Here is a 144179-nt window from a genome sequence, read left to right as displayed (position 1 = left end):
AGAACATGAAGTAAGTCATCATTTCTGTTCCGCTGTCGAGCAACATCCTGCGGTCTGGTAAAGTCTGTATTAAAGAAAGAATGCAGTTTTGTGTTGGTCATAGCATGTGTCAGTATATAGTACATGTATTAAAGAAAAAACCTGACCATACCCAATGTGACATGGAAACGGTATAATACTTAGAACATCAATGGCGAAAACGTTTTGATAAATTCTTTTACTTATATTTTGTGTTTTAGTATATTAACGCTACCGTTCAGAAGAATGCATGTAGTTTTACAAGATTATATAATAGTTTAATTAGCTACACCCACCCATATAACTACTCAATAACATGGCGAAATTTAGATCATAAATTTAAAGATTTTCTTGTGTTGACAATTATTAATAATAATCTTAATAATAAGACTTAACGGTGCACAAGGCTTAATTTCTCAGTGGCTGATGGGGTTTCTACGTTTCTAGAATAATTGTGTAACTTCGAATTGATTGGGCATGGACACAAGAATAGACCAATTGGATGCAAAATGAGTTGTGTAATATGTCACGTCTGGTCTGTTGCCAAATACAGTCGCAATGGCCGGTTTATGTAAGGGAAGAATTAAACAATCAGTTTCATTCCTATTTTGGAGTTTTTCACGATTCTTGTCTTCCTGTTGTAAGTCTGTAGACGTGCTTTTTGTTATACTTAGATTTTTTTGAGAGGAAAAAAACATTTGCTTGGACTGTTCATTGGAAATAGAAAGTGTTCACAATTTGCACTATATTGTTCTACAACTATTGCAACCATTTTGACAACGTCACTGTTTTGGGGGGCAAAAACATTTTCGGTTTTGAAATTTGTAAGGAACATTTCATTCATTTAGAAATTTCATATACCTTATAAGGATTAGCTTGGATTCCCTTCATAATACTGCAAGTTCCTCTCATATTTTCATTTATAACTCTGGTAATAAAACTATTTGTTAAGTTTTACAAAACGTGATGGTTTTCCTATTTTACTGTTACTAAGTCTGTGACCATAGAGTCGTAACTAAATAAATGCACTTGTTATTTGTGTGGGTATTATACACTCACAATGAACTTAGAAGTTTTATATATGTCTAATCTCATTGATTAGTAAAAGCCACAATAGATACCGGTAACATTTGTCTCAGGCTGCTGTTTTATTTGTTGTTGATGATTGGCAGATGCGATGTTCCCTGACAGTCCTGGGCAGAATGGTCTATTCTGTTGTATACCCAATGATGCCGGAAACCGGTAGTCAGTGGCGGAAACTCTTCCATTGTTGGAACCTATTTCGTTATGTTGAAGTTGGTGAGTTCGTTCGAAATTGCTTCCACTGATGCAAAGTTCATGTTTCGACACCTCCTGCGAGACACTCACTTCTAATGTAACGTTTGATGCGCCGTCAAGCCTGACAGACTGGCCTGAGATCTTTGTACGTATAGAGTCTTCATACTTCATGGGAGTATGAGCGGTTCCAGAATAAGAGTTCGAAGCATCACATAAATGCCGTTCATCGTGAAGAGAAAGAGATTGTAAACCAAGTCCAATATTGTTTTTGTCCGTGATTTGATTTGGCCTTTGTACCATATATCTTATCGATTCTTGCAAGGACATTCCTGTAGTACGAGTGTCATCCGCATACCCAGGAAAAAGAGGATTATTATTTTGAGCACCATGCAAGGGATAAAAGTTCCAAGTGTAATAAACAATAGACGTTGGATCTGCAGGACCCTCAGAGGCATTCCTTGAATTTATCCTTTCGTGTACCTGAGAACGAGGTTCGACTACCTTTATAGGCGTCTTGTTTCTGTGTGTAGAAATGATTTGGCTTTTGACAGCGTTTGAGTCTTTTAACGGTTTGTCACTTGTTATAACACAGTTTGTGCAAGATAATGAATCATAACGTCTAGTCCGATGGTAGAGTTGTTCAGAAAAGCTAGACATTTGTTCTTTAAAGTTTTTATTTTTATGTTTGGGTTTAAATGAAGAATCTTCTGAGTCATATTCCATGAATGAAATGCGAAAGTCATTTGCATCTAAGTAAATGCAAAGTGTTTCTATCACGTTATGCATCACAGAGTTACTGCAAAGACAAAAACTGTTCTTCTGACACAAAATTATAAAGGAAACATCTGATTCGTTCGAAGAAGACGTGTTTGAGGTTGAACGCCAAATGTGGCTACTTGAAACATGATAAAAAAAGTGTTTTATTCTTTCAATGAAATCTACCTGTCTGAGTATCACGATGCAAAGACTATTTTCGTTATCCCATTTAAAACAGATGAATTGTCCTCCAAAGTGAGTCCTCAATTTGCAACCCAGTTCTTGAGCGTTGAACTCTCGATCGTCTAAGAGATCTCTACAATTTTGAACGTGGATTAGATGCGCCATTTAAAAGTTCAGAATCTTTCTTCAAACTACGATGACTTCAATACCTGAAAGAAAAATATGCTTGTTCTTTTTAACAGTTGAAAGTTTTATTTCATTCGGCTAACCAATCCTTCCCTTGTTCATATAGGATTGTACACGGTATGGCACTGTGACTAATTCTAAATGATCATGCATATGAATTTCAGCTTGCTGTAAACCCAAACATGTTACATATCTTTACAGGGAAAGGTAAAAAGAAAATTGGAAGACACAAATGAATTCTACCAAAAGGTAAATATGAATGTAAATTAAAGACGGACTGGCGCAGAAATAGAATCAGCTCGACATATATGTATGCCAAGCAATCAAAGTGTACGAACAACTCGTAAAGCAAATGCCTAGTCGTGACTGACTTAGATCTGCCACTTTGTCACTGTCCATAAAATTAAAAGCAAAACGTATGACAACTACAAAGCAAAGTGAGCAGTTTTGTTCTTTCTTATCATTATTTCCATGAGAGTGTAACAAACTTGGTTGTCCATACGGAAATAACAGCCAATAGCAGACTGCAACCCAGTCTCTTCTGATGACCAGCATTATGTTTTCTTCGGATGAATTGAGAGCAATAACTTCGGTCATCAATGTATTTTCTTCTCTCTCTCTCTATCTCATATCACACACACACACACACACACACACACACACACACACACACAGAACAAACATACATATAAATATGAGGAATGAGGTAGAACAAGAGTTTGAGCTGGTTGACAGTCTTGATGTTCAAGTTACACCAAGTAACCTACAATAGGTTTGGTTGTAATGATATGTGTACACATTCCATGGGTTTTATCGGCAGTGTACTTAGGTCTCATATTTCACAAGAATGGAACATTTTCCAATGGCCTGAATAATTTAGTATACATAGCTAATAAAATTATGCATTTACTAAGAAGGCATAGGCACAATTTAGATTTTATTATTGATTGTCAGCTGAAACTGTTCGATCAAACTATTGTACCGATTGTTACACATGCTTGTGAAATTTGGGGAGATGTGAAATCTGATATAATCGAGAAAACCTATCTTTCTTTCCTCAAAACTATATTGAATGTCAAAAATGTATCCCTCTGTATATGATATACGGCGAACTTGGTCGTTTCCCCTCAATTATCAACATTAAAAGAAGCATGATAAACATTTGGGCTAAAGTGGTTAGTGGTTATGAAGTGTGTGTGTGTGTGTGTGTGTGTGTTGGATTTTTAACGTAGCCGTAAAAAAATTTCAGTCAAGTCATATCGCTACGATGTCTGCAGTGTGGCAGTTTATAGTGATATCTAGCACTGGGGAGTCATGCCGCAGACATGTATGATGATGTCCCACCAAGTCACATTATCATGACAACAGGCCGACCAGTCCTAACACTAACCGACCGCTCCGGTGGCCTAGTGGTTAGAGCGTCCGCCTCGGATGCGGGAGGTCGTGGGTTCGATCCCCGGCCGAGTCATACCAAAGACTTAAAAAATGGTACTAACAGCTGCCTCGCTCGGCGTTCAGCATTAAGAGGTTAGTGTTAGGACTGGTCGGCCTGGTGTCAGGATAATGTGACTGGGTGGGACATCATGTTACATGTCTGCGGCATGATGCCCCAGTGCTAGACATCACTATAAACTGCCACATTGCAGACATCGTAGCGATATGACTGAAAAATTGTTAAAGCTACGTTAAAAATCAAAATCACATCACAAATCACCTAACACTAACCTCTTAATGCTGAGCTCCAAGCGAAGAAGCTGTTAGTAATATTTTTACAAGACTTTTGCTTGAATCGGCACTGGCTCGAGGCGGACGCTCTAACCACTAGGCCACCGGAGCGGTCTTGGTTATGAAGAACTATTATCTTATCGTATGTATTCTCTCTAATACAAACACTTTGGTGATAATTCGTATGACAGTAGATGGTTACTTGATATACAATCTATATTATATAATGTTTCGTTAAGTTACATATGGAGAACTCAAAGTTTTGTATCAGTTAAATGGTTAACAAATTCGGTAAAACAGCGACTAAAATATCAATACATACAATAGTGGGCAGTAAACATCAATACATCACCTAAAGGTGTAGATTACATGTTATGGAAAACTAGTTTGGAATTAGGAACGATCTCATTAAAAACAAATATATCTAAAAATTTAATTAAGTTTAGAACTGCAAATCATTGGTTTCCCGTTGAAACTGGTAGGTGGGCTAATGTTCCCTATAACGAAAGATATTGTACACCCTGTCAGTCTCAAGAAATGGGGGTGGGGTGAATATCACTATCTTCTGTCTTGCTCTTATATTCACGACACAAGACGAACATTTATACCTCGTTTTTATACTTCCAGGACTAACGTTTATAAATATAATCAATTAATGAATACAGGTAACGAACGATTCTTAAATAATATTTGCATGTTTTTAGATTGTGTTTTTCAAATACTATAAGCCATATTAAGCATTATGTAATATCATCACACGCTATGACATGGTTTACTTTTAGTGAATTCATGGCAGAGCCGCACTAGTGTCCCTGTCGCTCAATAGTCCATCTTAAAATGTAACTGTTTGAATTGATCATGTGAATCCATGTACAGTAGCTATGATTGAGAACTGGTACAATGCACAATGGAATAAACGAGAAGGGTCTGTTCCGTCGTCGGGATGCGCCGTTTATTGTTGCGTTGGTGGTAAATATGGTATAGTTTCAGGCAAAATGAGGCTTCAAAATCATCATTTGACTGGCCTAAGGTGTTGTTGTAAAAATAGCTCCCTGTATTAGGTGATTGAATTGTATATTTTCATGGCGTTATGGTCATTTAATGAGGGGAATTATAACAATTATAACAATGATGGTTATGAAATTAGACAAATAAAGTACTTTCTTCTTTTAAGAACGTATTTTCTTGAGGTATTTTATATATAATTATTTCCAATACGGGTTTACTAGTAATATAACTCGTGCCAATTTAAATACTAAAAGGAAATGATACCATATTAAAGAATGATTTCATAAAATATTTTCAATCGACCATAATTTTGTTCTGATCTTTTCATTTGTAGCTGAAATGTAAAGGTAGACTCTACGGTGAGAACACGAAGCAGTACCCATTTTTAAATGAGTTATCAAAGGGAAATAACTCTTACTTGTACGGTACGTTAGGATATCTAAGTGGTTTCCTCAACATCAGCATCGAAAGCAAGCCTTGAGTATGTGTATTGTTAGTTTATACTCTACTAATTCAAGACGTGTAGGCATTTTTGAAAAAATAATTTCGAGTTTAACTTCCATGAAACAAGAAACAATAATAGATGCAATAAATTTAATAAGGACATGATCAATGAAACTGCAGATTTACACTGATTAATATGTATGGACCTAATAGAGACAAACCATAGTTTTATCTTAAGATAATAAGCTCAAACAAATGTAGCATTTTAAAAATAATTGTTATAATTGGGACAGATTTCATTCTTGTGATGAATCCATGTATGTATATATACTTTTAATCATGATAATGAAACATAATCCAAGAGCAAGATAAGATGCCTTATTTATGTGTACAGAATATAATTTAGTGCATGTATGGAGGAAATATAACACAGGGATCCATAGATATACCTGGAGTTAAAGTATTCCAGTTCCACAAGCCAGCCTGGAATTTTCCCTGACTTCGGAACATTCACTTACATTTATAGAAAATGTTAATGGTTAACCAGGATATAAAACTGACAATTTCCTGTAAGAATAAAGATAGCTTTCCGAAAGGAAATTAAAGAGAAAACATGCGGGAAGTTTAATAACTCGCTATTAATAGACGCGGAGTATGTGCTGAACAATTAATTAATTGTGAGACTTTATCATTATCTGATTTTGATTATGTAATAATGGACAATGTTCCTTTGAAATGCTTCAATCACAAATAAGGGGAACAACAGTTTATTATGCACCATTTAAGAAACAACTCAAGATTGACATGAAAATCAACTAATTGCTGATATAAGCAGTTTAGAAGACGGAAGCGGAATCAATTACGTAACAAACATGGAGGAAACAAGAACGTATTGGAAGATATTAGAAAGATTAGTAGATTGTATTTTATATAAAAAGGGTGAAGTTCATCTTAAATGATACTTAATTACTCAGACCTCCATTGATTTAATTATTTACAGAAATATTCCTTATATCATCCTATACCATGTGCAGAAGCTGCAAATCTTCTAAAAATGCCTAATGGTAACAGCCCAGTCACTATTGGATGCACGATTGAATTTTACAAGTTTTTGTGGGGAAAGATATTGGACAGTTTCCAGTGAGGGCTGTTAACTTTGGATATGAATGTGGTAAATTTTATTTTCCACTCAGAAACGAGGAGTTATTATATGTATACCAAAAGCTGATAAACCTAAGCAGCATCTTTGCAACTGGAGAACCATTTCACTTGTAAATATATCATACAGAGTTCTTCTGTATTTATTGCAAGTACAATTAAAACCTAGCTTACTACAATTATACATAAGGGTCAAACGGGTTTCTAAAGGAACGATACATTGGAGAGAACACTAGAAACTTATATTATTTAGTGTTTTACAACAGAAAACACAATATTCCTGAAATGTTTCGTTTGATTCATTTTGAAAGAGCATTCGACTGTCAGTTGCATTGCCGTTTATTGATAAAATTATGTATTTGTTTAAATTTTGACAAATCAATGACACATGTAACACTTTTGTTGTATTTTACGAAACATCAAACCTGTGTAATTATCAATTATCCAATGGTTTGGTATCAAAGGAGGATGTAGGCACGTGGATAATTTCTCATCAATCAGATTTATCCAGGGTGTTGATACTTTAACCTATATGATAATAAAAATAGCAATGTTACTGAAATATAATAGGCAACATAACATTTGTTCTTTTGTAGTATGCTGATGACACATCACTTGTCCTTGATGGTACAGAAAAATTTCCAATACCTGCTTGACATCTTTTATATCAATATTCTAAATTTTCCGGTCTTATAACTATTGTAAAAAAAAGAAAAGCTAGTTTGAATATGAAATAGAACAGGTGGCAACAAGAAATAATATCCAGAATATAAACTCAAAATGGAGTTGTACTGAGTTCTTGCTATAGGTATACAGTTTTCAACCAACTTGGAAAAGACAATTCTTAATTATCCATCTAAAACTCGTGAAATTAATAATTTGCTAATTCAGTGGAAAAAGAGGTTTCTAACTCCTTTTCAAATGATAACTATGATAAAACGTTTATCTGTCTCTAATACTGAGTATATTTTACTGTCATAACCAAATTTGTTTAAAAAGGTCCTTAGTTAACTAAAAACACTCTTTTACAATATATGTATGGTAAAGGTCAGGGGCAATATCAAAGGAAATATTGTCCGGGAGGAACGTCATGATGGGGAAAAATATAATTACACACAGTGGTCTCATACTAAGCGAATCGAACACTCACGTGAGCGTGGCTTGATAATCATGTTTTCAGCTATTTCCAGGGACCTGTAAACAACAGTAATTTTTCTCAAATCACCTAATAACCACACATGATTTCTCGACTTGAATCAGCTGCCAACACGTTTAGTGATTTTCGAACATGATTACAGAATTACTCATTGGATCTCATCAATAAGATCTGCATGTCTCCATCGAATTAAAGCTAAAGCATAATGATGCACGGTCTACAAATGAAAAAAGAAATAAACAATAATAAAATCTATATAAGGTTCAACGAAACATGACACTGCTTAAACTGGGTTCAGGGCTGCAAATTCTCTTTGCTGCTATAACGGTTATACCTTGAAATCACGCGTACAAAACAGCAGACCACAAACAACTGATCAACCACATAGGCACCTTCTGCTATCACGACGAAGGTACCGCATTTAGAGCGATATCGATTTTCATTCATCTGCTGCCAAAAGTTGTCCACATGACAAGTCGCTCAATCTTAACTTATTACTGACGACAAGTCTCCAATATCCTCTCCTCTCAACCAGTCACTGGTCACTCTAACACGACAACAAAGAAACTTGCTGCGTCTCTAAACTACTCAGCACAGATAATACACTTTGTCAATTTCAAGCCAAGACAGATTACACTATTTCGCACATGTATAAACTGATGCTGTTATGACAGCTAAAAAGCTGTATCGGGATGCTGTTATGACAGCTAAGAAGCTGTATCGGGAAGCTTCCGTCAGCATCCACAAGAACAATATTCATCATGTCACTCGTGAAAGCTTTTTTTATTTTCATTTTTTTTAAAGAGAGCTTCACATGCTCGTGCCTATCCAACCCGAACCATTCGGTCATTCTGCGGTCGAACCAAGAAACCTCACCCCTGAGAACACGGCCTAGTCGAATAATATAAAACAGAAGAAAAAAATTACAAATAATTATTGATATGCAATACCAACGCGTAAAGAGCACGAACAAACAAATCATCAATAATATATTACGATGGTCCACCTATCACTGATTCTGACTGATTTGTGTGTACTATGAGCAGACTTTCAAAGATTCACCATTTAACACAGTTCTTTGTAAGACGATTCTTCTATCTATGCGTGACGAAAACATAATAGACTGTTACCAACGCTATGCCGGTACTCGACAGATTTCGAAGTGAGCTGTATGAAAATCTTTTTTCGAAACAAGTCCATTACCGGTCATAGCCGCAGGCTGGACCTCATCCTGATCTCAGGTACAGAATTGCGCTTCCTACAAGACAACATATCTCGACCAAAAACCCAAAAGTTACCCATGTCCTCAGCACTCGTACTAAACGACGTAAAATCTATCATCGCCACAAACCCATGTTAGCTGGCATTGCATCCTCAGATCTGTACTACCACTAGTATACAAATGCTTCAGTGTTCGCTAGCACCTCAACAATAATGACTTAAATTCGGCTCTAAAAACCAGTTTTAAATTGTATGACTCTTGCGAAGCAAACACGACTTTTAACGAATGCTTCAGGAAGGTAATACTGTACATAATTAATCCACCAAAAAACAAGAGGCATTGACTTTACATACAAATGCTAGAATCAAATGAAATAATCAGTTTTATGCAACATGTAGCACTATCCATACCTAATTGTAATCTTTTCCATCTTTTATATCATACCGGTAGCAGCATAGGCACATAGCGAACTATAAATGCCAACATTTTAATGGAAACTAAACCAAATAAATGCGTCTTATTTCAGGAAGTAAATGTTGTTAGGTGCGAAGCAAACATCTAAGGAAGCTGTTAGCTTCTTTTGAGAACGCATTTCCTTCCATTTGCCATGTCGAATAGCATGAATTTAGCTGGTTTTTATAAATAAAAAGTTCCTAAAAATAAATATCACTAAGCTGTACAAAAATCGTACCCCTGCAACCTGAATTTATTTCTTGTTACATGCAAGGAGACTCATACCGAAAACAATCAAACACATGCGTGAGTGCGCCTTGATATACCGTTTCTCCCCTATGTTAAGGATTTCAGGAGAACTGTCGTTGTCAACTGATAGGTTATTAAACAAGAAAGTACTACAGTAAGTTTTCTCCAATCATCTTAATGCCCAAACACCACGAAAACTAATTTCACTCTTGCATATATTTTTGTTTCATATTTGTATGATTCTTCAGTAAACCACTCCAAGCCAAATATTAGTAGTACGTTACGCCATGCAGTGCACACGATCAAAGCACCCAGTACAATGAAATATTCCTGTCTCAATATCTGAATACGTATATCTAAAATATCCAGTAATTTCACATCTTACGAAATTAGGGACGGTCCATTTTACGAAAGTTATCCATGCTGACATAAAGTCAAGTGAATGCTAAACATTATGACGTCTGCTCCAAGAAACTGGTTAATTTCTCGACTCCAGAAATATCTTCCCAAATCCGACTCCTCATAATCCATAAATAATCACTAAACTCTAATATAGCTAATGGAGACCTAAATGCATATAGGATATACCATAAATTTATTGCAATATGATTAATAGTAATATTTTTAAGTTTGTGTTTGGGAAATTAATGGCTTAGAAGTGTGATGTCGGAGGAAACTAAATGGAAAATCTTTTGTGCACAGATTTTAGTTTAAAATATTGATTATTTATTTTTATTTGGAACAGATATTCTTAAGGCAGTCAAAAAGTATGTTTAAAGTATATCAATTCGTCTAGGATATACGTCTTTAAAGCGTATTTAGAACTAACTAGATCATTCGAAATGGTCACAGCTAAACAGTTTTAGAAAAACAAATATGGCTTAACCGATACTGTACAAAACATGGTAAAAGTGTGTATTTAAAAAAAAATTATTACGATTGTTCCTATATAAATTTTGATAGTTTAAAAAGTGTTTTGCTGTTAACACTGATTTCATAGATTTTCAAGGCATATTTCAAGCTATGAAGTGACACAAACATTAATTTATTATCATTTACGAGAGGTTTTTTTAATAAATATTGCCGTGTATGCTATTATAAGAAATGAAAATGTATTTTGAGGTATATATAAAAATTTGAGTGGAAACAATGCTGTAACACCTTTAGAAGGAAATAGAATTTTGCATTTGGCAAGTTAGAAGATAACAACAGGCATAATTGCTGTCGTATATTTCCAAATGTCCAAATCTTTGAAATGTTGCATTCGGGAACATGAAATATATTTTTTTTTTACAAGCGAAGGCATTGTTCAAAAGAATATGAATGGTCGCAAATGAGTTTCACGTTATTTTAAGTTACGTGTATAAATAATTTCACATATATTTTGCCATTTTTGCATAATTTAGATTTTTTTAAATGATATTTTCTAACAGACAAATATGTAGCCGTACCAGAAATTTGGAATTCATAATTATAAATATTATATTTGAAACTAAGACAAGCTGATGATATAATTAATCTGATAATTCAATATGCAAAACAATAAATGTATAAATGCACGTTTAATGGAGGCAGGACAACTATGTCTCAGTTAAAATAATGATGCTTTCAAATTTTTATGTAGACAATATAGAGCTTAAAGAAGCTGTAAATATCACAAATTTGAGACTAGAGGGTTATTGTACAAACAATTAACAGTCATAAATCGTTTTTTTATATGGGGATTAATTGTCATACCTCTCCTTGCACCATGTGATCAGTCAATAGGAAACAACGTTTTCATAACTTCGTTTGAAGGCGGTAGATAACAAAATTCCAATCACCTGACGAATCAAAGTTCGTACATATGGTACATAGTCGTTCCACTGTATCGGTCAGTTTATGAAATCGGCTTTTTAAAATATATTTTTCAGAAAGATCGACATAACGGTCATTAAAAACTAATAACCTAATTCTGCATCTCACATTAACTGCTATTTGACATTTGGTTGAGGAAAGATGATACACTGCATTAATAAATCCCGGCATGTCATCAAAATAAGACTGGTTTTCTTAAGTAATTTCCCGAATAAGAGAGGAAACTGAAACTTTGAATTCCACGTATCGTTAAGAAGAAGGAAAGATAAAGCGATGATAAATAAAACAGTATTGATAAATAAGATAATTTTATCCGTTTTTCCAAGCATCGTTAAGAAGAAGGAAAGATAAAGACGATGATAAATAAAACACTATTGATAAATAAGATAATTTTATCCGTGATAAGAAGTGACGATCTTTAAAAACCGGAAGTGAAAACTACTGATATGGAAACTCGTGTCCGGATTTCCATTTTAGTCATGTACCACACTGGGAAAATCCCCACTGGCGTTTCAAATCTAAAATCAACCTTGCAGTGAGTATAGTACTCTCAAAGCCAGTCATAATCACGATCCCTGAATAGGAATCGAAACAGGAAGATTATTTGCCGAAAATAACCATGCGTGGACACAATTAACTGAAGAAATTCGTATTTATAGTAAATCATGTATACAGTGGTTATTTTGATTCTATTGTTTCGGTACCGTTTCACATGTTAGCATATTTTTGTTGTTGTTGTTGAGTAGTTTCGGTTTTCTTCTTGCTTTCTTTTTCAGACCGTATGCCTGGAAAAAAATATAGACTGAGGTCCATAGGAAAATGCTAAAGTAGAAGTATGTAAAACAAGAAGCAAGTTCCAAAGACTGCTGTGCTCTAATTTCCACAGGCCCTATCAAATCCTAATACCCTTCCTTAAACATATTTTTTTTTAAAATGTCAGTATAATCGAATGTTGCGGCAGAAACTGGGTAATAATATATAATGTTGTGCACATATTCAACCGGCCTAATTATATCACATATGGAGAATAAGCTGTGTTAACAATAGTTATTCATTTACATTTGAGATTTGGAGACACGTCTGAATAATGACTCTTTATGTCTCCTTTCAGGAGAAGAACCAATAATCACACGCGTAAAACATAAAAACATAAAAATGCCCGCTAGATTACTAATCTTTTTAGATTTTTTGAACAAATGATACCTTCTAATAATCGCATTCTTTATTTCAAACAACGGACTACTTAAATATACATTGTGAAACTAGGGCTGGAAATACTAATATAATAGACATGTGACGAGTGTACAAGCACACCAAGTATGTATTCGAATTGTATGACGACGGCTTTCTTCTTTGATTTTTCCTGTTATAAATTTTAGTTCCCTACTAGTAGGTTGTATCCTATGTGTAGTTGGAATTCCACCAATCTGTGTTACCAACTACGATATTAATTAATAATTTTATACGATATATCCAATCACTGGTTGCATACATCTAAATCACAAAAATGATGGCGGGGGGGGGGGGGATACATTTACCCAAACTGAATAGCTTAGAGAAGAAAACTAGATTATGGAAAATGTATTTGTATTTATCATGCCATCATGTATATGTATAACTAATAAAAGGTAAAAGGAAAATCAAGACTGCCAAAAGACAAAAAATGAATCAACTCGAGCAAAAAAAATCCGAAACGTTTTATCCATTATTCTGCCGATGAAATCCTGAAATTACTACCTTAGTCCGTATTCACCATTATGGCCATATTTTTCCAGGTACAAAATTCCGCAAATATATATCGTCCGAAAACAACTGTTCACGAAGATTCGTTAGATTCGTAGAAGTAGGTATTATGCTCATCTCCCGCCACGCTTTCAAAATGGTCGATTTAAAACGTGTACAATACTGGTACGGGTTAGTTCTGTTAAAAAATAAACATGATGATGATGATGATGATGATGATGCAAATATATAAATATAAACAAAATCTGTGCAACGCATAATTTATCTTCCTGACACATTGGTTGCTGAAGTTTATGGGTTTGTAAAGTTTATAGCCAGTTTTTCAAAAATAATAAAACTGTTAAAAAGGGCTGTCTTTATTTTGTAAAATCAGTTGTCTCTAAATGGGGAACCGGGGACACACGCCCATAACTACCCGTGCCACCATTATTACCATGCGCGCTACAATTCACTGGATCTCAAAAGTGACAGTTTTTATTACCAGTTCTCTTTGAGAGTCATTGACTTGTGAGAAAAACCATGACGTTAGACCTGACATTGGAATGCTACGTAATTTTGGTCTCTTGCACCATGCAATTTGTTTGTGATGTTTTAAATACAAACATTTCCAGTTCCTTCAAATACATAATTACGAGGAGCGAATATGTAGATAATGCTAAGTCGTTCGAAAATGAACCAGTTGAAAAATTAGGTCATTTATTTGTTATAGTTCAGGATGTATTGGCGCTGCGTTAAAGTGGACATGAAATTAGTAATATTAATAATTCCTGAACAGATGCCATTTCATCTTTATACTTATGTGCGTAAAATACCCAGCAGAGGGGGTGAACAGACCACTTAAGGGAACGGTCACCTTGTGTTTGGACCAAAAAAAATAATGACCCTTCATAGAGGTCAAATACCACGTCTACGATTATTGTTTGTCCCCAAAATAATTGTAGACGAGCCCCCTCTGCTGCTCAATAATCCTGGGAATCTTCATCTGAATCTTGGGAATCTTCATCTGAATCCTGGGATTTTGTTCTATGTTTCAAGTAATATTCAAGTTCTGATGGTGGTTTTTCTATTTTTGGATTAATGTTTTTTCTTTTTCTGTAATATATCATTAAACTTCTGTATCGATCTCCACCGCAATTTTTGCAAATCTGATATAATCCTCTAACGCCGTTGTTACATCCAACACAACTTCGTGGACCAGCATGAGGGTTTTTCTTTATAAGATAATTATGTTTTTTGCAATATTCTCCACGACATTTTTTTATCACATTTATTAGTGGTTCCTTGACGCAGCCACGCACAATTGTTCATTATATTAATGATATCTTTTTAATTCAGTTTAATTTTATCATCACCCCCTCTGCTGCTATAATTAAATCATTATGTTATAATAAAATGGTACATCCGGAATTTCATACTGCAAGAATAGCTCGAGAACGATTAGAAGCAATCAAAAAATTTCTTCCTGTTAGAGATTCATTTAGAAAAAATCTACAAGCGCAGCAAGAAGCACAAATTGAGTACGAAGAAGACACTAAAAAACTGTTTAAATTCGTTACTGCAGCTACTGAGAAAGTTACAACGGTCATCAAGGAAGATCTTCTTCCGGTATCAAAACAAACAGCAGAACAAACCGAAAAAATAGCAGCGAGAACTGAAAAAACAAAGAAGATTTTACGAGATCTTCCACCTGACATAGCCAGGTAAATAGCTGCAGCTCAACCTCCACATGTCGGTGAAGAAATACTTGAAGGTATTGGAAAACTTCGTACTGAAGTCGCCGACGTGAGAAAAGAACTTGCATCTGAACCCAAACCAGTAGAAGAAAACTTAGAATTGATTGCAAGATTTAACAAAGGAATTGTTGAAGACATTAGAAATACTGAAGAAAAAAAATTACCTGAAATGATATTATCTGGTATATTTAATAAACCTGGTATTTTAAAAACTGGTCATGAAAAAGTAAATGATGATAATTTTATTAAATGGATATATCGCGTATATTACAACAAAAAACAAGCTAGAGGTCCAGAATACGAAAGTCTTCATGAAGAAGTAAAAAGACTTTATAGAAAGAGCCTGAAACAACGAGAACAACTCGCCCAGTATCAACTTCCTCCACCTCTGCAACAAATAGAACAACAACAATCTTCTCCACCTCTGCGACAAATAGAACAACAACAGTCTTCTTCGCCGAAACTTAAAGAGATGTATCTTAAAAAATCAAAAGAAGAAAGATCACCCTTAAGACTATTTAAGAAAACAACAAAAGAAGGAGCAACGGGAAGTGGTCTGGGAAATAATTTTATTTGTCCTGATAATATCATTAATGATGTGTCACGGTTAGAGGTTCTCATAGGAGGAAAACGTGCCGGAAATAATTCACCAGAAATAATTAATGAAGCAGCTGATATTTGTCGGCAATTATTTCAAGGTGGTATCATGGATATTGGCGTTTACCGAGAGCTTATTGATGAGCTCGTTGATGATTAGTCACCGCGATTAGATAAATGGTAAATAAAATAAGATGATCATACACAATAATCATCGTAAATCCGTATCGGTCAGAGCGGTGAACTCACGATTACCAATCTACAGAGCTACTTACGGAGATGGACTTGGTGATGTTGTGCGGGGGTTATTTACAAGGATAGCTCCAAAAGCAGCACCTATTGCAAAACAATTATCGATGTTCGTGATAAAGCTCCTGGAGCAATTGTCAATGTTGCTGGTAGGGCATTCTCGGCGATCAAAGAAAGACTAGCACGATTATTACGACGAAAACAACAACCACCGGTGAAACTGGCAAGTACTGAGGTGATGCCTGCAGATGTCAGTAAAATAATAAATCAAGCTGCAAATCAAAAACTAGCGGAATTATCTGAAGAAGCAGAAAAAAATATAACAGCAAATTTAATAGCAGGAAGTGGTCTTCGTCGACGATGATCACCATTTGGAAAAATGGTAATTATAATAAAAATGTTCAGGCGAGAATCAGACCCAACATTTGATATGGAGGCACCTGTCCTTAAGTATGAATCTATACGTGATTATCAGTTTTATTCTTATGACGCAATACAACGAAATCAGCGGGGGAGAATCGAATTACAGGTTCATGATACAAGTAGATATTTCTTGCCCGCTGAGGCGTTTGTTGAAGTAGAAGGTAGACTTGTAACGAATGTTGTAGCTAATACGCCATATGCTGCTAATTTACGTGTTGGTTTTGTCAACAACGGGATTATGGCGTTGTTTGATAGCGCCACATACATGATTGATGGAAAAAATATTGAATCAATTCAGAAGGATGTTGATGTTGCCACAACAATAATTGGTCTAGCGAGATATTCTGACGACTTTACAAGATCAGCCGGTCCAACAATGATGTTTGCCAAGGATATTACCAACAACGCTGATCATGTTCAGTATACCAAAATACGAACACCACGAAACACTGCATCTGATCCACAACCAGTTGATTTTGAACACGCAGACAGACCAGCTGATGTTTTTGATATTATAGGAAGCGTTAATGCGACTTACAACCTAGGATTTGCAACACGCCGAGCAGCGCTGTTAGGAAATGATAGAAATTTTTCGTGTGCAATTCCATTATCTCACATCTTTGGATTTTGTAGAAATGTTAGAAAGGTCATCTTTGGAGCTAAACACACAATTGTGCTCGTAAGAAAAGGTGATGATAATGATGCAATCTGGCGAGGTGCTGCTGTTGCTGATGGTAAAGTAAATATATCAAAACTTTCACTGTGGATGCCAGTAATGACTCCATCTATTACTGAGGAACAAAACTTACTTTCTTTTATGGATCAAGGCGGTAAATCATTGCTATCATGGTTAACAGTAACCACAGATGCTATTCAAAGTAATGTTAATGGTTTATTTACAAAGCATATAGCATCACAACAGGGTGTTTCTTCACCACGACATATTTTTATTGCGCTGCAAAATAATAACCGGACGAATAATCAAGAACATTCACATATGATATTTGACAATCTTGGAGTTAATGAAGTTTTCTTACGGATAAATGGACATCAAGAACCAGCCGAGGATATATTGTTAAATTTTGATCACATTCATGTAGCGCGCGCGTATCATCGTTTAATGTCATTCATGGGACGTGATCAAAATATAGATACTGGTTTGCAAATATCACAATTAGATTTTACAAGTCTATATCCGATTTATTATTTTTCACTAGAACATCTTGATTTATCCAAACAATCTGTCGTTGATATACACTTTCGAGCTCGTGTTACTAACCCACCAGGTGCTGGTGCCTTCTACAGAGCAATCGCGGTCATACTTAGCGATAAAGCCATGTTACTTGAAGGTGGTAGTGGTCGAATGAGGGTCGTTGATGCACCGGTGGAAAATATTTAATCGTGTTATTTAGAAAAATATATTTTATATAAAAATGTCGTATGGTCATGTTAATGTTACTCTGACTCCTGGTCAGGTAAAAAAGCTTCAATCAAAAACCACCAACAAATGTGGAACTAAAATATCACTAAAACGAGATCAAATTGGTGGTGGTCCAAACAAATTATCGTTGACAAATAATCAGATTAAACATTTCAATAAAGCCCTGGAATCAAAAACTGGAGTTCAATTTCATCTTTCTCCGAGCGCCATCAAAGACATGGTTAAAACCGGTGGTATATTTCCACTTCTTGCGGCTATTCCAGCGTTAATAGCTGCTGCTGCTCCAGCCGTAGCGAAAGCAGCCGCGTTAGGTGCTGTTGGAACAGCTGCTGGAATGGCTCTAAAGAAAGCAACAGGGCAAGGATACAAAAAAAGGGACGCGGCTTAAGATTGCCAGGATCTCGTTGGGGAAAGGGTCTGAGGCTTCCACGTTAGACGCTCCAGCATCAAATTTTGATTTACTTGGTGCTGCTAAACGATTAAAAATAAAAAAAACTTCAGAGGTGTTTTCATGCGAGATCAATTACCAAAACAACCAAACAAACTCGAAACAGGTATTATTAATCTCGATGAACGTTCTGGACCCGGTACTCATTGGGTATCATACGCGGTTGATCCACGTGGAATCGTTTATTTTGATTCGTACGGGTTAGCTCCACCAGTTGAATTTATCAAGTATGTCGCACCACTCCACGCAACAACCAGAGTTTGGTATTCAACGTTACCCACACAAACAATGACAGATCCGCCAATATGCGGCCGTGAGGTAATTAATGTACTTAACGCTATATCAAAATCATCCAAACCGCCACATAAAGTCGTGCATGATTATACAAGCAACCGCTTCGTTGCGCGTAAAGCGTTTTAAACAGCAGGTCTTATTATAATGGTTGATATTTATGGAAGATCTTCTTCACGCGTTAAGAGAAAATCCGGCGATGTTGATTTGTCAAAGTACGCGACTAAGGATGACCTCGCTGACGTTATGAACCTGGCTGGAGTTGACCCAGATGAGGTTGTTATTTTTCAAGATCGACATGGTAAACTAAAAACAAGCAATATCAAATGGAATGATATAATTCGACGAGTACTTGGTGCAGTTAGGGATAATATTCCTGTGTTTACTGACAGCGGCAAAATCAGGGATTCAAGTATGTCACTTAAAACCATCAGAGATGAAATTGCAAAAAGTGTTGCTAATCGCGTAAAAAACACCGGTGACACAATGACAGGTGAACTTAGCATGAACGGAAATAAAATAGTAGTTTTAAGAGATCCAACATCCGACGAAGACGCAGCAACAAAAAAATACGTCGACACCGTAGACGGTAAATTATCCACGTTACGGGCCGAATATGATGTTCACGCAGGCGCTTTTTGAAGATTTCGAAGAAATTTTCAAAAAACCGATGATGCCATAGATAAATTCTTCGGCACTCCACACGCCATTGACATGAAACTCGTTGATATCAAAACTAACCTAGACACGATTAAACAAACACAGCAAGACATCGTAGCGGGGATTCCTGAGATCGTCAATAAAACCAATCTGATTAAAATCCCAGCCGGAATAACTCCCGGACATATCACAAACATCGTATACACAGTATCATCGGGATTTGCAACATGGTCGCAGCAAAATAATACAATCAAATATACCGCAACAGTCACTGGCGTGTACAGGTTGTCCGTGTTCAGTGCTGCGCGATTTGAGATATTTACAACGTTTCCATGGCGTCATTCCACCGACAGGTTGTCCGGGGTTGTATCTATTATATTAAATAGCGGAACCGAAGAAACATTTATCCTGGAAGCAGCTGATAAGAAATTAACCGCAACATCTTACTGGTGGTGTTTGGAATTTGTAGCTAAAACACCTCAATTGGTTACTGCATAAAAATATATGGACGGTGCACAAAACAGGTACAATCAAGCGCGTGAATGGCAGGCGGCGCTAAAAGATCAAGTCGAACAATATACAGTAAAAGTAAAAAAATATCGACGACGATTAGTTATCGTCGACGTGATTGTTTATTCAGTATCCGCTGTTGTTGCTGGAACGGGTGTTATATTATCAGCGGTGACAATGATGGCACCAGTAGCTGTGACTATTTCTATTTGTGCAGCAACAACTATTGCAGGTGTGCTTAATATCATCGCAAAAATAATATGTACTTGCACGAACGAAAAATTATCCTATTACATAATAAAATTACACACAGCGACGGTAGGATACTCGAAATTATCCTCGTTGTTATCAGCAAGTCTCAGTGATGGAATTATATCTGATTTCGAGTTTTCAATGATAACTAAAATATACGAGGAAGGTATCGGTATTAAAGATACAAGTATTAATAATGACGGAATTACTCCAGCAGATCGTGACTAACACAACCCCGCACAAGACAACGATGATCTCGGTAAGCTCGATTAATCCTGAATTTAATATCAATTTCCAACTGCAATTCACGCTAATGAAATCGCACTAGCGCAATTACGGGTATATTACAGCTGGCCAAATATCAAATCAAAATCATTTAATGGTACACCAGCAAATAATTCGCTCGTATTTGCTAATAAAAACAAACCCGATGAAACACCTGACTGGGTTGTTGTTGGAATACCCACTGGTAGTTATGAGATCGAGGAGATCAATGATGAATTTCAACGTAGAATAAAATCAATAACAGGAAAGGAAGCAAAAATATCGATTAATATTCATGAGCCGACGCTGTCCTCGACGATAGAGATACATTCTCCTGATTATGCCGTTGATATTCATCAATCTTCAATCAGATCCGTACTAGGTTGGCCTGATGTTTCTCCGGTACATAAAGGACCACCAGAACCAAAATTAATTGAATTTCTTACTGACGAAGCCGGTTTTATAACAACTCCAGAATACCGAGATTCGTATCCATGGACCATTAGGGAAACTTATTACACTTTGTGAGATGGTAAAAGATATCCTTTACCACCGTTTTCTTTCTATGATGTTACAGAAACTTCAGTTGTTATCGTTTATGAAGGATATCTCAGATTATATGCTAACGATATTAGAACTGAATACACAGCTACATTAACGACACTAGCACAGTTGTTTAAAAACTATATCCTGGAGTATCCTAATGACGATCTAAAACATCAGATCATTGTAACGATACAACATTTAAATCAAATTGTATTAGATCTTAAATATTTTAATCGGACCATTATTGAGATAGTAAATGCTCATGATTTTATAGATACAGGAGAAAAAAATAGTATCAAACAAGCATACATTGATCATTATAAAATAACTGAGGCAGAATTATTAAAATTTACACTACCAGTATTTGAAACCGGCGAGTTGATGAGATCACTCAAGGATCTTATCACGAAAAGTTTTTCTGAAATACTCGATGCGTGGAGAAAACTAGCCCCACCAGCAACTGTTCTTAGATATAATAATGATCCACTCGGCGGTGGAAGACACGTATCTCCGGGAATCGTTAATATAACATCGACAATCGCGGTTAATCTAGTTTGTGACGTAATAGAAGGCAGTTATCAAATAGATCTTGGAAAATCAAATCAGGCTCAACAAGGATATATTTTATATACATTTACACCACAAGTTCCCCCTGGGGATTTGATCGTGCAAGTACCAACCAATCCTGTTTATTTACGCACGCATAATCAGTATTTGTCAGGAATAAATTTCAAACTCACAGACCACCTTAATCGCTTAATTGACCTACGTGGAGAAGAGCTTGTGATAAATTTATATGTAAAGTCTTAGATCTTTGATCAAGAATCTTCGATTCTAAATTAATCCAATAAATATTATATAATGTACCAGCACGTGAGGGTTTTTATACATGACAAAGAAGCACTTGAAAACGCCATCAGAACATGGTTTTCACAAAACACAGAACAATTTAACGTTAATTTAGTTATTGATGAATACGGAAGCGAGGATTTCTTATTAACACAAGAACAGTTAGACGAACTCCGTCGAGAACATATTATCGAGATCATTTGTGACAGAGATCAGATTCTAAATTATGCACACTCCTGTATTAAAGTCGATCAACTTAAAAAAATAATAAATAAATAAAAATATTGGTGCAAAATATATCTGATGAGGTAATTGTGTTGAAAAATTCATCTTTTTTGAATATTTTATTTTTTTTCTTCTGAAAATTTGATCATTTCACATAAATCTGAGTCATCAACTAACACATCAAATTCAGAATAAATAATAAATCTAAGTACCAACTAGCCCATCGAGTTATAAATTTGATCATTTTACATAAATAAGAATCTTTGATTCTAAGTACCAACTAACCCATCAGAATTACAAATTTGATTGATTTGCATAAATCTAAGTACCAACTAACCCATCAGAATTATAAATAAATAATAATAATTCAGAAATAAATAATAATTCAGAAATAAATAATAATAATTCAGAAATAAATAATAATTCAGAAATAAATCTAAGTACCAACTAGCCCATCGAGTTATAAATTTGATCATTTTACATAAATAAGAATCTTCGATTGTAAGTACCAACTAGCCCATCAGAGTTATAAATAAATAATAAATAAGAATCTTCGATTCTAACCAACTAGTCCATCAATTTCAGAAATAGCAGCGGGGGGGGGGGGGGGGGCGAATCCGACATTTTGTCCAAACGTCATTTGGCTTAATTGTTACTTTCTGCACTCAGCGGATCCGGTGTCGTCAGCACCCGGTAAAAAAAAAGACGACGTCGTCGTCGGGGATCGTCCAATCGTCATTTGGTTTAATTAATACCTTCTGCGCGCCGATCCCAGCGTCGTCAGCGTCCGGTAAACACATCGACGACGACGTCGATGTCATCGCCCCCCCTGCTGCTTACAATTTAACCGAATATTTGGTCAAGTCCGATACGATATCGTGTCCGAGGATCATGTAAATTTATCGTTACAAATCCATGTGGGGTCGACTGAGCATGACTAAAAAAGTTTCGAAAAGTATTAAAGTCCATGTCACCGCCGCACCATGTCTGCCAAATATTTCGTAGCGTGTGTGTATCAACGCCGTTGAATACAGCAAGAATATTACAGTCGTCTCTGATTACTTTTGGAATCTGAGTGTATCGTTGAGTGACATATATCACGTCGGTGTTTTTATGCCTGCCTCTGGAAAATATCCTAGCTGGGTTTTTTTGATTGTCTAACATAACATCATCGTACACGACTAGATTGTTAACGTCGCCATCAATATCATCAATACCTGGTGCATCATTGATATCTGTAATAAACTCAATAACATTTTTTTAGCGATCGCTGATGCATTCTCGTTGAAATCTTTCAACACCTCGTAGCATCGTTGATCATCTACGCTAGGAGCAACCAAATACAACTTATCCCACTTCATCCATCTCATTATTAAATTGAGTAACAATTGCGTCTTGCCGGATCCAGATGGTCCGATGATAATCATCCGGATCGAGTTTGGTAACGCTGCAACATGCTTAACTGGTTCTCTTGTTTTAGTCGCTGAAAAGTCAATTATATTCATGTCTCTATACATAAATTATGGATCTATATTGTGTGAAGTGTAGAGTGCCTACTGGCACAAATGATATGACAACCGTTACAACAAGAAATAACAGATCGGCGCTTACTGGTAAGTGTGTACAATGCGGTACAAAGAAATTTAGATTTATTTCTATTAGACCCGGAGATGTTTTAAAAAAAAAGCGAGGAGGTGATATTGCAGCCAAGTTATCAAAACTCCCCGGAACACCGTGGGCAAAGTATCCAGGAGAAAAGCACCTCCCAGGATATAACTACTGTGGCCCCGGAACACGATTAGATATCAGACTCGATGATCAAAATCAGCCCAAACCCGGTGAGTATCCAATAAACGCTATCGATAAGGCGTGTCATGCTCATGATGTTGCTTACTACCAAAGTAGCGATCTGCAACAGAGTCATATCGCGGACGTAAAATTAATTCACGCGTTAAATGCTATTCCTGATAAATCATTCAAAGAAAAATTGGCCTCATGGTTGGTAAAATCGGTTATGAAAGGTAAATTAATGATTGGAAGCGGAGCTTCTCGCGCTGGTAATTGAAAACGCTAGCGTTTATAATAACAACATGGAATTCATCTATTATTCTCCGAGAGGATACTGGAAGGGGAAGGCCGCAATTGGTAAGCTTGCAAGCGCTGCAAAGGTAACAAAGGCCGTTGCGGCTAATTGGTTATCCAAACAGGCTATATGGCAAATCTATCTACCACCGCCTAAACAAATCAACTTTTCGCGCTTTGATGTCAGCGTACCTAATGAAGTTCATCAGGCTGATATACTATTTCTGCCGCATGACAACGGTTACAAATACGCGCTAACCGTAGTTGATGTTGCGAGTCGACACAAACAAGCGGAGCCGTTAAAAACAAAGTCAGCAACTGAAGTAGCCGCTGCGTTTGAGCGGATTTATCGAAGAGGTCCTCTGCGCTGGCCAAATCTATTACAAGTTGATCCCGGCAATGAATTTCGCGGCGCTGTTTTATCAACGCTGAAACATCATAGCGTCGCGATACGACGAGGTCATATTGCGCTACATCGTGATCAGGCAATTGTTGAACGATTCAATCGGACTCTTGCTGAACGGTTATTTGGATATCAATACGCGAAGGAATTCATCCAAGAAAAACGATCTCGTGAATGGGTCAAAAGGTTACCAGGCGTAATTCCAGCGTTAAATAACGAGATTACCCGAGCAATCAACATGAAGCCCAGCGACGCGATTAAAGAAAAGTATATACCCGGAAGATCAAAAATAGATAGCGTTTCCAGGCCGATTCTCGGCGATGTCACTGTTAGATATCTATATGAACCAGGAGAGCTTGAAGGCGGTAAAAAAAGAGCTACTGATCCTATCTGGAGTGTTACCACACATAACATATCAACGATAACACGATCAACTGGTAGACCACCGATCTATAGACTGGATTCAACTGCTCCTCAGCGAGGGTTTACACGCGAGCAACTACAAGTGATACCTGACGATACTCAATTACCCCCGCGTGGTCTTAACTAGCGCCGTTGCGTCTATTGCACTCAAGACAGGTTAATCTCACATTGTTTTTGACATGACCGAGACTGTTATCGATTCTGTCCACGGTAAATTGGCGAGTGTCTTTATCCGAATAGCGCCAACTCATTATACAATTGCAACTCGCGCAGTGATTATTCTGTTGTTGTCGTAACGCAATTATTAATTCGGCATCAATATCAAAACGCCGCTGTTTTTTTTTATCCTGTTGGCGGTAACCCGAGAGTTTTCTATCAATGACGCTTGCATCGATGGTGACTCCGTCACTGGCTTCGTCACTGACTCCGTCAATAACAATTCTTCGAAGCTGATTTATCCTCCGTACTCGGGACACTGCAAGATAGACTAGATTCGACCATTCGATGCGATTATCAACTATCCAAACAATTGTGTCCGTGATAGTCAGTCCCTGCGAGGAATGTATTGTCGTTGCGTATCCTAGCGTCCACGGGGATTTATCAGCACGTAGCGCGTCCTCGACGACGCTGATATCAACGAGCACGATATCATTCAGCACGAGAATTTGTTTTTTTGTCCCTGACGCTGTCGGGGCTGGGATTTCAACTTCAATGTTCTGCCGCCGTGTGTCCGCGGGTCTATAACATAACGGCACTGGACGCGTTGGAAACTTTTCCTTATGCAACGTAAACAACCTCCGCTGAAGTGTGTCTCTGACTATCCTTCTACTCGCTACAATCAAATCGTTTGGTCTCCATGTTTCCCAGAATTCATTTAACGGCGTTTCCGGAATCACCTCGCGAATTATTTCACATTGAATTCTATCCGGCTGTAATCTGATTAATTTTTTAACCTCGCGCAGTTGTTCATCAAGTGCTCGGTAATCAGTATCGGTTTCTTCATAATAGTCCACAAAACCCTTTAACCAATCATGTGGGCCCTCGCCGACAAATGGTGGTGGTTGGCCATGGTCGCCACACATGATCACCGCTGTATTCGCGAGCAGCAACCAATCAAGAAACATTTGTAAAACGTCTAACGAAACAGTACATATTTCGTCCCAGATGATAACCTCAGGAATAAATTTTTCGCCCATTCGATCAGGAGTCCACTCACCACCGCTGTATCGAAAAAAGCTGTGATAAGTAACGGCGTCAACATTTCGTTGTTTTATCTCTCGCGCTAGTCTATGGGTCGGTGTAAGCACGATTATACTTGCCCGCGTTCGAAATAATTCAATTGCCCGAGTCGTCTTTCCTGACCCGCCGCAGCCGCTTAAATAAACTGTTTTGTGTCTACAAATTGGATCAGAACACGGTGGTGCATTAGACCATTCTGACAATTTATCACCGCGTAGGTAATTGTTCTCAACGGTGACATCTGCTGACGGGGAATAATCGCGTCGTATTTCATTTTTAATTCTCCATGTACCCCAACTCTCGTCCGGACTAGTAAACCCGGCTACGTTTTCCTTGTACTTTACGTCAACATAAAACGAATCAACGGCTACTCTAACCGCGGTGTCGGGGAATCTAGTTATCATCGAGAATAAATTGATAGCGGCGTAACCCAGCATAGACGCCCTCAAATGCGGGTATGCCGGGCTGTCTCCATCGCTGTAGGTAACAACTGTACCCAACTTTGTTCCATTGGACAAGAAAGCTGTTTCGCAGTTCACGTATCTATTTTTTGCCACTGCGTCCTTGATTACGAAATCATATTCTGCGTCATCTATAATCAGCCGTGAGCAATATCGTTTGTAATCGCAGTTTTTTCCACCTTGTGTGAACTTACCGATTATTTTTCTACCGAGATCTTTTGCCTCGTGGTTTCGTTGGTTGAATATCTTTTTGGACCATTCGACGATATATTCCTCGTCGGCATCGATGTGTTTTCTGGATTCGTCAATTATGCTATCTAGACGCTCCGGTTCTGGTAACCAGACTTCAGTCTGCGCTCGGTATGATATAATCGCGTCACTGACAATCAACGATACAAGCATGCTACAATCAATCATATACCGTAGCAGCGCTATTGGCAGCCACTTTTTTCAGTCATGTGTCTACCGATCCAAATATAGCAACAGCGATGGAGTCCTGCCGCGAACTCAAATGATACTACGCGAGCGAATCCGGTTAAATCAAAATCGGGCAGTGGTCCATTAATAGCAACACGAGTCATTTCATGTCTGGGGTGTCCAAATCGTTTGAAATACTCAGCGGCGGATCCATACCCGAGAAAACTCGTTGGATAACAGGCAACCATATCAACGGAAATCATAGCGTCGCGGTTGTATTCAGTGTTCCATAGTCCACCGTGATAGTATTCCAAACAACTGGATTGTACATCCGGTAGAAATTCCTTGCGCATTGGACTCCACGCATTTTTCCTTGCTGAAACATGAGCTACAACCGATGGAATCGTAAAACAATTTGTTAGCAGTTGTTCATCATGCTCCTCAAATTCTATGGCGGTTTTTTTCATCCTGCTGTGAAATGCTTCAGTGCGATATAATTCACCGTTTGGTCTTACAAACTGATCAAAGGTATCAGCGCTGCGAAGTAACCACATTGACACAGGGTCGTTTTTACACAAATAAGCGATAGCATCAAATAGTTTCCTCTCCGCGAGAAAACCATCCTGTATAAATTCCCCGGGAATATACTTTACTGTTCTATCCCGTGGAAACACTGTGATCGCGGGCGTCCATGCGTGTTCGTTATGATCAATAATTTTGATTGGGGCCCCATTTGATTTATACTTCGATTCGTATAATACTTCACCGGTTATCGTTGTAAAGGTTATTGGAAATCTCAACGACGTTTCTAATCTCGCTATGTCGCTGATGGTCGCTCCACGCTCTTTTACGGTTAGTTCCCACTGGTTGATTTTGCTACGTCGTAAATCAGTCAATTTGTTTCCTCGACACGCATTTGTAAAATGCTCTATTACTCGTTCTGCTACACAATTTATCCCCGTTGATTGTTTCATCGGCGCTAGTTTTCCGATATCAGGTTTCTTATTTAACGGGTATATTCCATAAACAACTGCTGTTTCAGGATACGCTCGTTCATAGTATGGTCTGTCAATTCCGGTTAACAACCCCGGCTTGGAGTCGCGGCTAACAATGACTGTTTTCTTGTCGCTGAGAACTGGTTCAAATTTATCACGTATGATCCAATCACCTGATTCCACCCGGACAATGAATTTTACTCTGAAGAAATACTCGCTGGAGCCAAGTTGTGATATTATCGTTGCTGCGCGGTTGTCGTTCATGGTAGCATCAACAACACCATCAATTCGAAATGTTGACCAACTATGAGATGCGCCATCACGCTTGAATTCATTGATACAATCGCGTATTTTATTCAACAGGGTTCTATCGTTTATTGCCGTTTTGGTGTGTCCCTGAGGACTCTATCGAGATTGAACTTAATATTTTTCCAGGGCTTAATTGCTGCTAATCTCTCGAACTCATCCATATAATTAAAACAAGTATTTAAATGAAAGAATATAGTATAATGAATCACTGCAAATGGTTGATGATTGGGTCGACAACCCCGTGCAATAAATCATGTAGAGGTGAATTCTGCGGGTACCATTTACAAAGCGTTCGTAATGGTTCTCTTGGCCCCCTCCCGTGCTTGGTTTGTCACGTTGGTGTAAGAGGAAAATCGCAGTTGTGTATCAATTGTGGCGGAAAGCGATACAGAGAGTTAAAACGTTATTATGACAAGCGAATTAAAAACGCCGTCATTGACCCCACCGCTGACTTTGTCATTAAAACCCCCCAAGACTACGTTGAAAGATTCATAATTAAACCAAATAATAAATTAGACAAGTAGTATTATTATACAAATGGACCGAGAATTTCAGCCGCATCCCCTGCTCGTCAATTACGAGGCATCTCGCGACGGCATTGTTAGAAATCGTAGACTGAAGAAGCCGGTTGGTACCGTAAATAATCACGGGTATTTGATATTTGGTGCCGGGGGGAAAATTTATGTTGTTCACAGGGTGGTATTTGAAGCATTTAACGGACTGATCAACGACGGTCTCGTTATTGATCATATTAATAATAATAAGACTGATAATTCTCTTACAAACCTGCAAGCCATCTCTCAGAGTGAAAACAATAAAAAAGGCCAAACTGGCAAGTTTTCAAAGCAAGCAAGGGGTGTCAAATCGTTTGATACGTCAACGCACGAGGAAAAAATATTTCAGTCGATGAATGAGGCAGGAAAATATTTCGATATTTGTAGAGCCTCAGTTCGAGATGTTGCAGAGAATATAACTAAAACAGCGATCTCAAAAAAGACGGGGCACAGAATTCGATTTTCATATATAAATAAGGCCACCGGCGCCCATGGCGCTGACGAAGTCGCCATGACAGTGTGAAACGTTGTTGTCTGTTCCGGAAGAAAACGAATTATTAAACACCTTCGGAATTGATACACGGGGGGTTCATTTTTTTTATTTAAAAACAAGATGTTCTATAAGAATAATGAATATCGAAGACATCAATAATATATTAGCCGAGATTTCAAAATTAAAAAATCAAGGAATTGAATTATCTGATGGTCTCGACAGTGAAAAAATATTATCCGATTATGAAATTATTAACGAGCAATCAAAACGGGGGCGTTTTACCCTGGCCCGCGAGTACTTTTTTATAAAACGATTACAACATACGATCAATGAAAACTTGTACCACAATGACGCAAATGCATTCATTGGACTATTCACTGCCGTTGAAATAATACGAAAAAAACTCGGACGTGTTTATGAACGACGCCGGGAGATTTCTAGTAAGATCAAAAACATTAGAAGGATTATAGACGAAAACTCCGGCGAGAAATTAGAAATTGCTTCGCAATTGCAATAATGGTAGGCGAATCACTTACTACTCGGCTAGCCAGAGAGCGGCTAGCGGCGCTTAAAAAGTTCATACCGTTACGAGACAGGGTCCGAGAACAACTTCAAACGCGGCAGCAACTACAAACCGATTTTACTGTTGGAAGCGAACAACTCTTTGCCCCGGTAACTAAAGCGACCAAAGATGTTACGGCGGCAACTGTACCCGTCCTCGATGCGCTTGAAAAGATAGCGGCAGAGACAAAACAAACAAAAAGGTCTTTAGAAACACTCCCTGCAAAAATAGCGGCTGCCACAACACGGAGGTCACCACCACTCGCTATAACCGAACCACAAGAACCTTATGTTACAATGGCCGACGAAGAAGAACTAGGTGCTACCGCAAGAGAACCAGAAGAAGAAATACCGGAAGAAATACCGGAAGAAAAAGAGAAAAGGGGGAATATACCCCGTAATGTACTTAAGAAGAGCACAATAGATCAAATTAGAGGCTTCAGCAGCAGGGAAGAATTAATTGATTTTACTGCCTCTAATTTTGCTAAGAGCATACGAGATAAGGAGCATATCAATAGCGGTTACGAGAAAAATATAAAGACGTTAAAGGATTGGACAAGAATAGTGTATTTAGCGATTAAACACGAGAATGCATTACCACATCGTGGTGATCCCGATTACGACGCATTCCACAAGGAAGTTGAAAAAAGGGTAAAACCAAAAAAAGGAAAAGGATACTCTGTTGGTAAAGAATCCTACGGCGTTACCTGTCCTAACAGTGTTCTCAGTGATATATCACGGCTAGAGGTACTAATCGGAGGAAAACGAGCCGGAAATAATTCTCCGGAAATAATCAATGAAGCTGCTGATATTTGCAAGCGTTTATTTGCGGGCGGTATTATGGACGTTAATGCATATCGAACGCTCATAGACGAACTCGTGGATGATTAAAAAAATCGTTTTTGTTAATTCTGACCGTTTTTTGCCATTTTTTGACCGTTTTTTGCCGTTTTTTGCCATTTTTTGACCGTTTTTGACCGTTTTTTGCTATTTTTTGAGGGCAAAAACCCCAGGAAATCATTTAGAGAAAATCGATGTTTTTGCTGAAAAATCGAAAAAAAAAACGACTATAGGCAACAAAAAATGACCAAAAATGACTAGAAATCAAGAAAAAACCGGATTTTTATCGAGGGCAAAAACCCAAGGAAATTTTGATAAAATTTATTCCGGTTTTCCACATGACAGAGTAATGGAGGAAATGTCAGAATAATTATTTATAAGAACTATGACAGTTCCCCCATCGATGGAAACTGGTCAGAGTAAAAAATGTTTTACAAAACTAACCCGCCACACATGTCAACCGTTTGCAAAATTATATAATATTGTAAATCCGCGTCAATTTTGACCGTTTTTGACCGTTTTTGACCGTTTTTGGTCGTTTTTTGACCGTTTTTGGTCGTTTTTTGACTGTTTTTTGAGGGCAAAAACCCCAGGAAATCATTTAGAGAAAATCGATGTTTTTGCTGAAAAATCGAAAAAAAACGACTATAGGCAACAAAAAATGACCAAAAATGACTAGAAATCAAGAAAAAACCGGAAAAAAACCGGATTTTTATCGAGGGCAAAAACCCAAGGAAATTTTGATAAAATTTATTCCGGTTTTCCACACGGCGGTGGGGAAGGGGGTGATCAATCATTGGTGATCACAATCACTAATTGAAAAACCGGTGTTTTTATAATAAAGATGATCATACACTACAACCACGATAAACCAGTACTCGTCTACGTGGTAAACTCGCGATTGCCTGTTTACCGCGCGTACTATGGAGATGGTCTCGGTAGCACCATTGCGGGGTTATTTACAAGAATGGCTCCAAAAGTAGCGCAGTTAGCCAAACAATTAGGAATGAAGGCTATTGATGTTATTCGTGATAAGGGAATCAGCGCTATTGGAGACGTTGCCGGAAAGGCGCTTTCAGCCGCGCGGGACAAACTAATGTCGTTGGTGAGGAGAAAAAAACAGAAACCACCGGTGATGCCATCAACGACGGTGATGCCTGCAAATGTCAGTAAAGTAATAAATAACGCCGTGGAAGAAAAACTAGAGTCGTTGGCGGCTCAGTCATCCACCAACGCGCCCATGAACACAATAGCGGGGGAGTGGTCTTAAACAGAGTTCAAAGAATTTACGACGAAAAAATCGCAATTGAAAACATCAACATGATAAATAATAGAAATGTTTGCGCGAACCGCTGATCCCGCGTTTGATATGGATGCCCCAGTGCGCAGGGACGATTCTGTCCGCGATTATCAATATTATTCCTATTATGCGGCGCAACCTGACCTACGATCGCGAATTGAACTTCAAGTCCAAGATACCAGTAAATATTTTCTGCCGTGTGAAGCGTTTATCGAAATTGAGGGAGAACTCGTGACAAATGCCGCCGATAATGCACCATACGCAGATGACAATCATGTTCGAGTTGGTTTTGTCAACAACGGTATCATGGCGTTATTTGAGAGTGCCAGATATCTTATTGACGGGCGAGAAATTGAATCAATAGAACGCGAGGTTGATGTTGCAACAACGATAATTGGGTTAGCGAGATACTCGGATGATTATACAAGATCGGCGGGCCCATCTATGATGTTTGCGAAGGACAGCACCGATAACGCTGACCATTTTCAGTACATCAACGTGCTGGTGGAAAGAGATACCGCAACTGACCCACAGGCTGAAGCAAATAACCCAGACCGCAGAGCAAGACCAGGCGCTAATTTCACTGTTATAAAAAGTCTTAACGATAATTACAATATGGGACTCGCAGCACGAATGTTGATGCTAAAAAGACCACGCCGACAGTTTTCATGCGCGATTCCACTCCATCACATATTTGGATTCTGCAGAAATGTCAGAAAAGTCATCTATGGGGCTAAGCATACAATCGCGCTGACGCGAAGGGGCGATGATAACAATGCAATATGGCGTGCTGCTGGCGTCGCTGCCGGTAAAGTCGTTTTAACTAAAATGGCATTGTGGATGCCGGTGCTGACTCCATCAGTTACCACGGAAGCACGATTGTTATCATTTATGGAACAGGGAGGGAAATCGTTGTTGAGTTGGCTAGCGGTAACAACTGATGCTAAAGAGGATAACGTCGCCGATACGTTTACATGGCACTTGGCGTCAAAACAGGGTGTTTCAGCCCCGCGTCATATATTCATAGCGCTACAGAATAGGGAACGATTGGGCAGTCAAGAACGCAGCCATATGATGTTTGATCAATTAGGAGTCAGGGATGTTTCGCTGAGAATAAACGGACAACAGGAACCATCCGAGGATATACAGCTTAATTACGGCGACAACCATGTCGCACGTGTGTACCATCGATTGCTGTCATATATGGGTCGTGATCAAAACGTCGACACCGGTTTGCAAATATCGCAACTTGATTTTAAAAACCTGTATCCGATTTATTATTTTTCGTTGGAGCATCTTGATTTAACGAGACAATCCGTCGTTGATATACACTTCCGAGCTCGTATAGCCCCGGGTGGTGTTAATTACAGAGCGGTTGCTGTCATTCTCAGCGATAAATCAATGCTGTTGGAAGGTGTTGGCGGACGAATGAGAATCGTTGATGCGCCAGTGGAAAACATGCAATTGAAAGCACAAACACGTTTACAATAAAATGTCGTATAGTGTCGTCAGTGTAGAGTTGACTGATGGTCAAGTCAAGAAATTACGATCAAAGTCGGCTAAGCAATGCGGGACCACAATAACGCTGAAGCCGTCGCAGATGGCGGGTGGTAATCATAAGATATCGTTGACGGCGCGTCAAATAAAACAGTTCAATGATGCGATGAAGAATAAAAAGGGTGTTCAAATAGATTTTTCAGCCGCAGCGATTAAAAACATGGAAAAGACCGGTGGGATATTTCCGCTGTTAGCCGCAATTCCGGCATTGATTGCCGCGGCCGCACCAGCAGTGGCTAAGGCGGCGGCGTTAGGGGCCGTTGGTACCGCGGCGGGGATGGCACTGAAGAAGGCAACCGGGAAAGGCTATAAAAAAAACGACCCGTAGCCGGAAAGGGTCTAAGACTACCGGGAACCCCGTATTCATGGTACTCGGGAAAGGGTCTAAGACTACCGGGAACCGTTTATTGACTCAGGAGTCAATGACTCCCATGTCTAATTTTGATTTAATAGACGCCGCAAACGCGCTAGCGATAAAAAACTTCAGGGGTGTTTTTATGAGGGATCAATTACCGGCGGCGCCAAGGAATATTGAAACAGGCATAATTAACCTCGATGGGTCCTCCGGAGCGGGAACTCATTGGGTTGCATACGCGATTGATCCGCGTGCGATCGTCTATTTTGATTCATACGGGTTAGCTCCGCCGAAAGAGTTCATGCGGTATATCCGGGCGTGTTCAGCCCGGGTTTTTTATTCCACGCTGCCAACACAGCAGTTAAGCGACCCGCCGATATGCGGCCGTGAGGTATTGAACGTACTCGAGGAGATTTCATCATCGGGAAAACCACCTCATATGGTTGTAAACGAATACACTAGTGGGGTCGTAGAGGCCCGGCGGGTTAATTAGAAACGCCGTTTTTTTTACAATAACGATGATTGATATCTGGGGACGACCGGTTTCGACGCTGAAAAAGTCCACGGAAACGCCTGCCACCGATGACATAAAAAAACTAATCGAGGATGAAATCGCTGATACGTTGAATTTAACCAGTGTCGACCCGGGCGAAATAGTTGTATTTCAAGACCGCCAGGGTAAATTGAAATCCAGTAATGTGTCGCTGGATGACGTTTTAACACGACGGCGTGATGCCGCCGAGGACACTATCGCGTTGTATACCAGCGACGGACGACTCAAACCGGGTGAACATCTATCGACGATAACATTAATCCGAGACGGTTTTACAAGGTTGGATAAATCGGTGACCGAACTTGACGCGCAGGTGAAAAAATCTATCACCGATATACAACTCACTACCGCTAGTTTTTTTGGGACCCCGACGGTAACCGAACCGAATCTTGCGGGGATAAAAACTACTATTTCGGAGTTTACAACGCTGTCGGGCCAATTTTACACGTTACGAAAAAATGTTAACAGGATCGATAACAACTTTGATAAATTCTTTGGTAAAAAAAATACCAAGCTGGATGAGATTACAACAACTATAAATGATATCACTGCGTATGGACAGGAAATAAAAACAGTCAAAGATGATGTTGCAGCGAACAAAGGGAATATAGACGCGCATACAGGGGAAATAAGAACGATCAAAACTGATATTGTAGCGAACAAAGGGAATATAGACGCGCATACAGGGGAAATAAGAACGATCAAAACTGATGTTGCTGCGAACAAAAGAAATATAGACGTGTATGGACAGGAAATAAAAACAATCAAAACTGATGTTGCAGCGAACAAAAGAAATATAGACGTGTATGGACAGGAAATAGATACACTCATTACTGATGTTGCAGCGAACAAAAGAAATATAGACGCGCATACAGGGGAAATAGGAACGATCAAAACTGATATTGTAGCGAACAAAAAAAGTATAGACGTGCATGAACAGAGAATAGGAACGATCAAAACTGATATTGTGGCGAACAAGAATAATATAGACGCGCATGGATGGAGAATAGAAACAGTCAAAACTGATGTTGCAGCGAACAAAAGAAATATAGACGCGCATACAGGGGAAATAGAAACAATCAAAACTGATGTTGCAGCGAACAAAAAAGATGTGGACGCTCATACACAGGAAATAGATACACTCATTACTAAGGTTGCAGCGAACAAAAAAGATGTGGACGCGCATACACAGGAAATAGATACACTCATTACTAAGGTTGCAGCGAACAAAAAAAATGTAGACGCGCATATACAGGAAATAGATACACTCATTACTAAGGTTGCAGCGAACAAAAAAGATGTGGACGCTCATACACAGGAAATAGATACACTCATTACTAAGGTTGCAGCGAACAAAAAAGATGTGGACGCGCATACACAGGAAATAGATACACTCATTACTAAGGTTGCAGCGAACAAAAAAGATGTGGACGCGCATACACAGGAAATAGATACACTCATTACTAAGGTTGCAGCGAACAAAAAAAATGTAGACGCGCATATACAGGAAATAGATATACTCATTACTAGGGTTGCAGCGAACAAAAAAGATGTGGACGCGAATTTGCGGAGAATAGAAATAATCAGAACTGATGTTGAAGCGATTAAAGACGGACTACCGAGAGTAGCAGAGCAATTCGAAAAAATAAAAATCCCTCATGAGAACATCATCAACACAGTATACACAATTCGGCATGGATCATTCGATTGGACTCCTACACAGAATACAGTAAATATTACCGCAACTGTTAAGGGCATTTATCGATTGACACTGGTTTCAGTGATGCAGTTTAATATATCATCGTCGAGTTCATCCGGGTTTAACAATACAATATCAACAATTATAGACAAGAACGCAACTGAACAGTTTACAATTTATGCCGTTGATGGAAATTTAGCCCGGGCAAACATCACATGGTATGTGGAATTTGTAGCGAATCTAAGTGAGTAATTAAAAACGCTAGCTCTTTTAGAATAAAATGACCACCAGGGTAATTGAATCGGAGGTATCACCGACGTCACATCAATATCGATTCGATACCGCAAAAGAATTCTCCGCGAATTTGAAAACGCTTTCCGAACAATACCGCGCAAAAATAAAAAAATACCGCAGAAAAATAACCACCATCAACGCGGTCGTGTACTCGGTGTCGGGTATAGTAGCCAGTACCGGTGTTATTTTATCCACGGTAACCACGATAGCCCCGATCGCTGTTCCAATCGCTATCTCCGCGATGACAACAATTGCTGGAGTCGCCAACGCAATCACTAAAAAGATATCATCGTGTTTTCAGAAAAAACTCGACGAGTATACAGTAAAACATCAAATAGTATCCGACGCGTACTCGAAATTATCCGGGTTGATCTCGTTATCGATTGATAATTTGTTCATATCCGATGTTGAATTCTCCACGATGGTCCAGTTGTATAGCTCCGCGATGTCAAAAATCGAGGATTTTCAACTGGAAGCCGGAACCACCTGGTTGTTGAAATTAGACACTAAAAACAACGAATAATAATAATGTCGCTGAACCCCGAAGGGTCTCAATTACTTCAGCGGATCGCGGAGAACACCACTCCGGTACAAACAAATATGATATCGATAACGTCAACGAAGCCAGAATTCAGTGTGAACTTCCCGTCGCCGGTTCCAGTGAAGGAAATAGCGCTGGCAAAATTGCGAGTATATCACAGTTGGCCTAATATCCGAGCGGACGCATTTAACGAACAACAACCTAATAACTCGCTGGTTTTTGCATGGACAAATAAGCCCGATGGGACCCCAGACTGGAATGAGGTTACAATACCAACTGGGTCATACCAAATAGAACAAATCAATAAGGAATTTCAACGCAGGATAAAATCGATCACAGGAAAAGAATCAAAAATCGCTATTACGGTTCATGAACCGACGTTATCGTCGACGATTGAAATAAGCACACCGGGGTATATGGTTGATATTTATAACAGTTCAATAAGAACCATACTAGGATGGCCTAAGAATCCACCCGCGGACGCCCCCCCCATCAACTATCCTCAGATACGATAACGGAGATGGTGGTAGGCATATTGCTCCATACAACGTAAATATTGCATCGGTGATAGCAATCAATCTGGTGTGTGATGTTATCGAAGGGAGTTACCAGGTGGATACCAAGCAATTAAATCAAGCTCAACAGGGGTATATCCTTTATTCGTTTTCACCAACAGCCCCTCCGGGATTTTTGATCATTGAGAGTCCGATTAATCCGGTCTATATGCGATGCCATAATCGGCTTTTAACGAGAATTAATTTTAGAATTACAGATCAGTCAAATAACCTAATTGATTTACAAGAGGAGGAGTTAGTGATCACTCTGTTTGTAAGATCATAGCAGCAGGGGGGGCGATGACATCGACGTTGTCGTCGATGTGCTTACCGGACGCTGACGACGCTGGGATCGGCGCGCAGAAGGTATTAATTAAACCAAATGACGATTGGACGATCCCCGACGACGACGTCGTCTTTTTTTTTACCGGGCGCTGACGACACCGGATCCGCTGAGTGCAGAAAGTAACAATTAAGCCAAATGACGTTTGGACAAAATGTCGGATTCGCCCCCCCTGCTGCTGAAATAAATAATAGTTCAAAATAAATAATAATAAATAATAAATCTGAGTCATCAACTAACACATCAAATTCAGAATAAATAATAAATCTAAGTACCAACTAACCCATCAAAATTACAAATTTGATTGATTTGCATAAGTAAGAATCTTCGATTCTAAGTACCAACTAACCCATCAAAATTACAAATTTGATCGATTTGCATAAATCTGAGTACCAACTAACCCATCAAAATTACACATTTGATTGATTTGCATAAATCTGAGTACCAACTAACCCATCAGAATTACAAATTTGATTGATTTGCATAAATCTAAGTACCAACTAACCCATCAGAGTTATACATTTGATCATTTTACGTAAATAAATAATAATTCAGAAATAAATAATAATTCAGAAATAAATAATAATTCAGAATAAATAAATAATAATTCAGAATAAATAAATAATAATTCAGAAATAAATAATAATTCAGAAATAAATAATAATTCAGAATAAATAAATAATAATTCAGAATAAATAAATAATAATTCAGAAATAAATAATAATTCAGAAATAAATAATAATTCAGAAATAAATAATAATTCAGAAATAAATAACAATTCAGAATAAATAAATAATAATTCAGAAATAAATAATAATTCAGAAATAAATAATAATTCAGAAATAAATAATGATTCAGAAATAAATAATAATTCAGAAATAAATAATAATTCAGAAAAAATAATAAATCTAAGTACCAGCTAACCCATCAAAATTACAAATTTGATTGATTTGCATGAATCTAAGTACCAACTAACCCATCAAAATTACAAATTTGATTGATTTGCATGAATCTAAGTACCAACTAACCCATCAAAATTACAAATTTGATCATTTCACATAAATCTAAGTACCAACTAACCCATCAGAATTACAAATTTGATCATTTCACATAAATCTAGGTACCAACTAACCCATCAAAATTTCAGAAATAAATATAATTTCAGAAAAAATATAATTTCAGAAATAAATATAATTTCATAAAAAATATAATTTCAGAAAAAATATAATTTCAGAAATAAATATAATTTCAGAAATAAATATAATTTCAGAAATAGATATAATTTCAGAAATAAATATAATCTCAGAAATAAATATAATTTCAGAAATAAATATAATTTCAGAAATAAATATAATTTCAGAAATAAATATAATCTGCACGTGGTCAGAGCGAGTTATTTTCACCAGAATTATTACTTTGGACGGGGTTGCTCGCTAACATAATTTTTCTCAATAGTCTTATGCGAGTACTAATTGTTTTCTTTTCCTCGTACTCGTGGGATAACAACGATCTAATTCTTTCTACGGCGGCAGAGAGAGGAATGAATTCCTTCACCTGATTATCTTCTACGGTAGCTAGCCACTGAAACATTGCCGCCTGAATCTGTTTCATGAGCTTGTATTCAGATGATAGTGTGTGTATTCCCTGGTTTTTACGTTCTTGTAAAATCTCAAAATCAGAAACTATTTTTTCAGGATTTAGTTCATTAGATATATTAATCCCGTTTTCCTCTAGTATTTTGATAGCAACAATTACATCATTGATATTTTCATGGTTCATTATTTAGTATATAAATCTTTAAAATTAAAAAAAAATTATCCCTAGAACCCCTATCGAGTCTTTAGCGAGTTCGTATGGATGTTTCAAGGACAACAATGAATGAAGAGCTCCTATCGAGTGTATTAGCGAGCTCAGATTATGAATGAAGAGCCCCTATCGAGTGTATTAGCGAGCTCAGATTATGCATTGGACGGCACAAACATATGACTTAATTAAGGAAATGAATATATACAATGATGAATATATACAATGAATGAAGGACGGCACAAACATATACGCTCAGCAAAATCCCACCCACAATAATTAATCCAGTGGGTGATACGAAACTGTATCAACCACCAGTCAATATTGTGGTTGAATTTTGCTGAGCGGGGGGGGGGGGTTTGCGGTTCCCCCATTATTATAAAAATCGCAATATGCGCACCACCGAGAAATTGTCAGCCATGGGGATTCGATCCTGGACCGCGAGCATCACAGTCCAATACCATACTGATTGAGGTATCGAACCTTGTTACGAACATATGTTTCGGAAGTTAATATATAGCTAAGGAACCAATACAATTCTGAGTTCAAGAAATACGTTTTCACCAAACAAGTTATTCATAAAAGCTGGATTATTTACTATACCACGCCATCTAACTGTTAGATGTTTTCATCCTTCCTATAATATAACTGTTAGATGTTTTCATCCTTCCTGTGACTATACGAGATTTTCAGTCCTCTCTGTAACTGTTCAATGGAGAAATATATTTACGAGATTTCCCACTCGTAAAACCGTGTCATAGTCAAGGGAGTATTTAGTTGCTAATATTACTCGAACCACACATACGCATAAATACACACATACACAATCTCGCATTATATTTCTGCACTGAACAAGGAAAATGCAACTGATTTTTAATTCCAAATACTATATGCACGTATTTCTGTCATCGAGTAAATGCACGCAGGATCCCTGTGCTGTACTGTAGATCTAAAATTAACCCCACGATCGATACAGACTAGACGCTGGATTCTGCACTCAGTAAACTGGAATATACATTCGGTTTTCTGTAGTTTAGATGTAATGTTGCTCTCTATGTGTTGTGTTGTTCTAAATGTTTCACGAAAAGAACAGAAAAATACACGAACTGTACATTTTTGTAAGTTAGAAATCATAAACGGGTAGGCATCACAGACCTTGGATGTTGTATATGATTACCTCCCTTCATGAACCAAAAATAAGTAGTATAATAATGATAATTTCTGACCCCCCCAAAAAATAGATCTAATTCGAAGTAGATGATAATTATTGATACTGAAAGGTGATTTTCTGTTTATATTTTTTCGAGAAAGCGGTTTTATATATATTTTCTGCTACTTTTTGTACTGAATGTGAGTGAATATCAAAATATTTCGCAGCAGCACACATCGAACGAAATATAATTACTTTGCCAGTTTCTGTGTTTGTGGAATTTACCGCCCTTCTAGAAACTGTCTTACATCTTCCAGTATTACCACGTGTATTATTCTCGCTCTGTGAGATAGCTTGTAAATTAGATAAATTATTGTTTTGAGTGTTCCCGTCAATGTGATCGATCAGAAGACCGTCTTTGATCACTCCGAAGAAACACTCGTACGTAAATCTATGACATAGATAATGTTTCTTTCCTCCATCGTATGTGAACATTAGATAACCAGTATTATTAATATAACCAACTGGTCTCTTCAACCTGCAATTTCTGATGACACCATTACGATCTGATTCGTAATTTGTTACGACAGGATGTGGGATAAATATATTTTGCTCCATTATAATAATATTATTTGTTTAAATCATTGTTTGTCTGAAATCTTGATATATAATCCTCCACGGATTTTATAGCGTTTTCACTATTATTATTTTTTTTTGTCATAATATCTTTTAAGCTCTCTGAACCGTTTACCACCGCACTTTCCACATAATTCTGTTTTTCCTCGCACTCCAACACCACACTGTAGACACGGTATTGGTCCTAGACTCCCCCGCCGTATGCCCTGTACGTGCATCCAACAAAATTCACCTCTACAGGATTTATTGCATCGATTTACTGAACCCACCATGAGCCATTTGCATTGAGACATTGTATACATATATTCTTTATTTAAATATTTGTTTGAAATATATGAACGAATTCGATAGATTATCCCGAATAAAACCCTTAAGTGGAAATAGATTTAATCTTGACAGAATATCTCCTGGTCTACCGATGAAATATTTGGTTGATCCGAAAAACAGAGGTTTGATTAATAAAATTCACGACGCCAAGAAAGAATTTCACACAGATGGTGCATCTCACGTCTGGTCAACGTTCAAGATTATACGCAACAAAAATATCATTAACGCTATGATGAACGACAAACGAGCAGCAATTATCATTAACTACCTCTTTGATATTCATCAAGGTAATCGCAAGTATCTTTTCAGAATAAAATTCGTCGTGTTGACAGAAACAGATGATTGGATTATCCGTGACAAATATGATCCTGTCCATGGTAATAAAAAAACTGTCGTACTAAGTAGAAATTCCAAACCAGGTCTATTGACTGGCATTGACAAACCGTATTATGAACGAGCATATCCTGTGACCGCGGTTATTTATGGAATCTATGTGATAAATGAAAAACCCAGCGTTGATAAACTATCACCGATGAAACTTTCAAAAATAAATTGTGTGGCTGAGCGAGTAACAGAGCATTTTACAAACGCGGCCCGTGGAAACGGTCTAACGGATAAAAGACGTAAAATAATAAACACGTGGGGAGATATGGTTAAAAATACCGGTGCGTCTATCAAAGATGTAGCTGGGTTAGGAAAAATATTAAAATTTCCAATAACCGTAGCGACGATAACAGGGGAGATTTTGTATAAATCAAAATATAAATCAAAAGGAGCCTCAATTACAATTATTGATCATAACGCACACGCGTGGACTAACGCAGTAACAGTGTTTCCACGAAATCAAACTGTTAAATGTTATCCCGGAGGTATTTTTGATTTTATTAACGAAATAAGTAAAAACGATCCTGTGTCAGTATGGTTATTTCAGAGTTCTAACGACGAATCAGATATGAAATTTGATCAGTTTGTGAGACCAAATGGCGTTATTTATCGAACAAATCCTCTTCACGAAAAAATGAAAAATCTTGCACTGCAATATACTGATGACGCTGACGAATTATTGAGCAGCTGCTTTACTGTTCCGTCAGTTGCGGCTCATTTTGCTAGAAAGAAAAATTCGTGGAAACCAACTAGATTTGATTTTCTCAATGACATAATATCCAGTTGTGTCGAATATGGACACGGCGGATTGTGGAATACTAAATACGATCACAGAGATGTTATTTCAGTTGATATGGTTGCGTGTTATCCCGGAAGTTTTCTTGGATACGGAGATTGTTCTGTGTATTTTGAGCGATTCGGTCATCCGACGCACGAAATGACGCGAGTATCGATAAATGGACCATTACCGGATTTTGACCTAACTGGATTTGCATGTATCGAGTCATTCGAAATGTCTAAAGAACTTCATCCAATTTGTTATGTTTGGTTTGGAAAACATTTTTCAGAAACAATGTGGACACCAATAGTACTATTACGGTATATGCTTGATTATACGATATTAACACGGTTGATTGTAAGTGAAGCAATTATATCATATCGAAAACAAACCGAGGTTTGGTTACCACATTCGGACGAAACCGATTCGAAGGATCTTGGTAGAAAAATAATTGGCAAGTTTACACAAGGAGCAGCATATGATCACAGACGACATTGTGCAAGATTGATCATGGACGATACTGAGTTAGATTTTATAATCGTTGATACAACGAACAAGAACACGTTTATAAGTCGAGAAACAGTTTTCTTGACAAATGGAAATAAACTAGGTACAATTGTGAGCTACATGGACGGTGAGTCACCTCAGTATACTCATTTAAGATCATCGATGCTCGCGTATGTTTCAATAAATCTATTATCGATGATAAATAAGGTTTCTACGCATGCCGTCAGAGTTGCTACTGATTCGGTTTATATAAATAAAAAACATTCAACACTGTTAGAAGGATTAAACATAGGCACTCATACATCGTGGGGTTCGTGGAGAATAAAAAATGAATATATGCTCGATTATTCCGAATCCGCTGATGTTGCGGTTAAAGATATTTACTGTAAAAAATGTCAAACGTTGACAACTTCGTTGTTACCATCGGTATACGATCCAATAACTAGACACAAAACGGTTTATCTAAATGGACCTGGCGGTTCTGGTAAAACCACTCGAGCTATCAAACTATTTCAGAATTCAGATATGATTGTACTAACACCTACACATAGACTAGCGAGAGAAATGAAACAACGCGGTGTTAATTCCTGTACTTATCACAGCTTTTTCCGATGGAAGGGTGATACATGGACATCTTTAAGGATGGGAGAGAAATACATTCCAAGGATCATAATATGGGATGAGATATGCACTGTACCGCTAGAAACATTAAAAACATTTCTTGATTGGTTGTTAACAAGAAATACTGCCGTGATAATGTGCGGCGATCATGGTCAACCACCACCCGTAGCTGGACCATCTCCACATGATTGGCTGAAAAATTTCGTTGACCACGCTGAAGAAGTATCTGATGATCATAGAGCACTTGATGTAGCGTTGAAGGAATTTAAAAAATTAATCAGACTACAACCGAATAAAATTCAGTGTGAAATAATGCGTGAAATAATTTCAGAAACACCCATGAAAGACTTTCTGCAAACGTGGCGACCAAACGATTTGATAGTTGCAAGCAGAAAGATAGTTCGTGTTAAACTTCAACGAGAATTGTTTCAGTTACAACGAGAAAAATTTCCAACGTTGTCAGTTCCGTTATTTTATCGACCAGCGGATACGCGACGGCAAAATATCGACGTTGATATACCAGGAAAGTCAAGGAGGAAACAGAATCTTGTATTGAATGATATTGTTGCAGTTGATGTTGATGTTGTTGAAGATGCTCTACGTGCTGATAAATCCCCGTGGACGCTTGGATACGCGATGACGATTCATTCATTTCAGGGATTAACTATTACTGATACAGTTGTTTGGATCGTTGATGATCACATCGAATGGTCGAACTTGGTTTATCTCGCAGTGTCTCGAGTTAGAAAAATATCTCAATTGAGATGAATCGTCATGGACTCGTCAGTGATTAGTGATGACCTCGATGAATATCGAGGTGATATAATAAGAAAAAAATTATCTGGTTATGAACAGTGTGATAAAAAAAATAAACGCAATTTTGATCTTGATGTTGATTTTATTAATGCGCTGAAACAACAACAGAATAATCATTGCGCAAGTTGTAATTGTATAATGCTATGGCGGTATCTGAAAAATGATCCAAGACAATTTACCGTAGATAGAAAAAATAACAATCTTGGTCATACACGAGAAAATATAATGTTGACCTGTCTTGAATGTAATCGACGTAGAGGCGCCAGCGCCTTGGGTGCTAGTTAAGTGATCGAAATCACTGAAGTGATTTTGGTGGTAATTGTGTGTTATCGGGAATTATCTGTAATTGTTCACGCACAGATCCACGTTGAGGAGCAGCCGAATCCAGTCTGTAGATTGCGGGTCTACCTGAGGATCTTGTCACGGTGGATATCTTATGTGTGGTAACGCTCCAAATAGAATCAGTTGCTCTTTTTTTACCGCCTTCAAGTTCACCGGGCTCGTATAAATACCTAACAGTGATATTACCTAATAATGGTTGTGCTGAAAAATCACGTTGTTGTGTAGGTATGTGCGCGCTTGTAATTGCATTAATAGGTTTCATGTTGGTCGTTCGAGTAATCTCATTATTTAATGCAGCTATCACATTTGGTAATCTTGCCACCCATTCACGAGATCTTGTATCCTGAATAAATTCCTTTTCGTACTGATATCCAAATAACCGCTCAGCAAGTGTTCGATTAAATCGCTCAACAATTGCCTGATCACGATGAATTGCAGTATGTCCTCGTCGTATTTTGGTATTATGTTGTTTCATCAACGATGATACTGGACCAAGAAATTCCTTGCCAGGATCAACCTGTAGCAGCTGTGGCCATCGTAGTCCACTTTGTGGTCCACCACCTCGTTGATAATTTCGTTTAAACGCGTCGGCTACCTCAGTTGCTGTTTTAGTCGTTAACGGTTCTGCATCTTTATATCTACTTGCAACATCAACAACAGTTAGCGCGTATTTGTACGTTTTTGTACGTACAGTATCATGTGGTAAAAACAGAATATCAGCTTGATGAACCTCATTAGGAACACTGACACTAAAATGAGCAAATCGAATTTGCTTAGGACGTGGTAGATAAATTTGCCATATTGCCTGCCTGGATAACCACGCTTTAGCAGTAGAATGTTTAACCGCTGCTGCATCAGCGAGTTTACTTATTGCTGCTTTACCCTTCCAGTATCCAACTGGTGAATAATAAATTGATTCCATTTATATATTACCAGCCCCCAGCGCTAATTTACCTTTCATCGCGGATTTTACTAACCAACTAGCTAATTTTTCTTTGATATTATTATTTTTTATAGCATTTAACGCATGAATTAATTTCACATCTGCAATATGCCTATTTTGTAGATTTTTACTCTTATAAGCTACATCATGAACATGACAAGCTCGATCAATAGCGTTTATTGGTTCCTCGCCTGGTTTTGGTTGATCCTGATTATGAAGCCTGATATCGAGTCGAGTACCAGGACCGCAATAATTATATCCTGGTAGATGTTTTTCTCCGCTGTATTTAGCCCATGGAGCACCTGGAAACTTTGACATCAAATTAGCAATATCACCACCGCGCCTATTAGGTATAAACGAAAATTTCTTTCTACCGCATATAGAACATTTTCCACCATATGCTATTTTTTTATTTTTTGTTATAACCGTAGCTAAATCAGTAGTTGGAGTTTTAACTTTACAGCGTAAGCAATATAAATCCATAGATATTTTATACAACATGGATATAACTGATTTCTCAGCGACAAGAAAACAAGAACCTGTCAAGCACCATCCTGCGTTACCAAATTCCATCAGAATGATAATAATAGGACCATCTGGAAGTGGAAAGACACAGTTGTTACTTAATCTTATAATGAGATAGTTAAAATGGGATAAATTATATTTGGTAGCCCCGTCAGTTGATGATCAGCGATGTTATAATGTACTTAAGGATTTTAATGAAAACGCTAACGACGTTATCGAGTTTATAACCGATATTGATGAAGCACCATCAGTTGATTCCATAGACGGACTTATTAATAATTTAGTTGTATACGACGATGTGATGCTGGACAAACAATCAAACCCAGCCAGGATTTTTTCTCGAGGTAGACATAAAAATACCGACGTTATTTATGTTACTCAACGATACACACAAATACCAAAAGTGATCAGAGATAACTGTACTATTTTAGTTGTGTTTCATGGCGTAGACACACATACGTTGCGAAATATTCATCAAACCTGGTGCAGCGGTGACATGGATATAATTAAATTCAGAAATTTCTTTTTACGAGCGCAAGCTACTCCGCATGGGTTTATAACAATAAATTTACACGATCCTAGAACAAGATATCGTATTGGACTTGATAAAATATTTGGATAACAGGGGTGATGATAAAATAAACTGAATTAAAAAGATATCATTAATATAATGAACAATTGTGCGTGGCTGCGTCAAGGAACCACTAATAAATGTGATAAAAAATGTCGTGGAGAATATTGCAAAAAACATAATTATCTTATAAAGAAAAACCCTCATGCTGGTCCACGAAGATGTGTTGGATGTAACAACGGCGTTAGAGGATTATATCAGATTTGCAAAAATTGCGGTGGAGATCGATACAGAAGTTTAATGATATATTACAGAAAAAGAAAAAACATAAATCCAAAAATAGAAAAACCACCATCAGAACTTGAATATTACTTGAAACATAGAACAAAATCCCAGGATTCAGATGAAGATTCCCAAGATTCGGATGAAGATTCCCAGGATTATTGAGCAGCAGAGGGGGCTCGTCTACAATTATTTTGGGGACAAACAATAATCGTAGACGTGGTATTTGACCTCTATGAAGGGTCATTATTTTTTTTGGTCCAAACACAAGGTGACCGTTCCCTTAAGTGGTCTGTTCACCCCCTCTGCTGCTTACCCCATGAAACTAGATTATTGTTGAAACATATCAAAACTTTACGCTTTGGGAATCACGACAGGCTCGGATGGATGGTTTATAACGAGTGATATAAAGTTAGGAAATTGTAAAGGGGTTCTCGTAGACTACCTTAGGTTGGTGTTGGATGCTCCCAGCGAAGCAGACAGTTAATTACTGAATACACAAAACATGAAATTCAACAAAGACAACAAATTTAATGCCATTCAGTTACTTATAGTCCTTCCTCAAATGAAATTCAATATTCAAAACCCTATTACTTGTCTTTCACTCGACCAAGTGACGGCCTATTCCATCATCTGACTTAGCGTGATAGATTTTTCTCTTGTCCTGTGTTTCTACTCATCTGTAGTACTTCTCGACTGGTACCCAGTACCCCTTCAGTCCAACAACCACGTCCTTCACCCTTCCACTTCCGTTCTCTCCTTTTCTTGTCTCCCAGAGACTCGGGACGAACTGTACCAGGGTATTTCCCTTCTCTGTCTCCTACAGCTCCTCCGGTCCCTAAAAGCTTCCTGTCCGAACACACACAATGACATTAGTATATTCGTCTACTATCTAGTCTCACATTAAACAACAATATATCATCACAGTAGTTTCAAAGTTAACTGAGTAGACATAAAAACTAAAAAATCACATTGGATGTAATTTCAGTTTGGAAATTACCTGGGGTTTTTCCCCCACGACCGCTAATAAAATATGTCTTAGTTTCTCTCGAACAATTTCCATGTATTTATGAACAAATGTGATAGCGTTATCTATGTTATTCCGTCAGCATTCTACTTAAACACAAAATATGCTGATAATAAAAATTGGCTTCCAGATTTAGGCTGGTGTGTAAATCATGCGAAATTGTCCTCTGCAAATAAACACTCGTTTTGAAACAGACATCCTGTTTTGAATAATAACCTTAATCTTGAAGTAATGAAACGTATATGTGTTGCGCAAACGAAACCAAGTCATGCCGAGCAACATCAGTCATTAAACTCTATAAACTACTCTCTCAGCCTAATAATGTACATTTTTGACGCGTTTTGGACTAAATGGCATCGTTTCCATTATTGCTATTCCACGTACAAGTTTATGCATGTTGGCAAACGTTGTAGCCTTACTTAGCTTTAGAATTCACGGTTTATATATTTTTGTCAAAATACAAATTGACCCCTTTCACAAATACGCGTTTTGGACGAGTTAACGTCCCTTAAAATGATCACTAAAAATAAAACGAGGCTATCACTGCTTGGTGACTGTTCTTTATGTTGACTTGGAAGTGAAGATCGGCGTTGGAAAGTCTGAATAATATAGTGACATCAAGCACGTATATTTCTAGTGTTGATAAAAATATGAGCATTCAATATGTGTAGATCTATAATAATTAGCATCTTCAGCATCATCCCACAGGGACGTTGCAGAATTATTTTCATGTGTGTGTGTGTGTGTGTGTGTGTGTGTGTGTGTGTGTGTGTGTGTGTGTGAAACATGTAATGGTCAGTTATTAAATTTTACGGATGTACGCCAAAACATGTTAAGAGCTGAAATTCAGGGAGTGAAGGCAAGTACCCTCCCCCTGCACCTAAGTACGGGCACCCATGCTATTCCCCAATATGTTTATTTAAAAATAACTTATACAGCCAAGCAAATCAAAAGTGTCCATAGAAAATGATTCTATACTAAAAGTTTGTTTTAGAATGTATTTGATCTTCTTTGGCACCAAACCAACTTAAGCAAGTTTTAAAAAAAAACCAAAAACAACTTTTAATAATATTTGCCAAATCATGTTTAGAAGTAGATACAATTTAGCTACTAAAGCATGTTCTGAGGCATGTAGTTTAAATGAACTTAAACTAAAATCATTGGATAAACAACCACTATGCCTGTAGATTCAGAAGATAGTGCCCCCTCCCACACACCCCACCACAGCTTTTCTGTTGAACCTAAATTTAGAATATAATATCCCGTAGTCCCATTAGACTAAAACCAATATTAGTCTATAGTGAAATCTAACAGTCTCTGACTAACGGACTAATGTTAGTTTTAAACTCTGAAAACGTCTACATAGACCGATTTCCAGTATCCTGGATCTAAGTTTGGCAGTTATCTAAAACAATTTTAGTTTAAAATAACACCATTCTATTGTTTGATATTTTATTTTAAATTAAGATTATTTTAATTTTTGAAATGCAAGGCGTACTTTGTTCTGCAAGTTATGACGTAGGTACACGACACTAGCATGGCCGTTTGTCAGCTGTTACCATTAAAATTTAAGTTTACCTTTATTTGTTTGACGGTTAAACACTGTCAGTCATATTAATTATGATCGATATGCTTGCTTTTTACGTTCTGACATTATGATTATTGTAAATCTCCGATCCCAGCAGTAAGAAATTGGAGATTTTGCCAGATAACCCGATAGCGTTGTTTTCAGATATTGTTTTCAGATATTGTGAAACTGGTCTATCAAGACACTTCGCCAATGATTACGTTGGTAAATTTTATAAAGAAACAAAATTCGCTCCGTTATTGACAGTCCCATAATATATTTAGGTACAATGTGCATATGTTCTATATCTTTCAACACACAGATAAATAATTCTTGCACGCTTGTCCGCTGTGTTGGAGTTACTTCTCTTGTGTATCGATATATGTTTGGAGCGGCCACGCGGAAAATAAGAAAGCACAAAACATTAAATGTGCTCAAATGCTTCTAAAAGTAAACGTTACAAATTTACAGCTGAACACAATAATATTATAACCTTGTACTGTTATGTTATTAATTTCTGGCATGCACATATGATCAGAATTTAAAGCAACGGACTTGACACGTCAAGAGTCTATTTAACTGGTTGACGAGGCTGTGCAAATTGCCGATACTGTCTTTAGCATGGCTCCAAGGAGAGCTGCAATCTACATCATAAAATCGTGGCTACTAGACTAAAAGAAGAAACACCTTCTTGTAAAAGTACTCTTTCAAGAAATTAGGTGATATGTAGTTGTTTATAGATCCAATGATTCTGAATTTAAATCACTGTTATTCTTGACTGCATTTTTCCGTTGTCACCTTTTAAGACCTGACAAAATTAACACGAACTCACCCATTACAGGAACTCAGTTTGGAAATGCATGGTAAACAATTTTACTAGCTGTATGTTTTCTTTATAGTCTATTAATCTCTACAGTATTTAGGTTGCATTTTTCTGCCAAATGATAACTTAAAATAGAACCAATTATAAGTTTTGAGAGGTATAACGAAGAGAAACAGTAATGTGAAGAACGCTGATGGATTCAACGAAGCTGCGATAATGTACATCTAGTGTCTTACAATACAAAGACGAAGAAAAAGAATAATATCGCACGATGATGATGATGATGATGCAAAGATATAAATATAAACAAAATATGTGCAACGCGTAATTTATCTTCCTGACACATTGGTTGCTGAAATTTATGGGTTTGTAAAATTTATCGCCAGTTTTTCAGAAAATAATAAAACTGTTAAAAAGGGCCGTTTTTATTTTGTAAAATCAATTGTCTCTAAATAGGAAACCGGGGACACACGCCCATAACTACCCGTGCCACCGTTATTACCATGCGCGCTACAATTCACTGGATCTCAAAAGTGACAGTTTTTATTACCAGTTCTCTTTTAGAGTCATTGGCTTGTGAGAAAAACCATGACGTTAGACCTGACATTGGAATTCTACGTAATTTTGGTCTCTTGCACCATGCAATTTGTTTGTGATGTTTTAAATACAAACATTTCCAGTTCCTTCAAATACATAATTACGTGGGGCAAATATGTAAATAATGATAAGTTGTTCGAAAATGAACCAGTTGAAAAATTAGGTCATTTATTTGTTATGGTTCAGGACGTATTGGCGCTGCGTTAAAATGGACATGAAATTAGTAATATTAATAATTCCTGAACAGATGCCATTTCATCTTTATAAGTATATGCGTAAAATACCCCATGAAACTAAATCATTGTTGAAACATATCAAAACTTTACGCTTTGGGAATCACGACACAGACTCGGATGGATGGTTTATAACGAGTGATATAAAGTCATGAAATGAAAGGCTTAAACTGGGGATCAATCAATGTGGAATTATTGCTATTGTGTACAGATAACATTAGAGTTACAACCAGCAATACAAAAGCCAAACACACCCACAAGCATTGGGCTTTGTTATATTTTAAATTGTACAGGCTTTTTTCTGACGACACCACTCACCTATCCACACGCATATTTTAAACATGGAGCTAAATCAACCAGTCCGTACCGGTACTGCCGCCACTTTCAACTAGCACCGTTCGGCAGCAATACATTCTAATCATCCTTTTGCTTCCAGGTCCTCAAGGGTTCACCATCCTCTTCAATAAGGGAATACAGCACGATTCTATTCCCAAAGCACTTCCTAAGTAAATATTAGTGAGTTAAAATATCGCTGCAGAGTGTCCATAACACCGTAGTTGCCCCTGCATCACTGTAATCTGATTGGCTGTGTGCGAACTGCGAATACTGATTGCTAATTTGCATGTATTCATGCAGTGCTAGACAAGGATGTAATGGTATTTTAACATACTTTTAAAAGAAGTTTAAATATTTTGTCTTTATTAGGTGTACAAGTTAATAATAAGGATTGACCAGCTCAATATTTACAGTCACTAAAGTATGAATTGGTAAAACATTGCGTAAACTTAAAACGTAAATAAACAAATGGTCAGTGCTTAATTTGTTTCTTGTATACGACGAAAACCCCGAAGATGGTCCGATTGCAGTGTAATTGACCTTTATGACTGGGTAGGATTCAATGTATTTAGCATTAGATACGACTTATTTTCTTCTCAAAGTTTTGTGTAATGTCGTTGCTTCCATATGCATCAAATATTGTAGAGATATTACAAATTATTTTACGTCTTTAAAAATACATTGCCTGCGTGCTTGATTTACACCTACAGCAAAATTCTTTATGCAGAATTTGAATGCAAGTATAATGCAGGTAGAAAAAGGTACTAAAATATATGAGAAATATTTTTTAAAAATTTTTCTCAAGTACTGTGACCCAATATTACATTTTACTTTTAAAATGAATCATGTTGGTTCAATCGGATTCTAACTTTCCTGAGGCTGATTCCTTACATGCAGCTGTTTCTTGCAGATCAATATGTTAGTCCGAAAGGCATGCTATTCTTAGTCTCTTTTAACCAAAACTCAATCTGCTGGATCTTCGCCGAATAAGGGAAATTTGTAAAAGTGATTTGATAAACTGAAGAGACGATTTGACAAAATACGTCATTGTTTCGATTGATGATAATATGACAAATAAACACAGACGTCAGTGTGGTGATAGATGATATCATGACAAATAAACAGAGACGTCAGTGTGGTGATAGATGATATCATGACAAATAAACAGAGACGTCAGTGTGGTGATAGATGATATCATGACACATAAACACAGACGATTGCGGTACTCCTCGTGCTTATACATTTATTCACAAAGTGATGGTAAAATATATCCTTTTGATCTTACAGTATGATTCTACCTGAAAGTTTGAAGAAATTATGTATAGCAGAGGTTCATGATATAGAGATATGGCAACATTTGATTCAAGCGTCTTATATCGATAGCAGCGATCAATGAAGCATTTATGAATACACTTGTATGGAAAATTCCTCACAAAACTACGCTAGAGTCTGGTCCAATGAGATTTTTCTCGCCTCAGATGATTTTACTTTTTCATTCTTATTTACTTTCCCGCAAAATAACTTGCTGAAATAATGTGACGTTTAAGCTAGGTAAGGAAAGAATTGATTACTTTTGTTGTCAAGTGAATATACCTATGTAATTGCTTACTGTCTTGACAGAAACTATGATCTCCGAAACCTTTCGGTGTTTTGATTCCATTTTATAGCAAAAGCTAGTGTCTATTTTGGTACATAGTCGGAAAGATGGATAGATAGATGGGCGAACAACTGAATGCTAAACTGTGTTTGTCGATAGAGAAATAGATAAAGAAATATAGATCGATCGATTGATTGATTGATTAATGAACATATTGTAATGATATATATGTTTGGAAGTAAATGCAAATATAACCGAGTATGTTTGCACATGAACAAAACTGTTATCTGTAAACAACAATGCATATGAACAAATTGTTTGATGTCTTTATTGAGAAGATTACAATACAGGATGAGCGGATATAAATAATTACCATATATATATATATATATATATATATATTAAAAATAACATGGCATTTAAAGTGTTGGTATAAAGCAAATTGATATACCGATACTATTGGTATGTCAAATTGTGATCCGCCCATGGCGCATTAATACGAACATTCTTTCAAATGCAGGCCTATAGATCAACAACGAATATCTACTTATTCATTAATCATAAATGACATATGAAAATAACGGTAAAAGGTATCAATAGTCCCTGTTTTCTAAATAAAATTAAAATGGTACACAATTGCATCGGATTCCTTTCTTTTTTTCCCCATTCCTCTCTCCGCTTTCGTGCGTAAGGGACAAAATAAGCAAAAATCTGGAGTGAGAGAGAAAAACATATTGCGCTGGACGAAAACATTATAACTGAATTTATATCAAGTAACCTACAGTCATCTGGTTTGTCGTAACGGTATGTTTACGCTTTCCTTGGGAGCTATCGACAGTGTTCATAATATCAATGATACAGTCGACACTAAGCCTTTATATTAAATTTGTCGGTTAAGAGGCACACAGACTGTAGCGTATTTAACGCTTTATTGTTGTTTCTTAAACCTATTATAATGTTCTAAAAATCTATTATTAATTGGTAAACATAAAAATGTCCAAATGGTCGCCACCCCACCCCCATCTGAATTATCGTAACTAGATACGGGCGAAAACCTATGACAATAGGAGCGTTGGGAATTTTCGCTCGTGTCAAACTACGATGTCTCTAGACATCTGAATGATGGTAAAGTTTAGTGAAACCGTCCAAGGGTGGAGAGAGAGAGAGAGAGAGAGAGAGAAAGAGAGAGAGAAAGAGATTGTATAGTCTTTAAAAATGGTAATTAAAGCAGTGTAAGGGCTTAGATGAACTGTCAGTATATTAAAATATTTTAATTACCTCTTGTTGGCTCGTCATTTGGCTTGGTTTCTATTCTACGTTAATTTTCATACGCCTGTACGTGAATGCCTGACAGTTCAGGTTCACTGTACAAGAGGCTAACCGTGTTTGCAGTGCACAAAATGTTTCATAAAAACCATATTTCATCTTTAAATCATTAGTGTCTTATAATGATTTAATACATGTGAATGAAAAAAGAAACTCAAAAAGAAAACAACCAACTTATCAATTTGCTATATGTGATTGTGAACAACAAGAAAAATTGTTGAACTACATTTTGTAGCGGACACAAGCCTCTTTTCCTTTTAATAAAATATTTATACATCTCGTGGTATATCAGTGATACAGCGTACATACTATATATATATATATATATATATATATATATATATATATATATATATATATATATATATATATATATATATATTGTCATACATTGCCTAATTCTGACAGTAAAATCCTAATGAATCGACATTTTATCTTTATGAGGATCAATTAGTTTCTGTAAGACAACTTAACATCTTTTGACATAGCCGATAAGAGCAAAATGCTGTTGTACTTACATATTCATTGCTACACATAGTGCCTATATATATATATATATATATATATATATATATATATATATATATATATATATCCAAGTCGAATGATCACAAATTAGGAAATCAGTACCCTAACTTTAAGATCGCAACACCTATAGTAATATGGATAATTTGTTTGCATGTACCGTGCATTTATGTTCTTTAGTATGCACCAAATTGAGTGTGTTTGGGAACAGAATGACATTGCTGTCGTTAGGCAGGCTCGTACACTGGGAAACATTTCTATTTATTTCAAGGGAAAATTGTTAGCGGGATTTACATTTCATGCATTGCTCAGCCATGAACAAAACAAACAGGTCTAAAACAAAAAGAAAAATGTAAATTAGTATCATTCAAATACTAAACATTTTCTTGTTAAATACTTATGATCATAATATTGTTGGAAGGATTAAAGAGTCCGTCAACGATAGTGTTTTTGAAAACAACCACATATCATTTTTATAACACATCGATATTCAATAACTGGTTTTAGCGTTTCTCGTAATTGACTTGTTGCGTTTTTTTTTAAATTCTCCATATATATATATATATATATATATATATATATATATATATATATATATATATATATATATATGCAGGAAACAAAAATACTTGACAAAAACAAATAAGAAACCTGCTGATTACATATATGGCCATGCAATCTGCGGTGTGCATTCACCTACATAGCTTATGATTGTAAATACCTAATTTTCTTTCTAAACCGGCTATGCTACGTTTACGTAAACCTGCGAAATTGACGAGACGTAGCACTCTACAGAATTTCCTGTTAGTTCATTCGAGCACATACCTTCTAATTTGTATCAAATTAAAAGCACAGAGGAAGAGAAATATCTTTAAATTAGACTGACATCGTACATGGGAAACACGGTGAATCCTTTTCATGCAATAATTCACTCGAATATTCTCTTGGTAATTTTCTATAGAACCAATTACATTCTTGTGCTTATTACAAGAGGAGCACCTCCTTCCGACATTCCAAATATTTGCATCTATGCTGTGTGACTGAAATGCAAAGCAAACTGGGAATTAGAGAGGTCAGATTCGGTGCACCTGAGAATTTCGACTCGCAGACTTCACTGAAAACATCTAAATAGTTCCAGTCAGAATGCTCGATTTGGAAATACGAACTGATAATCCATATCAATCATCAGATCAATTATGCAAAATGAAATGGGTCTGTAACAAAATATTGAAACAACTCCTTCCTTTGTCCATATACATCTTGACAGTAGTGCGCTTGGCTTTACGCCCCATCAATAGCTTTCTCCAAATAGAACTTCACAGTACTGTTCTGTCTTTACGCTCCCTCAATAGCTTTTTCCAAATAGAACTTCACAGTAGTGTTCTGTCTTTACGCTCCATCAATAGCTTTCTCCAAATAGAACTTCACAGTAGTGTGCTGTTCTTACGCCCAAACAACTGCTCATTGATTCATATTATTTTGTGTTCTGCTTCTTAGCAAGGAGCTAAGTCACTTTCGCATATGTATATCCTGTTTAACCCCCGATATCATATTGTACAGGCAGTGTCCAGGAAACGATTACATCAAAGCAATTACATGATTTTAACAATCAGAATAACGTTCAGAATTATATTTCTCATGTCATACGTTCGGTAAGGCTTGATTGAAACAATTATCTCGAATATTTGTCTTGCTTTAGTACACTCTTCTATTTCAAGAATATTAAAAATGGACGCATTTCAAATTGCATCATAATGTCTTTGTTTAAATGTTTCCTTTTCACAATGAACTCTATCATCTGCCTGTCATTATGAACCATATCACTTCAAAAAGATATATATATATATATATATATATATATATATATATATATATATATACAACAAGAGGGTTAAGGATATATAATGCAAGCCATGAGTTCACCCGGAAAATGTGCCGAGATGATCTTTGAAAGAGCATTTCTGACTTTGATGCAGCAATGTTTTGATACTGGCTTGAAATCCTATTTTGAAGTTGATTAAATTTTTCATTTAGATTTTCCTTACTGGAGCAAAACCTCAAACAGAAATTTGCATTATTATCCTTTTGTGAAATTATATTGTTTTAAAAATTGGCAATGATACGTAACAGAATCAAAGAGCACTGCCTTCTCTTCTTACAACTTGTCACAAATACATATTACTTTCCTCTCATAAATTCGATAGCAAGTGAAATACTGAATAAAGTTTCTTTTTCACCTCATCTTGCACAATTCCTAGGTGAATCTCCTGTGCAAAAGGGATTGTCGATAAAGGTGTGGTCTACTTACAATCAAATAAACATAACATAATTATATTACGTTTGATATTCATATCTCTCACTTATCTGCGCAAAGACAAAATTCGAGAAATACAATGACACTTTTGGCGTGGCATTGCATGTAAATATTATATAAATGCTAGCATAACATATGGGAAGCATATACAGTATTTTGCTGGAGGAAAGTATTTAGCTCATGGTACAAAAGGGGTTCTAAGGGATGAACGTATTAGCCTCGATACCAGGTATAATATTCATTTTTATGAGAAAAGTAACTCTCTTCTATTTTAAAATATTAGTTTGACGATTTGGTGCAAACTCAATTTCGAGTCAGATATTTTGATTGTGAGTGTGCAATACAATGTGTGCCTACTACACTGCTTGAAAATTAACATTTTAATGCTTTTGTTGATCCATTGTGGCAACACTGATACAGAGTTATTGATTGCTGTAATACTGATAGCATTATCTTTCAGTAATAAGATTTTGTTGCAATGTTATCAATATTTTAAAATCAATTTACGCAACTATATATCACAAAAAAATAAAAGAAGACAGAACATATCTTAGTTAATGTAAACCATAGACCAACAAAAAAGATTAAAATCCACTTTAGATGCCGATGAATCCTTTTGCAATCGTTACCAACTGGATTTCACAACCTAGCTGAAAAGCGGTATTATTTCGTCATAACATGTGTGAATGTGAAGGAGGGAAGGAATAACATGGATAAAAGCAGAAAAAGAGATATGACTACTGCTCCATTTCTATTCCACGGGACATATCAATCTTTTGCTTCATTCTGTCCTGAAAGAAAAAAATAAACACAAAAATGTCCGTCGTAAAGGTTTTATAGCTCTCCTACAGATCTCTTGCACAGACTAATAATAGACAAATTCCAGAATTCAAGTGAAAATATTCAGTACGGTAACAGTCTATTGCTTTTTCTTCCTAAAGCTAATTGATCACAAATGTACCAAGAAACCATCGAATGAATCATACTTATTGCTCTCTTCTCAGAACAGTGTTCCATAATTTATTTTATAAGGTGTCTTCTGTGTGAACTATAGTAATATTAACAAAATATATCCTCAATCTTCTTAGCTCAAGCTTACTTATCTAGGGTCGATTATGAACTCATCTCACCTTTAATTGTTTACCAGGAGCCCTATGTCAGTATTTTAATCATAAAATATGTGTAAATGCGAAGTAGGGAAGGAATCGAAATGATAAAAGCAAGAAACAGTGGAAAAAAACTGTTTATAGTAGCAATCATACAGGCTAGAATAAATGCATGGGGAAGAACAATACATTGATAGCAATATCAGAGATTAGATCTAGAGCTAACACGGAAGTAGACAACGATTATTTATTTCTTAGTCACTGATTATAGAGATGATTCAGTAACTTTGTTTGAAAGACGTTGTAGACGAAAGTCTTGTCACAGTTGATAAAATCATAGTTTGAAGAAGCATACAATCTATTTTCAAAGAGTTAGCAGTGACAGTTTGTTCTACAATCGACATGACACAGAATTAAGTTAGAACAGACGTTTCATTTTGAAACGAATAGATTTAAAACAAAAACAAATTGGACACAGATATGAAATGAGTCATAATTTATAATAACTAATGTACTTAACACAAACATCAAGATCATGCAATAAGCCTGGTTCTAGAACTGTTGTATGCTTTATACCTTTAGAGTATTTGTTTGTCTTTCTGAATTTGACAGTGGGCTATCATTCTGTGTTTGGAATGCTAAAACATTTAAACACAAACTGGGTCCCTCTAATATATAAAGTCCGAGTATTTTTAATATATAACGTTAAACAGAACATTTTGTAGTACGTGTCATTAAACATTTGCATAGCATTGTAAAAATGTAATTAATTCATCTTCTGATGCATATATGTCTACAACGAGATGGTCAAAAATAAGGAATAATTCCGACGGCAGTCATTTTTAAAAAAAAATTATAATTTGACTTGTAATATTAATTTTATAGAATCAAATTGTACAGTCCATAATTGCACTAATTTCCTTTGATAGAGAGGGTCTTATGTCAGAACGGGTCATGGGGGTAATCTAAGGTATTTTTGTCACTCTATATAATTTTTTCCCTTCAGATTATTTTTTTTTTCTCAGCATCAAGCTCGCGTCGAGCACCTGTACTTAATCAGTAGTGACGTATGAACACAACGATAAATTGTATTAATAATCATCGTTTGCTAAATGAATTTAATATGGTACACATTTTCATCAGAATCCTTTCTTTTTTGTGCCCCCCTCCCTCTCCTGCATAACGGACAAAATACGCAGAAATGTGGAGTGAGAGACAAAAGGAATTTAGGCTGAATTAAAACCTTGAATAGAAAATACACCAAAAAACCTACAAGAATATGATTCATCGTAATAAATCGATTATTAGTAATTCGATATGAAAATGTACAAATGCCCTCTCTCTGTCTCTGTCTGTCTGTGTGTCTCTCTCTCTCTCTCTCTGTGCCATCGTAGCAAGATATGGGCCCAAATCTATGGAATGACGAACGTAGAGGATGTTCGTTTGCGTCATTTAAAGTGAAACCGAACAGAGAGAGAGAGAGAGAGAGAGAGAGAGAGAGTTTATGGTCATTGGTACTGTTACTAAAGCAGAATAATGACTAACATCAACATTACAAATATTAAAATATCTCAAATATCTCTTGTTGGTTCGTCGTTTGACTCAGTTTTTATTCCACATTAACTTCCATGGGCCGGTAGGTGAATGCTTATCGTTCATGTGAATGACGTAGCTAACCTAGAGTTTTGTAGTGCTCTAATTTTATTAATAAAACCAGCTTTCATGTTTAAATCAAAAGTTTGTTTTACTGATTTAATCAATGTGAAGAAAGAAAACAATCAACTTATCAATATGAAAAAGTCATTGTGAATAGCTACAAAAGGCATTAACTACATTTTGTAGCGGATACACTCGGTTATGTGAGGAATTCATTCATTCGGGCAATACACAGCTACCTCTTAAATCTTAACTCCGTTCAGAGGGCAAATATATGTATGTATATGTGATATAATTAAAATATATGTACATAATATACGCTGTATCAATGATATACCACTCATTGTATATAGTTTTCATTAAAAGGAAAATCGGCAAGTTTTGTTTCCTTTTAATGAAAAATGTATGCATCACGTGGCATATCATTGATACAGCTTACACACAATATATTTATCAGACCGATATCTAGTAAGCACTTAAATATATATCTAAAGAAAGACTGGTGAAATTTGGTGATAAATAAGAAACTATCTATAACCTGACGCCTGATGAACGCAAAATATACAGATAAATGATACCATTGACACAATGGCTGAGCATTTGCTGACTTTATTGGCAGGTGAGATACAAAGGTTGGCAGGTGAGATATTGGCAGATGAGATTAAAAGGTTGGCAGGTGAGATATTGGCAGGTAAGATAAAAAGACGACCGTACCGACATATTTTAGATTTGTAGTTAAAGCTCCATCCAACTCTTCTCCGCCAGCAGCCTGTGCTACCAAGTGCGCTTGCACCTAAATTCAAAGGTAAATGCGTACATTAGCGGTAATAATTGACGATTTAAACTTTGTCCGTAAAGTGGTGATACTAAATATATAGAACTTTTGACTTTTTAGAATGGCACAAAAACAGATTGATAATGTTACTCCTCATTTATGCTATCTGTATTATTATTTGCATGACAGACGGAAAACGAATTATATCAAAAGATTCAAGATTCATCAAATACATGACTGCAAAACCTGGTATCAATAGATGTGTAACGTGATAGCAGATAAATTAGGATCAGTTTGATGTAGGACAGCACAGAAATTAATAGTGATTAACTGATTAATTCAAAAAACAGCTGTCAATATTCTAAATACCTTATTTCCAGGACCGGCGCTACCATATAGGCAAACTAGGCAGCTGCCTAGGGCTCTGATTTTAGGGGGCGCATATTTAAAATAAAATATTGTTTATAAATTTTGAAATTGATATTTTCCGGGGGTGGGTGGGTGGTGCGCTAGAATCTAACTTTGCCTAGGGCGCCAGATAGTCTGGCCGGGTCTGGCGCCGGCCCTGCTTATTTCATGTTTTTAACCTTACTGCTATAAAAATTACAGTAAAAGTAACCGATTTCATTACCTTACGAGACCATTTAACGTTTTCTTTTACAAAACTGGGCGAATCATATTTTAAATTACAATAATACATTTGGCATCACTAACTGCAATTAGCAATGGAATGCTAAAATCAAACCTAGTTGAATTAGTCGCTTTGAAAGTTATTACAGGCTTGCAATTGCAGTGATATAAGTACTGACTGCATTAGCCCACTTGCTATGAATAGGGTATATTGGACTGAGAAGGTTTAATTCGAATCCTACTTATGCGCTAAAGATTTCTATTTAAACTTAATACTACCTCAGAATCTAAAGTTGGCCACGAATAAAGCAGATCCAAACTCCATTTTCAAAATAATAAGAAAAAGGTTTGAAGTGTGTTGCAACATTACAAAATAATAAAAGGTTTTTATGTGAACCTATGAAGAAAATTGTAACTCAGAATGACCCAAGGGAGAGACTAATCTTGTGCTGGGTTCATGCATGAGTGTCGAGTCACACAACGGTAAATGAAATACAGGCTATTGAAACTATATCAAAATTATTACGGGAACACATGAAGCAGCTTGGAAATGAGGAAGATTCAAGGAAGGACGTGGACTCCTGTGGAATGTACGCATAAAGATTAGAATGACATTGGTAGTAACATCAAACGCAATGGAGGGTATGTAGCATCACGAAATGTAAAGAACTCTAACAGAAACCGTTGCCATAGTGGTAAGTGCCGTAACTTTATATGCTAAAATAGGTACTTTACACAAATAAATAACAAATTTCTAAGGTTAAAGATTGCTAACTGAAAGGCGAAACTTACGTGAAATAGAAGGGTCTGATGAATCATATACCAGTCAGGAGCCAGCCCAAAGCATTATTTCCATTAGAATTCATACCGGAAGAAGCACGATAGTAAATAGATTGCGGCATCATTGAGCATGTTATTTTAATTTGTTCATTTTTGTAATGCAACACGTTTTTTGAAATGCAACACATCTTGAAAACACTACGCTTTAGAAAACAAAGACATTAAAACATGCGCAGAATGCGAAGGATAAGATGACACTGTTTCAAATACATTTCCAAAAATATGAAAAGCAAATGCAATATAAAAAACTGCAAACTGGTCTTCGCCATTTTGAACAAGATAAGAATGTAATGAAAATCGCATAGATGTAGACGTACTCATTAGAACATTTAGACTATTTTCAACTTCATTCAAGTAATACTTAGCGGCGAATCGCGCAAGAAATCAATCAGCTATGTATTTTTGGATAAGGTGTTTACCACAATCACCTTTATTCCAATCATAAAACCTTCAGTTGCAAATAGTTACCACAAAATGCAAGAAGTTAAACACTTACCTTATTGTGACAAAGTTTCAGAAAGAAAAAGACACGAGAAAGCACAAAATGCGATACTTATAGCATTTTGGGAAATGTACTAGTTATTGCTGGGTTTGATGGACACAGTTCCGGAAGTTCCAGTATCTTGGTTTTGTCTTCACTTCGCTTTTTAACTGGAATTTGTACAGGTTTTTTGGCGATGGCCACAGTTTGTAAATGGCAAACAAAAGTACCAATCAAAAACAAACGTTTTGGCATAGACAGTGGTCGAATAATACACTTTCATCTTTTTCGTCTTCTGTTCGTTCTGCTTTCAACTGTTTTACGACATCCTCCATTTGTTTAGGATCCTCATCAATCTGTGTCCAATTCGTTTTTGTTTTAAATTTATTCGTTGCAAAATGAAACGTCTGTTCTAACTTGATTCTATGTCATGTAGATTGATGTACAAATTGTCAGTGTTAACTCTTTGAAAATAGATTGTATGCTCCTTCAAACTTTGATTTTTATCAACTGTGACAAGACTTTCGTCTACAACGTCTTTCAAACAAAGTTGCTGAATCCTCTCCATAATCAGTGACTAAGAAATAAATAGTCGTTGTCTACTTCTGTGTTAGCTCTAGAACTAATCCCTGATATTGCTATCAATGCATTATTCTTCCGATGCATTTATTTTAATGGGATAGTGTTTAATTCTCATTCACAGCTGTTAACCATTCGTCGCATACTTTCTATTTCAGAAACACACACACACACATACACAATTTACCTTTCATTTAGCTATCTGTAACCTTTGAACTTGGTCATAATTTTGATGGCAAAATGCCGATCTCAGTTTGTAAATCTCTGGTATTTATAACAAAATTGTACCACTTACTTTCCACATGACGAGGCTAAATTTCATAATGCAGTTCTTTTTAAACAATTCGTGAAAGTATTTTTTCCCCGAGTTTGTTTTCAGTTTTATTGTTATTGGGTTACGCAGCTTTGTACACGAAAAACTCACAAAATACAACTTCGATTCGAAGACCGTATTACCAGCACTCACCTTTAAACCATTGTGTCACGAGGAATGCATGCATGAATACAACACAGTACCACCTTATCCACAGAGTAAGTTTCACTTTAAGACGCTTGATGCCTTAATATGACACATATTATGTTTATTTATAAATCTTTTCCTTATTTGTTGATATTTTCTGCCTTATTTGCAGATACCTTTGGAATCTGAGATGAGACAATTTAAATAGAAATATATTTTGGCGAAAATAAGACTCGACCTGTGAAATGTCTTGATGTAAAACACAACGCCCATACTTCTGAAACTAATACAGTCAGTTACAAATCCGCAATTGCAAATAATTATTAACGTACAACTCGACTAGGATCCCTGAATGGCTAAGTAGCCTAAAGCACTCTCCGTTACTGATCACTGACCTCTGATCTATGTGTGGGTTGGAGTCTCGGGCTCGGCCAATGTGGGTAGCTGAGAAAGCTTGCCATTAGCTTCCCATGGGTCGGTAGTTCATTCCAGTGTCTTCCCGTGTTATTCCATCCCCTATGACCATAGCATTCCATTATTGATTGAAATGTGTAATCAAGATATAACATGGTCGTATCATCTTTTAATTTAACATGTGGGTTAGCTATCCCTGTTTTTGTCATTTAGTATCATATATGTTAGTATCAATTATGACTTCACTATTTGTGGATGATGGACTGGAAATAAGAAATAACAATCATGTGCAAATATATCTTGTATCAATTATTTTTTTTAAATAAGCAATGCAAAACTCCTAGTAGGAGAAAATATATAACACAACTTCAATTAGAAACCATCAGCGTAACTGTTTATTGACGAGTCCTTTGAAGTAGATAGATTTGTGGTCTATATGTCTCTCTAATGATAGATAGATTCAGAATAGATAAATAAATACCTCCTAATTTACCTGATGCGTGCCATAACGTTCTGAATGTCGTTCACCATGACCATATGTTACCGCAGCTGTCGGAGGACCATTAGAAGTTGATACTGTGGACTCCACTCTGTGTCCTGAAAGCGTCTGATTAATAAATTACAATACTCTAAGTGATAAAAAGTTTAAAAACTAGATCATTGTACTGGACCAAAGATTTAAAAGAATTACACAAAGCACGCTGCATTGAAAAAATATTTTTGTTGTTATACAACGGTTTGCTATGTAGGTGTGGTATTTCGCAGGAAGTTTGCAAAAATGTTAATTTATTTCACGTGTTATCCTCCCCTACTTGCCCAAGTTTTACACCCAATAGTGGAACTGATGATTCAGTTCTAACCGATAATGTACAAAACTGTAACCAGTAATGAAATACTATGTCAACATTTGCTAATAATGAAACTATTAGTTTAACCGATAATGCACAAGCCTTTGATATGACGCAGCCGGGGTTAGAACCCACGTCCTCCTGTATAACAGGCGGATGATCTATCCCATGAGCCACAGGAGACTGATAGTAACAGATAAACCAATAACTAAATACATCGTCAAATGTAAGAAACTGTTCCAACATCCTTCTTTCTCTCTGCTTCGGTGGCCTAATGGTTAAAGCGTTATATATATATATATATATATATATATATATATATATATATATATATATATATATATATATATATATATATATATAGTGTGTGTGTGTGTTGTTGTTGTTGAAAGATGTACAATGCTTTGGGATCACACAAGTATGCAATCTGGTAATATTTCTTGAAAAGTCAGGACACTTGGCCAATCTTTCGGGTCTAATGAATCTTCAATGAGACAAAGATAGCTATAACATCACGATTACTCTCTTTATGTTCTTTCATAGTGCTGTAATTTCCTTGTAAGTAACCTTTAATTAGTGCATTATATACAACAACGTACGAGCCCTTGCAACACTGTATACACTGTATTGCAGATTTCAACTTAAAATTCGCTGCGAAGAATTATTTACATGTTTAGATAAAATGGTTTTATCTTACCATGATCAAAGTGTATTAGAAGCTCCTGAAATGTTTCTCGTATCTTGGAAAATCGAAAAACAGCAATATAAATGAGGATGGGTTATTGCTCAGATAAACGAATCACATGGGTGTTGACAGCATATTTGTGAGAGATGTTAACAGTGTGCGCTTTTCACTCTTGTACAATCTTCACTATCATCAAAATAATTTAATGTTTGCTAACGATGAAGCAATATGGTTTTCAACAAATACTGTTTTCTACATGCCTATTCCGAATCAGACATACTTGTTTTAAGGCAAAGATTTTATAATTGCGAATAATAATGCTTTATATTTGTACTCAAGATGCTTCATCATTAACATCCACTAGTTAGTCGGAGAAAACAAAAACGAAAGAAAATGTAACTTTTTTGAAAACTAATCTCAACGTGAATCTGCAGCATGCTCTATCGTCATTCCTTCTGAATAAAATGTATTATCACTAACATTTGGAACTGGTTATTACATTGTCGGTTAAACCCGATTTACAGTTTCTAGATTTTTGTTCGCATTATATATTACAAATTAGTTATATTATTGGTAAAATTATCTTAAATTACTAGTTGTGACAGGTAAAAAGTCTAATTACGTTATCGATTCATGTATTTCTGTCTATAATAATTGTATTTTAGGTATTAAAACCTGTGTAAGTAACACATTTATTTAAGGAATTGCCAGTCATTGAAGATGCATTAATACAACTTTAGCCTCATGCTGGAATTTTACAAATGAATACTCATCTTCAGAATTATATTTTACAAAGATTTATTTTCTATACACTCATGATTACCTGTGAAAGCTTCACTATTTCTGTCCAGAGGGATACTTGAGGGTACCCTCATTTTGTCAAGTCCAAATATTTGATCCTGGAAGAAAAGAAAATTAGAAACGTATTCAGTATTAAAATATGAAGACAGACCCAAATTAACTCACACATTGGCTATGTTAGTTTAGCATTTTTTTTTTATCAATTTGCAGAATGAATATGAGAACTTTCAGAACAAATTCACAAGCTCAGTACCGCGAAGCAAATTTTTTAACTCGCACTTGAATCAGAGAAATTGAATAAAGAATGATATAGATTCAAATAATGCGTACAAACAAGGATAATGTCACCATGTTTAATGAATGACGGAATACTATATTTATATGCTTTACCTTTATCTCGGCCAGCAATTCCGGTGTCTGGAGCTGAGGAAGAAGTCTGCAATAAGGGGCGTTCCGCACATGTTCCAAAAAAGGGTCCATTGCAACAGTCCATGTACCGATGATAACCCCACAGATGTAACACTGCACAGAATGTCCCTGTTCTAACCAGAAGAAACAAGGTATGTGTGTGGGGATATATATATATCTGTGTGGGTGATACTTTGCTCGTTAATTTACACATGTAGCTCAACAAACGTGCTATGTAGTCGGCGATTTTTGTTCTCATTGCAGTTGGTTGTAGTATTTTTTGTGGGTAGAGTACATGAAAATTAGTGCATATTCTTTTTGTGTTGTGAATGTAATACGCATTTGCTCAACTCTGACTTTAGGCACAATTATGACTTGGCCAAAAAATATAAGGTAGGTTGTTAGGTTCTCTCTCTCTCTCTCTCTCTCTCTCTCTCTCTCTCTCTATATATATATATATATATATATATATATATATATATATATATATATATATATATATATATTACAATTATATTCTATATTATTAGTAAATATAATGTACAAAGCGCTTCAAGCACTATGCAAAAGCGGCTAAATTTGATCGACAAATCAACTATTGGACCCTTTTAATTTTAAAAGAAAAATGTTTGAATTATGGGGAATATTGTTTTACCCTGGGAAAAAAAGTGCTAGGGTCGGCAACGAAAATTAGGGACGAAACATAGTTTTCGCACCTTGTTACCGAGAGAGAGAGAGAGAGAGAGAGAGAGAGAGACAGAGAGTTAAACATACCTGTTTAAAACTGAGATTGACTCAAATATAGCATTAATGGTGGTAATACACCCACTACATAAGGAATTTTTCAGGTTATACATTAGTATAGATTTAAACTGGAATGGACATCATGAATATTATGTATTGTATCGTTATGCTACTGGATACTCTGTATACAAAAGTAATTTATCGTCATGCTACTGAATGCTCTGCATACAAAAGTAATTTATCGTCATGCTACTGAATGCTCTTGATATAAAGTATCGTATCGTTATGTTACTTGATACTCTAAATAGGAAGATTTTTTTATTGTTATTCAACTGGATACTTTAACAATGATGTAATATATTGTTCAGCTACTGCATACTCAAGACTGAGATAAGTAGTCGGTATTATTAGTTTCTGCAACGGCAATAGCTGCAGTGACAACAAAGGCACCAGCATCGATAGAAGCATAAATAGATACATTACTAAATATAGCAGTAGAAGTAGCAAGAATGTAACATAGAAAAGGCCTCTAATTGTATGACATGGACACCAAGAGTAATAGTCAAAGTGAGATTCAGCTGGATTAGTAGACATGTCGAATTAGAATTTTACCCAAAATAAAAAAATAAAAAAATATAAATAAATGTAATGCTTACCTGTGCAGAAAAATCCATTTTCAACCAAATTCCTCATGTTTATGTCTCGACACCCTCTCCATGTTTCGAAACTGTCCAATCGAACTTTATTGTCAGCCATGTTAGGAAACCTCGTATCCCCGCCGTCGGGTCTGGGTGTTTGCCCATAATTGATCTGCCGCCTGTGGGACATTAGGTACCAGCAGCAATAATGTTTAAAGCTGCTCAGTGTTTCGCCAGACGTTAGTCTGCAATGTAACAATGGTCAGAAAACGTCCTTATTTGAAAGTCACAAGGAGAAATTAATTTATTCTTTCATGATATTAGAAAGATTTAAAAAAGGAACAAAGTAATGAATAGCTTCCAAACATCTGAATAGCTTCCAAACACATTTTTTTAAAGCTGCATATAATGTTGCCAATCTTGCACCGTGTCTATAAAATCCCTTAATGTAAAATTAAACTGTCAACATTATTAACGTCAGTTTATATTCCACTGTACTTCTCTAAAATAATTAAAAGTTTTATTGCTAAACGAGGTAGCAGCATCAGTGATAATAACCGTTTTTGAAATTATATTCACCTTGTACAAACGTTCTAGCCTATATCATAGAGATCCAGTCAGTTACACTTCAGAAAAGTAAAAACTGAAGAAAGAAACAAAACGGAATGATTAAGGGAAACTGCCGTTAAGACCCAAGTGTGAAAAGAAATCATCTACATGTACATAAATAAATATATATATATATATATATATATATATATATATATATATATATATATATATATATATATATATATACTAACCAAAATTAAGATAAAATCACAAAGGTTGCTAAAAGAAGAGTGTGTAAGTTTGGAAGAATTCCTGAAACATACCAACCCTAACTCAACGACTTTTACAACAACTGATACATCTGTGTGTGTGTGTGTGTGTGATTTGGATTTTTAACGTAGCTTTAACAATTTTTCAGTCATATTGCTACGACGTCTGCAGTGTGACAGTTTATAGTGATGTCTACACTAGGGCACGATGCCGCAGACATGTGGCATGATGTCCCACGCAGTCACATTATCCTGATACCAGGCCGACCAGTTCTAACACTGACCTCTTAATGATGAGCGCCACGTGAGGCACCTGCTGTTAGTACCATTTTTGCAAGTCTCTGGTATGTCTCGGCTGGGGATTGAACCCACAACCTCCCGCATCCGAGGTGGACGCTCTAACCACTACGCTACCGGCAAAACTCTACGAGCTACCACAGACACATCATCACCTTCAGTTTTGGATATAATCTGGACTTCTACTGAATTTTATTCAGGACTTTATATCATTAGGGCTGTAATTCTAGGGTTATTTAAGATTTAATTCTATATACCGTAAGTTCCTTTTCATGACATTTTTACTTTGTATTTTAGGGAAATAAATTATGTGTGTGTGTGTGTGTGTGTCTGTGTGTAATGTGGATTTTTAACGTAGCTTTAACAATTTTTCAGTCATATCCCTACGATATCTACAGCGTGGCAGTTTATAGAGATGTCTAGCACTGGGGCATCAAGTCGGAGACATGTAGCATCACGTCCCACCCAGTCACATTATCCTGACACCAGACCCATAGTCCTAACACTAACCTCTTATTGTTAAGCGCCAAGCCAGGCAGATGAATGTACCATTTATGTGCCTTTGGTATGACTCGAATCAGTGAGATTGCGAATAGGTAATGACAGATCTCGCTGTAAATTTATAATAAACTATGTTTTGTTTGTTAGAGTGACAAAAACGAAATAACTCAGAGCGCTAGCTTTCTGACTCAAAACAGACCCGTTCCCAGCGTACCTCCATGGACTGATGCTGCTTTTCAATACCATAGTGGTGCCATAAATGATCATCTTTGTCTTTTCGCCCGCATTTGTAGCAAATTTGAAAGAATGAATGCTGCTTCACGGCCGTCATCATCACCCAATTTAGTCTGCAAAACTACAGGAGAAAGTCGTGAACAACTAACGACAATCTCAACATTTGTTGAAACAGCTACTAGTTTGATGCCAAAATTCTGAAACCAACTACAAACAATGCTGCCACAATGACAGCTGCCAAAGGCACAACATCATCAAGAAAGCATATGGTGAACATTTCATCAATAATACTACAACAGGAGAAAGCTCACATAATTCATTAGATCGATGATTATGATGATACAAATATATAGGCAGAGCTGAGTCAGCACGGCTTTGCAGACAAAACCAAAACAAGCCGAATGCTCTTTGTTTATAAAGATTCACATGCACGTGATTGAAGCAACCAGGTACTAAACCGAAAGCAAAGGAACCGTTTACGGATACTACGCCGGTGCATGAAAATAATTAAATGTACTCATTGAAAAGTTAAACTCAATGTCCTGTCATATCCAGAGGCATGTTATTGTTTGTAATTCACGTCTTGACGGCACTGTGTAAGAAAGAAATTGTGCATATACCATAAGGGAAGTCCATTAATTATGTCACCAATTTTTAGGCAATTTTTTACCCCTCCCCCTCCCCCCTTGTCAACAACTGTCAAACTTTCAGTGACCCCCCTAATAAAATTTTACGCCCCCCCCCAACTAACAATATTTTATACAGCTGGCTTTTATGCTCAAAATAGAATTATGGAAATTAAAAGGTCTACAAATAAATTTTAATACAATTTTTTTACTTGTTTAACATATTTCAAATTGACTATAACACTTTGAATTCATGATAAAATCGAGAGTTTATTTTCTAGCTTGCCTGAAATGAACAAGAGTCTGTTATCAAAGTGTACGATATTTGTAAGGCATTAAGGTTACTGCATCTGGTTGAAGAAGTTGTATGCTTGTGTAGGTTACATAATTTATTTTATGTATTATGTTAAAGATGACTGTATAATAGTCAAGCTCTCAAGTTTCCTAGGCTCAGTTATCCATCCTTGGAGGGATAGCTCATGGACTTCAATATATATATAGCATCTATACATATAACATAGATGCTATTTAATAGAAGTCCGTGGATAGCTGTACTATTTAGATGTATATGGCTCAGTGCAGTCTTTGAATTTAGTAACAGTTTCCCTTAAAAATCTGTCTACAATCTACAATCTACATTGAATAAAACAAAATATGATGATGCAAGACTATGACTTCCTTGGCAAGAGCTCAACCGGTTTAGGATTAAACTGGTGGGCTGTTGACGGGCGAGCGAGTGTGTGCCATACCAAAGCACCGACTAATTTCCTATATTTTGATTTATTAAATTTATTGAAAAAATTAACAATGTTGACGTCAATTTATCTTGAACTCCCCCCTCCCCCATGTCAACAATTGTCAAACTTCTTCAAGCCCCCTCCCCCCATTTTGTTGACATAATTAATGGACGACCCCATAACTCAGTACAGAAAGACCGCGAATAGGTTGTATACATTATACAAAACACAGTGATTAGCTTTTTATATAACAAATTTTCATGCAATAAACTTGTGTGCAAATTGAACAAATGCACAGAGCTCTTGCAAACCTATACAATGGCTTCGCTTCAGAAAGATATAAAAACTTAAATCTCAGATATTTGCTTGCTGGTGCAGGCCCCATGCAAGCCCATCGCGCAGACCAGTTTTTGTATCTGCCATATTTGTTTGTAGGTGCCATGTAACAAATAAACATGCGAGAATGTGCCACTACGACATTCTCCTAGTCCCATGCCCTACTGTCGGAAATTGGACTGGTAATCTAGCGACATGGTTCCAAAAATATAGTGATAGTCAATTTATCAACATATCGTGGATACATATACACATCAAATAATTCTTTCTACAGAATATATAGACTATTGAATCAGCGCAATAACCCATAAACACAATACTTTGCTCTGAAAATGTAAGATCACAAGGAAATCCATAAAGTGATATTAACCTAGTTCTGGTGACAAGCATTAACTTGCCTGAATGTAAACATTCACATATATTTGGCATAATGCCCGGGCAGCTAAAAATAACATCCTGGAAAGTCCCACAAATTCCAGATATAAGAAGAGCGCAGTATTATTGTACATTCACTGAATGTATTGTACAGTAAGCAAATTATTTCGACTGCTTGTACAAAAGAAAATGGAAAATGAATAAAGAGAGAACATTATATATAGTTCCCAGCAAATTCATTCGCGGTGCCTGATGTGGCAGGCTTCGGCTGGACCGATCATTCAAATTTGATCAGTGCCCTTGATATGGTCTTATTTATGTCTGGAATTGCGCCGTAGAAATCTTAACTAATATCGTATTTGATGATGTTTTTGAAGATTACTTCTTGCAGACTGACTTAAGGAAAACCCAGAGTCTTGTGATAACCTGGTCAGTTACTTTCCCGAAATATCGCACGATTTATATCCGAACGCAATCTTATATGCCAAAAATGTATTATTACCTGTACACAAAGAAGATCAAACAAGAAAGAGCAATGTAAAATAATTACTTACAGACAGTAGCGATCCGACAGCTAAATGTATTTTGAAACGCGTTCTAATAAGGCTCTTCACACGTGCACAAGTTAGGCTGGTGTATCATGTGGATCGAACCAATGATGCAATGTTAGCCTTGCCACTGGGAGTACATGTATATTGAACTACTTTTTGTACCGGTGTTGAACGCATATGACTCATGGAATGAAGACGGCGAGACTAGACTGGTAATATGACTTAGTCAGTAACAAGCTTTGCGGCCCACAAAATAACAGAACGTGGAATGGTGCCAAGGTTAACCGGATATTAAAAGTTATTCAAGGAAAACACCGGTAATATCGAAACAGAAAATATAAAAATATAACTCTTGCATGCACAGCTAAATATAGGAGTTATTTTGGGGGTGGATGGGTGGTAGGCGAAGGTATACCTCATTAATTATAAACTTTATGGGAGAGATACACAATCTTTATTTTTATTGAAAAGAGCCATAAAATTCTCTCTCTCTCTCTTTATATATATATATATATATATATATATATATATATATATATATATATATATATATATATATATATATATATATCTATATAGACTCTTAATAACACTTGACTTCATTTTTCGATGTAGTGAACTCACATAAATTGTGAACAAGAGGAAAATTAATGGGAACAGAAATGGAAACTAAAGGGATGACAAAAATTAACGGGCAAAAGTCAAGAGATGAAAAAGAAAATACAATCATCAAGCGAACAGCCATACTTTAATTTAATAAAAATGTTTTCTACATAGAAAACGAAATAATAATAATATTAATAATAATAATAGTATAAATAATAATAATAATAATAATAATAATAATAATATCAATAATAATAATAATAATAATAATAATAATAATAATAGCATAGCAAGTGTTTAGAAGTGAGGTTTGTAAAAGTCAATACACCTGAAATGTTTATATATATATATATATATATATATATATATATATATATATATATATATATATATATATATATATATATTAGTTGCTTCGTTTAATTCTTCTTTAATTCTTGTTTTTGCGAGCTCTTCAATCTTCCCATTTTTCATTTTCTTTTGTGACAGTCTAAATTCAGCGAGTGTTTTTCATGTCTTACTAGATGTAAGATCTTATTTTTAAGTGGCCGCTACCTCTTCTTGAGACCGCTTCGGTGGCCTAGAGGTTACAGCGTCCGCCTCAGATGCGGGAGGTCGTGGGTTTGAACCCCGGCCGAGTCATATCAAAGATTTGTAAAAATGGTGCTAACAACTACCTCGCAGAGCGCTAAAATTAAGAGGTTAGAGTTAGGACTGGTTGGCCGGATGTCAGGATAATGTGACCGGCTGGGGCATCTTGCTACATGTCTGTTTCATGATGCCCCAGTGCTAGGCATCACTATAAACGGTCGTAAACAGACATCTACAGACATCGTAGCAATATGACTGGAAAATTGTTAAAACTACGTTAAAAATCCAAATCACACACACACACACACACCTCTTCTTGAATCCACCAGGACTCTTCACGTCTCATGAAATTTTTATCTTTTCATTGGCAATTGTCATTTATTGTCGAGACCACTTGTTTTATAGCCACAATCAATTTCATTATTTAATTGTGCTTACTTTTAATAGCGTAATATCTTTTTTGTTTACCATCTCTCGTCTTGATTTTTTGCTCCTTCCGGCACCGTTTCGCGTTCTCGTGGTCTTTCATGCGCTTTTTGCACTCTTTGTATGTCTTTTTCCGCAAGGATAACATTACTAGTCTTTCTTGCCTTGTTCATAACTATTTGTAACTATTATTCTTGACCCACCCACCCCCTTTGAAATTTTACATCATCCTCTCCTTGTTTGTCTCTAATTCTTTAAACTATTTGTTGCAGTAATTTTGGTCAAATATTATTCACCTGTTAATCCCTGTCCTTATTTTGCATCCCATTCCGAGCTACCCTTTTCTATCGTTTACCACTTAATCTATTTTAGTCCTATTTGTCATCTCATTTATTTTTTGAGGAAAATAATGAAGTCTGTGTTTTCCTTACTCTCATATGATTTGACGTTTTGATGTTAATTATTTTAAATACTTTGTAGCTTTCAGCCTGATCTATTATCTATTTCAGTTCATGTAGTTTCCTGCCCCGAACTGTCCCATTTTGTCTCCTTGTGCCTCATTAGGTTCTCTCAGTGCCCCTTCCCCCTTCTGTTGCTTTTATTTTGACCCAATTCATCTCTATTGTGCACTTTTATTATCTTTTCAACTCCTTTTGATCTTTTACTTCGAATGTGGGATTTACACTATCTCATGCTTTGCCTCTTTTAGTCTTTTTAAAATCTTATTTTGTATCATTTCGCCCTCAGCCCCATTTTTAAAGGAATATATATTATTCTTTTTATTTTGTTTATCTTCATCGCTTTTGGCATGATTTTTACCCTTTTCTTGTTGTTTTTTTCACACTATCAAGTTCTATTAGGTCTTAGTTGTCTTTCTCGATTAACCGTTGTTTCTTTTGGTACAATTATCGTATATTCTCAAAACACATCACTTCCCCCTATTTCTTTATCTCCTCACCCAACTCAACCATTCATACACACACGGTGTGGGTGGTTGCCTGGGCGGTTGCTACGCCATTTCCCTTATTACTTCGCTATTTTCTTCTCTGAGTCCTCTTTTTGTCTTTTTTTACAAAGACAATGGCGTGATAAAAGCTTGTTTAGTTTCTATGCATGATTACTGAGATTAGATACCATTCAGTTAAGTCTTACTTTCAGCTATACACTTTTAATCATATGCATAATACAAAATTTATAAGGGACGCCCTCAAAAAAAATTTGGGAGGATGGGTGGGAGGGGGCAAACGTGTAGCGGTCAGCTATTAAGTTTTACGGATATTGGCAAAAGCATGTTAAGAGGTGAAATCGGGGGTGGGGGAGGAACTTTACCTGTGTGCAGGGGCCCATGCAAACATATGATATATGCACGATTTAATGGCGCGTATAAAGAAATTCATATATGCGGTACCGAGCGGCTGGCCTATTCAATGTTTTGTATCAAGCTGTTAGACGAGTTCAGGACTACTCGGCCCATATTAGAGTCGAGCCACTTACGTTCTTGGCCTATCATGAACCCGGATACCAAAATCGGCCCATTTAATACTCGGACCATTTCGTATTTGGTCCATCGGTCCACGATTGAAATAATAGTAATGTGAGCGTAATGTCTCTTGTCAACAGTCATTTTTGATGTTTCTTTATATTCATTACATCTGTGTATGATTTTAGTACAGATGGAGTTAAAGTACAAGTCATACTGACCTACTATTTCAGTAATGAGTGTAATGGCCTAGAATTTCATTACATATATCTTCAAATAGAGATTATTAGAAAAGCTTAGAACAACAATATTAAATTTATTCGGAGCCAAAGCACATACATGTCCACGTTGACGTACACTTTAATTGAGGATTCCTTAGTGCAGTAAGACAGAATAAACAATAAATGGCACGGAGTAATATAATGAAATCAAGAGATTTCGTTCATTAAATTATCCTTCTAAACTTGACACAACTTGCTGAATAACCTTGAGACTTTTAGGAAAGATGTGGTTTTAAAATTTTTACTTACTTGACCAATTGATACCGGTTAAAAACGTTATCATTCAATTTATAAAATACAGACAAAAAAGATTGAATTCTATTTGATCAAAGGCCTAATTTCATGAAAAAATTGTATATAATTTTTTCTTCATATTCAATTAGAAAAACAGAAGTTTTCATTGAGCAAAATGTATTGTATTACAATTTGTGTACCAAAAGAATATTGTAACATACCTGTAGTACAAACTCTGAGTTGCCTTAAATTACAGGAACAGTAACCAAGTCGTATTTAAAAAAGAAAAAGAAAAAAAAGAAAGATTATGTTAAATTGTTTATTGGATTGCTATTATGATGAAAATCGGTAACATAAGGTTAACACCTGTTTATCATGAAATTTCAGTCGTCAAGTTTAAATTCGCTTTAGGGCTATATGCGTTCATCTTATCCACCTTTAAAAATGGCTTTACAATATTTCGTTAGGGTAAAAATTAGGCTGTATAAGTTGATTATACCATACAAAAATCCGTTTCATTATGGGAAGTTTGTTAGAATTTTCTGTGAGATCATGATTTCAGCCAAAGTTGATACATACTGAAATTCATCACTAATTATTATCTTCGCAGTTATACCAAGTTCTATATAGAACTAACTTAACCTTGCAGTCATTTTTTTATTTCACCTTTCATGGGTCACACATACGATAACAAATGTACTTCAATGTTTGTTAAGCTGGAGATAAACAATTTTATATAAGCAAGTCAGCACCTACATTGGACCAGTTTTGACTTGTTTTTGAATATTGACGTTGTTTATTTTATTTTCAAAGATTGACTTGAGTGCTTTCAAATAATATTCCAATCATTGTTGGAAGATTTCATTTGTTTCTTCTCATAACTACAAGATAACAAAAAAAAATTGTCATGCTATTATCAATTTAAATGTTCCGAACAATGTAATCTGAAAATAGTTACGCTTTCCAAAGTATGTAAACTATATGTATAGGTATATGTACAGACAGAAAATCCGGAGATGGAGTCCGTAAGGCGGTCTGACATTGACTTCAGCGTCATTCCGGCAACTCCTGCGATGCCGTTGGTGCCAAGCAGTATTGGCATTCGTCGTTCCCTTGGGCACACCAGCTGCGTGGAGAGGGGGGATCTGCTGCATGGATAACAGCTGATTCTCCATACCACCCTGCTCAGGCTTCATAGCTCCACTGGAAAGGACACTCCAGCGTCGTCGTACGGAGTCGGCACAACACGAGAAGTAGCAGTTTACCGGTTCTAAGTCAAAGCTCGATTGGCGTAGAGCTTGGCGCCAGGGGTTACTTCTGACGGTGGGAGAGATCATCAGGTCTCACTGGACAGCTACCGCCCGCCTCAAGCTGGGCAGCCCCCAGTCAGTAAGGTGCTGCCTGCCATGGCCTGCCTGCTTCACTGGGTGCATGGAGCTTAGAGAACCATCTCGACAAGTGGGCCACAAAACTCCGCACCAAGAAAGACTAAAAGAAGAAATAAGAAGACTCAAACTCTTCATTTTGCAACCTGGAACATCAGGACCATGTGTCCTGGATTGACTGCTGACCTACAGCAGATCGACAATGCACGGAAGACTGACGTCATTGACAGAGAACTGTCCCGACTGAACATCGACATAACCTGCCTCCAGGAGACCCGACTGGCTGACAGCGGCACCATCAGGGAAGCCAGTTACACGTTCTTTTGGCAGGGGAAGCCTGGTGTAGGTTTTGCCGTCAAGAACACGCTAATCGCCTTCATTGAACCTCCATCATCAGGTACTGAGAGAATCCTTGCCCTCCGACTGTCAACATCCTTAGGCCCGGTCAACATCTTCAGTGTGTACGCCCCGACCCTCTGCTCCACCTACGAGGAGAAAGACAAGTTTTATGAGGCTCTGGATCAGGAAATATCCAGTATCTCCAACAATGAAAGCCTTTACTTACTAGGAGACTTCAATGCTAGACTGGGAGCTGACCATGAGGCCTGGTCCACCTGTCTCGGCTTTTACGGAAGTGGCAAGATCAACGAGAATGGTCAGCGACTGCTGGAGATGTGCCGCTCCCACAGCCTATGTGTGACCAACACTTTCTTCAAATGCAAGGAGATCCACCAGGTGTCGTGGAGACACCCACGTTCACGCCACTGGCACCAGCTAGACCTCGTCATCACCAGGCGTGCAGAACTGGCCAGTGTCCTCCTCACCCGCAGTTACCACAGTGGCGATTGTGACACGGACCATTACCTCGTGGCCAGCAAGGTGCGAATATTACCCAAGAAGCTGCACCACGCCAAGAAGAAGGGTCACCCACGCATCAATACCTGCTGTGCAAGCAACCCAGAGAAAACACAGCAATTCATCAGCAAACTGAAGGAAGCCCTCACCAAAGTGACACCTGATGACACCATTGACTCCAAGTGGTTCCATATCCGTGACTCTGTGTACAATTCAGCCATCACATCTTACGGGAAGAGGGAGCGAAAGAATGTTGACTGGTATGAGGCAAACTGGGAGGAGATGGAGCCCGTGACTGAGGCAAAGAGTAAAGCCCTCCTGGCATACAAGGCTGCACCTAGCCCCAGAACACTACACGCCCTCAGGATTGCAAGGAACAACGCCCAGAAGACCGCCCGCCGCTGTATCAACACCTACTGGCTGAACCTTTGCAACAGTATACAGACAGCTGCTGACTCCGGGGATACAAGATGAATGTATGAGGGTATCAAAAAGGCGACAGCCCCCCCCCCCCAGCTACAAGACTGCCCCCCTCAAGTCCAAGACGGGCGAAGTCATCACAGACCAGGGGAAACAACTGCAGCGATGGGTTGAGCACTATCTCGAGCTATATGCAACCCAAAACAATGTCACTGGAACTGCCCTGGACGCCATTCCAGACCTGCCTGTCATGGAGGAGCTAGACACACAGCCCACCCTGGAAGAGCTTGGAAAAGCCATCGATTGCCTTGCCTGTGGGAAGGCTCCTGGAAGCGACGGCATTCCGCCTGAAGTCCTCAGGAGCGGAAAACCAGCACTGCTTCAGCCCCTACACACACTCCTCTGCCTTTGCTGGGAACAGGGATACATCCCACAGGACATGCGTGATGCCAACATCGTCACTTTGTACAAAAACAAAGGAGACCGTAGCGACTGCAACAACTATCGGAGCATCTCCCTCCTCAGCATCGTCGGAAAGGCTTTCACCCGTGTTGCCTTGGCGCGCTTGCAGATCCTAGCCTCCCGCGTCTATCCAGAGTCCCAGTGTGGATTTCGAGCAGGCAGGTCAACTGTAGACATGATCTTCTCACTACGTCAACTGCAGGAGAAGTGTCGTGAGCAGCCGATGCCCCTCTACATTGCCTTCTTAGACCTGACGAAGGCGTTTGACCTGGTTAGTCGGAGTGGACTCTTCAGACTCCTGCAGAAGATCGGCTGCCCCCCCCCCCACGTCTGCTTGATGTCATTATGTCGTTCCACGAGAACATGCACAGCACAGTGTGCTTTAATGGCGCGACATATGAAGCATTCCCAGTCATCAGCGGAGTCAAACAAGGCTGTGTCCTTGCACCAACGCTCTTTGCCATCTTCTTCTCCATGCTTCTCCAGTACGCATTCAAGGACTGCAGCGAGGGAGTGTACATCCATACCAGGGGTGACGGCAAGCTGTTCAACAGAGCCCGTCTCCGTGCTAAGACTAAAGTCACAGAGGTACTCATCCGTGAATTGCTCTTTGCCGACGATGCAGTCTTGACATCACACACGGAAGATGGACTTCAGCAGCTGGTATGCCGCCTCGCCCATGCATGTAAGGAATCTGGACTGACCATCAGTTTGAAGAAAACGAATGTCAAGGCACAGAACACAGACTCCGCTCCCTCTGTCACCATCGATGGGTACAATTTGGAAGTTGTCGAGAACTTCACATACCTCGGGTCTAACATCTCCAGCTCACTCTCTATTGATTCTGAGGTGAGCGGCAGGATTGCCAAGGCAGCAGCATGATGGCCAGACTTAACCAGAGGGTCTGAAAGAACCCCAACCTCACAGAGAAGACCAAACTGCGTGTCTACCAAGCCTGCGTGCTCAGCTCATTTCTCTACAGCAGCGAAACATGGACCACCTATGCAAGACACGAGAGGAAACTCAACAGCTTCCACCTGAGATGTCTGCGGCGCATTCTGAAAATCCAGTGGCAGGACAAAGTACCCAACACAGAGGTTCTAGAACGCGCCAACATGAACAGCATGTTCTCCATTCTCAGCGAGAGGCGCCTTCGCTGGCTTGGCCATGTCAAGAGAATGGACCCAGGTCACATTCCCAAGGACCTGCTATATGGGGAGTTAGCAGAAGGTGCACGACCAACTGGACGACCACATCTGCGCTACATAGATGTTTGCAAGAAGGATATGAAGATGGCAAACATCAATGTCAACGACTGGGAGAGCCGTACAAACAACCGTTCCAGCTGGCGTCTAGCTGTCAGGCCGGGAGTTCAAAACGCAGAGGAAGAGAGAAGAATAAAACAAGCTGAAAAGAGAGCTAGAAAGAAGGATAAGCAAAAGCGTACTTTGGAGCTACGCCATCGTCTCCCGTAGACGGACGGATGCCAAGAATATGTACATGTATTAATACACCTTTGCGTGTGTATGTGTGTCTGTGAAGAAAACATCGGAATAAAGACAAAGCTATTTTGTAAGATAGGCCGAACAAAAAGGACGTTTTTAGTGGTCTTGGATTTGGTCTTGATAAGATACGTCTTTGGGATTTTTTTATTATTTGTCGTACACCACCCTGTTCATCATTGTATGTTGACATGTTGGCAAAAAGTCATGAAACAAGGATTATTTTCATTCCTAAAATTGTATATTTACAAAAACATAAGGAAACATTAATGACAACATATTTAATTGTAAGTAACGTTAAGATTACACAGATATATTCTAGTACTATACAAATTATCCTTTCTTGCACATGAAATGAATGGTTTAGCCTTTCATGGTCATTACAGAATCATTTTTACATAATAATAATAATAATAATAATAATAATGAGGAATTTGTATAGCACCTTTAGAAGCTCTAAGCGCTTTATAACAAGATTATCGTTCACTATCAAACTCAAGTTACATTCCTATTTCAGAATAGTCATGAATTATCATTTGATGACATATTATTATTTGCCAACTATTCGACGCATACAGAGAAAGAGATGGCAAGTTGATGTACAAAATGATAATTAGTTAATCTCAAATAATCGCACGATTAGAGACAATCCCTCAGATTTTAATCACTTCGATCTCTTTGTACATAGGCAAGCTCACAACGGATCATCAAATTAACATATATGATCTCTTTGTGCATAGGCAAGCCCACAAAGGTTCATCAAATTAACATATTTAATCTCTGGGATATACTTTAAGGAAAATAATTTGGAAGTTTAAGGAAAATAATTTTTTCCCATTACCTGGTTTCCTTATGTCACACTAAAGGGTGGTCTAGAGTTATCAATACAACTAATATATACCAATGTTCAATCACATTTACATATTTTTCATATAAAGTAACATGTAATATGTTTCTGCTATGAATACGTGTTAATTACTACGATATGTCATTGCCTTAACCCATTTCTTTGTTTGGATTTATCTGCGTTTACTACTCGCATCAGCCACATCATGAAAGTAAAGATTATTGGTCACGAGGAGAAAGCTTGAAATCAATCTTTATATCTCTAGTTCCATTGTATAAAATGTATTTTCCACGATGACGTCTGCAAACAGATACTGCTGAAATCAGTTTCAATTATATTACTTAATGTATCGTGCAATATAAGCAAACTTTGATAAAACTCCCAGTAAATCCCATAACAGTGTAGATTTGATTATCTTATAATGTATTATTTTCAAACGCAGGAGAATCACTTTTATTATGAACAGGGGACTGTAAACAATATGTAAGACAGAATTTATTCCTTTTCATTAAACAAAACAAACAGTTCATAAACATTGCACAATAAATAAGTAAAATAACATTCAACGAAAAGACTGTTTTGTGCACACAATATTTGTGCTACTTAGGCCGAGGTAAATTAGGAACGTTCATAGGAAGTTGAAAAATTAACGTTTGTTACACGTGCAGGAAAACTGCCAGCCGTTTTCTCAGAAGATCGTTTGTTTCGATGCCTTAACTATTTTCGTTTTTAAAGGAAACACTATTGTCATCAGATATACGAAGACAGTGTTTGGTTTGGCAGTTTTTATACTGTTAGAGACCATGTTTAACACCACTGAATTATATTCGTAAAAATATGAAACTTTAATACAAATTTACAATATCAGATTATTTAATCGCCATAATTCTACCATAATTACACACACACACACACACACACACACACACACACACATATATATATATATATATATATATATATATATATATATATATATATATATATATATATATATATATATATATATATATATATATATATATATAGTCGTAACAATTAACTTTAATGGAATACGAGTCTGTGATGGTTTATCGTTCCCTGTTTGGTGGCATGATTAAGTTTTAATGAGGACCCGCTCGGATAACGGTCCGATATAAAGAGAGGCCATGTTAACTCGGGCGTTAAGTAGCGGAAAATGTTAAAGTCGAGAAAATCCAGAGACAATTTGTTTGAAATAAGTGTGATAAAATTAGTTTTTCTAGGTTAGTTATTAATATAGGCGAATAGGTAGATTATTATAAATTCAATGGACACGTTAAGTTTCTGGCGGTTAGATAAAGTTCATCGTGATTGGTTAAGCCAAACGACGGCTGCATGTTTACCAGGATAAATTCAAAGTTTTAAGTATACTCCCTCGCAATGTTAGTGAGTCCAAGTTTTTCTGCGGAAGGGGGAATCTTGACTCCGAACAATAAAAGCAGGTATCTTTAATCGTTAATAAAATGTCTAAGGGACGGGTGTTAGGAAGTTGAGGATACGGAACTGAGAGATTAAGCTTCATAGAAGAGAAAGCGAGTCTCGGAAAGCACAAGGGGAAAAATGTCCAGATGTGCATCACGCAGTGGAAATAAAAACAGACAAACATGTTACGGTTGATGAGCCGGAAGAGGCTGGAGAGATAGACCAAGCGGAAAAGGAATACATCGACTCTGATCTGTCACCAACGTTGACGCTTGAAGGACCGGAAGCAACCAGGTTAGGCAGGTATGTTGAGCAAAATCAGTTCGATCATTCACTCGATTCTATGATGAAACTGGTTTTATCGGTAAAACAGAACAGCTAATTGCATTTCTTATAAATTTTATAATTCTGTTTTCATAGACAAAGAGTATCATTCAAATATCATGTTTAATTTCATTTTGTCTATGTAATTGATTAAATTTTTAAAAATGTATTTTACATACGGGTGATCGTGTCGTACTATTCTATATCTCTGCTCAGATCTCTATTATTCCATCCATTAATTTCATATTTTATATTAATATTTACTCGATCAAGGCAATAACACGGTGGTCGATCGTCTATAAAACCAAACTATATATATATATATATATATATATATATATATATATATATATATATATATATATATATATATGTGTGTGTGTGTGTGTGTGTGTGTGTGTGTGTGTGTGTCTGTGTGTGTGTGTGTGTGTTTGTGTGTGTGTGTGTGACAAGTGAATTTTATTCTTGATGAACAATTGAAATACAGTCTTTCCATTGATTTAATCTCGTCCTGAACTTTATGCCAAAATAACAAAGGTATGGATAATCAAGGCGTAAGGGAGATGAATTACTACTGAGAAAAATGTCTATATGTCAGACGGCTGGGTTCAGGATAACTCGTGTTATATGTCTATTTGATAAAGGCATTGGTAAATTTACATGAATTCATGATAACCTGGCCTCAACAATAAATTTTGTTTTGGCTCACGTATGTATTTAGAACTATATATATCGTATTTTGACATATATTAAAGACTGGAATATCTACATATGCCTATCCTTACTTGTATCCAGACTCTCGCGTGTAAAGTAGTAGAAACTTGCATATGGAACAAAGAAGAAGTACTGTCTTTAATCTAGAATGACAGGGATCTATTATTTCTCAACGTGTGAATCATGATTTTAAATTATATCAACAATAACAAACGTTGTGAATCCATCAAAATGATTAGTAGATTTTATCGTGATGCAACAGATTCAATAGAAAGCAATACCTGGCTATGATATCTTCAACTCCCTAAAGGTCACCTTTGGTTCACCTGAGATAGTTTTGCGAAAGCAAGATGTAATGAGGCAATGGAAACTACACTGGCTAAAATAAATGGATTAAAACTATCGTACAACAAAGCTGATTTACTTTCAAGTTGTTGTATGAGCAATAGAAGAAGAAAATATGGGAAAAACATGCAACATTCGTACATTTAGTTTTACCTGGACTCTAGATCATGAATACATCATGTAGATCATGAATACATCATGTAGATCATGAATACATCATGTAGGTCATGAATACATCATGTAGATCATGAATACATCATCGTGGACTCAAAACAGTTTAGCTCAATATGCATAAACCTCTTAGTCGGTACTAACCGTATGTGGTGAGGTTTTATTTCTTTTTTGATGGTGGTAATCGATGTCTACATGATGATTATCGACCAAGGTGTTATAGCCTGGATCCAGCGAATATTATTAATAACATGAAATTAATGGATGGAATGAACAGAAATCTGAGTCTTCTCTTGCACAACAACGACAATTAAGTTCCTGCGTGTGAAATATTAATCACTATATGAACTAAATGTCAGATGCACTCAAACACTAGTCTGATCAGTAATTGTGGTATTGGTCACCATGCTTCTTAACGTTATGCATCCCATTCATATTTTAAAGAATTCTCATCTTAATTAAAGAAACAGATGAAACTTAGCTAACAGGAACTTTCCTACAAACCTAATAATGACACAGTCTTAGCATACATGATTCATTTATCATTTAAGAGAAACTAAATGAAAACACTTATATTAAGACTCATCTAAAGAAACGTTATGCATGAAACTATGACACGGTACCTTTGGCTTCGAGGTTCGCCCATTTTCCTTTTAGTAGAACCGTCACCTTACATCCCGGATTAAGAGTCTCTCAAAGGCTAACAATCTTGGAAATTATTTTACCAGCCCCGGAGTCAAGACAATTTAGCCTCGCGCAGAACTGGACTGTTTGTTCGGCCGTGTAACACATTATTAAAACAGAAGATTTTGCCTGGAAATACAACCCAGACCGTTTACTTATCCAATCAGAACTCGGGTTTATTTAACATCCATTATTAACACACGCACGCCACTCCAAGGTTGGCAATCTTTACATTCCAGCTTCCCTCAGTCTACCAGTATCTGCAATGTTTCAGCTTATGACAAATATTTCAGCAAGGACAAACTTTGTTTATGCAATACTTAAGCCCTTGGCATTTCAAAAAACCCAACGCAATCTTCTCTCCTTTCCAGTTTGATGTGACGTAGATATAAAATGGAACCATATCCATAATCAATCATGTCTCATCAGATGTACTGAAATACAAATTTGCCACGGATTTAACCCATTGTAAAATCACATAAATCAACATATAATTGCTATATGCTACAATGCCATTTGCAAAATCCATACTGTTACACATTCTCACATTTTATATAGTCATAATTTGTATATATTTCATATTTGTCGGTGTAGTATAAACATAATTTTTCAAAGCACAATTTTGCTCTTGACATAAAAAATGACAAGCAAGGAATCCATCACCAGTTTATAGTAAAACGTGGATGATCCAGTTTATTCGATCCTATGGTCTCCGACCATTTGTCCCGAAATTTTAACATTTTACAATGCACATGCATCTATAAAGGAGAATAATTTGCCGATCGCAATTCCAGCTTATAACAAAGTAACAGAGATCATAACAAGTTTCCTGATATACCCTCGCTGGTCGAGCTGAGACTCGAACGCACACGCAGAGTAGTGAGATGAGTGTGTTAAAAGTTATTCACCAACCGGCACATGCATAAATAGGATCCATGTCAGTCGAGGTTACCTTGATCAAAGCCTTGAGCACATGCGTTCATGAAACCACAAAATATGACCACCATCACAACTATCTTATGATTTCATCATGGAGAGCCTATTATATTGGTATCGTTCATACTTTTTCTGCTATTAAACATGCGAAATGTCTAAGAAGCAATACTGTTATTTAATTACTGATACCTATTTAGTCGAATTTGCATTTAAGGATCCATGTAATCCAGATACTAAATTCACATTCGAACCTTTTGACCACAGTTAGATTTTCAGTACAAAATCTGTCCTCACCCTCACACCCCGATGGATCCGGATAATCGACGTTTGTATGTATTTCTAGATAACACACGTTCTTTCGTTCCTAGGTAAATCATTCTTACGTCCCTTGAATAATAGAAATATATTGCAAACAGTTTGAAACTTTGCAGGTGTTTTACTAAATTGTGAGGGCTTTATCTAAATTTAAATAATTTTAAATAATCCATTAGTTGCAACAGCTCATATGGCGGTTACATTAGCATTCTGCTGAACTACCATACATCATGTCATCGACATTTAAAAAACAGCTGGTAGTCGAATAATACCTCTCCTTTATCCGCCTCAAATGAAAAAGGTAAGTATTATTTATAAACTTTTATGTTATTGTATTTGCAAGAATAAATCAGAAATCCCAGGTACTAGGATTAACTAAGACTTATTTAGAAGTCAGATCCTAAGAAATAGCAGTTTGTGTATATAATCGGAATCAAGGCAAGTAATAATCACTGGAAACTATATTCAGCACAGTAATATATATATATATATATATATATATATATATATATATATATATATATATATATATATATATATATATATATACAGTTTCAGTGTCTCGCTAGCTATACATGTTTAAAGATGGAAAACAATTCATGAACATAAAAGATGAGTTTTCACGAGAAAATAATTTTTTTTAAGGCAAAGCATGTTATAAAAGCAATCTAATTAAAAAAAAAATGCAATTTTTTCGTTAACATTTATTTTCGCCACACATGTCCTCGAAATACTTCCATTCAAACAGTGTTTTTGTACTTTGTGTACGCATATATAAGCAAAATCAATGCAGGTTGCTGTTGATATAGAGACCGATTCCTTGCTGGAAATTTGTCTATGCTATTTTCAATGAGTAATCAGTAGAACAAACAACATGGGCCCCAATCTGCCGGTGCATTATGCGACGGTAGATCAGGATATATTCTGTTTGCAGTTGGATCGGATTTATAAGTGAGTAACCACGGTAGAATCCTAGCTTGCTCAAAGTGTATTTGCAGGCTCATTTTTATAATCATTTATACTATACCTCATACATTTTAGTTCCTCCTGGACTGTTTGGGGAAATACGGTTTTTATAAATTCTTATTCTATATTTTAACGATTTTAAATTGTTTGCCTTTTCAATTTTTTATATGCATTTTATAGAATCTCTTTGCCTTTTGTGTTTTAGTCCGTAGTGTTGTATTCATTTTGGAAGGGTTTTATTCATCTTCATTGAAAACTATAAACTTAATATTTTCGATACACACCTGCGGAACCTCAGGGACCGTGCCAAAGGGACTCCTAAGTTATTAAGGCTGCAATGCAACCTCTCTTTGCTAGTAAATTAAAATGCAACATGACAGAGGTAAGACTTTTTGAAAGAGGATATTTGTCTTCGATGATGAATGGACCAATATGACGGCTGGAGACGTGGAATTCAAAGTGAATGTCTTGATAGTTTACTTGAATGAGTCTGTCATTGGATTGGTTACAGTAGATAAAACTTGCATGGATCAGTACCTAGAATATGCGAGAAATGATTTAGCTGGGACAGATCTGTTTGAAGCGCTTCATTATACGGTCCAATAGAAATACCCATGGCTTGAATCTTTCCTCGTGAGCTACTTTAAACATAGGTTACAGGTAAGATGCAATATATGCCTACTATGGAAGGTTAAATAATGTATATAGGCAGATGACAGAGCCAAAAACCAAAGACCTTGTGTTTTGTGAAAAGGAGGGAAATGGTTCAGCACACAATGAGACCGACGTTAAGGTTAAGTGCACGAACCGGAAACGACGACAATGAAACTGCAAAACACATTCTGGTCTCTATTCTAGAGACCACCAAACCTTACCTGCATGCTTAAATAATATTCACCGATCACATTTATTTCCCCATTGAAGGAATTGTAACAGGTTATTGTGCTAATGAAGTTTCCTTTGAGATCATCTATGCCACTGTATACGAAAATAGTGTTGATGTATCGAAACGGGCTAATACAAAGATTTAAAATGCCATGTACGTAATTTTTACAGACTCATGTCGTTGATCAACCAACCAATGACTTTAACCCAATCTACAAAGAAGAAATTCCCGCTTCCTTTAAAGCGGAAGCTCCCACATCATTGTTGATATTGTTGCTTACATTTTTCTTCTAGAAGCTTGGCATATAGTAATACAAATAATTATGCAGGTTCTCTTTTTGAATCCTAATGGGTAAAGTAACCGATACCGCAGAGTTTTAGTTTTTTTGCAGATTGGCTGGTAATAAGCATTAGCTCTCTCTTTTACACACTGACAAACTGTGTTATTAGTGCTTATTCCTTTGCAAAGCTAGAAGAAAATATAGCATTATGTTTGCATTGTGATTTGAACAGGTGTGTTTGTTTTTTGCCTACATTAACGGTACATACAGTCTTACCTCTATCAATGGTATTATCTGCACGCGTCCTGCAAAGTTGAATCTGCCTAAATTAAATAAGATTACCCTGGTCTATATCGGCAAGGAAATAAAAGAGTTATTCATAACATAAGCTTCCTGCAGAGCAACATCCTTTCATGCTTTTAAAACCATACATTTATTTAAAAAAATAATTTTACCTTTTCTTATAAAAAACTATATTTTACACTTGTATCCGATGTGTTGGTAGACTATTGTAACGAGGAAAATCTTGTGTGTGACAGTTTGAATTGGAACCACATGCAACACGTGACGTTGTGTATGTAGGTTGTGATAATTATTCTCAACTGTCATTCTAGATAGATGGAAAGAAATGGAACGAACAATCATATTAGATATGTTATTTTCAGCTGCATCCAGTCATCGATAACGTTCCAGATAGCTTCATCTCTCATATGTTTTTAACTATAATACATACAAATGCCAACTTTTGTGTTACGCTGCCTATAATATAAAATTAAATAAAGATCGTTTTCTGTTGGCAACTGGGAATTACTCTAGTATGTCACACAGACATCTTACGTGTTGTAATGAAAATTATAGAAATAAAAGACTATCTATCAGATACTCAACAAACATTCATATCTACCCTTATATAAAATACATGGGGTATAATACAATTAGTAGTATTCATGCCGCTATGACAAGTAATATGAAAATATCTTGAATGCTGTAATGATGACTATCCTATACATGTTTCATGGTTTTCTTCTTATCATTTCCGTTGGTCCTTTAGCAAACACAGAGTCAAAATGAACTCTCTCTCTCTCTCTCTCTCTCTTGCACGCGTTTTGACATCCGAAACTCTACGAGGAACTGTATGGCTAGGATTCTGCTTTCGTGCAGCGGAAACCACACACACACACACACACACACACACACACACACACACACACACACACACATATATATATATATATATATATATATATATATATATATATATATATATATATATATATATATATATATATATATATATAAACATATCTGCATACATACATACATACTTGTTACGTCAACGTGTTAAACTGATTACAGGAAACATTTAAATGGTATCTATATAAAAATTAAGCTGTCTGCAAAAATTGCTTTTGAGGTTACAAAGTAACGTTGACATTACCTTACGTCATTTCATGTCCATCGTCCATCTATACTGAACGCTGAGATTTTAAAAAATCCTTCTATTAATTAAATTATTTGCAAACGCTTCTGGGCATATAATAGTTTCCAGTAATTTGTTGTGTCAGAAGGTCAATGTCTCAGAAGCACTGGTCGTAATGAACAAGCAACAAATCTTTATGCTATATTTTCATATCAATTAGCGATTACGAACCTTGTTGTTTTGAGAATCTGCAAAAGACGTTATTTTTATTGTACAGCTTTATTGATTTAATCTCGATAAAACGTTGTCACAACTTATTAAGCACGCTCGTTGATTCATGAGACGACTTTTCAATTGTGAATTGGTTTGACGCAGTTGGATCAAGTGTATAATTTAAAATGCGCAGAATAAAAAACTATAGCATTAGCAAATCAAACTTAACATGAATTTTTTTAAACCTTTGTTTTATTATACTACCCTTGGACTTCATGCAAATGAACAGAAGTATCAAGTGTGGACAAGATGTAAATTGTTACGATCGAGCAGATGTAGACGATTTCGAGTGGCGTGTAAGTACGAAGAGTTGTGGAACAAACTTTAGTCGTTTAAAATTGGGTATCACGAACAGGCATTTTTACAGTATTATATTGCAGGTTTTGGTAAAACATATTTGGTAAAAATATATGGCGTTTGTTCCGCTATACAGATTCGTAAATTGCACAGGAATACATTTTAAAGAAACAGACTTTCCAGATTTTCCAACTGATTATCCTAGATATTTAAGAAAGACATCATGTATCTTAGGCATTGTTCAAATAACATTTTGTTCCCTTATATTTTATTGAATGGTTGATTGGTCTAATTTAGATTGGATATAATACAGTTTTGTCTTATGTTACATGTGCACTTATCGAACGATTGCTAGCTCAGCTTACTTACTTTTACTTCCTGGACTACAAAACAAAGTGGAAGAAACCAGCCTATAGCGTTTTTTTGGTACGTTTTAAAGTATCGTAAAATTCATTTACTACACTTTAGGAAAATTAATGAAACGCTCTATTCAAGCTGAGGAAATGACAATATGGAAGTGATTGTTTGATCAAAGGTCCAGATCAGTACTTTATTCCTTAGTTATATCTATAAATGTAGTTCTAATCTGGGCCATAACAGGATTGATTGAAATTATGCATGAAATATGCTGGAAAACGTATTTCTCTAAATTTGTTACAAACGGTTTCTACACTACCACGACCCTCTTACCTGCAAGAGTCAAACTTAGCACACATTCAGTAAGACTTTCAAATGGCAATGTTTCGTTTGCTTAAAATTAAAATATATGAAACGTGAATTAAACTGTTTGATTTTCAAAGAATGTTTCCATTCAGGGTTACATATATAATCTCTGGAGTCCGAGTAAGCTACGCTTATCTATTTCCATCTTTTTAATATTACCAGACGGTGCTCATAATCGAACGCTTCATGGATTTGTTATTTGCTTCGGTACTGCTATTATTTCGTCAATATCTAAAATGCACATGAATAATGACTTTAACTTCTCGACTGTCCCTGAAGCGTTTCACTGTCTTGTACAACATCGAATGTTACGACTCTATGGTCTTAAACTAGGTAACAATAAAGAACCAAAACCATTATATTTTGTAAAATTCAACAAATAATTTATTTGCCTACAATACAGAGTGAAAGTTTAAACGGAACTTGCAGTATTGTGACTTAAATTCCAAAGAATCCTAAATATTGTACGACAAGTCTAAAATATGTGAAATATTCCGAATGTATTCCAATATTCTTGTAATTGCTGTTATGCTAATAGTATTAAATGAATTGGTGTACCAAAAATATTGATGTACCACAATGATATAATCTAGAATGTCTTTGAAAAAGTCCTCAATAATCCCAGAAGTGGCATTTTAGGCCCCAAAAAAGATAAACGAGCATTTTATAACTTCATTGAATAATTTGAATAAATAATTACTCCCAATTTATAGCTAAATACGTCTGTCAGATTTGAATTTGTCAGTAAATTGTATTTTAAAAAAATTGTTATTCTACAAATATGTATTATGTTAATAAAGTGTTTGCTTTTTATGTTGGAATTGTGAAATCCCTCGCATTGCATAATGCGTTTATTCTTATATTCTAAGCCAGCAAATTTAGACTCAGTAGCAATGTGTGTTGACCAAACCAAATTCTTTTATGTTGAATATATCAGTAAAATTTCACTTGTTTCATGGAAAAACCTACTGCAGCAGATTTTTATCTAATGACGCATACTGACCCAGAGAATTGTCTGTAGGAAAGTTATATGGCTCTTAAGTTTCTGGTGAAGTGAAGATGCACTTTGAGCGAATCGTATGTTCTTATTTGGTCTCCAGGATACATCCTAAATCCCGTATAAAGTGAGACGCGGCAGTGAGTAAATTAGTTCCTTCTCCAAAACTCAACCGTTCGTCTTTCTTACAGGTACGCAACTGTCTGTGTTGGTAAGATTTTCTCTAGGGTATAGGGACTTTTAATGTTGAAGATGTTGAGGTAAGAGTTCAATCTAACATTTTTGTACTATTTGCAACATATTGGTACTATTTTAATATTTATATACTGTTATTTATGATAATATATTGGAAAGGTGAATTGTATAAAGAATTTATATTTACTTGTAATTATACTATTGATTATTGTAACAGACGACTTTACTACCAAATTCATACTCAGTAATAATTAATTTAGAATTAAGATATTCTTTAAATAATAATATTTTGGAATTCAAATTGAGTAAAATACATTTGCACAATATGACTGTTGTATTGGTCTCACATACTGAAGTTTTGCACACTTTTGGCTACCGTTAATTTATTTAATATTTAATTATTTGCATTATATTTTAAAGGACAGAAACTACGGTAGTGTATGAAGTTGGTGGGCTTGAAGAAATATTGTAATATTATATATATTTCTTATTTCTAAAATATAAAGTTTATGTAGATGTATTTCTATATCTAGAATGGAATTTTATATATCGAGTATTTCAATACAATTAGTTCCTTCGCCTGACCTCAACAGTTTGTCTTTCTTACAATAGATTCCATGCCTCTCGTTCAGCCTTCACTAAAATGTAGGCGTATCTAAACCGTTAGGAGTGACACCCCTTTTTAAGGGAGCTTGAACTCTCTCTCTCTCTCTCTCTCTCTCTCTCTCTCTCTCTGACCATGGGTGAAAGACATTTCTTTAAGTTATGAGATAAATCGTCTCATAACACGTCTAAAAAGTCTACAAATGATTATACAAGTTGATAGTAAAATAGCAATGAATATATTCGTCTACCACATCCTTTTGTACTAATTTCACTTGACCGATGACACAATAAAATGCCAAGAATGAAGGTCACAGTTTCGCGATAAGAACGTTCTCAGTATACAAATAAGGTTAGGTCTTGAAATCAAATGGATCTAAACATCTTTTTAAGAAAAGAAAACCATCGGGTAGGTGATACATATTTTAGCCTCAATCACGGACAAAGCCAAACATATAAAATAAATATTTATATATACATAACATGAAAAACAAGTATCGCCCCATTTGCATCAGAATTTCTGCGTAGACGTGTTCTACAGTTTTGGAGGATGTTAAATTACAGAAACGGTTTGCTGGAAAATCGGCTCCGTCATACTTACAGAACATCCAGTGTTCAGAACCATTTAAAGGTATTATGGACCTTCCAGATGAATATTCTGTTTTGATATTAGCCAAATCTTAAGTATACATACACTGTAAGACAGAAGCCTGTCTTCCAATACATTCAATGTCATGCCTCTCCAGAACAGGTTCGATGACCTCAACTGAGCAAAGACCATCTACGTTTCTCAGTGACTTCAGTGGTGAAGTTATTCTAAATGCTGGATTATGGGTCATGTATATGCACAAAATATCAGCAACCAAGTTTAGTTCCTCTATTGCTGGAGAAGAATCATCATCATCCAATGGTCCAAGCGCATTATTGACATTACAAAGTTCACACTAATTAGTTGTACCTTAGCACTGAATGGATTATCCTTCTATTCTTAGAGAGAAACCACCTGGGGACTACGATTAAACTCCACACGTCTAAATAAAATAATATTGGCTTTCCGTTATGTTGTACTGCATATTAAGAGTTTATGTTGATGTACACGCATGAAAAATTGTATCTGATATCCTTCTGTAGTATCTCAATACGACTATCTCTCCCGTTGCCGTTTATGTCACTTGTCTGCGTGATTAAACCTGCTGGTCTGTCTGATTTTATAAACGCTTCATGATTAGGTCTTGCAACGTCTTGATTTACTGGCAACTCTACTGGTTTAATCAGACTTTACCACTGATCAACTACTTGTTGACTTGTCAACGGAACCTGCGCGTACTGACGGTCATAATGACCACCCGTTCAGGAGGGGCAGTGACAACAATATTTTTAAGACAGTCATCGTGCCAGTCATATTGGAAGTACAGCTGCCACGATTTTTCTTATGACCAAAAAACTAGGTATAATAAGACGTCTATCGGAGAAATCTCCATGTTGATATAACCATTTAGAGAAAATAGAGATAACTCAAGACATGGCTTTCCATCCAGAAAGAGAAGCAATAACAATATTTTAAAGATTGTTGCTGTGGCAGCCATATTGGACGTCAGATGTGCACCATTTTCATTTAAGACCAACGGACTCCATAAGAAAGTTTCTGGTGAAGACCACAAGTTAATATGATTTTCTTTTAAAGTAGAGATGTGAAAACAAGATTTTTAAGATGGCTGTCATGGTGGCCATATTGGATGTGACATCTGCATAAATTTTATTTAGTTCGCTGGATGGTTTGGGTTTTACACCATGTTTCAGCAAATGATAGATTATGCATGGCAGCCAGTATATTTGGTGAAGGACTAACGCAGGAAAATCCCAGAAAGAACACCAATCCTCGGAAAACTACTGGCAAGCTTTCTCATGTGCCTAAGTTGTCCGAGCCCGAGACTCGAACTCATGCAGACAGACGTGAGATGTCGGTGATCTACAAAGGCGAGCGCAATAGACCACTCAGTCACCCAGCCCCGCCCCATTTATATTATTATTATTATCAGGTGGCCTAAGTGATTAGATCTCAGCCTCGGATGCGGCAAGTTGCGGGTTCAAACCCGGTTGAGTCATACCAAAGACTTATAAAAATGGTACTAAAAGATGCCTTGCTAGGCATTCAGCATTCAGAGGTTAGTGTTAGGACTGGTTGGCCAAGTGTTATGATATTGTGACTGGGTGGGACATGGTATGCCCCAGTTCTAGGCATCACTATAAACTGCCACACTGCAGACAACGTAGCGATATGACTGTAAAATTGTTAAAGCTACGTTACAATCCAAATCACACACACACACACACACACACACACACACACACACAGAGTTTTATTAAGGACAAGCTAGGCTTCACAAGCTGTGTTTTAGTTTTTTGCGAATTATTTTGCCACGAAATATGAAAACACTTTTAATATAATTAAATTCGTAACACGTTTACTTTGAAAAACATGTCGAAAACCAGACATTACAACAAACCACATCGATAAATATGTTTGGGAAGAAATATGTACATTCTGACAGAATATTTTAAAATATACATTGACTTAGTTTTAAAGACAAATATTCTTTTTGACTAACCTACAGCTGTATAAACAAACAAACAAACAAACAAACAAAGGGAGTACGGATAGGGACTATTATGCTTACATACATACTTGAATTCGGAACACGCACTACTGAAATTAGCACCTGATGTTTTGGTGCAGAATTGAAAGCACATGTTTCAAACACACGTAGATCCAGAAAATGCCGCAGCATTCCAGAATGTTTCTATACTGATTAATATAGGTTTGATCATGAGCACTAAAAAGATAAAGCTATTGAGTGTTTAATATCATGGTGTTTGCATAGATGAATTAGCACCGTGAATACCACAAAGAGCAACAGCAATACAGTGATTACACTTATGAATGTACAATTAATTTTACTTTAAATTAAAACATAGGCTTCTCTTTGTGGATATAAATCAGACTTAAAACCTTTTGTGTACTTCAGAGTCATTTTTAGTGGAATGTTAAACACATATTCAGATATGGCAAGTGTTCCCAAGAAAGGTGGTGGTGATAGTGCATGTGTAGATTGTGTAGATTTGTCTATGCCGTATGGAACGTTTAGCACATTGGTTAATATTTACGTAATTATACAATTTACCATTGTAGTACTTATGGTTAGAAATGTGATATTTCCAAGTTTTGGAACATTATGCTTCAGATATGATCACTGAGGCCTCTATCACACATTCTTAATTACGATGAAACACTTCATGACCTAATGTCCTACCAATTCCATTCAGTGAATGTGATGACCCTTCATGACTTAGTGTCCTACCAATTCCATTTAGTGAATGTGATGACCCTTCATGACCTAGTGTCCTACCAATTTCATTTAGTGAATGTGATGACCCTTCATGACCTAGTGTCCTACCAATTTCATTTAGTGAATGTGATGACCCTTCTTGACCTAGTGTCCTACCAATTCCATTTAGTGAATGTGATGACCCTTCATGACCTAGTGTCCTACCAATTTCATTCAGTGAATGTGATGACCCTTCATGACCTAGTGTCCTACCAATTTCATTTAGTGAATGTGATGACCCTTCATGACCTAGTGTCCTACCAATTTCATTCAGTGAATGTGATGACCCTTCATGACCTAGTGTCCTACCAATTCCATTTAGTGAATGTGATGACCCTTCATGACCTAGTGTCCTACCAATTTCATTTAGTGAATGTGATGACCCTTCATGACCTAGTGTCCTACCAATTCCATTCAGTGAATGTTTTGAAACGTCATATTTTGCAGTTTAATGTACTTATAGCGGCCTTGCTTTAGTTTTAAATTATATGTATTTCTTGGGGAATTTTAGGTGTCATTTAAATCTCCTTTTCGGCAATAATACATGCACATACAGGTACACCTTGACCTTTAACTCATTAATTACATAATATCAAAAAGCTATTAATATATTTTAATCTTAAATTTAAGAGCGATAAATGGTGACTCTTGGTTATACAGCTTTATTTTAATACCTATGTGATTTTCGTGAATAAAGCTCAAATACGTAAATGTGGCCCAATGTACACCATTGCTATATAGGTGAACATGAACTTGCAATATAATTTAAGATTCACTAATATAATTATTGACAAGCAGAACTATACGCATTGTTTACTAATGCATTGAACTATTTTTCCAAGGTCTGTCAAGTAAATCAACAGCTGATATAGGACTCACGGTACTAATGGTATTAAAAATGGGAACCAGCCTGGCAATGCGTGAACATAAAAGTATACATGTGTTTGACTGGGCAGGATTGGTTGATAATGAAATTTAGATTTTAATAAAAAGAATCGTTTGAGAGCTTATCCTAGTTGTAATGGAAAAAATAGAGACATTGTTTTACTGTTGGAATTTCAGTCCTTTTACAGACTTGAGTCTGGAACAAGCATTAATGAAATTAGCACCTGTTGTTTTGGTGCGGAATTGAAGCCACATGTTTCAAAGATCCAGAAAATGCCGCAGTTCATACAATTTTCTCTACCTAGAAATTGTCATCCAGGATGCATCTATACTGATAAATATAGTTTTGATCATAAACACTCAGAATTTTAAAGTTATTGAATTTTTAATATCACGGTGTTTGCACGAGTTAAATATGGGACCTGACTTAGTACCGTGAGTTCTTGTGTGCTGTTGTGTGAATACATACAAAGACAAAAGACATACAAACACAATACATGAGGCAGAAAAGTTGGCAACACTGATGAGTTTCTTGTTTCCATAACACAGAGTGGCAACGAAAATTAAAACCTGGAGGTCATAAGAGCAAGGGCTTGTATTATATTCAACGCCTGAAACCTTTCTTTTTCTCCGCAACTGAGGTCCGTACACTAGAACTCCTTTTATGCAGCCTTGCCTAACCACTGTGGCGTGCAACCTATACCTCCCTGTACCTAATGCGTTTGACGACCCAGTTCAACACCCAACTGACCTAGAAATGCTGATGAAATTGAATCTTAGTGATAGTGGTAGAAAAGTCTAAACCCAACCACACCTTGTTTGGTTGCTTGAGAACTGATGACAAAAGTTGTTCAAAAAGTAACCTTACATAGAAAGGCAACGTATTGAAAATTAGTTTTTGGCACGTTGCCAATGGTAGAGCGTCTTCTCGGAGGGCATTTGCCTAAGGCCATAACCTGTTTTGTATCCTCGAATCAGAATGCTGAATCTTATGTGACTCCATTATAATTATTCCATTATAATTGTATAGTCCCTAGACTTGTTTCTTAGAAGTGAATTTTCTTACTTGTTCTAATCCTAATAAATCATTTATTAATCTAAAATGTCTTCAAAGATGACGTCACGGTGAAGATATTGTCAGAGGTTATCCGTCATTTTTTTAGAGGCTGGATTGTAAAACAAAGCACCATGTATTTGGTCGCATATTTCATTTCCTATCAGGAACAACGCCTTAATACTTACTGTACACTATCGCCAAAATACATGTAGACAACCACACAATAATGTATGCATTCTAACGGAAAACTGATTTACTTTAAATCAGTACCAAGAATGCCTAAATCAAGTATCATCATAAAAGTCAGAGACGACATTATCCTTTAAAAATAGACTGGAAGTGCAAACTTTGTGTGTACTAAACCGGAAGTAATAATTATGACCCAAGTCCCTGAGACCTAGTTATCAACTGAATGACCACACACCATGACATCTATATTTTAAACACAAAAGGTTGTTGTTGTTGTTGTTGTTGTGGGGTTTAACGCCATTTTTCAGCACGATAGGCTATACATGGCGGCCAGTATTAATGGTGGAGGAAGAACCCGGAAAACCCCGGAAAGAACCACCGACCCACGAGAAGCTACTGGCAGGCTTTCTCACAAACACAAAAGGTACTTCTAATAATAACTTTGTCTTTATGTAACAAAATACAAGAACGTAAGCATTATAAATAAATTGTTAGAGTATTCTGGTATACAACTGAAATCCCAGGTAGGGATTACTGATAATTCATTTGAAGACACACTCAGAGATGTAAATTTTGTGACTTCAATTGGAATTAAGGAATACTGATAATCACTCCAAACTTTTTCACCACAGTAAGTAATTCGAGGAGAATCTAAATGTTTAAAGATGGAAATTATTCATAAAAAATGAATTAACTTAAGACAAACTCTTTGGGTTCACTACATGGTATTGTTATATTTCATCTTCACCAGACTCCTCCGGTAGCCTATGTGGATAGAGCAGCCGCCGAGGGTTCGTTTGGCGCTTAGTTTTAAGAGGCTGGTGTTAAGACTGGTCGGTGTGGTGTCAGAATAAGATAACTGGGTGGGACATGATGCTACATGTCTGCGGCATCATGTCCCAGTGCTAGACATCACTACAAACTGCCACACTGCAGACATCATAGCGATATAACTGAATTTTTTAAAAAAAAGTTACTTTAAAAATTCAAATCACATACACACTCATCGCCACCGCACATAGATTCTTGCACATTTATCTTCACAATTCCGCAGTTCGAGCACAGTGTTTTTATACATATGGTGTACGCATAGATAGTCAAAATCAGTGCAGTGTTTTGTTGGAACAGAGCCAAGTTCCTTGCAGGATAGTTGTCACATTAAATAGACCGGTCGAGTTAAGAGATAAAGAAGGAATCTATACCATAATACTCTTTTATATCCAACTCAAATGTAAACTGGACAAACCCAGAATTACTTTCACATAATGAGCCGGATGATCTGGATCTATGCAGTTTTTGAGAAGTAATCAGTAGAACAAACAACATAGACCCTGATCTGCTGGTGCATTATGAGATAGAATTTCAGGGTCAATGGTGCCTGTGGTTGGACCCGACATATAAGTAGAGCATGGAGTTAGCATCCTAACTTGCTCAAAGTCATTTGCAATCTTTTTTAGCAATCGTTTAAAGCATACCTCTTACAGTTCAGATCTGTCTGAGAGAATGTGATTTATGTAATAAATCTTTGCCCTATATTACAAAGATTTTACAATTTTTGCCTTCACGTTTTGTTTTATATACAATTTAGAGAATTTTACTATCTTTATTTTTTGTGTTGTGGTCCTTGGTGTCTATATTTAGCGTAAATGGTTGATCTTCCACATTTATGTTTGGACGCCTTTGTGTACAAACTTAAACTTTTACGTTTTGTGTAGGGTCGGATCTTCGAGTGATCTAAAGCGATTACCTTGAACAATCACTGCCATCTCACCCCAGTTCGCGTGGGTTCGAGTTTCGGGCTTGGCTAATTTGGGTTTGTGAGATTGTAGTCAGTAGCTTCACGTGTGTCGGTGGTTCTTACCAGGGTTTTTCCCGAGTACTTCCTACACTAGCGATACTGGACGCCATGTATAGCCTCTCTTGCGCTGAAAGATGTCGTTAACCCAAAACAACAACAAAAACAGTAATGTGCTTATAGTTGGCACTATATAACCATAATTGTGCTGAAGTTAGGTTCCACACTGGTACTAGTACATACATACATACATAGACTGTATCCCTTATAACTGGATGGGTCTAAGAAACTGTAATATTGACCGTCTATATTAAGTCATGTGCTTATTGTAAGGAGTTAAGATTGCTAATGTGCTTACCCTTACTGGCTGATACACATTAAGTGAAATGTAACAAATATTACTTGGTACTGTAGGACCTTATGGCAGGTTATGGACCGGTCAAACCTCCCAGAAAGGTATGCTAACCTCAGTGTCGCTTCTGTCTATATAACGTTGTGTGAGGCGACGAATAGGTCCATACACTGCAGTTAGATTCTCACTGCCTTGTAGTACTTGATAATTAGATGTACCTGAAATTTATTGGACCATCTACTTTTCATTTTTAATTAGTATTGCTTACATAAGCAAATACAGTATCCCATAACGCCTGGCTCTTATGCTATACAAACATTATTATACGATAGCTCTTAACTCAGTTCAAAAATTGGAACACTTGACTAGTCTGTGGTTTGACTCTAAGCAGACATCAGACATTTGACTCAAGATTAAACAACCATCTCTCTAAAATCTTGCACCCCGAATTACCAACATTATAAATATTCGTATCCCATATTAATAAACTTTATTACAGAACTTTGATTATTTATATGATACTTTGGTCTTTATATCATGGTTTATGTAAGTAGAACAATTGTATAATTGTTTTTCTTCCAGACAATGCAGATCGTCTACTCATTCCTGGTTTTGTTGATCTTCCAAGACCAACCAATGTATAGTTTCTTCTGAGATCTTTCTTTGAGACGGTCGTATACAATTTATAAATATTCAGCAAGCAGAGGTATCGGTTGCAGGCAAGGATTCTTTGAGTAAACAACTAATACCAACTAGACGTACGTAAGTTGTGCATTTAATGTCATTTTATCCATATTTATCGAGGGCGCCAACAGAGAAATCGTAGCTAATAATTCCAGCTTAACTTATAGAAACAAAATGTACTCTAGAGGCGCGGCAATTCAAGCGATTATTTATTTCTCATCGCTGATGCATTTATAAATGAAAGAGATAAGGGATGATATTAAAGGATTTCTGTATTCGCCATTGGCGGGGTGTGCTTGAGAGAGAGAAAGAGAGAGAGAGAGAGAGAGAGAGAGAGAAAGTTTAAAGTCACTGTTGACGTAATATTGAAGCAGTCATCAATTTTTGTCTTATATTTGAAAAGGTTTATTCAATAAAGTATAGTATTTTTTATATTTGTATCATTGTATATACTGTTATGAAGACGTTTTTGTCCAAATCCTGATATAAAGAAATTACTTTTCGGTATGGCATCTGGTGTTATAGAGAATTATACGAAGGTTTTGGTTCTGAGCGCTGATGCATCACTCGAAACATACAAGTATATGCACCTTACATGGTAACAAGCTATTGTACTGTATAATACAAAAATAAAAATGTTAAATGACGATACCCAAACAGCAAAATAAACTAAATGATATACCTGAAGATATTATCTTTTGAGAGCTTATCCTAGCTGTAAATGAAAATATAGAGACACTGTTTTATTAATTGAATTTCAGTTCTTTAACAGTCTTGAGTTTGGAATACTCCTTACTGAAATTAGCATCTGACTCTTTGGTGCAGAATTGATAACATGTTTCAAACACATGCAGGTCCAGAAAACGCCGAGGCTCATATACTTTTCTCTTCACAGAAGTTGTCATCCAAAATACAACTATGTTGATAAAAATTGGTTCGGTATGAGCACTCAGAAATTTAAAGTTACCGAATATTTTTAATATGATGGTGTTTGCATAGGTTTACTATGTGATCTGAATTGGTACCGTGATTCCTGAATTGGTACCGCGATTCCTGAATTGGTTCCCAGCGTGAATATTAGGTAATTGGCTAAATGTCAAATGTCCTAACTTTAGGTTATGATGTGACTTTTTCAGGCATTATTGTTAGTAATTAAAGATGTGGATATATTTGTGATTTAGCTTGTTTCAGGCTTGTGTTAAACTTGAAATTGATATGAAGCATATACACCTTCCATAATTACCTCGTAGCCTTGTTCACGGCCACTATTTAACTATCGCTAATACTTAACCATAACCCAAAACGTAACCGTAACCCTACACACTAACCCTAAGCAAATAAATGACCAGTCCCTAATTCTTTCTTTTATACGACAAAAAACTGAGGATGGTCCGATTGAAATGTAAAACGAACTATGTGACTGGGCAAGATTCAATGTATTTAGCTTTAGATACGACTTATTTTCTTTCAAAGTTTTATCTGATGTCGTTGCTTCCATATATATCAATTAATGTAGAGAGATTAGGAAACATTTTACCGTTATGAAAACTATCATCAGTCTGCCTACTTGGTAAAAACTTAAAACAAAGTTCTTTATGCAGAATTTGAATATAAGCATAATGCAAATGAGAAAAGGTACTAAGAGGTATAATGAAATAATTTCTTAATTTCGCCAGGTACTGTAACACGATCACACATTTAACTTTTAAAATGAATCATTTTGGCTCAATCGGATTCTAACTTTCCTGAGGCTGATTCCTTACATACAGCTGTTTCTTGCAGATCAATATGTTAGTTCGAAAGGCATGCTATTCTTAATCTCTTTCAACCAAAAGTCAAGCTTGGTTCTGAAGGATCTTCGCTGAATAAGGGTCTGGTAACAAATTTTAAAAGATATATGTGCTCATTGTAACGCTAGACTGAGATTTCGCGAAAGTTGGAAAAGAGATCTGACATACTGATAAAATGATTTGACCAAATACGTCATTGTGGTGATAGATGATATCATGACAAATAAACACAGACGTCATTGTGGTGATATATGATATCAAGACAAATAAACACAGATGTCATTGTGGTGATATATGATAATGAGACAAATAAACACAGACGTCATTGTGGTGATTGATGATATCATGACAAATAAACACAGACGTCATTGTGGTGATATATGATAATGAGACAAATAAACACAGACGTCATTGTGGTGATTGATGATATCATGACAAATAAACACATACGTCATTGTGGTGATTGATGATATCATTGATCACATAAACACAGACGATTGCGATACTCTTCCTGCTTTGACATCTATTTACAACGTGATGGTAAAATATATTTTGTTTTCATCTTACAGCATGATTTTCTCGAACGGTTGCTGAAATATGTCTAGCTGATGTTCAAGATATAGAGATATAACAACATTTGATTCGAGCGTCCTATATCGATAGCAGCGATCAGTGAAGTGTTTATCCATACACTTGTATGGAAAATTCCTCACAAAACTACACTAGAGTCTGGTTCAATGAGATTTTGCTCACCTCAGATGATTTTACTTTTTCATTCTTATTTACTTTCCCGCAAAATAATTTGCTGAAGTAATGTGACGTTTAAGCTAGGTAAGGAAAGAATTTATTACTTTTGTTGTCAAGTGAATATACCTATGTAATTGCTTACTATCATGACACAAACTATGAACTCCGAAACCTTTTGGTGTTTTGGTTCCATTTTTATAGCAAATTATAGTGTCTGTTTTTGGTATTTAGTCGGATGGATGGAGAGATGTTTTGGTTCCATTTTATAGCAAATTATAGTCTCTGTTTTGATATATAATCGGATGAATGGAGATATGGTTTGTCCTGTTTTCTATAGCAAATTGTAGTCTCTAGTTTGGTATATAGTCTGATGGATGGAGATATGTTTTGGTTTCATTTCATAGCAAATTATAGTCTCTAATTTGGTATATATAGTCGGATGTATGGAGAGATGTTTGGTTCCATTTGATAGCATTTTAAAGTGTTTATTTTGGTATATACTCGGATGGATGGAGAGATGTTTTGGTTCCATTTTATAACAAATTATAGTCTCTATTTTGGTATATAGTCGGGTGGATGGAGAGATGTTTTGGTTCTATTTTATAGCTAATTATAGTCTCTATTTTTGCATGTAGTCGGATGGATGAAGAGATGTTTAGGTTCTATTTATTAACAAATTATAGTCTATATGTTGGTATATAGTCGGATGGACGGAGAGATGATTAGGTTCCATTTTATAGCATTTTATATTGTTTATTTTGGTGTTTAGTCGGATGGATGAGAGATGCTTTGGTTCCATTTTATAGCAAATTATAGTATCTATTTTGGTATACAGTTGAATGGATGGGGAGATGTTTTGATTCCAATTTATAGCAAAGTATAGTCTCTATTTTGGTATATAATCGGATGGATGGAGACAAGTTTTGGTTCCATTTTATAGCAAATTATAATTTCTACTTTGGTATATAGTCGGATGGATGGAGAGATGTTTTGGTTGCATTGTGCAGCAAATAATAGTCTCTGTTTTGGTGTACAGTCGGATGGATGGAGAGATGCTTTGATTCCATTTTAAATTATAGTGTCTATATTAGTATCCAGTCGAATGGAGGGATATAAGACGGACGAGAAGTTGAATGCAGAACAGTGTGTATCGATATAGAAATAGACGGAGGAATAAACAGATCGATGGATTGATTAATGAACTGATTGTAATAAGATATGTTTTGGAAGTAAATGCAAATATAACCAAGCCTGTTTGCTTATGAACACCACTGTTATCTGTAAACAACAATCAATATGAACAATTTATTTAATGTGATTATTGAGACGGATACAATACAGGACGAGTGGTTATCAATAAGTACCATACATATACATATATATATATATATATATATATATATATATATATATATATATATATATATATATATATATACTGTCATACAATGCATAATACTGATAGTAAAATTCTAATGAATTGACATTTCATCTGTATGAGGATGAATTAGTTTCTGTTAGACAGTAGTAGTATATGGGGTCACCCTAGCGTCAAGTGGACTTACCATGCAAAAACAGTCGATTCACTCTGGCGTCAAGGGGAATTTAACATGGGAAATTTTAACATGGATGGAACTGTAGAGCGTCAAGGGGAATTGAACATGGAAATTGAACAGGACCAGTACTTTAACGTCAATGGGACTTTAACGTTAAAATATGGGGTTTGCACTTTGTCGTAAATGGAAATTGAACATGGGAATGTCACCTGGATGTCAATGGGAATTGAACTTTGGGTGACGTCATGAGGTTTATAGGGTCAAAACATTTTATAGGGATTTTAATGTATTTGTAAGGACAAAGGGTAGATAGGGACAAACATACAAATACATATTTAAACACACAGAAAAGACGACAGAAATGTTCTAAAACAAACCTCACAGAGAGAATAATGGCTCAAAAAAGAAAAGTCTATTGTATGGGTTCAAAACATTTATTCAAGTATATACATGGGCTCTGGCCTGTGCTTTGGTCTAAGCACTATCCATTTAATACATAAACATTTCTACATCAAACAAACCTATTTACTAGTTATTTAGTTCTTGGCTCTAGTAAACCTGTTTACATTTAATGTTCATTTATAAGAAAAAGCTAACACAAAACAAGTAACATGCAATCAAATAGGACAAAGTTCATGTTTCTCTGTCTCTATTCGTCTCACACGTTGTTAAAAATCTGGTCAGCTAGCACTTGTGTCCCAGCGTAGATATTTCCCATCACTTAATCCGTTTCATTCATAAATCGGCTGTTATATCCATCGTGCTAGGTACACTTATCAGTAAGCAGATCAAGTGCAGTCATCGTCTTCTTCCCATGGAGGTACAATGTATACCATATGAATGGTTACTTTTCCTTCGTTGATGTCAAATTTTCCTCTCATCGACTGCACGTCTTCAATAGCCCTAAAAAGTTTGGACGAAGTTATTTCTGCAGGTGTGCAAAATCCGAGACATACAGGTGAGTTCAAACTGTCGCGATACATAGATAGGCTCAAACGACCTCGATCTTTGACTTGGCAATGACATTTGAGTTCCTCTAACAGTGAATCAAGTAGGTCCGTAATGAAACCTGCTACTTCCTCGGCTGAAATGTCAGACGCGAAGTCTCTAAATTTCACCGTGTTGGTGTAAGTTGTCGTTCTAAATTTTCTTGAGGTCGCTGTCTGAGTCATTTGGATGCTAAAATACTCCTGTAGGTCTACTGAATCCTTTCCCTTCTTGGACGCACTTTGCTGTGACGGTATGGTAGTGAAAGAGGTCAGTGATGTTTGTTCCTTCTCTTTTTTCATCTGCGTAGAGTGATTCATCTTTCTCGTTGCTTGTCCTCGCAATGAAGTGTCGTTCTTGGAAGTCGTCCCTTTTTATACTGGGTGATATCAGTATGTCCATAAGGTAAAGTTTTGTGGTCTGGAAGTTTCACTAGCTGCACTAGTTTGTCATGGCGTTAGTACATAAATAACTAAGATGTGTTACTGCATTGGTGATGTGATAGTGAGGCAAAGAATCACACCCGAGTTTCTCGTTGGTCTTGAGTCTTACGCTCTATACTTGCTGTTTGAAGGGATTCATTTTTTCTCAATTGGTCTTAGTAGTGACAATGAACTGTTGGTCTTGCACGTTGTCCTTTTTTATATGCTGACCAATATTGATGTGACCGTACGGCAAAGTAAAGTGGTTGGGAAGTCGCACTCGCTTCTGGTACACGATTTGATAGACTTTTTCCAAGGGTCGACTGACGATGTGGTGAGTGGGTAAACGTACAATCTTGTTCGGCTGGTAGGTGGTCACTTTAAAGTTTGCATCCTCTCCAGACTGCAATGCTTCTTTCAATACGCCAAAGTTGACCACACGACTGGTACGATAATTCAGAGTCAATCCTTTCACTTTACACTCTGTGTGCACTTCTCCTTGTGGGTCCCGGTATTCGTAGCCGTAATTTTTAGGACCGCCACTCGCGAAACTTAGAATCTTGTCGTCAGGATGTTCGTCTGTCCAGGCTCCTAAACGGTCTCCTTCGATGTTAGGGTGTTGCTGACCCGGTCGATCGATGTAGATGCAACTGTCCGTGTCAAAGTACAGGACGCGATCCCCTAACAGTTCTAAAGCTTCGTACAATTTTAAGCGAGCATGAGCTGTCACGTAAGCCGCAATGATGACATTTCCAAAAGGGTCGTCTTGTACAAAGTCCAGATCTTCTTCGTAATTGACCAAGATTAAATTCTCTCGAACGACGTCCACGTGTTTCATGTATTTGGTTTTGTCGTGAATCATCTGGAAGTAGCGGGAAGGTTCTGTCAAATATTCCGTCTTGGGTAAACACGGTCGTTGTGCCATTTTACCCCACAAGCAATTTAACATCACTTTGGCAAACGATCGCCTGCCTTCGTTTTTCTCGATGTGGTCTAAAGTGATGCCTTCTTGTTCCCGGTATTTCTCTTTGAATTTTATTTGGTCTTTGGGAGTGTGACACCAGGAAGGATAGCCGCTGGCTTCTTGCTTCAGTTTCAAAAAGGCATCCACGTAGTCTGCGAAAATGCCTTTCTGAGTAGGGTCACCCTTGTGGTATTGTTGTGTCTTGGGAAAGTGGCAAATTTCGTACACTTCTAACAGTTGGTATCCCATGTCCATAGCTTTGAACAATTCTACGCTGACCCAGGTTCCCGTCAAGGCCCGTTCTTCCTGGGTGTGCTGACAAGGCTGATCTTGGTTGCACGTTTCGGCACAAGTACGGCACAAGGGAAACATCAGTTTGCCTTGACAATGGTGAGGTAAGACGGGATGGTATAGGTTCGTGGGAGGCAAAACTTTGCACTTGATCAAGCCTTCGTATTGTCGAATGTTGACCAGGTCGATGTGTTCCGTCAGCAATCGCGGGTGCCCTGTAGGAAAGTGACAATATTTGCACACGTAGGGATACAGCGAACACACATCCAAGTATTTGATTTCTTCTCCTTTCTCTTCGTCGGCTTGGTACAGCAAACAGGTGGCATTGGTCCTTCCTCCGTACAAACTATCCCTCGGGTTCAGGGGGTCCATCAGCTTGTAACTTTCCACGACACGTTTAAACTCGGGATCGATTTTCAAACGGTGATCGTATTCGTGTTCCCACATTTCCACCACTTGGTATCCTTGCTGTTCTAACTTCAAGCGTCGCTGACAAGTATCCTGGTACAGGTCTTCCATGGTCCGTTGTAAAAACTGATTTTTAGTGTCACGGTCAGGGTAGCAGACGGGACATCCGTGAAATAAGCAACCGTTAAACTCATACACGATCTTGGGGTTTTTTAAGTCCCAGCCATCGACCGAATACGTTCCGATGGTCCTTTCGCCTCCTCCGTTGCGGGCATGCTGAATCCATTTGCCTTCCTTGTCGCACAAGTAATGTAACCAGCGTAGGGCTTTGACCGAGTATTGACGCTTGATACAGTTGGTCGTTTGAGGACTGATGACAGCCACGGTCTTTTGAGGCATGAATCGTTGGCGGTACACTAAGGAACACACTTTGGCAATGGTGCAAGCTTCTTTCAAAGGATCGACCCCTCCGTGTTCCATGAACAGTTCTCGAAATTTTCCACAGCAACGTCGTAAAATGTCCACGTCGGAACGACAATACTTTAACATTTCTTCCTGAAAGTCGAAGGGGTCAGAGGCATGAGCCTGGTACCAAGCGTAGAAATCTTCTCGTTTTTCGGTACGCATGTTGTCGGGGTCGTAATAGTGAGCCTCAGGCAAATGGGGTAGAACGGCATGTTGATTGGCTTCCGTATTGAAAAAGTGTGGAAAGTACCCTTTAGCCATTTCTGTCATTCCAAACGTTTTAGGCATTCGACTCAAAGGCATGGCCAAGTAACTCATCGAATCTTTAAACTGCACTTGTCCCACTTGCATGAAAATGATTTTGGCTCCGTTCAAAGTGACTTTAGGACGTTCGGTGCCATGTTCCGTATAGTACCTCAAAAGAAACTGTCCATCGTATCCGGAGAAATTGTGAGCCATCACTGTGGCATGGCGATGACAATCTCGGTAACGTTCGATGTCCTCTTTGCTCCATGTCTTGTCGATGGGGTCTAAGACCCATTTGGCAAAATCGTCTAGCGTCTTTGGTCCTCGAAAGATTTTTTCACGCCCTCCAGGAATTTTGCTGCAGTGAGGGCAATAACTGAAGATAGGTTCTTGAATACACTTCTCGCACGCTCGATGAGCCACGCAGAAATTAGGAATGTGAATGCCAGTCTCTTGCATGCATTCGAAATCGAAAAAGATGAAATTGCCTTTCTTCTTGTGACCGTCCTCTTTCTCTGGTGGGGGTTGGTATTTTTGCACGTAACATTGGTGTTACAAGTCCACGATGTGGTGACAAATGTGACATTTTTTCTTTCCTGAACATACGTGTGCCTTGACACTATTGGTACGTATGCCTTGTCCACACGCGGGGCACAATCTCAGCAGTTGACAAGCGCATTTCTTCTGTGAACCTTGCGTCTTCAAATGTTGTTGGTAACAGGTAGGGCTGACAAACGTGCGCAGACAAGTTGAACAAGGCACTGGTTCTTCGCTCAAACAGGGTTGAGAGGCCAAACATCCTGAGCATTTCCATCCACAATGTTTGTGTTGCTCTCGATTATTATAACCATAGTCACATTTCTCACAATAATAAACATATCCCAGGAATCCAGTGATACTGGTAATGGTATCGAAATGTTCATCGTGATGATAAAGGTGAATGTATTTTCCGTCCTTAAAATGTTGGCCTCGAAACAACAGAGGCCCGCGCATTTCTTGAGGGTGCACTTTCAAGGTGTAGCGTGGAGCTAGGGCATCTTGCAATTTTTGCATCTCAGGAATGCCACAGGGTGTGTCTTTGGACAGTCCGGCTTGTTGTAACAGGAGTTCTGCTTCATTTCGTTGTTTGGCTCGGTCGGATTGTTGAATAGTTTTCCAGGTTCTTTTCCATTCTACCGTGTCGTTCTTGTTGGCATAGGTTCGTCCCACCACGATGGCACGGGCTAAACACATCTGGTCATGAGGGTTGTTAATTCGGACGAGACTTGTTTTGGTGTTGCGAAGGTCGTCCACCAATAAGACCTTTTTGAGTCCTGTCCCTTGAGGAAGAGAGACGTGAGCCATTTTCAGTGTGGCTTTACCATCGGTGATGTCAAACTTGTCATTGGATTGTTGCACCTGTTGTATCTTGTCCATCACTTTGGAAGGGGTCAGTTCTGCGGGTCTGCTAAACTCGATCCAAACAGGGGATTTCAAGCTGTCGTGTTGTATGGATAGTGTCAAACGATCGTCTTCTTTGGGTTGACATTGTCGCTTGAGTGTGGTGAGCAAAGAATCCCACATCTCGGTAATGAACCCTTCTGCTTTCTCCAACGGTACGTCGGACTTGAAATCTTTAAACTTCACCGTGTAGGTGTAAGCCGTGGTTCTAAATTTTCTAGAGGAGCGCTTTTCCGTCTCTCGAATGTGATAGTACTTTTCAGGGTTGACTGGTGAACTTTGGTTTGGAGTAGACTCTCTCTGTCTGGTCGCAGACGTGGAAGGTGTTGGTTCAGGTTCGCTCATGTCTTCTATTTGAGCAAACACTTCTTTTCGTGTGTGAGGCGATACGTCACTTCGCTGCCTCTAACGTTCTTCTTCTCTCTCACTGAAATCGTGCGATCGTTTCATCTCGATTGCTGATTCAGAAATGATTTAACCAAGTTCATTCTCTCCATATATACCCTCTCTACCTCTTGTTGTCACAATGACTTGGTATATTTCACAAGGGCAAGTGAAAGCCAAGCATATAGGAGCCCAACGACAGCGGTGCGTCTTAAACACCTCATGCATCTTGATGACCCTTCGATTCAAACCCTACCACGAAAGAAAAAAGTTGCAAGAAAAAAACCCAGACAGTTGGTGTCTTCAAGAGAGCTAGAGACGCCGGCACTGTGTCGCTGGGACACGTACGTACTCCAGAAAACTACGCCACTCGACAACGTTGTCTCCTTCTCTCAGTCACTTCTACTTTGTCGCTGAATACATTCTACCAACCCTGTTTTAACACACGTTTCTTCATCTGATATTTTTAAAAAATATACTAAACGCATTTTTAAAAGAACTACCCTTTTTCGACAGCAGTGACAGCGTCTCCTCCTGCTGTTACCACTGTTGCTGCACAAAGATGATCTTTCCTTAAGATCAAAATATGAGACAGAGCAAGTAAGTTGTGAAGTTGAGCGGAGGTGTCTAAACAACAACTGTCAAGCCCCTATGTTCCATTTCTGTTTGTGATGATAACTTGTGATACTTCACATTTTCTAAAGTGGAAATCTTTACAAACCGTACAAAAGTTATATGACTTTGGCTTCTGACAGTTGCACAGACTCTTCACTTTATAAGTGTCACGAGAAAATAGTGTATCCAAGTTTTACCATTTTCCAAAACACCCACACACTTGCAACGTGACCAGAATCTGTACTTCTTTATTTGTGGATATCCAACAGACCCGTCCCAGCATATATAGCTGGTTAAGAACTGTAGGAATATCACCTCATTTTTTTCAGAAATATCAAAGCTTTTATGTGTATCTTCCCTGTTCCACCCTTTATTAGTGCTTAGGTATATTCCCTAAAAAACGCAAACAATTTGGAACAAAATTAAATTTTGAATTAAGGTTTCTCTCTGTTTATACATTTTTTTTTTCAAGTTGTTGGTACATGGCATATGACATCCAAATACTTTCTCAAACTGAGAGGCATTTCTACACATGTCATTGCCTTTGTTAAATTCGGTTTTGTTGGTTAGTCATCGTTAGTCTTTAATTCTATTTTTATGATGTATTTCTTTTTTGCTAGAAGATTTAATTTATTTATGTTGTTTAGTCTGTTGCTGCAAAAAAGAAAATGCATGTATCTATAGCAAAGTGTTTAAGTTTGTTCAGTTTTTTATTTCAAGCTCTACAAAAGGTATCAAGTTTGTCTTGCAAGGGGATTGAAACTTTAAGTTACGCGGACGTGAAGGAAAACATACCTTTGTTATTACAATTTGCTGTCTTTGTGTTCGTTCTAATCATGCTTGCCTTATATCTTTTTGTTTTAGGATCATATTTCTTCTGATGTAAATACATACATCAATGGATAGACAGCTTGGGTTATCATCCTTGAGGTTCACTGTACTTTTAGTTTCTTTACTTCATACAAACCCCAAAATCACTAGCTTGAAGGGAAAAAATAACAAAAAACTGACACCTGGTACCGTAACACATCTGTCTCTGTTGATGTGAGTGTGCTTGACAAAATGTTTGAGTAAGATTAAAAATGTTTGTCAGTTTCAAAACTCGAACCAGTACTGTGGCCGTTTAATATTTTCATGTGGCAAGAAGAAATGGTACAATACGCAACAAAGGGATTGTACATTTACACTCCAATCTGTCTGCACTGCAATGGTAACAACGCTCTTGCGTTGACATTATTTTGCCACACTACCTAAGAAAAAACAATTCATCACTCATCATAAACGATTTCATTGGCTATACATATTTTCTTACCGCTTTCGCTTCGAATTGACTTCAGTACCTTTTCGCACAGTGACAAGATCGGACGTGTTTTTTGCTTTTTTTTTTTATTCTGCGGCTGGTCGCTACACTACTTGCTGTGAATTTACAACCAAACATTGTGTTACGCATTGTAAGTGACTTCATTGGGCCAACCGATATTTTACACTTCTGTCTCTATTCATGTGAGTGTGCTTGTCAAAATGTTTGAGTAAGATTAAAAATGTTTGTCAGTTTCAAAACGCGAACCAGTACTGTGGCCGTTTAGTATTTGATCTGGCAAGAAGAAATGGTACAATACGCAACAAAGGGTTTGTACGTTTACACTCTCCAATCTGTCTGCACTGCAATGGTAACAACGCTCTTGCGTTGGCATTATTTTGCCACACTACCTAAGAAAAAAACAATGCATCACTCATCATAAACGATTTCATTGGCTATATTTATTTTCTTACCGCTTTCGCTTCGAATTGACTTCAGTACCGTTTCGCACAGTGACAAGATCGGACGTGTTTTTTTTATTTTTTTATTCTGCGGCTGGTCGCTACTCTACTTGCCCTGAATTTACAACCAAACAATGTGTTGCACATTGTAAGTGACTTCATTGGTCAGTCGATATTTTCCACCGCCTTAGCTTCAAATTGGTTTCACTTGTTATTCGCACCGCGAGATGATCAGACGCGTTTTTCTGTACCTGACCATTAGTCACTTCACAAACAATAAAACTAACACACAAATGATCACGCCATGGGCGACTCATGGCAATTATGTTAGTCATGTTACGAAATATAGCACGACTTGTTTGGATGTACTTTTCTGTGGTCACTCTTTAATCACATGCGTCTTCAGTTCACTCTTGTGATATTTTTTAAAGGGTGTATTTTTCTATGGATGTGATTGTTATGTTCTATATGTTCTTTTATGTTTTCAGTGATTTTACTTTATATCTGTAACAATGTTCGTCCTATCCTCAGTGTAAACTGAGAGAATATAGGACGAACATTGTTACATTTTTTCCTGAACCCATGTTTTGACTTTAGAATTCAGAGTTAACCATAGGCAGGGTTATACAGTGCAATGTCATTTGTTTCATTCTTAAAAAAGCCGTGTGATTGTCTTTTTTCTGAAAAACTGTAAATCTAACGTTAAAAGAAAAAAATTGCGTGACATAATGCAGTTCCAAAACCGGATAAAGTTAAGATACCAGAATTGTGCAAACTCAAGCTTTTATTTCATACAAAGATTTACTGATGGAAGAAAAAAAATCGTTCTACAATTTTTTAGAGTGTAAACTTTTGAAAAAAATGACATGACGAACAGTTCACGTAATTATGGTGACTACTGATCATACTTTTGGAGAGGTATCTTCAAACGGGAACACATTCCATTTAGGGTATAAATCAAAACTACAATGAGAGAGAGAGAGAGAGATCGAGATCGAGATCATGTATTCCTACTTTAAAAATATGACGACACGTACGTTTGTTTTTATGGCACATTTTCCTTATGAAAGTTTCAAAGAAACACTCATTCCATTTACATAAGATAAGATAAGAATTCTTTTTTTCAGACTACATAGTCTATACATCTAAATTAAAATATAGATATAAAGTAAAATCACTGAAAATATAAAAGAACATATAGAACATAACACAATCACATCCATAGAAAAAATACACCCTTTACAAAAAATATCACAAGAGTGAACTGAAGACGCATGTAATTAAAGAGTGACCACAGAAAAGTACATCCAAACAAGTCGTGCTATATTTCGTAACATGACTAACATAATTTCCATGAGCCGCTCATGGCGTGATCATTTGTGTTTTAGTTTTATTGTTTGTGAAGTGACTAATGGTCAGGTACAGAAAATCAGAAAATCGTGTCTGATCATCTCACGGTGCGAATAACAAGTGAAACCAATTTGAAGCTAAGGCGGTGGAAAATATCGACTGACCAATGAAGTCACTTACAATGTGTAACACATTGTTTGATTGTAAATTCAGGGCAAGTAGAGTAGCGACCAGCCGCAGAATAAAAAAACACGTCCGATCTTGTCGCTGTGCGAAAAGGTACTGAAGTCAATTCGAAGCGAAAGCGGTAAGAAAATAAGTATAGCCAATGAAATCGTTTATGATGAGTGATGCATTGGGGTTTTATTAAAGGTAGTGTGGCAAAATAATACCAACGCAAGTGTGCTATTACCATTGCAGTGCAGACAGATTGGAGTGTAAACGTACAAACCCTTTGTTGCGTATTGTACCATTTCTTCTTGCCACGTCAAATATTAAACGGCCACAGTACTGGTTCGCGTTTTGAAACTGACAAACATTTTTAATCTTACTCAAACATTTCGACAAGCACACTCACATCAATAGAGACAGAATTGTAAAATATCGGTTAGCCAATGAAGTCACTTACAATGTGTAACACATTGTTTGGTTGTAAATTCAGGGCTTGTTGACAGTAGTGTAGCGACCAGCCGCAGAAAAAAAAAAAAAAACACGTCCGATCTTGTCGCTGTGCAAAAAGGTACTGAAGTCAATTCGAAGCGAAAGCGGTAAGAAAATAAGTTTAGCCAATGAAATCGTTTATGATGAGTGATGCATTGGGGTTTTTTTTAAGGTAGTGTGGCAAAATAATGCCAACGCAAGAGCGCTGTTACCATTGCAGTACAGACAGATTGGAGTGTAAACATACAAACCCTTTGTTGCGTATTGTACCATTTCTTCTTGCCACATCAAATATTAAACGGCCACAGTACTGGTTCGCGTTTTGAAACTAACAAACATTTTTAATCTTACTCAAACATTTTGACAAGCACACTCACATCAACAGAGACAGAATTGTAAAATATCGGTTAGCCAATGAAGTCAATTACAATGTGTAACACATTGTTTGGTTGTAAATTCAGGGCAAGTAGTGTAGCGACCAGCCGCAGAATAAAAAAAGCACGTCCGATCTTGTCGCTGTGCGAAAAGGTACTGAAGTCAATTCGAAGCGAAGCGGTGAGAAAATAAGTATAGCCAATGAAATCGTTTATGATGAGTGATGCCTTGTTTTATTTAAAAGGTAGTGTGGCAAAATAATGCCAACGCAAGAGCGCTGTTACCATTGCAGTACAGACAGATTGGAGTGTAAACGTACAAACCCTTTGTTGCGTATTGTACCATTTCTTCTTGCCACATCAAATATTAAACGGACACAGTACTGGTTCGCGTTTTGAAACTGACAAACATTTTTAATCTTATTCAAACATTTTGACAAGCACACTCACGTTGTCGAGTAGCGTAGTTTTCTGGAGTACGTACGTACGTGTCCCAGCGACACAGTGCCGTCTCTAGCTCTCTTGAAGACACCAACTGTCTGTTTTATTTTTCTTGCAACTATTTTCTTTCGTGGTAGGGTTTGAATCGAAGGGTCGTCAAGATGCATGAGGTGTTTAAGACGCAACGCTGTCGTTGGGCTCCTATATGCTTGGCTTTCACTTGCCTTGTGAAATATACCAAGTCATTGTCACAACGAGAGGTAGAGAGGGTATATATGGAAAGAATGAACTTGGTTAAATCATTTCTGAATCAGCAATCGAGATGAAACGATCGCACGATTTCAGTGAGAGAGAAGAAGAACGTAAGAGGCAGCGAAGTGACGTATCGCCTCACACACGAAAAGAAGTGTTCGCTCAAATAGAAGACATGAGCGAACCTGAACCAACACCTTCCACGTCTGCGACCAGACAGAGAGAGTCTACTCCAAACCAAAGTTCACCAGTCAACCCTGAAAAGTACTATCACATTCGAGAGACGGAAAAGCGCTCCTCTAGAAAATTTAGAACCACGGCTTACACCTACACGGTGAAGTTTAAAGATTTCAAGTCCGACGTACCGTTGGAGAAAGCAGAAGGGTTCATCACCGAGATGTGGGATTCTTTGCTCACCACACTCAAGCGACAATGTCAACCCAAAGAAGACGATCGCTTGACACTATCCATACAACACGACAGCTTGAAATCTCCTGTTTGGATCGAGTTTAGCAGACCCGCAGAACTGACCCCTTCCAAAGTTATGGACAAGATACAACAGGTGCAACAATCCAATGACAAGTTTGACATCACCGATGGTAAAGCCACACTGAAAATGGCTCACGTCTCTCTTCCTCAAGGGACAGGACGCAAAAAGGTCTTATTGGTGGACGACCTTCGCAACACCAAAACAAGTCTCGTCCGAATTAACAACCCTCATGACCAGATGTGTTTAGCCCGTGCCATCGTGGTGGGACGAACCTATGCCAACAAGAACGACACGGTAGAATGGAAAAGAACCTGGAAAACTATTCAACAATCCGACCGAGCCAAACAACGAAATGAAGCAGAACTCCTGTTACAACAAGCCGGACTGTCCAAAGACACACCCTGTGGCATTCCTGAGATGCAAAAATTGCAAGATGCCCTAGCTCCACGCTACACCTTGAAAGTGCACCCTCAAGAAATGCGCGGGCCTCTGTTGTTTCGAGGCCAACATTTTAAGGACGGAAAATACATTCACCTTTATCATCACGATGAACATTTCGATACCATTACCAGTATCACTGGATTCCTGGGATATGTTTATTATTGTGAGAAATGTGACTATGGTTATAATAATCGAGAGCAACACAAACATTGTGGATGGAAATGCTCAGGATGTTTGGCCTCTCAACCCTGTTTGAGCGAAGAACCAGTGCCTTGTTCAACTTGTCTGCGCACGTTTGTCAGCCCTACCTGTTACCAACAACATTTGAAGACGCAAGGTTCACAGAAGAAATGCGCTTGTCAACTGCTGAGATTGTGCCCCGCGTGTGGACAAGGCATACGTACCAATAGTGTCAAGGCACACGTATGTTCAGGAAAGAAAAAATGTCACATTTGTCACCACATCGTGGACTTGTAACACCAATGTTACGTGCAAAAATACCAACCCCCACCAGAGAAAGAGGACGGTCACAAGAAGAAAGGCAATTTCATCTTTTTCGATTTCGAATGCATGCAAGAGACTGGCATTCACATTCCTAATTTCTGCGTGGCTCATCGAGCGTGCGAGAAGTGTATTCAAGAACCTATCTTCAGTTATTGCCCTCACTGCAGCAAAATTCCTGGAGGGCGTGAAAAAATCTTTCGAGGACCAAAGACGCTAGACGATTTTGCCAAATGGGTCTTAGACCCCATCGACAAGACATGGAGCAAAGAGGACATCGAACGTTACCGAGATTGTCATCGCCATGCCACAGTGATGGCTCACAATTTCTCCGGATACGATGGACAGTTTCTTTTGAGGTACTATACGGAACATGGCACCGAACGTCCTAAAGTCACTTTGAACGGAGCCAAAATCATTTTCATGCAAGTGGGACAAGTGCAGTTTAAAGATTCGATGAGTTACTTGGCCATGCCTTTGAGTCGAATGCCTAAAACGTTTGGAATGACAGAAATGGCTAAAGGGTACTTTCCACACTTTTTCAATACGGAAGCCAATCAACATGCCGTTCTACCCCATTTGCCTGAGGCTCACTATTACGACCCCGACAACATGCGTACCGAAAAACGAGAAGATTTCTACGCTTGGTACCAGGCTCATGCCTCTGACCCCTTCGACTTTCAGGAAGAAATGTTAAAGTATTGTCGTTCCGACGTGGACATTTTACGACGTTGCTGTGGAAAATTTCGAGAACTGTTCATGGAACACGGAGGGGTCGATCCTTTGAAAGAAGCTTGCACCATTGCCAAAGTGTGTTCCTTAGTGTACCGCCAACGATTCATGCCTCAAAAGACCGTGGCTGTCATCAGTCCTCAAACGACCAACTGTATCAAGCGTCAATACTCGGTCAAAGCCCTACGCTGGTTACATTACTTGTGCGACAAGGAAGGCAAATGGATTCAGCATGCCCGCAACGGAGGAGGCGAAAGGACCATCGGAACGTATTCGGTCGATGGCTGGGACTTAAAAAACCCCAAGATCGTGTATGAGTTTAACGGTTGCTTATTTCACGGATGTCCCGTCTGCTACCCTGACCGTGACACTAAAAATCAGTTTTTACAACGGACCATGGAAGACCTGTACCAGGACACTTGTCAGCGACGCTTGAAGTTAGAACAGCAAGGATACCAAGTGGTGGAAATGTGGGAACACGAATACGATCACCGTTTGAAAATCGATCCCGAGTTTAAACGTGTCGTGGAAAGTTACAAGCTGATGGACCCCCTGAACCCGAGGGATAGTTTGTACGGAGGAAGGACCAATGCCACCTGTTTGCTGTACCAAGCCGACGAAGAGAAAGGAGAAGAAATCAAATACTTGGATGTGTGTTCGCTGTATCCCTACGTGTGCAAATATTGTCACTTTCCTACAGGGCACCCGCGATTGCTGACGGAACACATCGACCTGGTCAACATTCGACAATACGAAGGCTTGATCAAGTGCAAAGTTTTGCCTCCCACGAACCTATACCATCCCATCTTACCTCACCATTGTCAAGGCAAACTGATGTTTCCCTTGTGCCGTACTTGTGCCGAAACGTGCAACCAAGATCAGCCTTGTCAGCACACCCAGGAAGAACGGGCCTTGACGGGAACCTGGGTCAGCGTAGAATTGTTCAAAGCTATGGACATGGGATACCAACTGTTAGAAGTGTACGAAATTTGCCACTTTCCCAAGACACAACAATACCACAAGGGTGACCCTACTCAGAAAGGCATTTTCGCAGACTACGTGGATGCCTTTTTGAAACTGAAGCAAGAAGCCAGCGGCTATCCTTCCTGGTGTCACACTCCCGAAGACCAAATAAAATTCAAAGAGAAATACCGGGAACAAGAAGGCATCACTTTAGACCACATCGAGAAAAACGAAGGCAGGCGATCGTTTGCCAAAGTGATGTTAAATTGCTTGTGGGGTAAAATGGCACAACGACCGTGTTTACCCAAGACGGAATATTTGACAGAACCTTCCCGCTACTTCCAGATGATTCACGACAAAACCAAATACATGAAACACGTGGACGTCGTTCGAGAGAATTTAATCTTGGTCAATTACGAAGAAGATCTGGACTTTGTACAAGACGACCCTTTTGGAAATGTCATCATTGCGGCTTACGTGACAGCTCATGCTCGCTTAAAATTGTACGAAGCTTTAGAACTGTTAGGGGATCGCGTCCTGTACTTTGACACGGACAGTTGCATCTACATCGATCGACCGGGTCAGCAACACCCTAACATCGAAGGAGACCGTTTAGGAGCCTGGACAGACAAACATCCTGACGACAAGATTCTAAGTTTCGCGAGTGGCGGTCCTAAAAATTACGGCTACGAATACCGGGACCCACAAGGAGAAGTGCACACAGAGTGTAAAGTGAAAGGATTGACTCTGAATTATCGTACCAGTCGTGTGGTCAACTTTGGCGTATTGAAAGAAGCATTGCAGTCTGGAGAGGATGCAAACTTTAAAGTGACCACCTACCAGCCGAACAAGATTGTACGTTTACCCACTCACCACATCGTCAGTCGACCCTTGGAAAAAGTCTATCAAATCGTGTACCAGAAGCGAGTGCGACTTCCCAACCACTTTACTTTGCCGTACGGTCACATCAATATTGGTCAGCATATAAAAAAGGACAACGTGCAAGACCAACAGTTCATTGTCACTACTAAGACCAATTGAGAAAAAATGAATCCCTTCAAACAGCAAGTATAGAGCGTAAGACTCAAGACCAACGAGAAACTCGGGTGTGATTCTTTGCCTCACTATCACATCACCAATGCAGTAACACATCTTAGTTATTTATGTACTAACGCCATGACAAACTAGTGCAGCTAGTGAAACTTCCAGACCACAAAACTTTACCTTATGGACATACTGATATCACCCAGTATAAAAATGGGACGACTTCCAAGAACGACACTTCATTGCGAGGACAAGCAACGAGAAAGATGAATCACTCTACGCAGATGAAAAAAGAGAAGGAACAAACATCACTGACCTCTTTCACTACCATACCGTCACAGCAAAGTGCGTCCAAGAAGGGAAAGGATTCAGTAGACCTACAGGAGTATTTTAGCATCCAAATGACTCAGACAGCGACCTCAAGAAAATTTAGAACGACAACTTACACCAACACGGTGAAATTTAGAGACTTCGCGTCTGACATTTCAGCCGAGGAAGTAGCAGGTTTCATTACGGACCTACTTGATTCACTGTTAGAGGAACTCAAATGTCATTGCCAAGTCAAAGATCGAGGTCGTTTGAGCCTATCTATGTATCGCGACAGTTTGAACTCACCTGTATGTCTCGGATTTAGCACACCTGCAGAAATAACTTCGTCCAAACTTTTTAGGGCTATTGAAGACGTGCAGTCGATGAGAGGAAAATTTGACATCAACGAAGGAAAAGTAACCATTCATATGGTATACATTGTACCTCCATGGGAAGAAGACGATGACTGCACTTGATCTGCTTACTGATAAGTGTACCTAGCACGATGGATATAACAGCCGATTTATGAATGAAACGGATTAAGTGATGGGAAATACCTACGCTGGGACACAAGTGCTAGCTGACCAGATTTTTAACAACGTGTGAGACGAATAGAGACAGAGAAACATGAACTTTGTCCTATTTGATTGCATGTTACTTGTTTTGTGTTAGCTTTTTCTTATAAATGAACATTAAATGTAAACAGGTTTACTAGAGCCAAGAACTAAATAACTAGTAAATAGGTTTGTTTGATGTAGAAATGTTTATGTATTAAATGGATAGTGCTTAGACCAAAGCACAGGCCAGAGCCCATGTATATACTTGAATAAATGTTTTGAACCCATACAATAGACTTTTCTTTTTTGAGCCATTATTCTCTCTGTGAGGTTTGTTTTAGAACATTTCTGTCGTCTTTTCTGTGTGTTTAAATGTGTATTTGTATGTTTGTCCCTATCTACCCTTTGTCCTTACAAATACATTAAAATCCCTATAAAATGTTTTGACCCTATAAACCTCATGACGTCACCCAAAGTTCAATTCCCATTGACATCCAGGTGACATTCCCATGTTCAATTTCCATTTACGACAAAGTGCAAACCCCATATTTTAACGTTAAAGTCCCATTGACGTTAAAGTACCGGTCCTGTTCAATTTCCATGTTCAATTCCCCTTGACGCTCTACAGTTCCATCCATGTTAAAATTTCCCATGTTAAATTCCCCTTGACGCCAGAGTGAATCGACTGTTTTTGCATGGTAAGTCCACTTGACGCTAGGGTGACCCCATATACTACTGACAGTTTAGATCTTTAAACATAGCCGACAAAAGCAAAATATTGACTTACTTACATAGTCATCGCTACACATAGTGCATATATATCTCCAAGACGAAGGATCAAAAATCAGGATCAGTACACTAACTTTAAGGACGCAACAAGTAAAGTAATATGGATTATTTGTTTGCATTTACCGTGAATTCATTTCTTTTAGTAAGCATCAATTTGGGTGTGTTTGGGAACACAGTGACATTGCTGTCGTTAGGCAGATTCGTATACTGGGAAGCATTCCTATTTATTTCAACGGAAACTTGTTAGCGAGTTTTAAATTTCCTGGTTTGTTCAGCCATGAAATCCAACAAAAACAGGTCTAAAATAAAAAGAAAAATGTTAATTAATAGCGCTCAAATACTAAACAGTTACTTTGTAAATACTGATATGATCCGAATCTTGTTGGAAGGAATAAAGAGACCGTCATTGATAGTGTGTATATCAGATGTTTCAGTAGACCTACAAAGCATATAATTTTTATAACATGATGATATTCCTCAAACGATTATAGCACTTCTCGTACCCGACTTGTTGCGTTTTTTTTCCTTCTAATTCGGTTAGTATATATATATATAATATATATATATATATATATATATATATATATATATATATATATATATATATATATATATATATATATATAACTTAAATACCTGACAAAAACAAAGAAGAAACCTGCCGAATGCGAAGTCTAGATTGTTCGCCCGATGCACGCTTTAAAAAGCCCATATCTGTTCCTGTAGTAGAGCGAGGTAAAGCTGCTAACTGTAACTTAAAGTAATGAAACGCAGTACGTGTTAAAATGAATCACCCAGTTGGCTTTGTGAATATTCCTGTAAGTAATTCTGTAAAATAAAGTAAAATGCGAAGTTTGCCATATTCAGTGGAGTATGAATTAAACGGTACAGCGATAAAGATTGTTAGGAATGGGTAGTGCTCTAAAATAAATATAACTAAATGCAAAAAGCCAAAAGATGGCTAAAGCCAAAAAATGACGCATACAAGAACCAATTAGAGGTGGAGGTAATACAATGTTTAATCTATGCAGGTCACACACAACATATATATATATATATATATATATATATATATATATATATATATATATATATATATATGTGTGTGTGTGTGTGTGTGTGTGTGTGTGTGTGTATAATTATGAGTAAAAAGATTCTTGCAAGGTGATAACTGATCCTGTGTGAAGCAAGATGCACAAAGTGTTGTTTTGTACTCTTTATGATATGGCGTATCTTTTGTTAAGTTTACTGTAAGATGGTTATTCGCAACGACAACATTATTTTAAATGATGTATATTAAGTCTTCGTGGAACACAAAGCTGGTAATTATGGGAAGGCTTCGTGAAGACGTATTCTTTAGCAAGATATATATCTTGCTGTATATTCCTGGTAACAATGTTACCGCAAACTTGAAAGAAAAAATACCCTATTCACAGAACAACGAAAATCCAACAAGCACTGTCCTCTGACCAGGAACGAAACCCACAAGCTGTTTTGTTATAGGACGCTCTGTTACAGTTGGTTTGGTACATGGTAATTCCAAGTTGTTTTATTTCTTGAAGAAATCTAGTATGTCCTTGTTAGACTGTTTTTCTCAGCTTCATGAAAAAAGGTTTATTATAAAAAGACAACGGTGTACCCGGCACTAGCGGTGTAAATGCAGCAATTTGTCCTACATTGTTCGACGATCTGTCAGATTTGAAAATTCACCTCTATCGCTTATGCTGACACGATCAAAAGCAAACTGTGATTGTAATGAACTAATTTTCCTGCTACAATGGCTATGCTAAGTCTTCGGATACTGTTCTGTACCAGCGAAGCATGCGAGACGAAGCACTCTGCAGAATTTCCTGTTGGTTCATTCTCAGCACAGACCTTCAAATTTCTATTAAAATTTGAAACAAAAAAGAATAGAAAAATCGTTAACTTAGATTGACTAATAAAAGGAAATATGGTAAATCCTTCGGGCATTCTCTTGGTACTTTTCTAAAGAACCAAACTTATTCTTGCGTTTATTACACGAAGTGCAACTCCTTCTGACGTTCCAAATATTCGTATATATGCAGTGCGAATGAAATTCAAAGCAAACTGGGAATTATAGAGGTCAGATTTAGGTGCATCTGAGAATTTCTACTCGCGGACATCAGTGAAAGCATCTAAATAGTTCCAGTTAGAGTACTCGATGTGGTAATACGAACTGATCATCCATATCGATCAACAGATCAACTATGCAAAATTGAATGGTTCTGTAATAAAATAATGGAATGACTCTTATTTTGTTCAAATACAACTTGACAGTAGCAATGTTGGCTTTAGGCCCCATCAATGTCTTACTGATTAATATTCTCTTGTATTATGCTTCTTAGCAAGGAGCTAAGTCACTTTCGCATATGTATATCCTGTTTAACTCCCGATATCATATTGTACAGGCAGTGTCCAGGAAACGATTACAAAAAAGAAATGCAATAACATGGTTTTAACAATCAGAATAACGTTGCGATTTGAGCAGAATATATTTATCTCGTTATACGTTCAGTAATTCATTAAATAATGCTTAATTTAAACAATTATCTTGAATTTTGTTTTGCTTTTAATATACTCGTCTATTTCAAGAGCAATAATTGGACGCATTTATAAATTGCGTTCTGATGAATCCTTGTTAATGTTTCCTTTTCACAATGAACCCTAATAGCTGCCTATCATTACGAATCATGATTCCATACATATATATATATATATATATATATATATATATATATATATATATATATATATATATATATATAGAAGAGGGTTTAGGATATATAGCGTAAGCAACGAGTTCACTCCGAAAACGTGCGAAGATGATCCTTGATAGAGCATTTCTGACTTTGTTGCAGGTATGCTGTGATAATGATTTCAAATCCTTTCTGAAATTTAACGCCGTTTTTCATTTCGATTTTGATGATGTGAGCTAAAACTCAAACAGGAATTTATTTCATTATCTTTTCTGAATTTGTATTGTTTTAAATATTTGGCAATGATACGTAACATAATCAAAGAAGACTGCATTCTCTTCATACAAATGGTCACAAATACATATTTCTTTTCTCTCACAAATTTGATACAAGTGAAATAATGAATATAGCTTTTCTTTCATCTCGTCTTGCATAATTCCTAGGTGAATCGCCTGTGCAAAAGGGATTGTTGATCAAGGTTTCGTCTACTTACAACCAAATATACATAGCATACTTATATTACGTTTGATGTTCATATCTCTCTAACTTATCTGCGCAAAAACAAAATTTCGAGAAATACAATGGCACTTTTTGGCGTGGCATTGTATGTAAATAGTATATACACGCTAGCATAACATATGGGAAGCATATACATTATTTTTCTGGAGAAAGGTATTTAACTCATGGTACAAAAGGGGTTCTAAGGGATGAACCTATCAGTCTCGATACCAGGTAGAATATTCATTACTATGAGGAACGTCACACTCTTGTTATCATATAAGCTTGAAGATTTGATGCTAACTCAAATTTCGAGTCAGCTATTTTGATTGTGCTTGTGCGATACTTTGTGTGCCCACTACACGGCTTGGAAAGTAAAATTTAATGCTTTTGTTAATTGCAGTAGAACTGATACAGAATTATTAATTGCTGTAATATTGATAGCATTATCTTTCAGCTAATAAGCATTGTTGTTGCAATGCCATCAGTGTTTTTAAAATCAATTTATGCAACTCTATATCACATAAACATAAAAGAAGACTAAACATAATTTAGTTAATGTACATCATAGGCCAACAAATAGGATTAAAAACCACTTTAGATTCCGATGAAACCTTTTGCAATCGATACCAACTGGATTTCAAAACCTAGCTGAAAAGCGGTATTATTTCATCATAACATGTGTGTATGTGAAGCAGGGAAGGAATAAAAGGGATATAAATAGAAAATGTTATAAGACAACTGATCCATTTCTATTCCACAGAATATATCAATCATTGGCCTCATTCTGTCCTGAAAGAAAAAATAAACATAAAAGTGCCCGCCATAAAGGGTTTAGCTCTCCTGCCCTTCGCTTGCACAGACTAATAATAGACAAATTCCAGAATTCATGTGAACATATTCAGTACGGTTATAGTCTATTGCTTTTTCTTTCTAAAGCTAATTGATCAAAGTTTACCAGAAAACCAGCGAATATATCATAGTTTATGCTATCTTCTTGGAATATTTTCTATAATTTATTTTAAAAGATGTCTTCTATGTGAGCTATATTAATATTAAGTATGTATGTCCTCGATCTTCTTAGCTCAAGTGTAATTCGCTAGGGCCGATTATCAACTCATCTCACCTTTACCTGTTTACCAGGAGCCCTATTTCACTATTTCGATACAGACAACAAAAATAACAAAATTAGTTTCAGTATGGAAACAAATTCTTGTTTCGAATATAAATTTATTCGACCAACCAATGTGGCATTAGAACTCTGTTACAATTTGTGGATTTTGAGAAAAAGTGGAAAAAGGCTGTTTATCGTCCGAATCAAGTAGACTATATATGAAGTTAGTCAGAATTTATAACACCTGATGTATTTAACACAAATATTAAGATCATGCAATAGTCTGGATCAACAAAGAACTGTTGTGTGATGCACACCTTAATACTATTTTTTTTTTGTCCGACTGAATTTGACAGTGGGCTATCATTGTGTGTTTCGAATCCTAAGACATTCAAACACAAACTGGGTGTTTCTAATATATAAAGTCCGAGTATTTTTAATATATAACGTTCAAAAGAGAAGTCTGTAGTATGTGTCATTAAACATTTGCATAGCATTTTAAAAATGTAATTAATTCATCTGTTGATGCATGTAGGTCTTCAAAGTGATGGTCAAAAATAAGGAATACTTCCAACGGCAGGCTACATTTTTATTATTATTTACTTTTTTATTTTATAGAATTAAATTTTACAGCCCGTACCGGACCTAATTTCCTTCGAAGTTCAAAAAGCCTGCTTGAATCTTATACGTAAGTAAAAGTATTTAGGAAAGATAAACGTGCTTAACTGAACTCATCAGATGAAGACTAAGATCTATTATAACGTGCTTTCTATTCTTTCTGCACATAAAGCAGTTTTTTAAATATGTTGACCATTGACGTTCCTTTGTCATGTATCAATTAGGATCTGGGGATGAAAAAAAAACATTGTACCGCATATATATATATATATATATATATATATATATATATATATATATATATATATATATATCAGACTGATCTCTAGTAAGCACTTGAATATTTATGAAGAAAGACTGATGAAATTTGGTCATAAAAAAGAAACTATATATAACCTGACCAAACGCAAAATATACAAATGAATGATACCATTAATACAATGACTGAGCATTTGCTGTCATTATTCGCAGGCGAAAGAAAAAGACGACCTTACCGGGAGATTTTAGATTTGTAGTTAAAACTCCATCCAACTCTTCTCCACCAGCAGCCTGTGCTACAAAGTGTGCTTGCTCCTAAATTCAAAGGGAAATACATATATTAGCAATAACAATTACAAACTTCAACTTGTCCACAAAGCGGTGATAATATATATATATATATATATATATATATATATATATATATATATATATATATATATATATGACAATCGTGTTCTTAGAATGGCTTTATAAGCAAGAGCTGAATCCAACAAATTAAGACAGGAAGAATACATTTCCAGTTACCGAAGAATTTCTTTCCGTTAAACTGGATATCAAATTATTGCAAGGTAAAGAAACAAATTCACGCAACTGAATTTGTTTCACAAAAAAAGTTTTTTTTTTGTTGAGTATTTATATTTATATTCCAGTCTTCTTTTAAATGTGCCTTCTTCTTTCAATCAGACAACAACTAAAATAGTAGAAGAAACCTACCAAATTCTGATGCTAATTTCTCCTTGGATGTCAATAGCCGATTAAAGGTAAATAATTGAAAACATTAATTGAGCATAAAATAAAAATTTGACAATTTTAATCCCCATTTAAGTTATTTTTATTATTGTTTGCATAACAGACGGAAAATGAATTATATCACAAGATTCATCAAATATATGACTGCAAAACTTGGCATCAGTAGATGTGTAACGTGATAGCAGATAACTTGTTAAATTAACAATAGGATCAGTTTGATGTAGGACAGTACATAAATTAATAGTGATTAACTGATTAATTTAAAAGCCAGCAGCCCCATGTTTTAAATACCTATTTTCATATTTTTAACCTTGCTACTATAACAATTACAGTATTAGTAACCGATTTCATTAGCTCACTAAACCATTTACATTTGTTTAACAAAACATTATGTTTTAAATTACAATAATACACTCGGAATCACTAATTGCAATTAGTAATGGAATGCTGAAATCATACCTATCTGAATGAGTTGCTTTGAAAGTTATGACAATCTTGTAATTCCAGTGTTATAAACACTGCTTGAATTAGCCCACTTGTTATGAGTAGGGTATATTGGATTGAGAAAGTTTAATTCGAATTTTGTTTCTGCCTTAAAAGATTTCTATTCAAACTTAATACCACCTCAGAATCTAAAGTTGGCCCAAAAATAAAGCAGATCAAAACTCCATGTTCAAAATAATAAGAAAAGGTTTGAAATTTGTTGCAACAATACAAAAATAATAAAAGGTTTTTATGTGAACCTATGAAGAAACTTGTAACACAGAATGACTCAAGGGAGAGACTGGTCTTGTGTAAAAGAAAGGCTATTGCAACATTATCAACATTACCACAGGAACACATGAAGCATAACGGTGAATTGCGCAAGAAATCAATCAGCTATGCATTTTCGGATAAAGGTTTTATCATAATCACCTTTATTCTATACATAAAACCTTCAGTTGCAAATAATTACCACAAAATTAACCAAAAGCAGTTGATATTGGAGGAGTTTGTATGCCATCTGTATTAGGTAAAAGCGAGTACAATCTTTAACAGTGAGTAGATGTGCAAATGTTGAAAACACATTATTCAGACACTTGGTAGGACTTCATACATAAGATAGAAAGAATAGTTAATATGTAGATAATGTAGGATGTACATAGAAAATGGCAATCTCTGGACAAGTTTCAGAAAGCAATATGCAACATATAACCAGTCTGGGAGTAAATTGCAATTGTCATATCTGGAATCATTGCAACACTCTGAGCAATCAAAACCTTGAAATAACTGAAGCTATTCATTGGTTTAATGCAGCGTAAAGTACAGTACAATGCAGGTCTTATGCATGATGTTAAACATTGCTCTTGCTGTGAAAAAAGGTTCAGAAAGAAAAAAGCTAGAGAAAGCACAAATGCGAAACTTATAATATTTCGGGAAGTACCAGTTGTTGCTGAGTTTCTCTTCGTTTTCTAACTGGAATATGTATAGATTTTGGCTATGACCCCAGTTTGCAAATGTCAAAATCCCATGCCAATCAGCAAATTAAGGTTTGGCATAGACAGCAGCCCCAATAATACACTTCCATCTTTTTGTTTTTCTGTTTGCTCTGCTTTCAGCTTTTTATGCGCCATCATCCATCTGTTTGAGATCCTCACCAATCTGTGCCAATTCGTTTTTGCCTTTGTTTTATTAGTTGCAAAATGAAAGGTCTGTTTACCTTCGATTCTGTGTCATTTAAACTGCAGAACACATTATCAGTGCTACCTCATTTTAAAGTAGATTGTATGCTTCTTCAAACTTTAACTGTTAACAACTCTGACTAGACTTTCGTCTACGATGTCTTTCAACTCAAACTGCTGAATCCTCTCCTATTACTTTTCTTAGTTGCTGAAAAAAGCTTGGGTAAAGAGTTGAATTCTTCTAATTTCTTAGGATGTTTGCTCCGTACACAACTATTCTCCCTCAAAAGCACTAAAACATACAGACTAATTCTCAATGAAAACTACCTTTCGCCACTAACTGGGATAATATAGCGAACCTGTGCATTAACACTACTGACTAACAAAGCAACAATCTTTGTCTAATTCTCTTTAAGCTCTTGATCTAATCCCTGATAATGCTATCAATGCATTGTTCTTCCCCTAGCATTTATTTTAACGGAATATTATTTAAAGCTCATACACAACTGTTAACAATTTGTCATATATTTTCTAATTCAGAAACAAACACAAACACACACACTTTACCTTTCATTCAGCTACCTAAAACCTTTTAACTTGGTCATAATTTTGATGGCAAAATGCCCATCTCAGTATGCAAAGCTCTGCCCCTCAAGGTAGTTATACCACAGCTGCATCACTTATTTTCCACAGGTGGAGGCTACCTTTCCTACTGCAGCTTTGCTTTAACAATTGGTTATCACACTTGTCCTCAGTTCGTACTTTTCCAATTTTGTTGCTATCAGGTTACGCAGTTCCTTACACGAAAGTCTTACAACATAATACAACATTGATTCGAAGCCCGTAAGACAAGCTCTCACTTTTTAACCATTGTGTCACGCGGCTTGCATGCATGAATCCATCACAGTACCGCTTGTCCATAAATCGAGTCTCACTTTTAAGATGCTTCATGCGTTTAGATAACACATTTTATGTTTATGTATAAACCTTTTCCTTATTATTGTGATCATTTGTTTCTGCCTTTCATTTCGCCAGCTTTGGAATCTGAGATGAAACTCAATTTAAATAGAAACATATTTTGGCGAAAACAAGTGGTCTAATGCGCTCTCCTTTACGGATCACTGCCCTCTCATCTCTGTGTGGGTTCGAGTTTCGGGCTCGGCTAATGTGAGTATGTGAGAAAGCTTGCCAGTATCCTCACATGGGTTGGTGGTATTTTCCAGTGTTTTTCAGGGTTCTTCCTCCACCAGTTATACTGGCTGCCATATATGGACTATTTTGTGCTGAAAATGGCGTTAAACCCTACAGCAACAACAACAAAATCAACAACAAAACGACTCCTTCATCTAGGTATGACCATATCATTCCATTATTGATTGATATGTGCCATCAAAATAAAACAAGGTCATATTACATTTTAATTTAACATGTGGGCTAGCTATCCCTGTTTCTGCCTTTTAGTATCATCAATGACTGACCATCTTTAGATGATGAACTGGAAATACCAATCATGTGTTCAAAGATGTATAACCTAACTATCTCTTGTATCAATTATTTATTTTCTATTAGCAGTGCAAAACTCCTAGTAGGAGAAAATATATAATACAACTTCCATTCGAAACCAATTGCATAATTATTTATTGATGAGTTATTTTTAAGTGGTTGTATGCATCTCTCTATTGATGCATAAATTCTGAACAGATACACAAATACCGCCTAACTTACCTGGTGCGTGCCATAACTTTCTGAATGTCGTTCAAAATGACCATCTGTTGCCGTAGCTGTTGGAGGACCACTAGAAGATGACACTGTGGTCTCCACTCTGTGTCCTGAAAGCATATGATTAATAATTTACATTACTATAATTGATAAAAATTTAAAAAATATAGATCATTGTATTGAACCAAAGATTTAAAAGAATTACACAAAGCACACCGCACTGAAATAAAATATGTTTGTTGTTAAACAACAGCTTGCTATGTTGGTCTGGTTTCTTGCAGCAAGCAATCTACTTGGAAGTTCTAAAATGCTAATTTATCTCACGTGTTATCCTCCCCTACTTGCACACGTTTTACTCCCAATAGTAGAATTGATGATGCAATTCTAACTGATAATGTATCAAATTGTAACCAGTAATGAAATGAGCACCAATAATATGTCAACATTAGCTAACAATTAAAATCTAATTTTAACTGATAATGATTTTAGCATATGTATGTGATTGATTTAGAGTTTTAACGTAGCTTTAACAATTTTAGTCATATTGCTATGATGTCAGCAGTGTGACAGTTTATAGTGATGTCTAGCTCTGAGGCATCATGCCGTACACATGTGGCAACGTATCCCACCCAGTCACATTATCCGGACACCAGGCCGACCACTCTTAACACTAACCTCTTAATGCTGAGCTCCAAGCAAGACATCCCGCATAAGAGGCGGACGATCTAACCCAAAGGGTCAACGGATCGGTCTGATTTTAACATACAAGCTGATAACTAAATATATCCTTAAATATAAGAAACTGTTCAAGGATATCTCTCTCTCCGCTTCGGTAACCTAATGGTTAGAGCGTTCACCTCAGATGCAAGAGGTCGCGGATTCGAACCCCGGCAAAGTTATACCAAAGGCTTATAACAATGGTACTAACAGCTGCCTCACTAGCGCCCAACAATAAGAGGTTAATGTTAGGACTGATTGGCCTGGTGTCTGGATAATGTGACTGGGTTAGACATCATGTTACATGTCTGCGGCATGATGCCCCAGTGCTAGACATTACTATAAATTGCCACACTATGTGTGTGTGTGTGTGTTTGTGTTGTTGTTGATGTTGGAACGTGTCGAATGTTTGGGGATCACGAGTATGCAAATTAGTAACATTTCCTGAAATGTCAAGACTCTTGGCCAATCTTGTGGATGTAATGAATCTTAAATGAGACAAAGGTATCTAAAGTAGCATGATTACTCTCTTTATTTTCTTTCATAGTGCTGTAATTTCTCTGTGAATAACCTTTAATTACTGCGCTATATACAAATATATACGAGCCCTTGCAACATTGTTTGCACTGTACTGCAGATTTCCATTTAAAATTCGCAGCGAAGAATTAGTTACATTTTCATATATAAGGGTTTTATCTTATCAGGGTCTATTATAAATTTACTTCAAAATGTCTTAGAAGCTCCTGAAATACTTCTCGTATCTTGAAAAATCGAAATATAGCTACATAAATGATGGGAGGGGCTTACTGCTCAGGTAAACGAATCACTTGGGTAATGATGTTGACAGCGTATTTGTGAGACATGTTGACAGTGTGCACTTTTCATTCTTGTACAATTTTCACTATGATCAAAGTAACGCAATGTTTGCTAATACTGAAGCAGTATGCCTTTCAACAAATGCTGTTCGCTACTTGCCAATTCCTAAGAAGACATACTTGTTGTTGGGAGATTTTATAATTGCTAAAAATAATGTTTTATATTTGCGCTCCAGATGTTTTGTCATTAACATGTATTAGTAAGTTAAAGAAAGAAAAAAAAAACAATGAAAGAAAATTTAACTTTTAGAAAATTAATTTCAACGTGAAATTTTTAGCATGCCCTTTCGTCATTCCTTTTGAATAAAATTTATTATCACTAACATTCTCAGCTGGTTATTACGTTATCGGTTAAACACGAATTACATTTTCTACATTTTTATATTGCATTATATATTACAATATAGTTATATTATTGGTGAAATTATCTCAAATTACTGATTATACCAGGTAAAAAGTTTCATTACGTTATCGTTTAATATATTGCTGTCTATAATAACTGCATTTTAGGTTTTAAAACATGTGTAAGTAACACATTTAGTTACGGGATTGCCAGTCATTGAAAATGCATTAATAAAATTTTAGCTTAATGCTGGAACTTTAAAAATGAATATACATCTTCATAATTATATTTTTACAAAGATTTATTTCACACACATTCATGGTTACCTGTGAAAGCTTCACTATTTCTGTCCAGAGGGTTACCCGAGGGTACCCTCATTTTGTCTACTCCAAATATTTGATCCTGGAAAAAATTAAATTAGAAAAGTATTCAGCATTAATTATATGAAGACAGCCCCAAAATAACCCACACATTTGCTAAATTGGTTTCGCAGTGTTTTTTTTTCTTTTTTTTCTTCAATTTGAAGAATGAATATGAGAACTTTCAGAGCATATTCACGAGCTGAGTACCACAAAGCAAATTTATCTGCATCAGACTTAAATCAGAAAAACTGAATAAACACTGATATAGATTCAAACAACAGGTACAATCATGGCACAGTCATCATGTTTAATGAATGACGGAATACTATATTTATATGCTTTACCTTTATCTCGGCCATCAATTCCGGTGTCTGGAGCTGAGGAAGAAGTCTGCAATAAGGGGCGTTCCGCACATGTTCCAAAAAAGGGTCCATTGCAACAGTCCATGTACCGATGATAACCCCACAGATGTAACACTGCACAGTCTCCCTGTTCTAACCAGAAGAAACAAGGTATGTGTGTGCATATATATATATATATATATATATATATATATATATATATATATATATATATATATATATATATATATATATATATATGTGTGTGTGTGTGTGTGTGTGTGTGTGTGTGTGTGTGTGAAACTTTGCTAGTTAATTTTCACATGAAGCTCATCAAATATGCTATGTAGTCGGCGGCTTTTCTTATCGTTGCGGTTGGTTCTAGTATTTATTATTTGGGTAGAGTACAAGAGAATTGGTGCATATTCTTTTTGTGTTGCTAATGCAATACGCATTTGCTCAACTTTGACTTAGACACACTTATGACTAGGCAAAACAAATATGTGGTTTGTAATGCACTGGTTTTAACAGTATGGTAGGTAGGTAGTTTTTTTTTAAAACATTATATATATATATATATATATATATATATATATATATATATATATATATATATATATATATATATATATTGATGAATCACTTCATGCACTATGCAAAAGCGGCTCAATTCGATGCACAAGTCAATTCTTGGAATTTAAACATACCTGTTTAAAACTGAGATTTACTCAGATATATCATTAATTATAATACGCCGACGACATAAGGATTTTGTCAGATTATACAAGAGTATGGATTAAAAATTTGAATGGATACAATAAACATAATGTATTTTATCATTATGATACTGGTTACTCTAAATAAGAAGCAATTTATCATTATTCTACTGGATACTTTAACTATGAAGTAATTTATCGTTATGCTACTGGATGCTCAAGACTGAAATAAGTGGTCTGTAGCATCGGTTTGTGTAACGGTAGCAACTACAGTGACAACAATGTCACCAGTATTTATAGCAACAACATTAGAGAAATTAATAGAAATAGTAGTAGAAGTAACAAAAATGTAACAGAAAAAGAGCCTCTAATTGTATAACAATGAAAACAAAAGAAATAGAGTGAGATTCAGCTGGATTATTAGACATGTCATATTATAATTTTAGCTTCAAATAAACATAAATAAATAAATAAATAAATAAACAAATAAATATAAATAAATGTAATGCTTACCTGTGCAGAAAAATCCATTTTCAACCAAATTCCTCATGTTTATGTCTCGACACCCTCTCCATGTTCTAAAACTGTCCAATCGAACTTTACTTTCAGCTAAGTTAGGAAACCGCGTATCCCCGCCATCGGTTCTAGGGGTCTGCGCGTAATTGATCTGGCGCCTGTGAGACATTAGGTACAGGTGGGAAAATTGTGAAGGCTGTTCAGTTTTACGCAGGTCGTCGGTCTGCAATGCAATGTTCAAATCATGTTCAGAAATTATCGTTATTTGAACATCGCAAGGAGAAATTAACATAATTATTTGTGATATTGAAAGTTTTAAGAAAGAAACGAAACAATAAATAACTTCCCAACATCTACATGTCATAAATACAATGTTTTTATATTGCAAACAGTGCTGTCTAACTTTTATCGTGTATTTAAAATTCGCACATATCAAGTTAAACTGTCAATAATATTAACGCCATACAGTATCTGTCTTTTGAAAGAGTTAAACGTTTAATTGCTAAAAGGCGTAGTAGCGTCAGTGATATACATTTATGGTAGAAAATGTATTCTGCCAGGTAGAAACGCCCAGGGATACATAATGGACATGCAGTCCCGTAGACCTTTAAAAACAGCAACTAAAAAATAGAAACAAAACCGAATGATTAAAACTGCCGTTACGAACCGATTGTGAAAAAATTCGCTACAGACCGAGTGCCTGGTGTAGATTACTATAAACCTACGACTTTTACAACGATTGATACATGGGATCAAATTATAACATCACCAACCCCCAACCCCCTAAAAAACCAAAAACAAAAAACAAAATGCAGGATGCATGAAAAGAAGGTCGCTAGTCTGGCAATTGCAATATAGCAATATAGCAATATATTGCAATACAGCAATGACTATAGCAATTATAATAATAATAATAATATGTGTGTGAATTGTATTTTTAACGTCGATTTAACAATGTTCCAGTCAAATCGCTACTATGTCTGCCGTGTGGCAGCCCATAGTGATGTCTGGTGTTGAGGCAGCATGCCGCAGACATGTAACATCATCTTTCACCCAGTCACATTATCTAAGACACCGGGCCGACCAGTCCAAGCACTAACCTCTTAATGATGAGTGTCAAGCGAGGCAGCTGCTAGTACCATTATATTTTATAAGTCTTTGGTATGACTTGGCCGGGATTCGAACCCGAGACCTCACGTCACCGAGACGGACGCTCTAACCACTTAGGCCACAAGAGCGGTCCAATAATAATAACAATAATAATAATAATAATAATAATAATACGTAGCAACAGGAGCAGACGACAATCAGGAATAGGAAAATATGGCTTGTCAGTTACAAAAACGATCGGTGATAGAAAAGAAAAAGTGAAGATATAAAGTCAATTAGCAACTCAGTATACGTGATTGCAAAGCTGCCATTATAACAGACGGGTTTAAAACTAAATAACACAAGAACTACAACAAATACATCAAGTGTGAACACTAAGAGGAGCAAACAGCATATAATCCCAAAATGAAACGGCAAATAAGAAACCTGCCATCTAGTCACCTATGGGCCTTCAAAAGATTAATCAAACAAATATATTCAACAGCAAAACAAGCTGATATCTCGCTAAAATAGCGTGGACTCTTGTAAAACGTTCAGTTGTGATACATTTTGCGAAAGTATTAATATTGTGTACGGTAAATTATTTAAATTTACACTGGCATTCGTTCAATTTAGGATATTGGCCTATATAGATCTGTTCGATGTAAGCGATATCAAAGCTTGGGCATGTATACGTGAAAAACGACAATATCATCTTTGTCCAGACTATTTGTAACAGAGGTATATTGATCTCAGCGTGGAAAAGTGTAACAATACCCTGTTGTTATGTATGTTTCGGTCAAAGTTCCAACCTAAAAATAGCGAACAGGTGGGATTTTTTATTCAGGAGACACCCAAATAAAGTTGTTGTTGTCAATTAACGCTGATGTCGTGTAATTTATATTAATTTCAAACGCCTATTAGATATAATTCTTTTGTTACTACAAGCAATACACTATTTTTTAAAAAGCTAAAATAAATGTTCTAGAAAACATTGATATTTTGGAGTCATTAGAACATAACAAATCTAGTTATTTCTGATTACTGGTTGTGTATGTGTACCGTGTTTGAAATCTGTTGTATGCTGTCTTCCCATACATAAGCCCAATAAATGTTTAGTATTCCTACTTGGTTTTATAATAAGGGTGGGCAAGTCTGTTTCTTTATAAATATTATATACATTTAATGTGACTTTTACGGCTTTTTAAACATAAAAGTGCTAGGTACGCCGACCGGTGACTCATTTTTTGTGTCCTAAGTACAAGGTATTTCAACATAAACATGACAACAGATTTTTTAGTTTCTTATTTCAAATCAAATACCAGTCATTGGTCTTGATCCTATATTAACATTACACAGTTATGCAAATGACTGACACATTACATACGATTCATAAACTGTAAGACAGTTATTTCTATCAATGTTGTCTGCATGTCACAGGTCTTCATACTCGTTACAAGGTTTTTCCATGTAAAAGAAAATCCTAGTGTGATCACGTAAGTCTATGGAGGAAAGTTTGTTAGCAATAATGTTTTACACGTACCTATGGGAAAACCAATATTCATCATATAAAACAGATAATGCTTGTCCGTGGAGGTGTAACAAAATGCCTGCAGTATAAGCGTGCATAAGAAAACCAGTTACGGCCTACGCTGCTGATGAAGTAATATGGGGATTGAAACAACATCTGGCACTGCATGTCAGTTTAGCATACTGAAATTTAATCCAACATGCACTTCAGTTTTGGTAATTTAATACAAAATCGAGTCAAAACATGAAATTAAGGCTTAAAAAAAGTACTGCTTACGAAATTTATAAAGTACACAGTACTTCAAAGACCATCATGCAATGCTTATATTTATATACTTTTTAAGACAAAAGATCAGTATTTTTAAATATAAAATGCAAAAGTAACGGAATAGACAATTTTATATATTATGACGTCGGAATGTTTAACGATAGGCGTTAATACAAAAACTTTAAAAACGTTTCAAAAATTGTTATCTAAAAATGAAAGGAAAAAAAAAATCAGTTTCTCTTGGTTTCTTTACTTCGACAAAAGGATTTATGTCGTCGAGGCATAATTTATTTTGAAAGCCGAAAAGTTATCATCTCTTACTACAACATTACCCTCCCTCCCCCTCCTCTCGAATATATGAATAGGGATCATCCCCATAAACAGGAACGTTCGAGGAAAGTATACCAGTAACATTTCATTCCGTTTTTTTAAATATTTAATTGTTAGAAACTTACGATAGACATGGGTATATTGGAAGTACAGCTTTTATTTTGACATGTGTATTGTTATGTTTTTCCGCACTACATAATCCAGTTCTTTATTAACTATAAACCACATATTCAGTATCAGACAAATGTTTGTAGATATTTGAACAATATATAATAATTTCAATCTTACAAGTCACAAAACACGTGATGATACAACTGTTCACTTGATACGTCAGAAGAACAGTAAGTGCAGTTAATCACATGATGGAAGAAGTGTAATAAATAATAAGTTTTATTTACAGGTGATGATTGATGGATGGGCAGGCAGACATATAAAAACGACACACATCATATCGTACTCTTTTCTGCTCGGGTGACGGCGTATAAATGTCATAAAGCTTGGGCTCGTCACCGATTTGTGGACCGTCGTCTGTTTCTCTGCTAGTCACTATGTTGTACTCGCGCACAGCAGCATCGATATCGACTCTTTTCGGTACGCTGCTTATCGCGTAACCTCTCGTTGAAGTAATCCAGGCTTTCGTTACGCTTATGTTGTTACCAGGTCTATGCAACTATGAGTGCTGACAGCATCTTGTCTTTGGCGGACGCGTTCTTCGTTGGCATTTTGGGAGCTTTGCGTAGAAAGAAGGTAGTTTCATCCAGTGAACTCTATGGTGTTGACAATAGTCCCAACGAGCATGATATCAGTAGAGGCCATTATACGGATGTTATGACATCAACAGAAATAATACCTTGCTTGATTAGCATGACTGTGTCCTAAGACTAGCACAGTGGTGGCTACAGTCCTTTTTGCGTGTTCGAAGTTCAGGCGGCCATGGTAGTCCGGTTTCAATTTTAACAAGCGTTTATTAATCATCAAACACTAAAATTCATGGGCGCGAAGAAGTCCTATAAAGTAACGGAGGTTTCCGAGGTCCCTAGTGTACTGTGGTGTAAACCTGCTGAACTTCCATTTTGCTCTTAAAAAATGTTATTGTGTTTTAACGACAAAGTGCAGCACGCACTACGATTCCATATGAATTGGTTCAGGCGTATGTCAAATAGATGTTTCAGGCACCTGCTCTACTTGTCGTTCTGACGGTGCTCGTCATTATGAAATATTTTACGCCAGCGTTCTACGAACTTGCGCTGGCAAGCGTGAGGAGGTGCAAAGAAATCCAGCCACCATAACTAGGGCGACCCCCAAAAAACATAAGATGGCATCACCAGCTTTTCCGTTTTAGCAGCGGGAGCGGCAAGTGTGTCGAAAATCTTTGCATTTTTCTCAGTTTGACGCCGTTTATAGCTATAAGTCTTTTTCAAGCAATAACTCTAACAAGTGTTTAAACTTTTTGACTTGTGTCACTTCTTGAAATTGGTCTGCTAATGAATCTGTCTTTGGTTGTACTGAACATCATTTATCAGTTGTGCTGATGTATCCATCGGTTGTTCTTGTAATTTCGATAGTTGGTCCTTTTCAAAATTGACTTGATTATATGCAATCATGTCAGCTGCAGCGGTTGCTAGGATCGCACTGTATCGGAAGTAATTTTATCATTTTTACATGGCTCGCAAGACATTTGCGGTTTTAAATAGGAGAATGTGGCTCACAACTGCTGCATTCAGTTTAAACAGAGACTATCCCAGCAAAACAGTGATTCTGATCCCCAGTTTAGCCTCGTATATTGCAAATGTTGTGCAACCTCTTCGTCGCTCATTGCCATGTTGGTGTCTTGAACACCGTGTTATGTCCATATCTAGTGATGTCAAGCAACAAAATGCTTATTTCACTTCACCACCGTCCTGACAGTACACACTGGCGATAGGTTAGAGGTTCGTGTCCCCAGCTAACCACCCACCCTTTTAGAGCAATGAATCTTACATATCACGTTCTTTAAGAGAAATTATACTGTCGCTATACCCAAAAATCCAAGACCAACAAGAATTTTGCCTAAAAAAAAAGTTTTTGCGAGGCTGGAACATCCTTACGGCAGCGATTGAATAATGGCGTACGCTGTATGAACGCAGTAAACGCGGTTGATGGTATCGACACTACAATGACTGCCGTGTATCAGGACACATGTGTTACCAATCATTGATGCCCCAATTGCGATTGCCCTTGATATGGCAGCATTAATCTGTGGTCTACTTTCTGAAACTGAAAATTTTATCAACTGGTGCTAGAAATGATAGCCTAAAAGCACGATGAAATCCGCCCTTTAGCCGAAACAAAGCTCAACACAAACGTACTCTAAATATCGAAGACGTTACGCGACAACGCTATCTGCGAGGAAGAATTGAATCTTACCCGCGTTGAAGTCGATAAATAAAGAACCATGAAAAATGGAATATTGGCTGCGTCGCACAGGGCATACACTTCGATTGAGATCGGCGAAGTGCCATAAAATGAGCTCATTGCTCACGGTAGAGCTGAAGCTTGTGATGAGATCACAACAAACCTCGCTGTAAATTCATACTACGCTGCGTATTGTCTGTTGGAACGATTAAAACGACAGAACCTTTGGAAGGACAGGTTTCTGACTCGAGCGCACCTCCAGGGTATGATGCGTTTCCTCAGTTCCAGAAATCAAAGCACAGTGTTGCCAAAATGGCTCTTTTTGTATTTCGCCAGCTTTTTAAAAAGTAAATTTAAAACAATGATTGGCACTTTAGGCGCCGTCACCCTCAACCGACTAAACTTGCACAATTGCAGTAGAAAGTCGTGAACTACCAATGTCACTACGAGCTGTCGTTGAAAGAACTATCCTCTTTGATGCCTAAAATCCAAAACCAGCTAGAAACAAGACTCCGCAGGGAAAGTTGACTAAGCCTAAAAAGGCTTCAACAAGAGAGCATCGGGTGCACATTTTACGCATAATACTACGACAGGAGGAAACTCACATAACGCGTTGGATAATTGAAAATGATGATACAAATCTATATGCTTCACATATGAACCAGGACCCAATCAAGGGTTATTTGCTTATAAAGATGAACATGCCCGTGGTTAAGGTAACCATGTTATAGACCGAAAGCAAAGGCCCCCGTTTAGGATACTATTCCGGTGCTGGACAGAAATTAAGCCACTCCATGAAAATCAAAACCTAATGATTTTCATATCCAGAGGTACCTTATTGTTTGTGATGCATGACTTGACCAGCAACGAAAGAAAATTTGCATATACCTTAAATCAGAAAGATTGCCAAGAGGTATAAGTATACAAAACTCAAAGATTAGTTAGTTTTTTTTATAAATATTATAAAACCTCTACCATACCGTACAACATTTGCGCAAATTGAACAAATGCACCGAGCTTTTGCAAAGCGATACACCTCATATCAGAAATAATTAGAAAATTCATGTGGCAGTGGAAAGTTTCCTAAATTGGCCCCTGTCAAATTTCTGAACTTAAGGCTATGGTGTGACTTTTTCAGACATTATTTGTTTAATAATTGAAGATATGAATATATTTGTGAACTTGGTGTTTCCCGGTTGTGTTGCTCTTGAAAATGATGTCAGCCATGAAGACCTCGGAGAGTTACTTTCCAGTATTATATACAGTGAAATACCAATAATGGCCTAGGAAGAAGAGCTAGCCACCCATAGAATAAGACATGTGGGTTTAAGTCAAGTGGATTATCTTAAAACGGCCTGGGTGGCAACTATTCTAAATTGTATCAAGCTGTTTAGTAGACAATATTGTTTTCATCAGAATAATTGCCTAAGTAAAAGGCTTATGTTTGCCTTGTGAGCATCACATAGTGTCAAAAATAACCTTCGGACATGACATATACTGGTATAAAATATGAAGTAGGAGTACATTGTCTTCTTTTGCTATGAATTGCCCTTGACGTATCCGGTCAAGTGAATAATATTCGTATGCTTTGCTTTGCTATAGCTATCCACAAATATGGACATTTTTTTTCACCTCACTTGTGTAAAAAAAAAATTATGATATGTTATATTAGGCAGGTCGATGCGCCATTAAATTTGTGCATAAAAACTGTCTCTTGTACCCTTAATATCAAACTACTTGCTTGTTGGAGCAAGTCTCAGGCGATCCCATGGGGCAGGCCAGTGTTTTAATCTACATTGTTGGGTCTATCTTTAGGTGAGAAACATGCGAGCTGGCCACGGACCCCCCATCGGAAATTTGACTGGTAGTCTAGGCAGTGTTTGTGTGATTGAGATTTTTAAC

General features: G+C 36.9%; 3 protein-coding genes across 8 annotated transcripts in view; all 3 read right to left on the bottom strand.

Moving 5' to 3' along the window:
* Positions 1-11831, bottom strand: part of LOC149797149 (uncharacterized) — a 19923-nt gene extending 8092 nt beyond the window's left edge. Inside the window, exons 1-4 of one of the 2 annotated variants that reach the window (XM_089960356.1) lie at positions 11574-11831; positions 7182-7284; positions 1140-2444; positions 1-64 (exon numbers count right to left, since the gene is read on the bottom strand). The exon at positions 1-64 is cut by the window's left edge and continues 122 nt beyond it. In XM_089960356.1, the coding sequence (XP_089816482.1) occupies positions 1-64; positions 1140-2400 (1325 nt within the window). In that variant the 5' untranslated portion in view covers positions 2401-2444; positions 7182-7284; positions 11574-11831. The remainder of the gene's footprint in view (positions 65-1139; positions 2445-7181; positions 7285-11573) is intronic. The other variant, XM_089960355.1, reaches the window with a different exon arrangement.
* Positions 11832-54434: 42603 nt separating this feature from the next.
* LOC149797147 (death-associated inhibitor of apoptosis 1-like) lies at positions 54435-136883 on the bottom strand. 3 transcript variants are annotated; one of them, XR_016421777.1, is made up of 7 exons: positions 73474-73705; positions 69011-69237; positions 67593-67744; positions 67225-67300; positions 65350-65465; positions 61404-61482; positions 54435-58718 (listed from the first exon to the last, which is right to left on the bottom strand). XR_016421777.1 is itself a non-coding variant. In XM_089961822.1 (7 exons), the coding sequence occupies exons 2-7, from the start codon at positions 69180-69182 to the stop codon at positions 58696-58698; spliced, it is 606 nt and encodes a 201-aa protein (XP_089817948.1). In that variant the 5' UTR covers positions 69183-69237; positions 73474-73704; the 3' UTR covers positions 54435-58695. The 3 variants fall into 3 exon arrangements, 2 of the variants coding, with proteins under 2 accessions (XP_089817948.1, XP_089817949.1); XM_089961822.1 differs by having other exon boundaries at positions 65362-65465; positions 73474-73704; XM_089961823.1 differs by lacking the exons at positions 69011-69237; positions 73474-73705 and adding an exon at positions 136664-136883 and having other exon boundaries at positions 65362-65465.
* Positions 124644-135677, bottom strand: LOC149797148 (uncharacterized). 3 transcript variants are annotated; one of them, XM_089960353.1, is made up of 5 exons: positions 135438-135677; positions 135058-135133; positions 132803-132906; positions 128900-128978; positions 124644-125343 (listed from the first exon to the last, which is right to left on the bottom strand). In XM_089960353.1, exons 1-5 carry the CDS (start codon positions 135525-135527, stop codon positions 125336-125338), a joined length of 357 nt encoding a protein of 118 aa, XP_089816479.1. In that variant the 5' UTR covers positions 135528-135677; the 3' UTR covers positions 124644-125335. The 3 variants fall into 3 exon arrangements, with proteins under 3 accessions (XP_089816479.1, XP_089816478.1, XP_089816480.1); XM_089960352.1 differs by lacking the exon at positions 124644-125343 and adding an exon at positions 126348-127465; XM_089960354.1 differs by lacking the exons at positions 124644-125343; positions 135058-135133 and adding an exon at positions 126348-127465.
* Positions 136884-144179: the final 7296 nt, after the last annotated feature.

The sequence above is a fragment of the Sinohyriopsis cumingii genome, chromosome 6, assembly GCF_028554795.1.
Source record: "Sinohyriopsis cumingii isolate HCF-2022 chromosome 6, ASM2855479v2, whole genome shotgun sequence".
NCBI classification, from domain to species: domain Eukaryota; kingdom Metazoa; phylum Mollusca; class Bivalvia; order Unionida; family Unionidae; genus Sinohyriopsis; species Sinohyriopsis cumingii.
The sequence above is the reverse complement of the archived record's forward strand: the minus strand, read 5'-3'. Positions and strand labels throughout refer to the sequence as shown.

What these genes read in the sequence shown, in the direction of transcription:
- LOC149797148 (XM_089960352.1), bottom strand. Translation starts at nt 135,527, where the DNA reads ATGGACCCTTTTTTGGAACATGTGCGGAACGCCCCTTATTGCAGACTT. An exon ending in AAATAGTGAAGCTTTCACAG is followed by an intron (nt 132,907 to 135,057) that starts GTAACCATGAAT and finishes ATATGCTTTCAG; the next exon opens with GACACAGAGTGGAGACCACA. An exon ending in AAAGTTATGGCACGCACCAG is followed by an intron (nt 128,979 to 132,802) that starts GTAAGTTAGGCG and finishes CTTTGAATTTAG; the next exon opens with GAGCAAGCACACTTTGTAGC.
- LOC149797147 (XM_089961823.1), bottom strand. Translation starts at nt 136,835, where the DNA reads ATGTCTCACAGGCGCCAGATCAATTACGCGCAGACCCCTAGAACCGAT. An exon ending in AAATAGTGAAGCTTTCACAG is followed by an intron (nt 65,466 to 67,224) that starts GTAATCATGAGT and finishes AGACGCTTTCAG; the next exon opens with GACACAGAGTGGAGTCCACA. An exon ending in TACAAATCTAAAATATGTCG is followed by an intron (nt 58,719 to 61,403) that starts GTACGGTCGTCT and finishes TTTTTCTTTCAG; the next exon opens with GACAGAATGAAGCAAAAGAT.